General features: G+C 44.4%; 1 long non-coding RNA gene across 1 annotated transcript; it reads right to left on the bottom strand.

The window, feature by feature from the left end:
- Positions 1–10,462: 10,462 nt before the first annotated feature.
- On the bottom strand, positions 10,463–118,243 carry LOC142803249 (uncharacterized). The gene is made up of 3 exons (XR_012894026.1): positions 117,951–118,243; positions 49,049–49,091; positions 10,463–10,714 (listed from the first exon to the last, which is right to left on the bottom strand). It is a non-coding gene; the product is annotated as an uncharacterized LOC142803249 (long non-coding RNA).
- Between the last annotated feature and the right edge of the window lie 21,349 nt (positions 118,244–139,592).

Genomic DNA, 139,592 nt, shown 5'->3' on the forward strand with positions numbered 1-139,592 from the left:
GCGGCAATTTGGGTAATGGCTGGCATCATTTATGAAAAAATATGGAATGAATTTTAGAATTTTAGCTTTTAGAGAAATTAATGTAATTTCGAGGCAAGCTTCGGTGCTGTATTGTTAGGCTCGGGTGTTCACAAAAACCTTGACTACCGACTAGTCGCGTATTCTGGCCATGATGAAAAGGAGCTAGTGCTCCATTAAGGATACAGCGTTACTCCCACTTGCCCAAAATATTAACAAACAACCACACGTGGAGGAAAATTACCTGGTCTACATATAGCAACTACGAACATTGTTTAGTTTAGAGCAACAATATGGAAACTGTCACCACTATGCGGCAGTAACTCGGCTTTTAGGTGTTCCTATTCGACCTAATTATAGCCTCTTTCTTACCTAGCCTAACAGTACATGCGGCGAAAATTTGGCCTATTTGCAACTTCGAAAACGTTTTTTTTTACAGGCCAGTGAAAAAAGCTTAAAATGGCGTAGAGGAGAAAGAAAGCCACGACAGTAAAAATGCTGGGCTCACACTCACTTCGAATTTCGAGAAAAGAGAGGAAAGAAGTTCAAAGCACTTGCGCACAAAAAGAGTGTCTTAACGTTTCCTTTACAAAATTTTCGACACGCAAAGCATGAAGGCTCTTTTCTAGGAATTCGTTTCCTTGTCTACCAAAACAAAATTGAAGCAGCGCTCACGCATCTGTCACATTTAATAGATAAGCAGCAGGTTTTGTGAAGTAATGTATTTCAGTCTTATTGTCATTGAGAACACGCGTGCCGTAGAAGAAAAGGTGAACGCTCCTTCTGACTCCAATCAGATTTGCAGAATACGTTGGAACTGTTCTGCTTTGTTCGACAGCGCACGTTTCCTTAGTAACCATAGGGCCGAAAATCTTAGATTTTTTTCATGAAATCTTTTGCATACATACTGAATCTGACAAATGTAGACATACAGCTTCGATCTACTTGGCAGAACGGGAAAATGAATTTCTAGACCAATGCATCCGCTCTACACGTATCTAATAAATTACAAAGAAAAATTGCGAAGGCCTTCTTTTTGTACGCGTAAGCTATGATCGTATTGCCTCAAACATTCCGAAGTGCCCGTTGAGTTGAAAAGTAGCGTTTTACTCTCCTGTACTTTCTTCTCTGCTGCTTTTATTTATTTTGTCTTGCGCTGAAAGATGTGTTCAGCTCTACGGCGTCATTGGAAGGACACTTTTGCCAAGAAACCGCGATATCTCCACACTGATACTTTTACTGCTCTTCTGGGTCCCCCTTCCCCTATTCCAACCTTCCCCCATGTCACACACTATGGGTCAACAGTACTGCCTTTTACGCTATGGGTAACGCTCTATTCGTCGTATGAGTCACTACCTTCGCCCATACAAAAAAAAAAGTTACATTTTCCTTTACGAATATCGCAATAGGAGAAACAAATGAAAAAAAAAACAAGAGAGAAGGCAGAGATGTTAAGCAGACACATGCCATGTTGGCTACCTTACGCTGGGAGGAACGATAAATGGAAGTACCAGGAAAACGGAGGTACCGTAGCACCAAATGACAGTGACATAGGCTCGATGGTCTGCATTAGGTCACGTTATAGGGACATGTTATTCACTTTTATGTACAGGACAAAATGGAGACCATGTACGCTATTCTAACACAGATTGAATAACTACAGAAACAGCAGACCTTTGTCAGCTGTCTCGACAAGCTGAAAATGTCTAAATGTATATTCAATTCAGTATTCCCAGTCCTGAGCCTGTCGTAATAGATTCAGCAAATAGTGAGACAATGCAAAGTCACACATCTCTGATGTCCCCGATAAGATGCACCTTACGTTTTATGTTGCTGCAGTAAGCTTTTGTGTCTGTGCAACTCGCACCATGTCTTTCGTGCATTGTGCTGAAGTGTCATGCGCATTTATTTGGAGGATTGTCGCAGCACGGTTTCTGTCGTAATTTCTCGTTCGGAATTCTCTAGAGAGCCCGTTTGAATTTGCAAAAAAAAAGAAAAAAGAAATCACAGCTTTGCAGAAAACGGTGGAATTATGAATGAGTTTGCAGCACGTGAGACTGTTATGCGAAATAAAACTTGCAGCTGACTTCTTTAGGGCCTGATTTCGCATAACTCCACAAAACGGTGGCACAGGCGAATACGGCCGCGCAGGAGCCTATTCTCCTGTGGCCGTATGTCATCAATTTAGACTTTATATCAAACATGACGGTTACGGCAAAAGAAAGCACAGGGAGTGTTCACATATTTTCCAACGTAAGAAAAGAAAAATATTAACAATCAAGACACAACTTCGCTGGCACCACTTGAGCAAATCGTTAGGGGAGGCATCATGGCAGCCTGAAGAGTAAAACACGATTGTGTGATGGGACCGCGTTCGCGTCGCGTTTCTCAATCACTAGACTTGCTTTGTTACTAGATGCACGCGTTAAAATAAAAGTATAGCGCAAAAACACGGAACACAACAGACAAGCAAACGGGACTTCTCTATTCTGTCCTGTCTTTTTGCACTCTACCTTTATTTTTGGACAACGCAAGAACTCGCCTATAGCAACGCATTCTGTGGTCACCTCAACTGCGTCGCATAGAAATGCACGCCTGTGCGCGTGACAGTAACCTTTTCAAGATATCCTATAGAATGTTTACCTTAAGTACTGTTGCGAAGTGCTCACCACGTCATAGTTCTTGCTTTTGCGAATTGGCGAAGCCTCCGCTATACGTCTGTAATGAAACACGGGCACTTGCGAAGTGGCACAGTTTGTTGATCCTGTTGCTGCTTATGATCATTAAATATGTCTGAGCTCTTCGTAACGTGTGGGCCTTTAAACCAACCGCTTAATGTGCAATTTGAATATTTGACACCTGCGATTCTACGCTTCAGCCCCGCTCAATTACACACGAAAAGGAGAATGCTCCCGACGTGAAATTCATAAGGGTTACATTTTTGTCAAAGAAAAAAGATCAAAAAAATGGCAGAGCTCTGTGGCAGAACACCCACTTGCGATGAAGAGAGCATAGGTTTCCTTAACACTCATACAGAAAATATTTACTGTTTGTTTACTTGCATACATTCAATATATCGAATTAGAAATATCAAATTTTCACTCACGAACGACGTTCATTTTTCCCGCACAACCAACAGTACCAGCCGCGCTGCCACAATTTTTGTAGCACGCAAATTTTCAGCGTACATTGCGTTAAAACACCCCGGGGGAAAAAAGCGTGAATCCGACCAATGGAATAATGCAAACGCAAACGTGCCTCTTCAGCACGTGCACCCTATCCCGCTGTAAGGACGACGTGACACCCTTGACGCTCGAGCTAATTACGGAGGTCACTCGGGACGCAATCGATCGACCTCATTTGCACGAGCGCGGTGGCTCCTATGCAAATACACCTGTGTATACAAGCGTGCGACCACGACCAAGTCGAGGCCGTAGGCTGATACGGGAGTCGGCGTGGCAAACTTCCGCGGGAGGGCGAGTTCAGAGTAGAAGGGAGGTGAAGCCGCGTAGAACAAGTTGCGGTCTTAGTCGAGCGCGGAAAGCCGCCACCGTGTGGTGAATCCTGGCAAGCGCGCCCGACTACGCTGAACGGATGTCGGTCGGCAAACATGCACGCTTGCCGTGACGCCGAACCAGCATAGCAAAAGAATCAAAGCAGAACTTCTGTTCACAAATATTGGTCTATTTAAAGAAGCGTTAAATCGTGTTTAATGTTTTCTAACTATGCATTCTTTCTTACATTTTTTTTTATCCCAGAGACCCTTGCAGAAAAGGGTAGCGATTACGAAGAAATAGCGGAAGGTCTTTCGTTTGTTACTGCAATAAGACTAAACATAGCGTAGTATGCAGTGAAGGTGGAAGACTAAAGAAACAGCGGAGCAAGTGCGCATCTATATAGACCTCGCTTTTGCTGTTTGCTAAACTCTGCAGACTTTCCTTCCTTCCTTCCTATTTTTCTTCTTAATTTTCTCTTCTCTAAGTTTTACTGTGAAGGCTGCTTTGAGATCACGGCAACGGTATTATAGTTGTCCACCACTGCCGCAACAGCAATTTGTAACCCGTATCAGACCAAATAACAATGAAAAAAAATCGGCAGATCCCACGTACCTTGAGATTCAATGTTATGCAAAGCACAAGAAGGGAATGTGCCCTTGTTGTAATCTTTTCATTGAGCAACGCGTCATGAATTGACGCTAAATATACGTATCAATGTTGCACTTGCAGATATGGTAAACAAATTTAGATGCTTATACTACCAGTTGTATGCGTCTGCGCAACGACGCCAACAGGATCACGAGTATTATCAACATGAGAAGCGATAAGCTGATATGATGCGCTGGTGCTCGCGAGGAACGTAGCCCACTTCAGCGCATGGCAACTACAATTGACGTTAACCTGACGTGACAGCTGTATCATAGGGGTACGTATATAATGTTTATAAAATTCGATAGCCAGCACTAAAACCACAAATGACGTTTTGTGAACATTAGGATCTATTTGAAAAGTAGTTTCGAGACCTGGTGTGGCGCTGTGGTAGGATGGTAGATTGCCACGCAGAATGCTTTGGCTGGATTTCTGCTGAGACACTGACATTTATTCTTTGCATTTGTTGAACCAACGCTGCCGATGACAGGTTTTTCTTAACGTTCGCACGTTAAAACTGCCCATGCGTGTTCTCGTCATTCCTGGGTAGATATGAAGTGTCAATCGCCTGTGGCACATACCCAAATACCAGTGGCAAAAACCCACCCGCGTGTATGTGTCACTGTGTGGCGCGAAGTGTTTGACCGACGTACGTGGCGGCATTATGACATTAGTCACATCTTGACCAGCGTGTAATACTCACCGAACCTTCTCACTCTCCCGTACTGATTTTCATTTACTCCAAGTTTAGTGTCTGATCACGAGAGCACCCAGACGTAGTCTACTGGGTGGATAAATAGATACGCTGATAGACGCCAAAAGTGCTTGCGGTACATGAAGAAATGCTTCGCATTTAAAAAAAAACGGCCTTCTGCAGAATTTCTTCCGCCAACAAACTTAGTGTTTTTCTCTTTCTGACTCAGTGTACACTTTACCTCACACATCAGGGCTGCTAGAGGCAATGCCGCGGATATCGGTGCGATTGTTCTGAGAGCAAAAGAAAAGAAAAAGAGGATGAAGAGAAGATGTGGATAGCGCATGCGCATTGATTGTTATGATCATTTCTGTTTCCGACGCCTCAACCACGGGGAGCTTGAATAGCGTCGCTGCTAAAGAATTCAGTGTGGCCACTAACACCCACCGTGGTGGTGTCGATGGCGCCTGATACTGACCCAAATCTCGCTGGATTGAATACCGGTAATGACGGCCGCATTATGGTTTCAATATCGAATGGTGCCTTCACAGTGACGTGTGAACAGAAGTATTACATCATGGGATGACTAACTCAAATATACTAGCAACAGCTCGCAGTTTGCTGCCAGCAGCGCATGCATACTGAAGCCTCAGCGCACACACACGAGGACGACTACCATAAAGACACAGGCACAGGCGCATGATTTTTGAAAAAAAAAATGGCCCCGTATCTGCATGTAATCTGCAAATGTCGTTGAAAGACGGTAGTCTTACGTGTGGAGAAAGTGTACAATCAATTTGAAGTTCTGCGCAAGAAAATCGGTGAATGGTATTTTGGAGGTGCTGCGTTAGAGTGCCTCGAGCGTGCAGCGGAGGCGAACGAGCTCATCAAGTCATGCCACACGTGAGACATGAGCGCCATCTGACAGTCTTCTTAGAAAACGAAGCACGTGGCTTTGCGACGGGTGTGCGCGCCCATCTCAGAGGTTATAAGGTGAGGAACACAAGGCGACGGGTAGGTGCCACCACCATCACGTCCTAGCAAAGCGTTGGAAACACTCACGTTTTTGTGCAAGCGCTGCATGGTCAGCGTAGCGTGATAAGCGCTACGGTCCTTAAAATTATTTATGTATGGATTTGTTAGTAAAAGATGCACTTCTAGATTATATACGCGTTGTGATGGAGCCGCAGACTAGCGCAATAATTGCTTATTAATTGACAATTGCACAAGTATGAGCGCTAAAGCTTGAGCAACATTGGTGGGCGCTGCGAGTGGGGTCGGCCGTTTCAAGTACCGGTGCCGTTAAGAGTGGACAGACAGACAGACAGACAGACAGACAGACCAAAATTTTTGCGTCGAAGGTCCCCAAGAAAGACTATCGTGTTTAAAAAACATGCCTGTTGGCAATATTCTCCTACAACAGAGAAGCCCTTGTTGCAGTACACTTCAGCCTATTCAAGAATAGTAAAAACAGAATAGCAATGGGGCGTTTCAAATCAGCTCTGAAAAAAAAAAAAACATGCGAGCACAAGTTAAATGAGTCTTTCTTAGAGATGAAGGTAAAGCTCGAAAAAGCTGGATACCCTAATTCGGCTCTTATAACAGTAAGCGAAAGATTAATAAATTGATAAGGAAAATGAATTCGCGGAGAAAGAGGAAAGGAGCGAAGAGACAAAGAAAATTTCGGTAACCCCGTACGTGCATGGATTCTCTCATAAACTTCAGAAAGTGGTAGCTAAGTATAGTGTCAAGGTAGTATTCTCAGCAAAGAACAAAGTAGGGGGGGGGGTGTCCGGCTGTAAATAACAAAACAGCTGCAGTGGTCCCTGTGTCTTTATTGTATTTGTCCTAGCGTGTGTGCGTTAAAGTTTCAGTATGCAACAAAACGAACTAACCCGTATTTCCGTATTAGCCGCACATGGTTCACACAAACATCGACGAGTTGATGGTCGACCACAGACTCCAGCAGCAATTTTGAAATTTAGGCCACATCACCAACCCAGTGAACTATGCTGACTGGTGATAATGTTCATGTTGATGGAACTGGCTTGCAAATGCAGGGTGAAGCCAATTTTAAAATTATAGTAGAATATTTACACCTGTTGAAATCTCTCAGTGTGTGGAGAACGCTGATAGTGCACATCGTGCAAATGAGATGAAAAAATAAACTTTTTGGATGCCTTAGTATCGTGTCAGTAGTCTTTTAAGAAGCCTTAGGTGGTAAGTATTGATCATTATTGTGATTTTGGCACGTATAACACCACTGATTATCATTACTGACATGCTCACTAACTTTTTCTAAGCAGTTACATTAGGTAAAGATGCCAAAGAGAAACAGTTTTTTTTCAAGAGACGAAAGCACATTGCAAAGCTTTCTCAAACAAGGTTTTGAGGGGGTTCGCCTGGCAATAAAAATTTGACGAAGGTATCATCAATAGAAATAACATCACCCATATCTACAGCACTGAGCCGCTGTTAAGGTTTCTACAAGAAAAATGGTACCCTTTAAGTAGTCGCGCATGACGTATTTCTAATATAAAGAACTACCCTAAATAAAATAGTTCATATAGTAGTTAACGATTCTTCATTCATCAATTTCTTCAATGTTGCGTTAGCAGCGGCGAACATTTTCGCCTCGAGATAGAGTGTACGCAACGACATGAGCCTGACAGGTATTGAAACTTAATCAGAATTCTCTACTGTCTCATAAAAAACAACTAGACTTTGCAATTAATAAGCAAGACAACACAAATATTATGTGGTGTGTAACTTCGTGAAGCCAGGTATGATTATGAGACGCCGTAGTGGAGAGCTCAGGAAACTTCTAATATCTGGTGTTCTGTTGCGTGAAAGGACGTCACACAGTACATGGTTCTCTACCATTTCACCTCTATTCAAATTCGACCACCACGGCTGGAGTCATATTCGTGACTTTTTGGTCAAAACTTGCGTACGAGACATATGCAATGTGTTCTGCAGATATATAATGGTTGCTGCAGAAAAATCACTCCCCCCCCCCCTCTTTTTTTTAAAAGATTCGAGATTCAAGATTTGTTTAGGTTGTTTTGAATACATTCTATTATATGCACAACACTGATTATACCTATAACCATAGGCTAGTAGAGGGTCTATCGGGAGAACGTATACAAGCAGAATACAATTTGTACAATAAATAAGAACATAAAAAAAACATTTTTTTTTCAAGAAAATGAACAAAAATACATGAGAGATTTTATTAGAATGAAAGATGATGTAAATGCTTGATAGCACGTACAGAATTATATCGATTTTACATTGTTACACTTTGTTCACAATTAATCAAAGAAGCAAGTACAGACGAAACTTCAAACTATGTGTAAGGTTTTGTACATGGTCAATAATATTGTTCTACATGTAGCAATTATTTTTAAGTGCGCTTGAGAAAGCCCTAGTAAGTTTGTTCTGAAGTGGTATGTTACTCCACACTTTAGCTCCTACAAACTGTAGTAAGCGTTCACCCTACACGGGTGGGAGATTAAAACTGTAGTAAGCGTTCACCCTACACGGGTGGGAGATTAAAATTCCGCAATGTCATGCTAGTGAAGCAGGAGGAGGAAAGAAAGACAGATACATCGAAAGGTACACTGTGTGCAATGACATTACTGATGGTGACTGCGGTTTTATGTTGCGGTATGTAACCAAAAGGTGGAATTTCCATCTTGTGAAACAAAGGTGTGCTGGATTCATTATATGCCGCATAATCTATTATTCTGAGCGCTCGCTTCTGTAATATGCGGATAGGATCAAGGTATGGCACGAGTCTTGGTACCTGTTGTATACATCTTCACCAAGTCTTGTAAATTCTGTACATATATCATCATGTACATCGCCCAAATTGTGATTAGTAAATATATGTAGTGTACGTAGTCATTAGTAACATGTGTTAGGGACACCTTACGGACTTCGACACGTTCATTTAAATGTGTCATGTATGTTGTGCTTTGTTATTTTTTTGTTGTTGTGCTTATTGTATAGACGCTCGTTCGATATGTTTGTTGCGTACCACGATAGAATAAACTTTTTCTAAACACAAGTTTTAAAGGCCCATCCCCATGTGTTTAAGCAGTGCTAGGGGTGACAATGAAGAAATGAGAAATAAAGAACTCTGAGAATATAATATTGCTACTAAAATAACTTCTAGGAGCCAGTAGCATACTGCAGCCTGATGATAGCTTCGTACATACACAATTTAATTGTTTTTTCCCATTGTAGTTGGCTGTCTAACACTTCACCGAGGTATTTAAATTCTTTTACGTGCTCAAGTTGGCAGTTGTTCATCGTAAGTCGAAATGATTCGCACAAGACATCATTCGGGCACATAAGTTTGCTTAATGGCGTAAAAACAAGTCTATGTATCGAACACCCAAGCCTCACCAAACAGAATGCAATAGCCCCCCCCCCCCCCTTCCAAAAAAAAAGAAAGGGAAAGATTGAAAGATACAACGAGGCACGAGTGAGGCTGCGAAACGACAGCAATATAACGTTCACTAGGTGACGGCGACGGTTCCCTGGGAGCGAACCAGGCAATATTCGTAATCGATTTCTTGCCCACCTTAAGACGTCTCTTTTCTCTCTGTTTCTTTTTCTTTGATCCATCGGACCTTTCAACAGGTTTTAGTCGCGCCTGTCATTACGTGTTTTTCGCACTCGACCTCATTCGGCCGCTATAGGTATAGAAAAACAGACGAGGGAAAAAGAGGGGGGGGGCGGGATTTTATCTGCTATTGCGTGTCTCTATTCTTGAATCGATTCCTTTTTCATCGATTACAATTTCGAGTGTTTTCTGGCGAGATCCATTCGGAGAGACCTCTCTATATAAAAGCTTTCTCTTTTGCTCTCCTACTTCCAGTACACCTGGTGCAGTCGCAGTGTTTTTTATTTTTACTTCCACTACTACTGCAATCGTTTTCCTGCCCACATCCGGTCTAGCAAAAGCGTTTCCCTGCTATCCTCGAATATTGATCTTTCTTCTTTTGTCTGACCTTTCGTTTCCAACTTTCCAACGGCCTCTAGCAATCTCGTTTTTATTATTTTCGTGGTGACCTATTTTGTATTTCCTCCCGTGAAAAAGCACGTGCTCCTACATGCTTGTGTGTTCATTCTTGTCTGCACGACTGAATTCACAAGGCGCCGCCTCCGGTTTTCCATTGCAGCCCGAAAATAACTTTCCTTTTTTTGTCGTTTTTGTTTCCCTTCGATAAACACCTGCATGGCTCTACGGTCTGCTTGCGAACCTGCTTTGAGGTTCCTGGAGGTGCCGATATATGAGATCCCGAGCCACTCCTTCGTTTTTCGACCTCTTTCTCTTCTGACTAGGCCCACATGCTCCACTGCTTCAGTCAAGATGTGCTATTCTCTATCTCTCTATCTCTCTCTCTCCCTCTCAAAGACACGCACACCTTCAGCTTTCATGCAGCAACGTTTCAAACACCTGGTGCATTTTGGAACAGGTTATCGAACGCATGGCATCATACAGAGAGTTGCAAAGAATGCCACCTACCTCTCACTTTTCATACCACTCCATGATTCCGGCTGCTGTAACATGGACATTCATTTTATCATTGTTCCTAAACGACCTGGTGCGCCTTCTTTGTGCCATCAGCGATAACAACGATCGGCAAATACTTCCTGGGAATATTTCTACGACATTCAGCATGACATACCTAGTTTGGTGAGTGGGGCGAAGCATCCATCCTTCAGTCCGTCTGTGTGTCCAGGTGTCTGTGCATCTGTCCGTCCATGAATCCGTCTCTGGGTTCATCCATGCGTCCGCGCTTCCATTCCCGCGTCAGTCCATCCGTTCGTGCGCCCGTCCACGCTTCAAACAGACAGTCAGACAGACAGATGACGGACGGACATGGCCAGCGGATGATTCACGGTTTGCCAATAAAGCTCTCCAAACATTCGCCCCATTCATCATCATTCCCTCCATTGATGTGCTTTGGGGTGGTTACTACATACATGCATACATACAACTTACGACCAACCCACGCCTTAGCAACCTTCGCCTCTAAAAAACCTACGTTTAAAATTGAAAAGTTCAATCCCACAAAGCCTGCTGTGCCTATAGGAAAAAAAAGCACCTACGCAGCTATGCCGGACTTGTCCCGTGTTCGTGACGGTGTTCTGTACTATTTGCAGACAGTGCTCTGAAGACGCTTGACGTAAGGGACGGATCTGCTGCGTGACCATAGCCCGAGTACGTGACAACGCGCTCAGTTTACCTCAAGTTACCTAAACAAGCTGTGCAGCTGTGTTTATAAAAGAAGCATACCGCTACAAATGCTGATGTCTTCTGACCATGCCGTCAAATGCAGTTGCCATGTATGCTTCGTAGGCCAAGTGCGTGACCATAGCTATCCCACAAGCGGAAAGATGCCGAGGGGAGACTCGCCTTGATACTCGAGATTGAGGAAACAAAAATCACAAAGGACGTAGCCCTTTTATATAACATGCACCCCGCAACGTCAGGTCCATCATCCCGTATCACGCCATAGGTCATTTACCTCGGTCGATGGCTCTTTGCAGGAACAACGAGTGTGGTCCTATCGCTCGCTGAGCGCCGCAGTAACTGGCTCGCTTTCCGCACTTGGCGTTTACGCTCCTATGACAACGGAATGCGATAACGCTTTGCTGAAGTGACAGTAAGGTGCATGGTAATGTGTGTTTCTTTGCATCCTTTCTTATTGCATGCAGTGTTTGCCGATTTGCGTTTACAGCTTGTTGGATTGATTGAACTAACCCCCAATGCAGCCTATTTAACAATAAGACGCCTTGATCAGCCAGTGTTACTCTGCAGCATTTTACCACGCGTTGGAGGGAGAGGCGCGAGGAGAGAGGTGAGGTAAGAGGGATAGGCAGAAATGTAAATGTAAGACGGAGATATTTCAAAAAGATATCTCTGGTTACTTGAACTTCAGCGTCTGTTGAGTGTACTGCGAAACTTTTCGACTTACACACATTCGTTGACGCAGACGATGAATCAGGACCGAAAACTGAGAACACTGAGCTAATGCAATTTCTGTCTCTCTGGCTCTCTTTGTGTCTATGTGTATGTGCGTGTGTGCGTGTGTGTGTGGTGTGCGTGCGTGTGTGTGTGGTGTGCGTGCGTGCGTGTGTGGTGTTTGTGTGTGTTTGTGTGTGTGTGTGCGTGTGCGTGCGTGCGTGCGTGTGTGCGTGTGCGTGTGTGTGTGTGCGTGCGTGTGTGTGTGGTGTGCGTGCGTGCGTGTGTGCGTGCGTGCGTGTGTGCGTGCGTGCGTGTGTGCGTGTGCGTGTGTGTACGTGCATGTGTGCGTGTGTGAGTGTGCGTGTGTGTGTGTGCGTGCGTGCGTGTGTACGTGTACGTGCGTGCGCGTGCGTGTGTCTGCGCGTGTGCGTGTGTGTGTGTGTGGTGTGTGTGTGTGTGTGCGTGTGTGCGTGTGTGTGTGCGTGTGTGCGTGCGTGTGTGCGTGTGTGCGTGTGCGTGCGTATGTGCGAGTGTGTGTGCGTGTGTGCATGTGCGCGGGCGCGCACGCGCGCGTGTGTGTGTGTGTGCGTGCGTGCGTGCGTGCGTGTGTACGTGTGTGTGTGTGTGTGTGTGTGTGCGCGTGTGTGTGTGTACGCGTGCGTGCGTGCGTGTGCGTGCGTGCGCGTGTGTGCGTGTGCGTGCGTGTGCGTGCGTGTGTGTGTGCGCGTGTGTGTGTGCGTGTGTGCGTGTGCGCGCGCGCGTGTGTGTGCGCGTGTGTGTGTGTGCGTGCGTGTGTGCGTGTGCGTGTGTGCGAGTGTGTGTGTGTGTGTGTGCGTGTGTGCATGTGCGCGCGCGCGTGCGTGTGTGTGGTGTGCGTGCGTGCGTGTGTGTGTGCGTGTGTGAGTGTGCTTGTGTGCGTGTGCGCGCGTGCGTGCGCGTGCGTGCGTGTGCGTGTATGTGCGTGTGTGCGTGTGCGCGCGCGTGTGTGTGTGTGTGGTGTGTGTGTGTGTTTGTGTGTCTGTGTGTGTGCGTGTGTGCGTGCGTGTGTGCGTTTGTGTGTGTGTGCGTGCGTGTAGCCATCCCTCTGCACAGTGCGTAGTTGGGGCACGCTAACGAACACAAGATGATGAATATTCCTGGAGCCCTTCCTTACAGCATGTATTATTATTGTATCGTAATTTCGACACATAAAACTATATATAGAGCATTTTTGTTGTCCATATAAAAAAATGACTGCCCCAAGTATTAATTCTGGCCTAAGCATTTGTGCAGTTGTGCCCCAACAACAGTATCCCCAAACATAAGCGGACACAGCTTAGTGTACTGTACACCAAATGCTAAAGACACATTAAATTTATAACGCGCAAAAAAGAAACAAATACGACAAAAAAGGAACGTTTTGAAACACCTCTAAGAATAAGAGAACTATAATGTCTCTCACAAAACGAACACCGAGTTTATGAATCTTATTGCTTGATATAAGGTACGAGTGTTCTTTGGTCAGTCGCTACGTCGCAAACTTATCACATGCTAAGTGATGCTACCAGGCACAAAAGGTGTTTCACACTCACCGCCGCCATGAGGAGTAGCCTTTCCTAACAGTCACAAGCTCGCGAAAGTGACCGCCGTGCGGGCACACTTTGTAGGGCATACGATAGGTGGTCACAAGGCTGCAAGTTTGCCCACTGCGAACGAAAGATTTTTTTTTCGTGGGCACGAGTACTTTCCTAGATATATCGTGGTTGAACCTTTACAGTTAAAATAACAAATACTGTCACCTACGCTTTATTTTCCTGCCGGTTTAAATGAAATATGTCGAGTAAAGAAACAAGCTCTTCATCTATTCTCCTTCCTTCATTCTATCTTCACCGGGAAGTCAAATACGGGAATCGATTCGCCTTTGCCAGAGCAAGCAGAATTCACGGATGTTGGTGTTTCTTCAGACGAGCCTTGTATTCTTCAGCCTGTTGCGACAGCGAGTACGGTAAGACCACATTATATCTTTATTGAAGCCCGTAACTGTATTAAAGGCTCCCGCTGCCCTTGTAGTTGTATGAACTCTGAAAATGCAGTTCGGGATGGAAAGATGAGGCTTAAAAATTACTTATCCCCATGGTGTCCCAATGTACTCCCATTTTCATACTATTCAACACCGGACTCACGTTGGCTTCTCTTAAATATAAAGTATATTTCTTCGTTTACAAACCATTTTGTTTTTGTTCACGGTAAGACGCAGCCCTGTCTCAATGATCTTCAGTCTATCTCATCTTGTGAATGCACGTAAACTTTGTAAGTCCTCACACACTACAATTGATGGAACTAAAGGAACCTCTGGGTACATAATTCGTAGTTTTTTATATTATTGTTGTAATTGTGATAATAATGAAAGGTAATTGAAATACACGGAAAGACTTGAAAGTGTCGCTAGTTAGCGAACATACAAGATGTTGATAAGGCGTCCGTATGTTATACTGGTGATCATGCACTCAACAGGGTGTACAGGGAAACGACAGTCATCGTGGCATACATTAATAGCTCGCTTGTAATCATGTTAGGTCAAGGCAAAAGTATGATTAAAAGCTATATCGCAGTAGAAAACTCCGCATTAATTTTGAACAGATGTTGTACTGATAAAGCATACCTACATCCAAGTAGACCTGTGTTTGTTCTTTCATTAGGACTCTATCTGAATGTATTCACTGTGGATCGCAGAGGTAACCGCGTCTTTCAGCCTAGTAAAAAGCCGCACGTCAAATGAGTACCAAGATCGCATGTACAACTGTATCTACGCAAGAGGCACTGATTGCAACGTCCCCGACTACAACAAAAAATTACGAGCGTTGCATGCCATGACTGTAATCAATCTAGAAAAAAATACGAAGAAAACGTAAACGAACCTTTCGCGAGAACAAATCTCAAGCATGAGGAAAGGTGGCGGGCAAGAAATATAAGCAGAAACTAGCCTCCCGGCAGCGTAAGAGGAGGATATAGGCATGTCTTCTTTGTTTTTAACAGTAAATTACTTCAAGAAACTACATTAAGAAAACGCTCCCAAGACGGTAGCTTAAAACATGTGTGCATTATACAAACAAATTTTAAAAAGGTTTCCATTGGAGAGCAGCCGCTGTTGCATCCAGGGGAGAATGAGAGAAAATGGAAGGTCAGAAAGATGAAAAATCTTTCATTAGGGTATGTCACTGCAGCTAATGTTCTGACAAGCCTACTTGTGTTAAATGAAACGTTTCAGCATTGCTGTCTTGACAATCACAAGTCTGCCTGCCGACAACCTGGCTTCAGCTGCAGCCTGTTTTGAAGTATTTTTCATTCACTTAAATAAAACTCAGTCGAGAGATCAGCATGTCAACAAACTTCACTCACAGACTAGAATAATAAAGAAATATTGTGGCGCAATAGCACAGCTCGGTACTCTAGTTCAATCACATAGAGGTCAGCAGCACCTCAAAGAATCAATAATGGAGCAAATAACGGTGTGCAGCTGACTTAAGAAGGAAAACGTGATGGGGGAACCAATGCAAGTGTGCTCGTCGTACCAGGATTCAGGCACGTATGCCAAATCAGAGCTCGCTGTGAAGAACGAATAGGGGCCTCATCAAGTGTGGTAATATAAGTTTCCGGTGCATTCCACTCCCACGCACGCTATGTAAATAGTTCAGGTTTTTGAATGTGTTCGTGTCTGCGTGCACTAAGTCAAACCCATCCACATGGCTGAAATACGCTGTTACGAAAGGAAGCTAGCTACAAATAACTTCTAACGGAATTAGTAAATGACTTGGGTAAATAAACAAATAAGCACCACATTCACAGCACAATTTTTAGCTCTGATATTAGCAAACAAAAATACCAGCCCTCGAAAAAACATCGAAGTTCCAGTTACAAAATAGTTACAGTCGAAGAGACCTTGGGGTGTATTTGTGGCGCTTTTTGAATTCGTTTATTAAACATTTTCCTTGAAAATACGCCCGAGCCATGCCTAACTAGGATAGAAGCTTTATTGATGCAAAGAGTCTAAAATAAAGTCAATATCTGGCACCAAGACTCACTAACGCTGAGCTTATCTGCACAACTACAAAAATAAAAAAAACAGAAGTGAAGGCGAGGCCAAGACAGGCTTCTTGCGACCTTAGGTTTGTTCACATGGAAATTTTTTCTCTCTTAAAATAAAATTTAATCGTCTGCATCTCATCACCCACAGCTGCCACACCGGGTAGTAGCCTTGGGGATGGCTTTCAGCTCTCCCATAGTACAGTACCGAGTACTCAAAATTGTTAGCCACTTTTTCTAAACACATAACTAGCTGACCTTACTGAAAAACTATACTATGCAACAATATAAAATTCATATTTTTAGTTGGAATGGCACATTGCGAAAATTAAGCCACAATATGAGTTAAAACACTGTTTTTTTCGAATTTGTTACATTACTTTCGCAACATTTTTTTCTAACTAGCTTTTGAAATATTTTAGTAATTCAATATACATACACATAAAGCAGAAAGTATAAATATATTTCTAGGCAAAATAATACGGGTTTTATTAAAAACATTAAATATGCATCATATTGCAATTTTTTGCCAAAGCGTAATGAAAACTGAAACTAGTAATATGTAAATTATTTAGCATTACACAGTTTCACTCGGGTGCCCAAAGTGTGACGCGCACTCTAAGAAACACGATTCTTTTTGCAAAAAAATAAAGCCTCAGTAACTACTTCCCACATTCACATATACCTCCACGATTCACGTCAACATAATTGGAGGTGGTCCAAAATGGACTGAATACACATGATATTGAATGACACACACACACACACACACACACACACACACACACACACACACACACACACACACACACACACACACACACACACACACACACACACACACACACACACACACACACACACACACACACACACACACACACACACACACACACACACACACACACACACGCGCGCGCGCGCGCGTATATATATATGAATTGAGCGATTCATTATCCAAGAGTGAATCATACTCCAACATCATCGTGCATTTCGCATTCATGTGTTTGGGCGCAGCGTTTGTACTAGATGTACAAACACATGCCCAAATTTTTTCTTTCATAAACGCCAGTAGCACCTGCGTGTGGTGGTCTCACTTCTCTGTAAACCAGCAGCAACAGCTAGCTTCTTTAGCGTTGCTGTTGTCTCTGATTTAGTCCGTTCCCCCAGATACTATTGCAAAGAACGACAAGAAGGGTATGTACTGGTTACCTTGAAACATGCGTCTTGTCTTGCGAGCAGAATGGTTAGTAGTTCCACCTGAGCCTACTATGCAGTGTTAATTTGCATTGATAATAGGGGTGTTAATAAAACTTGATTTTTCCCGTTTTGAAGACACGCGATCAGTAGTCGATGAACTTTCTGCAGCTATTGCCACATGAATTGGGAACAAGCTTAGGCATACATCCTGTCATGTATCACCTGTCTGGTTGGCGTACAACTCTGAAGTGGTTTATAAAACTTTGGTTTCTTTGTCATAATAACAACTCGTGATGATATGGCCATGGACACATTGTGTGCTAGTGCGGTTGATGATCACTGAGAGTGTGGTATCTCGGCGATCGACGATACAAGGAGCGCATAGCGGTGGCAATACTGGTGCGTTCAGTTGGATTGTAAATGTTGTTGCACACCTTCTTGCAAAAATGACTACAGGCATCATGAGTGTTCTCGTTTTCATGTTTGGCACATGTACATTTACTTATTTTTTTGCATATAATTCACCCACTGACCGTCTTTTTTTTTTTCGTTAATGGACTACTCCCGAAGAACCAGTTCTGTTCGGCACTCTATTCCCGCTTCACAGAGTTGGCTTTACCGTATAAACACTCTTTGTTTGGCAGAGCACGCTTTAAAGGCATTCACACGTGTCTAACGATACGTTGTGCTGATACCGCCGAGCGGTATCCGCAACCAGATGGTAGAGGCCTCAAGCTAGAATGTACGATGCAAAATACATTCAAACATGATAACAGTGAAGTGCTGAGCTCATGTTTAAGGCTAAAGAAGCGTGAGCTGCAAAGGTTACACCAATATCACTCGACGGGTCCCCAGCACAATCACTTGCCTCCTATTCCTCCTTTAAAATTTTACACAGTCACCTCTATCGGTTTCTTATGCAGAATCGTGGGCGTTATAAGATTATATAGCCTTCGAACAACTAAAGAACTACTCAAATTCTACCGCGTGCACTCAGCACATAACGCCCTTTTAGTCTCTGCAGAAACTTTTTGTGCATGCTTTCCCGGGGCTCACCTGTATCACTTCGTTTCATTGTAAATAGCGAAATATAATGAAGCATATGCTCACTTATTACTAAGAGCAATAACTTTTCAATGTAAAGGAACAAAAAATCTCTTTAAATATTTAGAAATAATCTCGTATTAAAGCGGACAAAACATTTTATTAGAACCGGGCTAACTAGGAGATGAAATGTTACTACATAAGATTGGCTGGTACGACAAGAGAAGAAGAAATCTGTGAATAAAAGCGATTTCTCGAACAGCATAATATTTCTCTTCATAACGCACATAACGCAAAGAAATTGTCTTTCACTGCAATTTACCGTCGAATCAGTTCGTTTCACACACCACTGGTTACGCTGACGGTTGAGTTATCAAACGGATTTTGTGACTTCACGTCCAGGATATGCAGGAGAGTCAGAACCTGTAAAGAAATCAGTGGGTGAGTCACCCGCATAATTACCACTTCCTTATTCAAGCCTCGGTAAGCAAGTCGCAGAAATTACGCGGCACCATCCCACGTGCACCCACACATAAAGCTGCATCGGTCACTATTGAAAAAAGATGCCCGGAAAGAATGTCTCGACAGTGTGTCCAGGACATGTGTAACTGAGCGTGGTTGAACCGAGTACGAAGCCGTCAAAACATGAGACTTCCCGGAAGGCACAGCAGATGTTCGCTACTGTGGATTTAAAGGGGGCAGTCACCGTTTGCTTCCCCAAAGAAAAAAAATGAAACAGAACTACCGAATCTTGCTGGAATATACATAGGAAGAAGCTCCAATAAGATTAATCACCTCGCACCCTATCCTCGAATGCACCCAACAAAATGTGTGTTTATAAGACACTACATTGTATTTTCTGTGATTCCCAATATCGCGTTCTCGGTGACAAGCAACGCTTAAGATCGCACTCATCTTATAGGTAATTTTAGTTAAGTAAACTATGACAGGAAGGATTGTGCGGACAAGAATTTAACTAAAGACCTACGCCAAAACCAGAAGTCAGGGTAAGAGAACAAGTGCATACTTGCGAGTCACTTGAAACATGATTTTATAGTAAAGTCATTTGAAGCATGCTTTCATATCGCACAGGGCATGCTTCGATGTGGTTGCAAACTTACCTTTGTCGGTTTGCCCATTGGTTCTCTGTATGGAGTATTTACATTTTTCTTTATTTTTATTGTACTCTTTTACTGTGCACGCCTTGCTCGTAGCGATTCAATTTGATATTTGCTACGTTTCGCAGTATCTAACAATTTCATTGGCCAGTGACGCAGTTTCTTGTCAATCGCAATAAATTTTTTTGGCGTTGTTATTAGCTGTGTTCTCTCTACCATGTGCCTATAACTTCTCGTTCTTGATACGCGGAGCATCTGCCTGTGGTCCACTGCACCTGCGAGGGTGCCACACCAGAAGAAACGTTATGAAAACAACATTTCGTACATCCGTCTTTATCTGCAATCATAGATATTTTGTGAAGTTGCGTGTACGAAATCAAGCAAATCATTTATTCTTAACGTGTAACCGATGACTGTCCAACACGCATAACCTATGCTACAAATGGCAGCTTTTAAGTGCGCGCAAAAGCAACAAATAACAGGTTAGCACGCTCAAAACCAGCGAGTGAAAAATACAGACTTGTGGGTTCAAAAATTTCCAACACCCGTGCGCATGCTCGCGAACAAGCGTTCTTGCTTGAGCTTCCTACGTAAAAATCTCAAAATCCTTGCTTAAGCAATGCCTCCCTAATGTGCGACGGAAACTAAAGAACTGCGGGCATGTGTCGCCGTTTATATATATTATGAGACGACGTTCGGTACGGCAGAAGTCAGTTTATATTTCGACCTCGACGCGTCAGTACAAAAGCGGCCCAGCTCGCGCCAAAAATAATGATGATTATTACAATGGTTTGGTTGTACAGATGAAGCTGATGAAGTACATAGTCAGCGCTCACACTATTTTATCCATTATGCGAAAGAGGGCAGCAAGTTGGAAAAGGTGGAAACACCGAATATAAGCTTTTAATCGTGGGACGCGAGTGATCTGCGTGCGGTGGCGGCCACGATCAGGAGCCGCACTGACAGGAGTGAGGCGATAGTTGACGTCAGATGTTCGTTACAGCACGGTGTATGGACCAAGATAGCAGTGTTGGCGCGGCAATATCACGGCAGTGGGTGTCGCGACCGGCAAACTCTTCCGGGAGAGATGAAGCTGTAACGGAGGATGTGGACAAAAATGTGGTGTTCAGAACAAAAGTCCGTGCATGGCCATACACGCAGAAAAACAAGCCGCGATTTGTCGTACGTTGTATGGCAGTATTACAAGCAAACGTGACCAAAAGCAGTACAGTGTCTGAGTTGTGATCAGGTGAAACGTACATGGAGATAATGTCGGGAAAAGTTCGGTGAGAAAGCCCTAATACACCATTAGTTTGCGAATAATAGGCTGGTTTGGTATTGTGGATGGTGCTTGAGGCCTGGAGGACTTAAGCTGGGACATGCGAAATAATTGTCTTGCAACGGTCACTAATGAGCCCACGCGGGGTGCCTTGGCGTAAATTAATGGCGCGCAGGACAAAATAGGCGACTTCTCAAGTATCACCAGACGGAAGAGCAGTGATGTTGTGTACTACGCTGCAGAATTCTCATTCAGAGACAAGAAAATTTCTCCTTTCAGGGAGTTTTCTCTGCACATTTTCCTGCACAGCAATAGTGATTTCCACCCCCACCCACACACACACATACTGTAATTAGACATGTTTCACGTACTGGCGACTTTTGAAATCATGCTTATCTCTGCACAGCCACACAAAAAAAGCATAACATTTTTAACTTATATACTGTTAGTACAATGCACATTTTGGGCTTCAACTCTAACACCAATCGTGAACTAACAATCACTCCGCGTAAATATGAGAAACGAATCTCAAAGGCTATGCTTGCGTTGTGCATGCGCCAGAAATGATTACAGCAGGTGGCGGCGCACTGTGACCGCTAATTATTTGTCACCATAGGTGAATTTAACCTTTCCTGAAACTCCCTGCAAGAGCACGAAGATTTCCTTTTTCCCTTGGACTCAAAATGACAGGCGAAAATTCCCTGCAGAGATCATCATTGTAGAAGCGCTGACTTTACGTAGCGAGTAAGGGGGTACACGGCAGTAACAGTGCAATGGTGAACGGCGAGCGTAAGCAGGAGGGGATCGTATTAGTCTATGCCCACAAATTCAAAGGCAGTGGACGGACACCGCAGAGGTTGCAACAGCCCCGCGGGAAGAGACTTGGTACGTTTCCGGTGCTGGCATGACGTGCAGGCACCGTCGTACTTGGCGACACAAGTAGAGAGTGTACTGCCGCGTAACCTCACATAATGATCAGATTCTTCTAGAACGTGACCTCACAACAATTGAAAAATGGTGCACTCAGTGGCTCATGCTACTAAACATCGAAAAATGTAAATCCATGCACCTGCTGCGGAAGCACTCTCTCATATTTTACTCCTGCTCTTTGCATTCTGTTCCTATTGAGCTGGGTGTCAGAATTGCCGAGTGGTCTAAGGCGCCTATTGAGCTGGTTCGATCGTACAGGTACCTCGAGCTTACTATCACAAGCAAGCTCACATGGTCCGAAGATATTCATAACCTGTAGGCCACCACTAACAGATCCCTGTCATCAATACCACCTGTAATCCGCAAACTAGCATAGAATACAGTTATCAGCACTAAACTGGAATTCGTATCAGCAATATAGAATCCACACCAAGCGTACTATGTTGACCAACTTGAAGCTGTTCAAAACCACGTAGCCCGGCTTCCTACATCCCAGTACGGCCTTCGACAACTGTCACAACTATGAAATCATTCTTGGACATAAAATTATTTGCATTTCGCAGAAATATCCCACTTATGTGTACCTCAAAAGCTTTATTACACCTTTCGTGCTTCAGCGCGGTGGTCTAGTGGCAAAGGTTCGCGGCTGTTGACCCGCAGGTCACAGGATTGAATTCCGGCTGCGGCGGCTGCATTTATGATGAAGGCGGAAATGTTGTAGGCCCATGTGTTCACATTTGGGTGCAAGTTAATGAACCCCAGGTGGTCTAAATTTCCGGAGCCCTCCACTACGGCGTCTCTCATAATCATATGGTGGTTTTGAGACGTTAAACCCCACATACCAATCAATCAACACCTTTCGATACTAAAATGGTCTGTTTCTGCACTATGGCGTCTCTCATAATCATATGGTGGTTGCGGGACGTTAAATCCCACATACCAATCAATCAACACCTTTCGATACTAAAATGGCCTGTTTCTTTTCACGCCAAACCACACTACCCGCCACCTGTCAAGCTCCCTGACTTTTCAAATTTTTTGCACCTCCCCTAATTCGTTCAACAACTCCTTCTTGTCTTATCCATTGCAGAATAGAATGGTTTACCTCTGTCTGTCTGTCTGTCTGTCTGTCTGTCTGTCTGTCTGTCTGTCTGTCTGTCTGTCTGTCTGTCTGTCTGTCTGTATGTCTGTCTGTCTGTCTGTCTGTCTGTCTGTCTGTCTGTCTGTCTGTCTGTCTGTCTGTCTGTCTGTCTGTCTGTCTGTCTGTCTGTCTGTCTGTCTGTCTGTCTGTCTGTCTGTCTGTCTGTCTGTCTGGTGAACACTTCGAGTACCTCCATCTCGCATCTTTTCATCATATATTCATAATATAAGTACCACCATTGAGTGGACATTCCAACAACTAAACGAAAGGTGGCTTCCTACTACTACTACTACATACATCGGTTAACACGACCCAAGGCTTAAGAAGCTTTGCCCCTAATAAATGATTGATGATCACGAGAGGCCAGGCCAAAAGTAGCGAGTCTTAATTCGGTCATACGTCTTGTTAAACCCTGCGTATGCAGCTGTAGCCCCGTTATGAAACGCTTGTAAAATTTGTCGGCGAAGTGAGCGTGGAACGACCGGGACCTACTGGTTACCGAGGAGACAGCGAATTTACCGACATAATGTTCTATCTCGAACTTTGAAATGCGCAAGCTGTCGGTTTAAGCGGCTGTTTGGAGCACGGGATAAGCCAGTGAGCTGATCCATGTACGGCAGTAGGTATCGGCATGTTACAACGAGGCGACATCTGTGGACGAAACAATGTCCGCTGAGGCAACGAACTCTTTCGAACCAATAGCCGTGTGCTTAGTCACTTGGTCGGTCGGTGACAGACAGATAGAAGGTAGCACTTGGGCGCCTTGCATCTCTCCCCGCAATCCCCCTCCCCTCCGCCCCACCTATGAGACGACGGCCGGTATTGCACTAGCCAGCTTATATTTTGAGACCAACGCGCGAGAGCAAAAGTGGCCGAGCTCGCGTGGCAAACGATGTTGATCATTAGAATGATTTGGTAGAGGAAGATGATGAAGTACATAGTGAACGCTCACACTTTATTATATACAATGTAGAATTTCCCAGTCGCGTGCCACGTTTCTAGTGCTTATGGAAAAGTTTCCCGCAAATATAGCTATATATCTTATTGACCATCACCATCACCCGCACAGCATTTGCCAATGTCTTTTAATTGCTGTGTGTTGAAGTCAAACATACGGTGGGGGATTCAACAAGCAACGTGAATCATTCACTGTAAAACGTGCATTCAATTGAAGGGCACATCAGCTAAAATGTTAAGAAAACCTTCTTTTGCCGGTTGGTCTGCTCAAAGCCAGTGAGCGGCGCACCATACAGAACACATAAGTGTATGCTTTTTTTCTTGGTTGAGCATACGTTCACTGTACAATGCCATTACGGAAATTTTTTACACTCTTCTTATTCTATCAGTGACATTTTTTTAAAACAGTATTGCAAAAAAAATTTAGTATTAGCACACATAATTAAGCTCAGGCATCTTTCTGACTTCTTTGTGAACATATATATATATATATATATATATATATATATATATATATATATATATATATATATATATATACATAAGGGAAAGAAGTGTATATCTAAGGGCTCGTTTTTCCGTGTTTTAACACAATATTAACAAGATCTAACAGACAGTAATGCCAAGGAATGTACAGGGGAAGTTATTATAACGAATGGAATGTAAATAAGAAGAAAGAAATGTGGATGAAAAAATAACCAGCCGTGAGCAGGAATCGAACCTATGACCTTCGAATAACGCGTTCGATGCTCTAACCACTGAGCTATCACAGCGGCCCTCCCTCCATCCAGTTTTTTGGGTTTATATGTGAATTTAGAAGTAGGAGTGACAGTCACCGCCATCTATAAGCCAAAGAACGAGTGTGAAAACACTCTTATTCGCATGTTTGGCGTCACGTAGCACGAGAACTTATTATGAGCGGGCAGCTGAATAATTGTCCCTCTTATACAACCTAAACACACCAAGTCTATATATATATATATATATATATATATATATATATATATATATATATATATATATATATATATATATATATATATATATATATATATATATATATATATATATATATATATATAAAGAGAGAGAGAGACACTGTAACAATACATAATAGAACCAAATACGGCATACAAAAAAAACAACCATCACCACTTGATCATCGTTACTTGACAATAATTGTGGGGTGACAAATGGTCTGAACCATGTGAGAGTTATAGACCAAAGAACAAAAAAGCCGATGTGAGGAAGGCAGAGACGCGGCTAACGTTTCTCATTTCAGGCCGTCGCCCAGGTGTCATTCTCCGAGCAATCAATAACGGCTCCTCGGGACAGGTCACCAGATCTAGCGAAAGATGGGGTCGATGATGGTCGTGAAGGAGGGCGACTGAGGAAGAGTTTGAAGAGGTGTTGCTCAAGTGCCGTTCACGAGAACGCAGGTGCGTGCTCCCCTGTTAGTCACCTGTCTAGTGGACCGTACATAAAGCGTAATGGCCGATTTCCTCCTACGCACTGGCACGAAACGATAGTAACTAAATTTTCCATGTGATGCAAGATGATCCCCATTTACATGAAGCATTTGGATAGTGATGACATTATTATGTAATTAAATTTTATATATGTTCATGGCGCCTATCACCCCAGACGTATCGTCTGCGCTTGGTGTTGCTATCGTTTTCCTGCCCTGCCAATCACTATCGATTTGTTTGTTTTCTTTGGGAATTAGGAAGTCATGCATCATTGAGCGTTATATATTTCATTGCGTTGATAATCCTCAGCCGGTTACCAATTACCCCTTATGACAGAAATTGTGAAATATTTGTAAATCGAATAAATGTAGCTTGAAAATCCGATCTCGCTCTCGATATGGGCATCTAGCGATTAAAATAAATAAATAAGATTAGGCTATCAAATAATTTGTGGCCAACCACGAATCGTTCTCCTTCGTTGGTCGGTCAGAACCACATGCAATGGCACTGTATTTACCTAAAGGAGCAGTGACATAAGTTTTAGGTTTTAGAAGTGGCCTGGCATCAATTGCATGACATGCAAATGTTTTTCTAGTGCAGTAGGTATAGCGTCCGTTACGTACAAGCTATTTTCTTTCAATGGCAAACAGCGTGCAAGGCTCAATGCGGCATTCAAAACCCTGCAACATCGACAGTACTATGACGTTCAGCGGTTCACCAAACCCCGCCCGAGGCACTGAGTGACCAGGCACCAGTAACGACAACGTCGACGATCTCAGCTTTGCCATCGTGATGCTGACGGGCAGCAACGCCTGACAGTGGCTCCGCTTCGGTTGTGTTGGCATAGTCGATGTGCACATGGCATATATGCTGGTTCGTCTAAAAATAAACTCCAGTATCTTTGCCGCGCCGCCAAGCATGTGTAGAAGCCTTTTGATTTGTTGTGCCCTCATCAGCGTGTTGCAATTTCGAGTGCCGATCTCAGAACCATTACGTGCTATCTTTTAGTGGTACAGCTGAGAGACGCGCAGGGAGTATATAGTGTGTGCTTGTGTGTGCGTCTGTGGGCGTGATTAGGAGAATGGGCGAGCTCAGCCTATTGAAAGGCGTTTAAAAATGTTGTCAACAATTTATGGTACTCTGTACTCTACTATGCGAGAGCATGGAGCTGTCCCGCAGGCTTCCGGTAGAAGCAACTGAAATTCTGAGCAGTTCGGATGCATTCCAACCGTTTGCGTTGAAAAAATCGTTTGTTAGTTCCAGCTACTGAGCTGTTAATATATGTGGAGAAACTATAGCCTCTATGCCTGTTCTTGTTGACTTTCTTTTGTGGCTCATGTCCACTGAGGGAGATTGGCCAACAATTGAAAAATCTTATTTGATTTTAGAGTAATAGAAGTTATAAAACGAAAATGTTACAAGTTTTAAAACAATCATTTCATGCTCACGGGAATAAGCTAACTATAAATCTTTTTATCAGCAATGGATAACTTATGTGGAAAACCTAATCCAAAAAACGAAGATAAAAAATAGCAGATCTCACGTAGAGTGGAAATCGATGATATGCGAAGCACGAATGAGAAATGTTGATATGTTGCTTTAAATAATGCTCTACATAACTTCCTTGTCATGATTATCATGTTTGGATGTGTCGTTTATTTTCGTCGTCTATTCACGCCACGCGACACCAAATTTAGTATATGTGGAGTTAGCGAAACGGCCGCGAGCACGCTATGAGCGTGGTATGTTGTGATGATCTTACATGACACGCGTGTCAGGATTATCACGTTTGCACAAGTCATATATTTCGTCATCCAATTGCCTAAAGTGACACCTAATTTGGTATATGTGGAGCTAGCAAAACGGCCGCAAACGCATCATGAAGGGCCCACTACACTCCAATGTAGCGTTTACGTGCGCGCACGCTTGGCACAACGACGCTACTAGCAAAACGCAAGCACTATATAGTCTGACGCCAGGTGCGACCAGCGTCCGTCGGTGCGGCCCGACGGACGCGGTTCGAAATGCGACATGCTGCATTTCGCGCCAATTCGTTACACAGACAACACTGCGTCTCCCTCTTTTCGTGGCGGAGGGATGCCGGACGCGATCAAACGCGCATGCGTCAAAGCAACGCAGCACAGTGCGCGCCTGCGGCAGGACCGGCGCCTGGCGTAACAATGCCGGCGTGACACAACGAAACGAATGCCGGTGAGCACGCGCACAACGTCACGTCGAAATGTATTGGCGCCTTTACTGTGGCATGTAGTCATATTCTCACATGACACGCATCTCATGATTAGCATGTTTGCACAAGTCACATACTTTTGTCATCCATTAGCGTCACGTAATACCAAATTTGGCATATGTGATGCTAGCGAAATGGCCGCGAGTGCATCATCAATGTGGCTTGTAGTCATGTTGTTACATAACACGCATGTCGTGATTACCTTGTTTGGATGTGTCATTTACCTATGTCGTCCGTTCACGTCACGTAATAACAAGTTTGGTACATGTGTCAAGATGCTAGCGAAACGGCCTCGAGTGCATCATGAGCGTAGCATGTAGTCATGTTGTTACATGACACGGATTTATTGTTTATGATGTTTCGACTACTCTCATACCTTCGTCATCCGTTCAAGTCCTGTAATACCAAATTTGGTATAAGTTAAGCTACTGAAACGGCCGCCAGCGCATCATGAACGTGACATGTAGTCATGTTGTCACATGACATACATCTCATGATTATCAAACTTGCACCAGCCAGATACCTTCGTCATTTATTCACGTCCTGTAAGACCAAATTTGGCATAAGTGAGGCTAGTGAAACGGCTGCAAGCGCATCATTAACTTGACATGTAACCATGTTGTCACATGACACGCATTTTATGATTATCATGTTTGCACCAGTCAGATACCTTCATCATCCATTCTCGTAGTGTAATACCATGTTGGATATATGTGACGCTAGCGAAACGGCCGCGAGCGCATCAAGAGCGTAGCATGTAGTCATGTTGTTACATGACACGCATGTCATGATTTTTATGTTAGAGTTTGCCGCTTGTGTTCACCATGCAATCGTGCCATACCAGTTTTGCAACGTGCCATATGAATAAAACCACCTCAATAGCTGCAGAATCATGAAATGTAAATCATGAAATTCATGACATACATGTCATTATTTTCATGTTATTACTAGTCAAATATGTTTTTCATGCAGTCTTGTTATGCCATAGTAAGTTTGGTTACGATACCATTATTGAAACGGCCAGGAGAGCTAAAAGTCTTAGGCGGCTAGATAGATAGATAGATAGATAGATAGATAGATAGATAGATAGATAGATAGATAGATAGATAGATAGATAGATAGATAGATAGATAGATAGATAGATAGATAGATGATAGATAGATAGATGATAGATAGATAGATAGATAGATAGATAGATAGATAGACAGATAGATAGATAGATAGATAGATAGATAGATAGATAGATAGATAGATAGATAGATAGATAGATAGATAGATAGATAGATAGATAGATAGATAGAAGTTCGCTAAGAAATGCTTCGCATTTAATAATTAAGGCAAGGTGCGCATATGTCGATACAGAAGGATAAGCCTCTGTGCTGTACACAACGTTTCTTGCTCTCCTGTGTTCTTACCAGCCAACATGGCCTAAGCAATCGTCTCTAAGTGGCTTGTCATTGCTTCTAGAGTTAGCCTCGATTGCAGAATCAGTGTTTAGTGAAAAATAAAAGCGAAAATGATTCGCAACGTCGCGCATACCAGGGTTTTCTCATTCTTCAGCGCTTTGTTTATCAGTTGTAATCTAGAGAGAGAGAAACGAGAAAAAAGGAAGGCAGGGAGGTTAACCAGATGCTACTATCTGGTATGCTACCCTACACTGGGGTTGGGGAAAAGGTGGTTGAAAGAGAAAGGCAGAGTTAAAAAAGTTGTAGACCCTGATGATGGTAGCGTAGGTGATAATGTTGACCAACACAGTAATACACGTGGGCACCTATCAGACAAAATTTCAGCTGAAACTCGTTTCCCCGCGTCGTGTGGCCACGAAACACGATGGAACGTAACCACGCGAGATGGTTAGTGTTCCTTCAAACGAAGGCATGATATGTCAGAAACAGCGTGAATTAAATTAAGATACACAAAAAAGTTAATTCTCTGATGAGCAAACACGCTTGCTGGTGATCGCCGTCATTGACGCCATGATTGACACGTACAATGCTCCCACAATGTAACGTGGCAACTTAGGGCTGAATAAAGCCCCAAGTTTCGTTCTAGCTGTATTCTGTTTGTGCCTGTATTTATTCAACTTTGGCTCTAACTCATTCAGAAGAGCCGACATTTGCTTTACCTACCAGATTCGTAGCAATATAAAGCAGCTATGTACCAGCAGTGCATCATCATCATCATCATCTTCATCGTCGTCATCATCATCATCATCATCGTCGTCGTCGTCGTCGTCGTCGTCATCATAATCATCTACATCAACGTCATGATCATCATCAACATCATCGTCATCATCATCTACATAATCGCCATCGTCATCATCACCATCTACATCATCGCCATCATCATCAGCAGCAACGGCAGCAGCAGCGGTGACGGCGGCAGCGGCAGCACTACGCCCTTTGCAGGGTTGATTGATTGATTTGTGGGGTTTAACGTCCCAAAACCACCATTTGATTATGAGAGACGCCGTAGTGGAGGGCTCCGGAAATTTTGACCACCTGGGGTTCTTTAACGTGCACCCAAATCTGAGTACTACGCCCTTTGCAGGGCAACGTCCTCTCTCTCGTGTTCCACCTATTAACCCGAGCCTGTGCTTTCTGTTAGCATGTACGTTATACCTGCAAACTTCCTAATCTCGTGTGCCCACTTGATTTCCTGCTTGCCTCTCACCCACTTGCTTCTCTTCAGTCAGTTTTCGGGAATCAACAATATTTGTAGTTTTCAGTTTTATTAACATTCCAGTCAAACTAGTGTTGAACATTTCAAGTATAGAATGTAATCATGAAATAAATAAATGAGTTAAAATAAAGTGACACAGGTAAATTGTTAGCATGACAGTATGTGTTTCTTTTATATATTTAGATACAAAATCCTCCTTTGTTGAAGTACCCCAGTGCCCCCCAAGAAAGCAGTGTGGATGTGGAAAGCTCAAGGCCACCATCTTGAAACAGGGGTTTTGTTAATTAACGCCTTTTTGTTTTAATATCTGCGACATTCAGTTAAAAAGGTACGGAGCAGCTGAGACATAACTACTTAACCTTATTCCAGACCCTGACGGCTCACTATATATTTGTCTTCTCCCGTAATAACGTGTTACAAGAACAGCGGCGCACTTGATTATCGTAGAGATTTTGGTAACTCACTTTTCACCAGTAAGCCATAGATGTAAGCCACTCAATGTTCTCAATTTCATCGTTCTCTTGCTTGCAACTGCTCTGTTCTCGTTATAATGGTGAACAGAACACCAGCTTATTTTCTTAATCTTGCTTGACTTAATATTTACTTTATTACACCTTCAAATACTCTATAAAATGCTTGCCATCACTTTCATGCCCAGGAGTTTATTCCGAGAAATGCCGACTCCTACTTGTGTATGTTCTTCCGTTTTGTTTCTTGTATCTATGCGTGCGCATATACAAATAAACGTTTTTAAATAACCTCATGTGGAGAGAAGGGAGGAGGGCGTTTCAACTTCTCTCACGCCCTAAATGCAGCATCAATGCATGCGACTTGAAATAACAACTGTGTGTTACTATTGATCTTCCACACCACCCTAAGGAATGAGCTATACATCATGCTATGATTTATTCAAAAAGAAACGTAGTTTTTGGAGCATCGCGTTTGCGTATAGGAGGTGAATAGTGTAAATCGCGTCATCCTAATCTCATATAAACTGTTTTTTAGCTTCAATAACATTAGTTCAGTGTAAATATACGCTGCGCTTATCATTATTTCTGACTATGCGTGTGCACGAGCGTCGTAATCATGGTAGCTAAATTACACACCCATCCTGAATGCGTCCTTCTTGTGAAAGAACGTCATTTTCCTGATGAAAAAAAGGAAAGAAAAACCGAAGTAGCCACTCGAAGCACTAGTAGAATAATGCATAAAAACATAGCCAAGTAAAAAGCACCAATGCGATCGCAATAAACTAAAGTAACCATTCACGCAGAGATGCATTCTTGAGCAGGAAGCTAATTTTCCGCCTCGCCTTGTGGTTGGTTGAGTGCCGGAAGCGCGGGAAACATTCTCTGCTTCCTAGGCAATGAATAAAGTAATGAAGCGTGTGCGGGGCTCTCTTACGCGTCGCAATTGCTGATTCGGTGCACAACTAGCCGTGTGCTACTTCGCAACAAGGACGTGTTGGTTAGTGGCCCGTGAGTTTTCGGGTAAACGAGAGGCTGGGCAGGCACATTTGATTGATGGCACTACGTTATTAGAATAAGATTGCCTGCATGTCCAGCAGAGGTGAATAATAGCATGGTGCCCTGAACGGCCGTGGTTTTCTTTGAGGATGCAGGTGCATCACAAAACAAGAGATGGCATTCCATAACTTAACTTAGTTAGGTCTATACTTATTACTAGCGTCAGCTGGCTCGTTGAAGTCGTTGGTTAAACGAATAACTACGGGTACATCATACAAGAAGTGCTTATGAATCAAATGTATCCTCAGCTTATTGCATGGATAATTCAAACAAATAAAGTACTGAAAACATAGTATAGTGAGTACAAAAGGATTAGCTATAATAACTGCAATTATGAATTGTACTCGCGAGAACATATCGCAGCGAATGTTTTAAGAAGACCATTCTAACAGAATCAGGTAAATAGATGAGACGACAGCTACATCATTTGGCGAATAATTAATGCAAGAATCGAATTACTCGAAACAAAAAAAAAACACTGAGAACATGTAACGGCCTAAGCACCGTTATGAATGATTACCTACAGAATAAATGTCGAGTTAAGAGTGGTTATTATTCGCAAAAGAGTGCGAGCAGTATAATGCTTTGTAACAGCAGGAGACCATCAATGGTAAGCAATACAGTTAATAAGCGAAATAGTTAAACACGTACTTTCCTGAAACATATACTTTCCTGAAAAGTGACAGTTTAAAAATGAGAGCTCCAATAGACATTTTTGAAACTTGAGAGGTTAGTTTCCCTTCTATGCAGTTTGAAAAACCAATGGCGGCTTGTCATATAGTGAAAAGGGCCATTTGCTTACGCAATGACGTGGAAAATGTTGAGCCGCCTCTCTTTGTATGAACAGTCATAATAGATAAGCAGCAGCTCATTAAAATATAGGATCGCGTCTCCGTTTGGAGCACGACAGGTGCCACCATTACTTGTTGAAATATACAGTGCAGAGAAGTGCACTTGCGAGTTATGAAAAGAGTCCATTAGTGCTTACATGACTGAGTGTGTATAACCCTACGTCGAAGCTACCCTTCTTCTATGAAATTCCCGAGTAACGCATCCTTTCAAATTCTTGAACTATATAAAATACATACACCAAACTTGAAAATAAAAGACTTCTCTAGATGGAGAAACGTAGTGCAGCAATTCGTTTCTGCATGCAGCACTCGAAAATGACAAGGTTATGCCACTGCTTTCTTGCAGAAGTGCAGTCGCTCCGCATGTTTATGCTCTCTTCAAAGAAAGACTTCGCCTGAAAGCTCTGACCCCAAAAGCTACCCGTGTGCGGTAAATGATGTACGTTGTAGAATGTTTCAGTGTGCTACACAAGAAAACACGAAAATTTCGCAAAAAATCGCCTCGTTTTAGTCGTTTTTGTGAAAGTCGATGTAGCCCACTACAACTTTAAACTTCGCGCAATCCACTATGTAATACCTCGGTGCATCTACGTACCTTAAGCACACGTTAAAAGACGCAGTTTTACATTGCAAATCTAGTTCACTTTATAGCTATTCTGAAAGAAAATCAATAAATTAATAAAAACTTACGCGCGTGTTTGATACTGCTTTGCCGTTTCGAGGATTCTGCCCACCTTGAGCGTGTAGACGTTGTATCACGAGTAGAATAAACAAAATTTGAGTGTATGCGAAGTTGTTTGGCAAATGCATCTCGCGTCAAGTGCCACGGAGTGAAAGAAGCAGCAGGAAATAAGCGAAACCTTGATAAGCTCCGAAGCCTGAAATGAATCACGTCAATGCTTTACGCACGACGCCATGCCTGTTTTGAGTACGTGACTTCTGGGTATCTGTCGCAACATGCCTGGATTGTGCTGCGTCAACGGCAAAGAACAGTGACCGACTGCCAAAAGTAGAAAAAAAAAGAGGAGCTCCAGAAGAGAATAATAAATATCGCAGTGAGGCTAAACTGGGCATTCGTGTGCGATTTCGATGCCCTTCTATTTGCGCGTTAGGTAAGCACGTGGAATAATATGGCTTTTAAGTCATCGAATGCTTAACCAAACGCCAAAACTGACTGTCGGCGTCAACAAAATTGACTAAAAAAGGTGGCTGATCCCTGTTTCTCGGAATCGGTGTAACGTGAAATCAAAACGCCTCTTCACAGAGGTAGTTGAGCGTGCATTGCGCATTATTTCTTAGCGAATGAATGAATGCTACAGCAACAACATGCAAAGTTACGCGAAGAACGGCAAGCACAACTTGCAGCGCGCACCTCAAGCAGAATGCACGCAAAAAAGGAGCATACAAAGAACGAGCGCGGACTAAGAACTGTCCCAACTCGACAGTTAAAGCACGCTGTTCAAACAGAAAGAAAGACGCATGAAATGAACGCACAAGTATGCAGAGGACAAGCGCGAACAACAGCTACAATCTTTACTTCGTGCGTGAGAAGCGGGCTCAATTCGTAAACATGGCAGCGGCAGCGAGCGGAGTGACCTCTATGCCCTCGTGCTCTCCTGACTCGTGAGTCTCATAAAGCACTCGCGCATGAGAGAATATGCTACAGAGAGGCGGCACTCTTTGAAACGCCAGAAGCATGGACGTTCAAGCACTCCAAACGCAAGCTCGTCGTGCCATCTCGCTGCTGATGATGAAAACGCACTGAAGTTTCGAAGCTCTGAGGACCGCCATCTGGCATATGGTGTTTACTAATTGCTTGCCTTTAGCAGCTTTGACAACGTACGCCTCGCGGCCTAGCAGTCAGCGCCAGGCACCGCGAATCGAGAGGTCGCTGGTTTAACGTCCCGCAACAAAATCGTTTCTTATCGTTTTTTTGTTTGTCTCATGTTAGTATATATTATACAACGTCATATCCGTGACAGAATCACGTCAGTGGAGGCGTGATGGGCCCCGGCATAAAACGCTCTTGTGTTAAAACAATCAACACGCTATGACGTTTCCAGATGACGCCATAAATTGGCGAAACTTCTGACGTCTCGAATTCATCGCATGACAACTACGCTTGGACAAAGATGAACAGATTTCGTAGGCAGTGGGAAACTAGGAGAGGGGCAGAATCCTTGAGCTGCCTCCTATCTTTGAGGCTGTACAAAACCCCGTTCGGTGCAAAAAGGTTTGCGAGGGGTGCGGGGATTGATACATCAACAAATAAAAAAAATAAATTGGTGGTAACCTTCTGGTCATTTTAGGTGAATGTAACAGGTACCCTGTGAGTTTTCGTACGGTCTGTACATTTCCACGGTAAAATAACGCCAACTTATTCTCGTCACATTATCGTTGATCTGATTACCTACGAACAGAATACATCTGGCACAGCAATTCTCCGTTGCACTGCTAACGCATTCTGGAAACTACAGTAAAGTTAGCGAGAACTTCAACAAGAAAGTGAATAAACAGTGTGGACGTATGCGCTCGATATACGCCGTGCTAACTTAGCGGTAAAGGTGTCGCACTGCTAAGTTCTTGCATACACATTCGGTCTACGGCCTATACGGCTGCACTTCAATGGAAAGGGGCTGCAAGATTTGTCTGTTCTTACATAAAGGCGTCCATCTGAAAACCTTAGGCGGCCAAAATTAATATAAAGCCCCCCACTCCGGCTTACTGGGTCTCTTAATCATTCGTCTAAAATAACACGAGGGAAGAAGCAATTTTTTTCCTTCTCCTTCGATGTAGTGATGATGATGATCCTCCCACACACGTAGGCGTGTACAGCGTACCGCTTCAGGGCGGTGGGGGAGGGGGGGGGGAGACGAAGGCTTCTTGTAGGTCCAAACTCACTATTATGTCAATGTATCAGGCTTGCTTTCTACCCCACCCTCTCGCCACTCCTGCAATACCCCGTGTGCCCCCCCCCCCCCCCCTTCCGAAGGCTTTTTCCAGTTTACGTGGTTTTGCATGGCGTTAGTGATTGAAGGCATTGTGCACTCCACCCACTTTTGAATACGAAGCATTTTTGTGAACTTCGGTGACTTTAAGCGTATCTATCTATCTATCTATCTATCTATCTATCTATCTATCTATCTATCTATCTATCTATCTATCTATCTATCTATCTATCTATCTATCTATCTATCTATCTATCTATCTATCTATATATCTAGCCACCAACATCTTTTAGCTTTCCTGGCCGTTTGAATAAAGATATCTATATCAAAATTAGTATGGCATAACATGACTGTATGACAAGCATGAGTGCCTAGGCATGACATGAACATTATAAATTGTATGTCATGAATGACATGGTTTACAATTCATGGTCTTGAAGCTCTTGCGGGCGTTTCGTTCACATGACATATTGCAAAACTGCTATGTGATATGGCATGACTGCATGGTGAACTTAAGTGACAGACCCTAACGTGGAAATCATGACATGCATGTCATGTAAGTCATGACCACACGTCTTATGCTCATGATGCGCTCGCGGTCGTTTCGCTAGCTTCATATATACCAAATTTGGTCTTGCGGGACGTGAATGAATGATGAAAGTATACTATGAGTGGTGCAAACATGATAATCATGAGATGCGTGTCCTGCAAGAACCTGACTACAAGACATGCTCATGAGGCGCTCGTGCCCGTTTCGCTAGTTTCAGATGTACAAAATGTGGTATTACGTGACGCGAACGGACGGCGAAGGTAAATGACGTGTCCAAACATGATCATCATGACATCCGTGTCATGTAAAACATGATTAAATGCTACGCTCAGCGCGTGCTCGTAGCCGTTTTGCTAGCTCCACATGTACTAAGTTTGGTATTAAGTGACGTGAATGGACTGCGAAGGTAAATTGCATTTCCGAATATGATAATCATGATATGTTTGTCATGTAAAACATGACTACATGCTACGCTTGTAGCGTGCTCGCGGCTATTTCGTTAGCTGCACTTACACTTAGTTAGGTATCACGTGATGTGAATAGACGGCGTAGGTTAATGACACGTCTGAGCATGATAATTATGACATGAAAGTCGTGTACGGCGTAATTTACGCCCACCTCATAAGGCTTTGCTGGTTTCAAAGTGACATATGAACCTTCCTCGTTCGTGCTTCGCATATCATCAATTCCCACTGTACGTAAAATCTGCCTTTTTAAATGCGAAGCATTTCTTAGTGAACTTCGGCGACATTAAGCATACCTGTCTATATTTATAGCCGCTTACATTTGGCTGCTCTCGTGGTCACCCCATTTACTTGGCGCGAACCAAAATTAGCATGAGATGGTAAGATGGTTTGACGAATACGACGCACTTGTCAAGACATGAGAAATATCACAATCTCATCGCGTACATCATCAAACACTTCCCGCCAGACAGTGGCACATACAAACGGGCGGGCATGTGCAACTGCTATGCGGGTATGTGCCACAGGTGATTGACGCTTGGTACCTGCTCATGAACGACAAGAACACACATGGACAATTTTAACACGCGAGTGTTAAGAAATACCGGACGCCGGTAGCGCCAACCCGACGAGTCCCAGCTAGAATCGAACCCAAGCATTCTGCGTGCCAATAAAGCATTTTACCACAGAGCTACGCCAGGGCTCGAAAATAATTTTCAAAGAGACGATAATCTTTGTGAAACAGTATTAGTGGTTTCAGTGCTGCCTATTCAATTTTATAAACATTACATATGTACTATTTTGATACAGCCGTCACGTCAGGTTAATGTCAGACATGGTTTGTTCTCATGTGCTGAAGTTGATTTATAGAGCAGAGTCCAGGGCAAGCATCTTCGAGAGCATCAGCGCTTCATATCAGCTTCTGGTGTTGCTAATACGCATGTTCCAGTTGGCCTCGTTGTGCAAGTGCAAACAACTGGTTATATAAACATCTGCAACTCTCCAACATTAGTCTGTGGGTGCGACATTTGTACAATATTTTGCATCATATCATGACTTGTCGCTCAATAACAAAACTTGGCAGATACCATGTACAGTGGGAATCGATGATATGCGAAGCACAAATGAGGAAGGTTGATATGCCACTTTCAAATCACCACAACGTTACGAGGTGGAGGTAAGTTATGCCGTACACGACTTCCATGTCATGATAATTAATTTTGTTTGGATGTGTTGTTTACCTTCGTCATCTATTCACGTCAAGTGATGTCATATTTAGTATATGTGGAGCTGCGAAACGGCCGCAAGCACGCTATGAGCATGGTATGTTGTCATGTTCTTACATGACACGCCTGTCATGATTGTCGTGTTTGCACCAGTCATATATATATATATATATATATATATTTATATATATATATATATATATATATATATATATATATATATATATATATATTTATATATATATATATATATATATATATATATATATTTATGTATATATATATGTGTGTATGTATACCTTCGTCATGCATTGACGTCACGTAACACCAAGTTTGGTATAAGTGGAGCTAGCGACCCAATAAACTCCAACGTATTGTTGACGCGCGCACGCTGGGCACAGTGATACTATGATAGCAAAACGTGAACACTCTATATTCTGACGCCAAGCGCAACCGGCGCGGCCCAACGGCAACCGGTGCGAAATGCGACATGCTACATTCGGCGCTGTTACGAGGGCGAGACGCCAACATGTTACGAAGGGCGCCACAAAACTCGCCGCTTCCAAAGACACCGGGCGCGCCGACTTCGTGGAGGGGCTCGATGCAACGAGACGCTTCTCTGACACATAGGTCTACTGCTGACGACGCGCCGCAGCGCTTTTTTTTTATAATAGGCACCGGGTGGATTCTTTGAGTAACCAAATGTCCAACCACAACTGCCGCTGGCCGTGATGTCGGAATCCACCAACGGGACCCGCCGCTGCGCGTGGTTGCACCAAGGACGAGGGATGTTGCCACACATTGCGTAAGACTCGCCAGACTCTAATGCGCCGATTGCTGCCCGTGGTTGCAGCCAAGGACGAGTGACGTAAGACTCGCCAGACTGGAAGACGCCGATAGCTTCCAATGGCTCACAGGCTGAGGGCGATCGCGGTGCGTTGCGTGACAGACCGGCGCCGCTGCTCGATGACGTCGTTGAGTTGATCGAGTCAGGCGGGCTCGATTGCTGGCCTTGACACAGATTGCCTTTTGCTGAGGTATTGACATTCGGTGTGGACTCGCAGGCGTAACAGTGCCAATGCGTTAACCACACAGCACTGCGTCTGCCTAATTTCGAGACAGAGGGACGCCGGACGCGTTGTAACGCGCATGCGTCAAAGCAACGCAGCGCGTGCCTTCGAGTATATGGAAGGACCGGCGCCTGGCGTGGCAACGTGGGCGTGACACGACGAAATGGACGCCGGCGCGCACGCGCGCCGGTTCACGGCGAAGTGACTTGGCGCCTTGTCTGCTACATGGTGTCATGTTCTCACAAAACAGGCATCTCATGATTATCATGTTTGCACCATTCACATACCTTCGTCATTCATTGACGTCACGTAATACCAAATTTGGCATATGTGAAGCTAGCGAAATGGCTGCGAGCGCACCATGAGTGTGGCATGTTGTCATAATGTTACATGACACGCATGTGGTGATTATCATGTTGGGATGAGTCACTTACCCATGCTGTGCGTTCGTGTCACGAAATACCGAATTTTGTATATGTGAAGCTAGCGAAACGGCCCCGAGCGCATCATGGGCTTAAAAGTAGTCATGTTGTGAAGAAAGTAGTCATGTTGTTACATGACACGCATCTCATGTTTATAATGTTGGCACCGGTATCATACTTTCGTCATCCATTCACGTTCCATAATACCAAGTTTCGTATAAATGAAGCTAGCAAAACGGCTGCCAGTGCATCATGAGCGATGCATGTAGTTATGTTGTTACATGACACCCATCTCATGATTATCATGTTTGCACCAGTCAGATACCTTCGTCATCCACTCGTGAACCGTAATACGAAATTTGGTATAAGTCACGCTAGCGAAATGGCCGAGAGCGCATCATGAGCGTAGTGGCATGTAGTCATGTTGTTTCATGATAAGCATGTCATGGTTTTTATGTTAGGGTCTTTGACTTTTGTTCGCCATGCAATCATGTTATACCATACCAGTTTTGCAACATGTCATGTGAATGAAACCACCGCAAGAGCAGCAAGACCATGAAATGTAAATCATGATATTCATGACATGGATGTCATGATTTTCATATTATGACTGGTCAAATATGCTCGTGATATAGATATGTTATGCTATACCAAGTTTGGTATCGATACCATTATTTAAACGGCCAGGAGAGATAAAAGCCATACTCGGATAGATAGATAGATAGATAGATAGATAGATAGATAGATAGATAGATAGATAGATAGATAGATACGCTCGAAGTCGCCGAAGTTCGCTAAGAAGTGCTTCGCATTTAAAAATTGCAACACGGTCACCTTTCTTCCGCTTGCTTCGCATAACCTGGATTCCCAGTTACGTGGGATCTGCCGAAATTTTCTCAATTTTTTTGCACGACCTCTCTATCGGCGACAACGTCATGTGTGGACATCACCATGTGACGTCACGGTTTGCGACGCCCCGATGTAGTCACATACATTGGCGTTTTGTGACATCATGTGATCACGTCATCTAGTGGGGACAGTTTTTTTTTTTTTGCATCAGTGATGTTCACGTCACCAATGCCGGACGCCAGCGGTCAGTTTTCGCGGTTGATGATGCATCTAAGGCTGTCGCCTCAATATGTTCCTGTTGCATGTAAAATACAAAAAATAATTACATGCGTGACTAAAGAAATTATGTGTTGATAGTAATGTGTTTCTAAGGGTTATTCGTCGTAGTTCCCAAGGAACTTGATGTTAAAAAGTTTTTTCAAGAATACAGTTGGTGAAAAGAAAGCTGCTTGGGTTAGTTTCTATTGCATATTTGACATAAAAAAACCTCTTTGAGTGGTCTGTACCTTAGAGAAAAAGAAAAGAACAAGATAGGAAGGATGCGCACTTACAACACACAATCTAAGCAATAAGCTTTTTTGAAAGTTAGGAATGTGTAAGGACAGATTCAACGCTTACAGAAAGAAAATAACACCGAAAGTCGCTAGTTGACCCGCGTGAGGCTCACGGGATGGTCTTATGCTCGCCCATAGTAGAGTCGCTATAGTGCTCTCAATCGTTGCCCAGTTTTAAATCCGATGCATTTCCTAGCGGACATCCACGACTTAGAGCGTATCTATCTATCTATCTATCTATCTATCTATCTATCTATCTATCTATCTATCTATCTATCTATCTATCCGCCTACGACTTTTAGCTCTCCTGGTCGTTTCGATAGTGGTATCGATACCAAACTTGATATAGCATAACACGACCGTATGAAGAACATATTTGACTAGTCATAACATGAGAATCATGTTATGTATGTTACAAATGTCATTATATACATTTCATGCTCTTGTAGCTCTTTCGTTCACATGGCATGTTGCAAAGCTGGTATGGTATGGCATCATTGCATGGCGAACACAAGCGACAGACCCTAACATCAAAAATCATGACATGCGTGTCATGTAACAACAGGACTACACGATACGCTCATGATGTGCTCATGGCTGTTTCGCCAGTGTCACATATAACAAATTTGGTATTACAGTGCGTAAACGGATGACGAAGGTAGGTGACTGGTGCACACATGACGATCATGAAATGCGTGTTCATGCCACGCTCATGTTCCGCTGGCGGTCGTTTGGCTTGCTTCACTTATACCAAATTTGCTTTTATGGGACGTGAATGAATGAAAAAGGTATGATGCTGCTGAAAACGTGATAAATATGAGATGCGCTTCATGTAACAACATGACTACATGCTATGGTCATGATGCGCTCGCGGCCATTTTGCTAGCTTCACATGTACCAAACTAGGTGTTACGCGATGCGAACATACGACATAGGTAAATGACACATCCAAACATGATAATCACTACATGCGTGTCATGTAACAACATAACTACATCCCACACTGATGATGCACTCGCGGCTGTTTCGCTAGCTTCACTTATGCCAAATTTGGTATTACGTGACGTCAATGGATGACGAATGTATGTGACTGGTGCAAACATGATAATCATAGTGTGCGCGTCATGTGAGAGCATGACTACATACCACAGTCAACGTGCCTATACATTTTGACGTGTCGCGGTTCACGTGCTCGCCGGTGTTAATTTAGTCGCGTCACGCTGGCGTTCCCACGCCGGGCGCCGGTCCTGCCATTTACTCTCAGGCGCGAGCCGCGCTGCGTTGCTTTGACGCATGCATGTTTCAGCGCATCCGGAGTCCCTCAGTCACGACAAAAGGGAGACGCAGTGTCGTCTGGGCAACGCATCGGCTCGAAATGCAGCATGTCATTTCGCTCCGGCTGCCGTCGGGTCACGCTGACGGACGCTTATCGCGCCTTGCATCAAACTATAGAGTCCTCGCGTTTTGCTAACGTAGCGTCGCTGCACCCAGCGTGCACGCGCTTCAACGCCACATTTGAGTATAATGGTGCAGAAGACTGAGGTGCGAAAAACATATCGTGAAGCAGGAAGAGCAGACGAGAAGAAAGAACAGCCAACTGCTTGTTGACCGTTTAGGAAACGCACAGGAAAGAAGACAAAACCGCAGATGCGTGCACAGGCAACAAACATCGCACAGCGTGACAATCAAGGCACAACGTTATCCAAAAACTGCATTTCTGTTGAGTACAACACAGTAGATGTATCACTAATACAATCGGGTCCTTTCTCTTTGATGAAATAGGCTTCCAAGAGCTCTCTAGCTGTTTGTTTTTGCTCCTACCAAGAATCACCGTTTTCTCAAACAATGGCACACATCCGTAAGTTTTACAGTGTGCTGGAGTTTTGCAGTGTGCTGGTTTTACAGTGTGTTTTTGTGGAATCGCTCTACTTTGCTTAGAGTTGGCACTACGCAGATTGTGTGAGCATGTTATGCAAGCTAGCTTTATGCGTCAACTTCTAAGACTCCAAGGCCGGCTACCCTGAGTCTGTAGTTAGTTCCATGGTAGAATCCATGCTGCAGAGGGTGAAAGGCAGTGTAGCTAACGCAAATGCGCGCCCGAAGGAGAGAGAGCGGGTTAAGCCTGAGGTGGTCCCGTATTTACACCGTGTGACCCATAACCTCAAGAAGTTGGCTTCCCGTTACGGAGTTCCGGTCGTTTTTTTCAGCTCCCAACAAACTTGCTCAATTGTGCCTGCGTATCACATGCGATAAGCAAAGGAGCTGCCAGAAGCAGCCCACAAGACTTTGTAAGCGCTGCGAATAAGGCGTGGTATATGGGACTCCCCTAGGCTGTGGCAAGTTCTATATCGGTCAAACGGCCGTTGCATTAACGACATACTGAGGGAGCAAACGAATAGTTCAGGCAAAAGTGATCACGCGCATCTTCCAGCGCACTGTAAAGCCTGCGGATGTGTGTCATTGTTTGAGAAAACGGTGATTCTTGGTAGGAGCAAAAACAAAAAGCTAGAGAGCTTTTGGAAGCCTATTTTCTCAAGAAGAAAGAGCCCGATTGTATCAGTGATACATCTATTGTGCTGTACTCAACAGAAATGCAGTTTTTGGATAACGTAGTGCCTTTATTGCGACGCTGTGCGATGTTTGTTGGCTGCGCACGCATCTGCGGTTTTGTCTTCTTTCCTGTGCGTTTCCTAGACGGTCATTAAACAGTTGGTAGCTGGCGCTGTTCTTTCTTCTCGTCTCTTCTTCCTGCTTCACGATATGTTTTTTGCGCCTCAGTCTTCTGCACCAAGTATGCACCAACTACCCAAGAACAAGTCCTTTTCAGTATATTGGGTCCTTCATGATGCGCTAGCGGCCGTTTTGCTAGCTCCACATATGGCAAATTTGGTGTTACGTGACGTCAATAGATGACGAAATTTATGACTGGTACGAACATGATATTCCTGACACGTGTTTCATGTAAGTACATGACAACATACCACGCTCATAGCGGGCTCGCAGCCGTTTCGCTAGCTCCACATATACTGAATTTGCATTACGTGACGTGAATAGATGATGGAGGTAAACGACACATCCAAACATGATAATCATGAGACGGAAGTTATGTACGGCATCATTTGCCTCCACCTCGCAACGTTGTGCTGATTTTGAAGTGACATATCGACATTTTTCATTAGTGTTTAGCATATCATCGATTCCCACTGTACGTGGTATCTGCCAATATTTATTTCACGTTTTCTAAAGCTTCTGTTGCTAAACGACGAAAAATATTAGGACATTGTTGACAATAATGTCATTCCTGCCTAAACACAAAGTTTTATCAAAGTTTAGAACCCGTTTAATTTCTCTTTCAACCAAATCGTGAACCCTAAGCGATATATTCGTGCTCACAGTGTTTATACTTAATGACAAAAGAAGTTCAGCACGACGAGGACCCATTATTTAGTTGAAACCCGAAGTCGTCGTTAAAACTGCTCTGCTTGTGACTTCTTCCTAAGTGCTATGTCGTAGGTACCTTAAGCCTTTGCATTATGTTCAAAGCGTACAGGTGGCAATTGTACAACTTCTTCACAATATTTCTTTACGAATAATAATAATAATAATAATAATAATAATAATACTTTATTGTACACATCCGTAAGAAATACAAAGAAACGGGCCTGTCTGTCCCCAGGACTTGTGTAATAATATTAATAAGCTATTCATTTCAGACACAGAGTGAGTCTTGGATGGCAAAAGTCAAAAGTCAGAACATTGTGTGCCTGACCAAGGCCTTACCACCCATACATTACTCCAACAGTAATACAAGACACCAACTGCAAAATAAACGAAATTCTGAAGATTAAGATGCTCCTCAATTCGAATTCTTAGCACAGCTTCGTGCAACGATAGCTGAATTTGATGTTTCCACTATCTATATTTGTAGCAGTTTAGAATTCTTTACACATTGCCACAGAAACTGTCAGCGCTCAGTGCAATACGCAAACCACTCTGTGATTCGCGGGCGCGCGAATCAAACAAAACGCCCCGATAGGACAAGCGAAGCCTAAACCACTTTGAATTCACCTGCAGTGCACGTGACTGCTTTGCCTGGGCACGAGCTCCGACCGAGGGGCGAGAGCACGTCACGGAAAAAGAAAGCGAGCTTGGAGGCCAATAGCTCGCGATATGAACGAACTCCACGTTCGCTATCCATCGTCCTTGTTCGCTCTATCGCTTACGCTGACGCCGACAACGCCAACGGCGATTCCGCTCAACGCAGTAACAGGCGTCTCAAAGCTGCGCTCTGCAATACGTTTCACCGGTGATGACCTGTGCCAGCATTTCGCAAAAAGGTATGGCACTGAGGCATCCTGCGAATAAATCGCCCGTGTCTCGTCCTATACCTTTTCCTTTGGAACCTGAACTAACATAAGCGCCGCCTGGAGCTACAAAAAAATGAAGAAGCATAGAGACGGGGATGAGTCGATAAGGACAAGCTCCAGGGGCGTGTGTTTCTGACAGTTGAAACATCGTCGCCGGCGACGGGGAAAGAAATCTGAGCGAGCTTTGCACGCTCACCCAGAGGGGTAGTGTGACGCTTGTCACATCGATGAAACCTTAAGGTGTGACTGAAAATGGGTGGTTCTAGCAAGCACGTTGCATAACAACCAGAAAAATTCTAATCCGGTATATTTTGTGCCGTGAAGCATATTGTAGGGGGAAGGCTATGGAATTAATTTTATCCCCATGATTCTTAAATAACACCTAGATAAAAGTTATTTTTCTTTGAAGCTTTGACACTAAGGAAATGCTACCTCCTAGACAGCAGTGTGAGCTCGTGATCTCAAGATTAGAACAACTCTGTAGCCACTGAGCTACGAGTGCGAGTAACCGAAGTTTTAATGGACTCCATATTTTGTTCTTTTGCTTTGTTCCTCTGTGAATGATAGCGTCACGAAAAGAACCCACCATGACTTGCGCGAAACGTGCAGCACAGCCAATGCGAAAGCCAGAAAAGTGGCCTTTTAGAGCATTTTCTAAACCCTTATTGCATAGCTGCTACAAGCACCCTTGCTGGGTACCCACCACTCAATATATAATCACAATTTTCGTGTAGTAAACCAGCATTATGCCACCCTTCATCACTCTTCGGAAAAGCGTGGTATCCGCTGCACACTTGCAAAAAATTCTGTGCAAATTTTCATGCAGTGATTGAAGGCGATGAAGAAATGTGCCTGAAGTGGGTATGCGCCCCAGTTAATAGGTGATAAAAGACAGGTTTTCTAAAGGGTTGAAGCATTTGACGACCCTCTCGTTATACGCAATCCACATTGATTGATTGATATGAAGAGTTTAACGTCCCAAAACCACCATGTGATTAGAAGAGGCGCTGTAGTGGAGGGCTCTACAAATTTTTACCACCTGGGGTTATTTAACGTGCACTCAAATCTGAACAAACGGGGCTGCAGCATTTTCGCTTGCACCAAAGGTGCAGCCTCCTCAGCCGGCATTTGATCCCGCGACCTGAGGGTCAGCAGCCGAGTACTTTAGCCACTAGACCACAGTGGCGGGGCTAGTTTAAATTGTTGCATGCACAGACGTTCATTTCCTTGCTGCCCGATATTGTGCCCTGAGAGGCGAAGGTGGGTTACATACTGAAAAGGCGATGCGCGCTTGGTCTTTAATGTTATCGCATTAGGCACTTGAGTGTTCTCCAAATTTTTTATTAGTAATGCATTTTGAGAGCATCGCATGCTAGTATTGTTCATGACAGTGAAACTGTCTGAATAATTTCCGTCGAGGGTATTTTGGCAATGACATAATAGTTTTCTGGAGCGGCTATTAGTGTCACGTTACAGCAAGACCAGGTTGATCGCAACAGTTGTACCCGAAATAGAATGTATGCTGCTCCGTACGAAGATAAGCAAATATCTCGTCTAGATGGAAGCTTAAGAAACGCATCCGCTAAAGCCTCGCAATGCAGCAAAAGGCAGCTACTGTAAAGCCTTGATGCTAGGAGACAAAACATGTCCAGAGTGAAAGTATTTGCAGCTCTTACCTCAAGCTTTAAGTCCTCGCTTTTTCGCTCCTATATTTTTTGCGCGCTTTCAAGTTTCTCCTGTTTGAGGCTAGCGGCTGCTGCTCTGCTCTTTCGCGAAGCCTCTGGGTCGATTCGTTTCGCAAATTACTTCGTCTTACTGTTTACTCTTAATTAATAACGTTAATGCCAATACAGGTATACATTATAGGGCGTGGCATCTCTGACGCTATTCTGTAAGAAGTCGGCTGAACAAACAGAATCGAGGCATCTCTCTCATCTACCACTCCACCTGACGAAAAACCACCAGGTCTTTGCCACACGCAGCGATGATCGTAAAATGCGGCACTTACTCTGGCACTCTGGCAAGTAGCCTTTGGAAACTGCAAAGACCGAGTTGGCTGGTTGCTTCCTGTGTGCCTTTTCACCGACGATCTCACTATACCCCCTGCTTAATAATTCAGCTCGCGTTATCTTAAAGAAGAGGATGGGCAACACGAGGGAATACCTTAAATAAAGCTAAAATAAAGTGAATTAGGTTTGGTCACTTTTGTTTGCGGTTTTCCTCACCCTAGCATATTGCTAGTTGCACGCTGTTTTTGAAAGACATGCCTCCGTTTTTCTCATTGAGTGCATCCCTAGGTAAACTAACTTATTACGCGAATGTTCGCTCTGTTACATAGGGCTGACAAAACTAGCAACGATGTATTGAATAGCTTTTTGATACATTGATGTCGCTTCCTGTGCAGAGCGTTCCGGGCTAGGCAAGGATGATTAAAGTTTGTTTTCAATTGAAGGCAAAAAAAGCAAGATAAACGAAAACGCTCAAAATGTTAAAGCAACACAAATGCAGGCACGTTCGACGAGTTAATTGCATATTTACGTAGTTGCTCTAAGAACGTAACATGATATTTTGTTTATATTCTGTGTACTGAAAAAAACAATTGTAATAATTAGCATAAAGCAACTTCTTTCCTTTGTCTACTGCAAGAATATATAAAGAAAAGTAATAATCTGTCTGGAGGTGACAGCATTTAGAAATAAGTATAATCCACTGCATTTATTATTATATATAGTTTACATATTCGGATTTCTTCGCAATCACGAGAAAAATAGGTGCATATTCCAAAATCAATTCACTGTGAAAATACGAACGCTACTGTACAGGCAGTCTTACGCTGATATTTTCTGGTCAATAATTATAATTTAATGGTGCACACGGGAATCTTGGTTGATTAAAACGTTCGGCCACCTAGAACGGCCCATCGTCACCTTCCTTTCCAGCCACTTCAAATTTTTCATTTTTCGTTATTTCGGGAATCAATAAAGTCGTTTGCCTAAATACCAACACAATAGGTAGCGTATTTTGGGCACTATTCATATATTTATATAGTTGGTGACTGTATAATACATTCGATAGAGTAAGGAACTGAGAAAAAACTTGGAGTGACCAGTTAATTGGCGAGGTTTAACGTTCCCAAGTCACTCTGTCTACGAGAGAGGCCTCACCAGAAAGCTGCGGGTAATTCCAATTTCCTGGGGTTCTTTAACATGCACTGATTGACATGGTACAAGGGTCTCTAGCATTTTAGCGCCATCGAAATGCGACTGCCACTGCCGTGAGCAAACCTACATGTCCCTTCTCAGCAGCTAAGCAATATTATCACAAAGACCACCACAGTGGCAGCAGCGTCATTTCAACGGCGAATGCAGATGCGTCTTAATGTCGTCTTGTCGCACTTGTGATTGAGGTCTTCATTATTTTACTTATATTTACGTCGAGATAGGGCGACAAAAGTACTATAAAGGATCAGCTAGGTTTCGTAAACCTACCTGCATTTTCGACCCCCCCCCCCCCCCCAAGGTGGTCTAGTGACTTGGGTACTCGGCTGCTGACTCGCAGGTCGCGGTATCAAACCCTGGCCGCGGCGGCCGGTTTTTCAATGGAAGGGAAGATGTTTGAGGTCTGTGTGCTTAGTTTTAGGTGCCCGTTAAGGAACCCTAACTGGTCGGAATTTAGGGAGCTTTCCACCACGATGTTTTGGGACGCGAACCCCAAAAAGTTTTATTCTTGAGAGCGTTTTGTTTTATCATCATGTTCAAACGAAATGTTGTGTTTCCTGTGCAGACAGAGGGTCATGCCTGAGTCACAGCCAAGATAAAGCGCATTACGTAAGTTCGTGTATCACGCTTGGTCCGCATACGTTCACGATGTACACGGGGGATAATATTCGAATACATTTTTCATAGCAGGATCATCTTTAAAAGAAGTTGTACTGTTACTTAGCGACGTCTTCGGTTAAAGAGAACCAAAGCAATATTGCTCAACCTCGGCAAGACGCTCCTTCCAAAAGAGTTACATCATTAAAGAACACTTCTTTCTCAAAGGTTCCGCTTGTAAGCGGATATATTCGCAAGCACACAGTATCTAGACAGCCCTATCGTCGTCTCGTGCAGAAGTAATAGCGTAGCGTAAGGTCATTTTTTTATGGTTATGCTTCACCGTTGTGCGAATGCAGTGAGGAAAGGTCAAACAAACGAAAAAAAATACATTGGCGCGTATACATGCAATACAAAGAGGATAATGTACTCACCATTAGCTGACGTTTTCCAGACACTCCGGGTCTAGGGCTCCACCTAAATTGAAAGTGAGTATGATTGATGTCATTTCGCGTCAGAATGCTCGGCTATATAAATCACATTGCATACACCAAGAAAGCAACGAAACAGCTCAAGTGGCTTACTGTTTCTTTTTTTTTTGTCTCCATAAATTACAAAAACTATGACAAGCCTCTCCGTTTCACACAAACGCAAGAGGCAGTTCAGAAATGGGAGCAGATGAATGTATTCTGGACCAAGAATTGGGATGTTGATGATAGCGGTGTTGTGGAGGGGTGGGGATAATATTGATTATCACGTGGTATTGATAGCCTCAATAACAAGGAATGCGAGAGAACGGGTAGCAATTTCATTCACAAAGATCCAGGAGTTGTCAGAAGGAATGAGCAAATGCGTTGCTTTGGCTGTCTTTCTGGCATTATTTGTTAAAAATATGATCGAAAAATCAAAGTTAGACAGCCATTGACGAAATGTAGCGGAGCAATGATACGGGTCAAACTTAATTTCCTCTTTAGGCAAACTTAAAAAAACAAAAAAGTACGTAAAATTACCACTAAACTTATTAATGGCACTCTAAAATGATATGCGTAAGCTTTCCTGTTCTATATTGCACTAGGGGCCAATCACGGCCTGTTCACTGATAGCGAATTGCCCACAAGCTGTAATAGAACCACATCGTGTTTTAACGTGATAGAATTAGAGAACTCGTGTTGCGGAAATTCCGCCGTCGGCGTCAGCACCTTTGGTTGTGAGCCAAAAATCGTCCGTGAGCAAAAAGTCTAGAAAGAAGCAAATAAAATAAAGATTAAATTTTGCGGTCCCATGGAGGATTCAACCCGGGCCGTTCGCCAGACAAGCAGGTGTCGTATCACAAAGCTACGACGTTACTTGCAGCTGCTTCGGGAAAAAAACACTACATAAATGCCATGTTGTGGAAAAAGTATCTGTAAGGCAATTTCTTCGACAGGTGTCACTACGAAAACAAGCCCATTCAGCGATTTGTAGGCGCATGTGGGAGGCCATCAAACTACGTTGAAAAAGGCCGGGATAGTGCAGCCATCGCCGCTAAAAACACACTGGGACTTTCAAACAGCTCTAAAAATGAATGACTATGTTCATATCTAGCGGAAAAAATATCATACCTTTCCAGAGGTGTTGATCAAGCAAACAGCAAACGCTAGACAATGTTTTGATATTTGTAAAGCATTGTGATACTCTTTATGGCCTCCGATATAGCAAACACGCGGCGTATATCTTGGAGTTCTTGCGACTCTTGCTTTAGATAAAAAAAACTGTATATTTATAGATACGTCGCGTTTGCACGCACGCGCATGTGTGTGTGTGTGTGTGTGTGTGTGTGTGTGTGTGTGTGTGTGTGTGTGTGTGTGTGAGTGTGAGTGTGTGTGTGTGTGTGTGTGTGTGTGTGCGTGTGCGTGTGCGTGTGTGTGTGTGTGTGTGTGTGTGTGTGTGTGTGTGTGTGTGTGTGTGTGTGTGTGTGTGTGTGTGTGTGTGTGTGTGTGTGTGTGTGTGTGTGTGTGTGTGTGTGTGTGTGTGTGTGTGTGTGTGTGTGTGTGTGTGTGTGTGTGTGTGTGTGTGTGTGTGTGTGTGTGTGTGTGTGTGTGTGTGTGTGTGTGTGTGTGTGTGTGTGTGTGTGTGTGTGTGTGTGTGTGAACGTACCAAAACCACCTTATGATTATAAGAGACGCTGTAGTGGAGGACTCTGGAAATTTCAACCACCTGGGGTTCATTAACGAGCACACAAAGATGAGCACACGGACCTACAGCATTTTCGCCTCCATTGAAAATACAGCCACCACAGTCAGGATTCGATCCCGCGACCTGCGGGTAAGCAGCCGCATACCTTAGTCACTGGATCACCGCGGCGGGGAGAGAAAGGGAAAGAGGGACGGTAAAGTTAAAGCAGATAGACTGACCGGTCGCATGCGATGTTTACCTTCCTGCACTGTTTACCTTCATGCACTACCTTCCTGCACTTACTGCACGCGACGAGCACAACAGCTCCATGCACCGACAACCCCTTTTATTCTTTGTAACGTAACCATCAAGGCTGTTTTATACTAGCATCATGAACTCTCGCTCTGTAAGATAACTTCGACATCACTATCTTGCGCAGAATGGAAGGCAAGTGAGACACGTGGTATCGCGACAGTCGTAAGCCACCTCCCCTTTTTTTTCTCACATTCACTGCCTCCGCTTACTTCCATTATTCTTGATGAATTACTTCCAAATGAATTCCACCCAAGAGCCGTATTCAGAGCCCCTCACACGCACAATGTCGAGGCGGTTTCGCGCAAGTATTACAAAGCATGAATGAAGTGCTAGAGTGTACTACAACCACTACACAAATGCGGAGCTGTGACGCCATCTTTGTTTCTCTTCGGGTTTCTGTTTATTTTCTTCTATTTACTCTTTTTTCTATTTTTCCTTTTTACCTGCCTTTTTTATTTGTTTCTCTCTCCTTACTTTTGTGTGTTCTTTTTCATTCTATTTTTATTTCTTGCTGCTTCCATTTTTATGCGATATGTTTCTTGGGTTACGGGCCCCTGAAGTCCTCTGCACTTGACATAATGAAGGTGCTCGAAGATTAAGAGGAAGAAGACTTTTCCTCCGTGTGAACGCGCCTATTATCCTATAGATAACGCCCAACTAATCGCACGAAAACATTTCTTTTGATCCTCACACCGGAAATATAACGAGCCAGGGCGAACGGCAAAGGAGAGACTACACTTGTAAATCAGAGGACTTGGACGATTGGGCCACTGAGCTTTACGTGTTCCGGACCCACAATCTACCTTGATAAGCAATAAAGCTAGTCACCATATACATCAGAGTGAACGCACTTGGTGGGACTCAACACAAGTTCAGCAATTCGCAAGATCGAAGAATACCTTGCAAAGAGTAAATATATGCAGTGCACCACGAAACCGCGGTTCGTCACCATTCTTATTGCAAGACTGGTTTCACTGAATGGGCCTCATGGCATGTCTTGCCCAATTTTGAACATCTTTCTTTTTTCTACACAGACTGCACTCTACGATTCCTGGACGATTGGACGCTTTCGGTGCAGCTTCTACTAGAACTGGGTCGCCACCTCTCGTTGGCGGCTAAGGAAGCGAAGACACTCTCATGAAGTGAAACTCAATGAAGTGGCACTGAATATATGAAGCGGCACTCAATATATGTACAAATCCATGCTCACACGTGATACAAAGGGCCAGTCACCAGGCTTCGAAAATACAAAAAAGAGCGCAATATTTTCGCTGATATTTCTCGTCCTTCTTGGCGCACCACTGCAGCGTAGACAGTAGTTCCGGTGACGTCTACAGCGTACATGCTCTAGATTTGTTCATATACGCGAAATGTCACATGTGATTTGTCTACTGCACTACTTTGCCATGCAGACGCCGATCTGTTTCTCTTTATCTCGCATGGATATCGTGCACAATCAACCGATCAAACTTCATTTTAGGGGCGAAGCTCCTTAGGGCGTGGGCTGTGCGTCCCCTGTAGCCTGTATGTAGCCACCTCTCGTTTAGTTCTTGCAGTGTCCACTAGATGGCGGTACCGTCTCCTGTATGTCGCCTCTTCTCGTTTAGTTCTTGCAGTGTTCACTAGATGGCGGCTCCGTCTCCTGCATGTAGCCACCTCTCGTTTAGTTCTTTCAGTGCTCACTAGACGGCGGGACTTGTAGCTGATGATGAAAAGATGCAAGATGTTATAAACTAGACGGCGGTACTTGTAGTTGATGATGAAAGATGCGAGATGTTATAAAATAGGAATGATGTCACATATGACACGTGTCATTGGTGGAAGGCAATCGTTAAATTTAGTGCGGCGACGTACGCTAGGGGGAGCATTGTAATAAAATTGAGTAGGCAAAATGTACGGAAGATTCATGGTTTACCAGGTTTTCCTCCAGAGCTTCGCCCACTCATCATCATTCACTTCGTGGATATGGCGGCACTTTTTTTGTGTTTACAACTGCACAAGCGGCGATAACAGCGTGCAGCCGAGAAGCACGAAATTTTTATAGGCTCTAGCGCTTAGTGCGGATATTGTTCAAGTGCATTCAGGAACTAAGGGGTGAGGAGGATGTATCGCGGGTATGAAGGAGAGGAGAAAATCACCCCCTCGTCTTCAAACGCGAGGAGGGTTGAGTGGCCCTTTAAAGAGCCGCATATATTTATACTAGTAGTTGCTTGCAGTTGCGTAACGATGCCAACATGATTGATTAATATGTGGGGTTTAACGTCCCAAAACCACTCTATGATTATGAGAGACGCCGTAGTGGAGGGCTCCGGAAATTTAGACCACCTGGGGTTCTTTAACGTGCACCCAAATCTGAGCACACGGGCCTACAACATTTCCGCCTCCATCGGAAATGCAGCCGCCGCAGCCGGGATTCGAACCCGCGCCCTGCGGGTCAGCAGCCGAGTACCTTAGCCACTAGACCACCGCGGCGGGGCGATGCCAACATCACGGATATTAGCAACACCAGAAGTGGTAAGCTGATATGAAGCGCAAGTATTTGCCCTGGGGCTCACGAGGGTGGTAGCCCTCAACACTGCTACACAAATAAACCTCTGTGGATGGCGCCTAACTGCAATGGACGTTACCCTCACTTAACGGTTGTATCATATAGGAGCTTATATCTAATATTCATAAAATTTCATAGCCTGTACGGCCACCGGAATTGACTTTTCACGAATATTTGGGTCTACTTGCAAAGTATTCTAGACCTAACGTGGCTCTGTGGTTGAACACTTCATTGCATGTAGAATGTTAAGGTTCCATTTCTGCTGGGACACGACTTGTATTCGTTACATTTGTCCGGTTAAAGCTGCATGTGTCAGCTTTTCTTAACTCTGAAGAATTAAAATTGCCCATATGTGCTCTTAGCATTTCTCGTAGGATAAGAATTACCAATCACGTGTGGCATATACTTACGTACATGTGGCACATACCTCCCACGGGTACACACCACTGTTTTTCGGAAATCGTTTGACGACGTACGCGATGAGATGATGATATTATTATTTTCATCACTAGCACGTCATATTCATCAAACCATCTTACCCTCCCTTACTAATTTTACCGCAACAGCATTAAGGAGCTGACTTTGAAGATGTTCCAGCGTCGGCATCAGTGATAGCGTTGGTGTCAGCGTCATAGATTTTGATTGAAGAACCATCATTTTATGCGTGATGAAAAACTCAAGAACGAAGCAAATAAAACAAAAACTAAAATAGCACTGGGTCAGAGTGGGGACTGAACCAGAGTCGTTTCGATCGAACTGAATATCCAACCTGGTTTGCTTGCGTTGCACGCGGATTTCTACCACACGACCACGCATCTTTTTGAGAATGCAGTAAACAGAACTTCATCCGCTTCAAAATGTAGTAAAAGAAGCTTTCATGATTAACAAACACACACGTCCTGTATACATGATTCACAATGCAACATGAAATATTGCAGTAATAATACTTGGTACAAGTTCCCATTGCCAGCGGGCGTCAAAACATGTGAATATTATAAGGGCTTCGTGGTCTAGACCCGGTTTCCCTCTACAGACGGCACACACGCTACTGCGCCTATTCCTTTAAGGGCCCCTATGGGTGCATAGCAAGATCGAAAATATTTTCATGCACTAAGCATTTGATCCCCCAGAGTGGGTGTGAGCCATGTTTTATGCCATCGTCATCATTTGTGGTACGCACTAGGAACAGGATATCACTATCGCGTTCAACTCGCAAAGGTAAAGCTTTCAGGTCTCCTAAATTTTGGTGTACCCCAAGTCAAGGGGGTGATAATGAGAGCACTTAGACGCATATAGATAGATAGATAGATAGATAGATAGATAGATAGATAGATAGATAGATAGATAGATAGATAGATAGATAGATAGATAGATAGATAGATAGATAGATAGATAGATAGATAGATAGATAGATAGATAGATAGATAGATAGATAGGCTCAAAGTTGCCGGAGCTCGCTAAGAAATGTTACGCATTTGAAAAGGTCTGAAAGACCGCTCTTCTAGCTTTCGTGGTGACAGTGCTGCACGTTCCGCGCAGGCCTGGCGGTTTCTGTATTTCGATCTGCACTTCAATTTTCCTCTCTCTCGCTCACCTCTGTATTTGCCCTCATTGCCCCTTCAGTGTAGGGCAGCAAACTCAAAGCTCTTATGGTCAACCTCCATGCATTCCCTCTTTTTTCTTTTACACAAAGCGATGCTTTAAATAAACTACACTTATCAAAGTTCTTCACCTGGTTGTCAATTTCATTGATATTTTTATTCTAGAGGCCCTCGCACTGAGAACAGCTCTTGTTTCTCTTCGGATCACTTCCCGTTGGGCATTCTTGTCATTCCTGTTTGTTTGACGTTCACAAACGTCTTCTATAAAATAAAACACATAAAGTGATGGTTCTGGTTCAAGTTAGGAGTCATATTAGGTACATGCGATATCAAAGTTTAAGCCTACTGAATACCAGGTCATTAAACTGTCATAAAAAACAACGATAGTAGGGTGAGTGAGTTCATCGATAAAGAAAACAATTATCTTCGAGCAGCTGGAATAATTGTGGCATGGGAAGGAGTAGGTATCGGCTATGTGCTCCCTTTTAAATACCCTGAGGCAAAAGAGAAAACGTGGGGTTCTTTCACGCTAAATAATAGAATAAAGTTGCAGAATTTCATATTCCCACCAGTCATACAAGCAACGCAGCAGCAATCACAAGTGAAAAGAAAATTCAAAGACGCAGTGACCCCATTTGCATTTTATTCAAACGATGGTTTGCAACAAGAATACCGCCAGTCATTGCGCAAACGAAATCAAGAGTCGTGATCAGGCCTTAACGTTATGGGACCCTTGACGTCAACATCTTAATTTAAACATCAACGAAAAATGCATGTGAGTGAACAGAGGCATAAAACATGCTTCGGGTGAACGACATCGCGTGCTGAATTGAGTGTGGACTAACAAAAGAGAGAGGTGACAAAGACGCCCAGAATGACCACATATATACCGTTTAAGCACTTCTCTGTAACAAAAAAAAAGAAATATATGAAAAAAAAAACGAGAACAGCAGCGCGCGGTGGGAGTGTGGGCTGCGTTGGCGGATTCGGAAAGAGATCGCAAAACCTTTATCACACTAAATCGAAAGGCTTGTTCTCTTCTCTTTCTCGGAATAAAATAATATTAATGTTATTAAATAAAGAAAAGGAAGAAATAGAGCCAACGTCAGAGAGCAACATCAACATTAACCCAGGAGGGCCCTAAGAATTGTAAATGCAAAACCTTCTCTTCGACCAGAACTCCTTTTCTATCGATCGGAGGACAAAGTGAACCACCGCCGTAAGGCAGTGACTTAGGGCGCGACACCTCCGCGCAGTGCACCCCCGCAAATGCAACTGTGTAGCGTGAGCGTTTCATTTGATCCTGATCGCATTTTCGCTGTGGGTGGTAGGCGTACGCGCAGCGTAGTTAAAGCAAGGTCGATGAACGCAGACAAACAGCGTAGATGTCGAAAAGAGGAACAAATATTTGGGGAACCCTTGGGCTTCGCCTTTATGAGTTACACACGTTAGCTATATATTCCGTTTCTAGGGTGCACTTCAAACACATAATGTATGAATTCTTTTCGAACTTGCTATGCACTCGCTACGGGACCTTAAGGGAGCAGTAACGTGTGTGCTTTTCCTAGTGGGTGAGTGTCTATAAACACGAAGTCATTATGATAATCGCATGTTCTGATGGCCAATCACAATGCACGCTTGTACCACGGAATATTACGACAATATTTCATGTTTTGTGAAGCGTGTATACAAGACACGTGTGCTCAAAAAGCATAAAAGTTACTTTCACTGCACTTCCAAGCGGAACAAGTTATTTTTACCATATTCACAAGCAGAGGTATACCACTAAATGTGCACTCGCATTTTTCATCCTTTTCTTCCTCCTCGTCTCGATTTTGCTTACACAATACGTGCGCCGATTTATCCGGCATGGCCTGTTATACGACAGGACCTGCTGCTAGCCGTGACTCGACATTATGACAATCTCTCGAAAACAGAACACAATCCCTGAGTGTCTCCCGACATCACGTGCTTGTCGCTTATTTTTAGGGGCCGAAGCTCCTTAAAGCGGCACCCGTCCGTCCTTCGTTGTAATACGTAACATGTCTTACGCATTGACCTGCAAGGTGGTGCCGGTGGAAGATTCCTCCTGTGCGTTGTTGCACATTGAAAAATTCGCAGCGTTCGCGTTAACTAAAAGCCGAATACCGTCCTGTCTCTCATTCTCTATTAGCAGCCATTGGCATGTACATTGAGCACTATCTGACAAGAAAGGGTTGCTACGTTATACTCATTGGGCGTAACCTCCTTGGTTTTGGAAAGGTTTAGCGACCGTTGGGCCGCAGTGCCATGAATACATTGAACTAGTGGTGGTTCATGAACCACCACTACCATGAACTCGAGGTGGTTAAAGGTGGGAAGTAGACACGAAGCACAAGCCGTGAGAAAGTGCGCGTGTGCCACCTCTCGTTTAGTCCTTGGAATGTCCGCTGGACGGCGGTGCTTTTGTATGCAGAATATATGATCAAAAGATGCAAGATGTTGGTACTCGGAGTGTTGACTAGATGGACGAACGGACACACAGACAGATTCATGGGCGGACGCACGGATGGCTGCACGGATGGATGGACGCATGGACGGACGCAGGGGCGGATGCATGGACGAACGCAGGAACGGACGCACGGATGGACGGGCGGATGGACGCTCGGACGGTCACACAGACGGATGCATGAACGTACGGAAACAAGAACGAATTAACGAACGGATGCTTCGCCCTACTCTCCATCATTCACCCCGTGGATATGCTGCCATTTTGTGTTTTGGCTGCAAATGTCAAACACAATTTCTTTAAAAGCTTGCTATGCTAATTCGCTGTATGGTTAGAACCCAACTACATGTACTTTTTCGACAAGTTATGTCTAGGTAGATCTGTAGTTCGTATAAGTGCACTTCATGGCGAGCTTCCATGTGCTGTCTAAAGATCCAAGACAGCACCGCCACATTTTGTTTTTTCGAGTTTTCTGTCCTATCACGTATGCATGGCAAGAGTGATACTTTTGTTATGGCAAATGAATCATTTGTTATTACGCGAGAGGCGCGTTTGGTGTATATATCGACTCTTTGAGCTGCCGTAAGGCTTCTAGAAAATACTGTATATATTGAAACAAAAAAAAAAAGAAAACACTTACCCGTTTAAACAAGTTTATGAGAAAAATGAGACCGAGGAGGATGAGGCGGCGGCGGCTGCATCAACAACAAAACGGAACAGGCTTTTTAGATGAGCTCCTATCACGAGTAAACTGTTCTTATCTTGGCCGCTACCACACAAAGACTTGCAATCAGTGCTCTTCATGATTTTCTAATGAACATATACCTAGTCAGCTGTTTGCGAATAAAGCTATTGCTTCTGTGAACCATAAACCTGTTTTTATTTCTATGCTTTTGTTCTTTCTTGCTTTTATATTTTTGTGTGTTTTTGTAAAATCATTATTCCGATGGTATATAGCCAACTCGGACACTGCATACTATCCCATGCTTACACAAGCAAATAAAAATATATAAACAAAAACAAAAAGTACGGCTGGATCACATTTGACCCATTTGCACACCACCTTCGCTTGGAGGGGGACGGAAGTTGGATGAGAAATGAGTGGAGACATTCACAAAAACCGAAGGCAGACTTGCTATCGTGCGTGCTGACATCGCGTCAAGCGCCGTGGACGTCTATATAAAACTTTATTCAGGACCCAAGCTGCTATCGGGTTATAATTATGCACGACCATTCACTAGTGCTTTTCTTTCCTCCCTTGTTAAGCAGAAAATGCACGTACACATTAATAAGTCGTTGACGAAAGGTGCATGCGGTAAAATTACAGTGCTCGGGAAGGGATCTGAGGCATCGAGGTGTTCACTCGGATGCTTTTTAAAGCGAAAGGCTTTGATGTCTTATACTCGTATCCATCCATCCGTGCTCTGAAACGGCGCCTGCTGTGTCACCTTCCCTTCACACTCTTTCAACAATCACTTGATGACACTGAGGCGCAAAGAAACGGTTGAACCGTCACAGCTGTGACCTCTCCTTCTTACACTCTATCATAAATCGTGTGATTGCTGAGAGTGGGCTAAATGAAACGTCTCAGTCAGTCGAATGGCCACATGCTTTCGCTGAACACCTTTTGTAATTTACAAAGTGTCTTTCAATTTGTTTTCAATCTGGTTATATACAACTCGATCCCACACTGTTGTATCCCCTTCCCATGCTGCGCAATAAAAGGTTTAATATGCATTTTTTGGCAGTGCCAAATTTTTTAAGCTTCTGTGGACTTTCTCAGGTCACATTCGTTATGTTTTTTCTGCGCGCCTCGTTCGATTATTTTCTTCTTAATGGGTAATTATTCTTGAGTCACTTGATGAAATAACATTATTTAAAATTCGGTGAACGAAAGCCCGGTCCAGGGGACGCCTAGATGACTGCTTGAAGCTGCTGCTTTCGCGCTGCCTCAAGGGCTCGCTGGAGGGCCCTAAGTTGGTCCGTAAGTTTTGAACTTTACAGAGCGGTAGACCATCACGCCCGCGGATCTTTCAAAGAGAGCACCATATGATCTTCATATGTTAGGCAGCCCCAAAACATGTTGAAAGGCTGCTTTAGCAAACTTGTATTGCTTGCATGTATCGCTCGCGTATATGGCAGGGTAGAAGATCTCTAACTGCACGAGATTAGAGTAGCTTTCGGTCTGCAGTAGTCGCCTTCAAGCAAGGCAGTCTGTTCTGTTGAATTTAGTGCGAGGTGGTGGAGAAATTTGCCTCTGCATTTCTTAGTATTTCGATATATTGCTAAATCTGATTGAGCGATTTCTTTCCCTCCAGAACTCCTTCGTTTTATGGAAGCGGAGGGGACTGGCCCACCTGAGGGGACGCCCTCAGAGAGCCATGTTTCCTCTGCTACATTGGCTAAGAAACGTTATGCTTATGCCTCTCAACGCAGAACTAGTCATGCTGGGAGACGAGGCTTTCCCCCAACGCTGGTCTACGCGATTCATTATTGTAAAAAACAACAGAGTGTCCATGCCTTTCCTCCCCTATTAAGGAGGTGGGCTAGAGCTTGTACCACTGTGAAAACGCAGTGTGTATTTCCTTTTCTTTCATAGAAACATGTCCTTTGTCTGCAATATTGTTCTTGAGCAGGAGAGCAAATTGTCCTCACAGGTGAATGCAAAAACATCACCCTACACTGTGAATGACCCTCCCTCCCCCAATGTTTGTCCATATAGCCTTACCGTTTATTTAAGTTTAATCATCGTGATCGTCATGAATGTCCTGTCTTTCTTGTACAATTTTTGCATTGTACATCACTGCATATGCAAATCAGTTCTTTTCGCTGTATATAACAGCTTGCATTGTACATACGCATTGATCACCATTGTCCACTTTTCTGTGTGCACATAAGCAATGTAAGATGTATCCGGATATAAAATTCTTTTAAACTATAGACGAGCTTCTCTGTCACCGTTCTATTCACTGGTGGTAGTTGCAGAAATTCGACAGAGGTCACGTAATCGGTTCTTCTTAGCGTAGCCACGGGACTCCTTTAAGCTCTCCCATAGTACAGTAACTAGTGCACTAAATCGTTACACATTTTTAGTGGCGAAGCTCCTTATAGCAGCACCCGTTCATCCCTCGTAGTCGTAGTCGTACTCGTAGTATGTAACCAGTCTTACGCTTTGACCTCCAATATGGTGTCGGCGGGAGATTTCTCCTGTGCGTTGTTGAATAATAAAAAAAATTTGCAACGTGCGCGTTAACTAAAAGCCGAATTCTTCTATCTCTCATTCCCCATTAGCAGTCATTGGCATGTTCCAGTAGGAAACGTTAGAGGAAGTAGAAGTGTTAAAGCCGACTTTTGCTGTCTCTTATTCCCAGTAGCAGCCATTGTTTACCTCCAAGGTAGTGCCCGGTGAGATTTCTCCTGTGCGTGGTTAAACAACAAATTTTTTTTCTTCAAAACGCCGTTGATTGATGAAATAAACCAACGAAAGACGCCCGATGTTTTCTAAAAGCAAAACGAAACGACGCCAGATGTTTCTTAGCAAAACAATAAAATTGGCAGCATATCCACGGAGTGAGTGATGGAGAGCGAAGCGAAGCGTTCGTCCGTCCATTCGTTCTTGCTTCCGTCCATGCGTCCGTGTGTGTGACCATCCATGCCTCTTTTTTTTATCAACATGATATATAAGGAGATGTTGGCGCACCATTATGGCGCCGGCTACTCCTTAGCCGTTGATTGAAACTTGAATACGTATCTTGAAGCAAAACATACAAAGCAGTGCATGGAAAATCGAAAACTCGGGCACAGATATGCAAAGACACACTTATACGCACATATCACAATGGTAAGTAAATGTTTGAAAGTCAATGTAAGAAGTCTCTGGAAATGTTCCTCGTTAATATTCGGTCCACCAGCACAAAACAGCAAAGCACACGTCTGGTCCTTATAAAGATGCATTCGCTCATATGTACATAATAGTCGACACGTCATTCATTTCACAAGACACACGTGATGGGTGTCACATGATACTGTACATAATAAGTACTTGTGTTACAAATGAAAGTTTGTCCTTTGTTAATACTTGTAAGCAATCCCGCTCTCTTGCAAAACGTGTTAATGCTTTTAAAGCGTGGTACTGTAAAACTCCAGTTGGCCACGGGCCCAGAAGTTTTTTCATGCTAAATGGTCTGCGGTCCAATGCGAACAGTTCGGACTTAAGACGGCGTCTCGGCGTGTCATGATGTGGACAGTCTATGAGAAGGTGACAGACGTCTTCATCCATAAATCCACATTCGCATTCGTGAGTTTCAGCTCTGCCGATTCTGTGCAAAAAATGTTTTGTGTATGCGGTGCCTAGCCTCAATCGGTGAATTAGAGTTTCTATCTTTCTATCTAATGCTAGCGTAATTTATGCCTCCATCTGCCCATCCGTACGTGCGTCTGTAGTGCGTCCGTTCCTGCGTTCGTCCATGCATCCGCCCCTGCGTCCGTTCATGCGTCCATCTATGCATATGTCTGTGTGTCCGTTCGTCCATCTATTCAACACTACAAGTACCACTACCTCACATCTTTTCATCATATATTCCCCATGTAGAAGCACCGCCATTCAGCGGACATTCCAAGGACTTAACAAGAGGGGGCACACGCGCACTTTCTTACGGCTTGCGCCTCGGGTCTGCCTCCCACCTTTAACCACCTCGAGTTCGTGGTATATACTAGTTCACTGTATTCATGGCACGGCGGCCTAACGCTCGCTAAACCTTTCTAAAACCAAGGAGGGTACTCCCAGCGGGTATTCACCTTTTCATAAACGCCTACCTGGGTGCCACCATAGGTCCTCCTTGGGCTGTGCAAATTGGCGCGTCCCCTCGAAAATGCACTGACAGCGCTGCGCCCTCAGCCTTTGTACTCACGTGCACAGCCCATCATGGCGGTGTTTTTTTCCTTCCTGAGAAAAAATACACCAGACATGACGTGAGCTATCTGGCAGTTTTCTTTGAAAACGAAGCGCGTGGCTCTGAGACAGGTGTACATGCCCGTCTCAGAGGGGATATGGTGTAGAACGCAAGGCGACGGTTAGGTGCCACTACCGTGTCGTCTTAGCAAAGTGTTGGAAACTCTTGCCGTTTCGCGCAAGCGTTGCATGGCCAGCGCAGCGTCATAAAGGCTATGATTCCTAAAATTACCTATGTAAGCCTTTTATATTAAAAATACACATACATAATATTGAGGTGTTGTTATGGGGCCTCAGATATGCGCAATGACTGCTTTTTAATTGACAATCGCACAAGTATGAACACTGAACCTTGAGCAACATAGGTGGGCGCTGCGGATGGGGTCGGCCATTTGGAGTATCGGCTGGTGGTGTTTAGAGTACCCAAAATTGTTAAGAGTGGACGGACAGACCAAAACTTTGGCATCGAAGGTCCCCAAGAAAGACTATCGTCTTTAAAACATACCAGTACAGATGAGAAACAGGATTAAGATACCTCCATTACCAAGAAGCATAACCCTACCTTTCAAGAAGGCAGGCGTAAGGCCAGGGCAGAGGCAATACAAACCAGGTACACTGGTCGAGAGAACGTTGCGCATACAGACGCTGAAAAATGTGGAAGCAAAGCGGCACATATTGCAGTAGCGGTCAAGGAAAACGGCGCCCTGCTGGCGTGCTGCGCAGTCCGTGATGTCGAGTGTGGAGGCCGAGGAAATGGCGATACCTTTGCCCATCAACGAAATGGGGGTCAGGGTGGTAATCGGCGACTCCGAAAATGTCATGAACAATTATGAATCGGAAGGCTGATAGAGACTGACATCCTTAACATGGTAGGAGTACCCGTGATAATGATTGATATGTGGGATTGAACGTCCCAACACCACCATATGATTATGAGAGACGCTGTAGTGGAGGGCTCCAGAAATTTCGACCACCTGAGGCTCTTGAACGTGCACCCAAATATAAGCACACAGGCCTACAGCATTTTCGTCTCTATCGAAAATGCAGCCGCCACAGCTGTGATTCGATCCCGCGACCTGCGGGTCAGCAGCCGAGTACCTTAGCGATTAGACCACCGCGGCGTGGCCCTACATTTTATTTCTTGGAATGAAATACTGAGTGCTTTAGAATTATGTGATGTGAATTTCACCCGTTTTTGCCTGTTCGTCTTGATTCATGACTGAAGCGGAAATAAGTGGTCACATTATGTTTTATCACTATCAGCCTATTGTAGGCCCTTCCGCGTTCTTTGAATGCTTTGTAGAGTGAGAACCGGCAGTATATCAAATAATAAAGTCACATGTTTATCAAGTCTAGCGTACAATATATTACCATATCTATCTATCTATCTATCTATCTATCTATCTATCTATCTATCTATCTATCTATCTATCTATCTATCTATCTATCTATCTGTCTATCTATCTATCTATCTATCTATCTATCTATCTATCTATCTATCTATCTATCTATCTATCTATCTATCTATCTATCTATCTACTTTTACTGATACAAGAGCATAGCATATAGAACAGTGGCCCGTTCACCTGCTAACGTAACCTTATTTTAAATGTGAAGCAGCTCTTTCATTCCCGCGTTTAACGCCACAAGTACGGGTGGACCTCAACGCGTTTCTCTCGCCGCAGATATTGGAGCGGTGCCAACTAGGTCACGCCACTGCTGCGTATTGACGTCACGCTCTCCTTCCACGCTTCCTTCGCAGGTGCATGCTGGTGGCACCCTCAGCCTCTCGCGCATCACGCTCGCCGTAGCGCCTGCAGCTGCCAGCTCCTCCACTGCTCACAACACACTTCCCTTTCTCTTCATCCTCTCCACCTCCGACGCTGTTCTAGTGCACATCGAGTAGAAACACTCTTGCGGCTCGTTTATCTGCCAAGAAACCTACACGAAAGCCAACTCACCTCCCGTGTCTTAGGGTGTCAAACAAACGTTTGTCGAGTAAATACTACACCAAGTTGTGCTGCATACCATTCTTCCAGCACTAGCGTTGACGTCTTTTTTAACCAGCTCAACGCCATGCACACCGCTGCTGCTTCGCATGCCTTCAGGGTCCCTTTCAAAGAGGTGTCTGAGTTCCATGGTTTTTAAATGCGAAGCATTTCTTAGTGAACTTCGGCGACTTTGAGCGCATCTATATATCTATCTATCTAGCTGCCTAAGACTTTTAGCTCTCCTGGCCGTTTCTGTAACGGTATCAATAACAAACTTGGTATGGCATAACGTGACTGTATGGAGAGCATAATTGACTTGTGATAACATGAAAATTGTGACATGTGTCATGAATGTCATAATTTACATTTTATGGTCCTGCAGCTCTTGCGGTGGTTTCGTTCACATGACATCTTGCAAAACTGGTATAGTATGACAAGATTGCATGGCGAGCACAAGCGACAGACCCTGACATGAAAATCATGATATGCTTGCCATGTAACAACATGACTACTTGCCATGCTTATGTTTTGCTCACGGCCATTTCGCTAGCGCCAAATATACCAAATTTGGTATTACGGTACGTAAATGGTTGGCGAAGTTATGTGACTGGTGCAAGCATGATAATCATTAGATGCGCGTCATGTAACAGCATGACTACATACTACGCTCATGATGCGCTCGCGGCCATTTCACTGGCTTCACATGTACCAAACTGAGTATTACGTGATGCGAACGAACAACATAGGTAAATGACACATCCAAACATAATAATCAGGACATGCGTGTCATGTAATAACATGGCTACATGCCACACTCATGATGCGCTCACGGCCGTTTCGGTAGCTTCACATATACCACATTTGGTATTACAAGACGTCAATGAATGACGAAGATATGTGACTGGTGCAAACATGTTAATTATGAGATGCTGGTCATGTGTGAATATGACTATATGCCCCATTTCAAGGCGCCAATACATTTCGACGTGATGCGGCGTGCGTGCTGACCGGCGTTCATTTTGTGGCGTCACGCTGGCGTTGACACGCCAGGCACAGGTCCTGCCATATACTCGCCGGCGCGCATTGCACTGCGTTGCTTTGACGCATGGGCGTTTCAGCGCGTCCGGCGTCCCTTCGTCCCGAAAAGAGAGAGACGCAGTGTTGTCTTGGTAACACATCGGCACAAATTTCGCGCGGGTTGCGTCGGGCCACAATGACGGACGCTGGTCGCGCCGGTTTCGCTCGTCGCGCCTGGCGTCGGACTATAGAGTGCTCGCGTTTTGCTAACGTAGCGTCGCTGTGTCCAGCGTGCGCTTGCGTCAACGCAACATTTAAGTTTATTGGGCCCTTCATGATGCGCTCGCGGCCGTTTTGCTAGCTCCACATATACCAAATCTGGTGTTACGTGATGTCAGTGCATGACGAAATATATGACTGGTCAAGCATGACGCATGTCATGTAAGAACATGACAACACACCATGCTAATAGCGTGCTCGTGGCTGTTTCGTTAGCTCCATATATACTAAATCTGGTATCACATGACGTGAATAGATGACAAAGGTAAACGACACATCCAAACGTATTGTTACAAGACTTCATCATGCTGAAGAATCAAGACAGTGAGCGAGAAAGACGACGTGATTCTGGAATGTGGGGCACGTTCTGGCTTGTCATCTCGGCTTAGGCTTGGCGTCGTGCAATTATATCTTAGCTGTAACCTCGTTTCTCTGTGTGCTCTCCCGTAACATATTGGTGGAAGGTGCGGGGAAGCAAATCATGACGGAGCTTCGCAGCGGACGCCAAGTTGCCGTTTCTAACATTTCTACCGACTGGGATGCTGCGCCAACAGCCATGTCTCGCGCATCAACGGCGCCCACTTCAACTGTGGTCATTGTGACCACTCCATTCGCGATCCTGGCAACTTTTCGAGTACTGACGGCGAAGACGTCAATGAATGGCTTCAGCTCTACGAGCTTGTGAGTGAAAACCACAGATGGGACCCAACCATGATGCTGGAAACCTTATCTTTTACTTGAAACGTACGGCAAAGGCGTGGTTCAACAACAACGCGGAAGAGCTCGCCAGCTGGGACGTCTGACGAAGTTGCGCGAGTTGTTCGGCCAATCTGCCGGGTGCAGGAAGGCCGCTAAGAAAGAGCTTGGTAACCGTGTCCAGACATCCACGGAGTCTTACCTGGCCTATATTCAAGATGTCTTGACCCTCTGCCGTAAAGCTGATAACACCATGACCGAAGCCGACAAGGTTGCACACGTACTCAAGGGCATCGCTGATGATGCCTTTAGCCTTCTTGTATTTAAAGGGTGTTCGAGAGTTCAAGACGTCATTAAGGAGTGCCGACGCTTCAAAGAGGCTAAAAGCCGTCGCATTGCCCACCACTTCACCCGTCTTCCTAACACCGCAGCAACATCAACTTGTGAGGACCTCCGTTTTGAGACCCAGCCCAATCCACCATCTGCTGACATTACGAGGGTCGTTCAACGCGAAATCGAAGCGATGTTTCAGCACCCTTGAGGGTCCTGACGCGGAACGATCCTCAGCCCACCATATCCCTCATACAGAGCGTTGTGCGCCAAGAATTGGCAAACACGGACCTTGAGACGATTTGTTCTGTGCACCGACCCGATGTTCATCCGCCTACCTTGAACACACGTTAGCACTACCGGCGTCCTGCTCCACGTAGCCGAGGTCAAAACACATGGAGGACGCCTGACGACAGGCGGATTTGCTTCCGCGTCAAACGAGTGGGCCACATTTCGCGTCATTGCCGAAGCACGTGGATATCGCCCTCGCGTACAAATCCAAACTTCACGAACTTCGACAAATCAGCCCGCCATTCTGGCCAAGAACCAACCCACCATGATGACTCAGCTCATTACAACATTACCGCCACGACCAATGCCCAATACAGCCTCTCGCCTTCACGACGACGTAGATTCTCGCGATCTCCACCACCCCGTTCCCCATCCCCGTCCTTCGCCCGACGGTTTCATTCGGGATACTAACTGGTGCAGCTCCTGGAGGTGACGCTGCTGCTACGACTTGCCCTACAATTCCTCTGTTGACCCTCCCGACCAACCACAACTTGATTGATGTAAAAGTGCCTGTTAAAGCTTTAGTCGACACTAGAGCCCAAGTTTCTGTTATGAACTCGCACATTTGTGACCACTTAAAGAAAGTCTTGACTCCAGCCCCTTCACGATGTGTTCGTGTTGCTGATGACAGTGAAACTGCCGTCATTGGTGTCTGCACAGCACGCATTACTATAGCCGGACATCAAACCTTCGTCCTCTTCACTGTTCTCACCAACTGCACCAGTGATGTTATCTTCGGTCTAGACTTTTTGTTCGCCCATTCGGCCCTCATTGACTGTTCAGCTAGCACGGTGCAACTTGAACTGCCCGGTACGCCTGATACGCCCAGTCCACCCCAAGTTCGTCTCTGCTCTTCTGAACATGTCCGTTTGTCACCGCAAACAGTTACATGCATTGCCGTAACAGCGTCGCCACCTGTACCTGATGGAGACTACATGCTCACGCCCATTACATCCGTCCTTCTGACTCGCAGTGTTACTTTTCCGCACACTATTATTACGTTATGGGAAAACCGTGCTTGCGTCCCTTTGCTGAACTTTGCTCTGTGTCCGCAAGTGCTTCCGTGTGGAATTACCCTCGCCACACTGACACCCTCTGAGGATTGCGTCATCTCAGCTTTGTACCCCAAAGATGTATGTCACCCCAAATGAACGCAAGCCTGTTTTTCGACAGAGAGTCCATCTTCTAATGTGGAAGAAACGATCGCGGTGGACCTATTGCCGCATCAAATTGACGCGCTCCGTCACGTCCTGGAATCGTAGTTTGACGTATTCGACTTTTGTGATCGTCCGCTAGGTCAAACCAGCATTGTGAAGCACCGCATTAACACTGGCGATGCATCACCGGTACATCGACGGCCATACTGCGTTTCTCATGCGGAGCGTTAGATCATTCAAAAGGAAGTCGAGACGATGCTCGCCAAAGACGTAGTTGAGCCATCTTCCAGTCCATGGGCTTTTTTTAATTGATATGATATATAAGGAGATGTTGGCGCACCATTATGGCGCTGGCTACTCCTTAGCCGTTGATTGAAACTTGAACACGTATTTGAAACAAAACATACAAAGCAGTGCATGGAAAATAGAAAACTCGGGTACAGATATGCAAAGACACACTTATACGCACATATCACAATGGTAAGTAAATGTTCGAAAGTCAATGTAAGAAGTCTCTAGAAATGTCCCTCGTTAATATTCGGTCCACTAGCACAAAACAGCAAAGCACACGTTTGGTCCTTATAAGGATGCATTCGCTCGTATGTATATAATAGTCGACACGTCATTCATTTCACAACACACACGTGATGGGTGTCAAATGATACTGTACGTAATAAGTACATGTGTTACAAATGAAAGTTTGTTCTTTGTTAATACTTATCAGCGATCCCGCTGTCTTGTAAAAAACGTGTTAATGCTTTTAAAGCGTGGGACTGTAAAACTCCAGTTCGCCATGGGCCCAGAAGTTTTTTCATGCTAAATGGTCTGCGGTCCAATGCGAACAGTTCGGACTTAAGACGGCGTCTCAGCGTGTCATGATGTGGACAGTCTATGAGAAGGTGACAGACGTCTTCATCTATAAATCCACATTCGCATTCGGGAGTTTCAGCTCTGCCGATTCTGTGCAAAAAATGTTTTGTGTATGCGGTGCCTAGCCTCAATCGGTTAATTAGAGTTTCCATCCTTCTATCTAATGCCAGCGTAATTTTGAATTCAATAAATGGATCGATGTGCTTCCCCTGTTGTTCTTGTAAAGAAAAAGGACAACAGTTGGCGATTCTGCGTCGACTACAGACATCTGAACCGGATCACTAAGAAAGACGTCTACCCGCTACCGTGCATTGACGACGCCCTAGATTGCCTTCATGGCGCTAAGCATTTTTCCTCCATCGACCTTCGCTCAGGCTACTGGCTAGTTGCTGTCGACGACATGAACCGCGAGACGACTGCTTTTGTGACCCCTGATGGTCTTTACCAGTTTAAGGTCATGCCGTTCGGATTATGCCATGCTCCAGCCACCTTCGAACGAATGATGGACACTCTCTTGCGCGGGGTCAAGTGGTGAATTTGCCTATGTTACCTCGACGACGTCATTGTTTTCCCCAACCTTTGAAACACACCTCAACCACCTTTCATCCATCCTTTCTGTTTTTCGTAACGCAGGACTGCAACTGAACTCATCGAAGTGCCACTTCGGACGCCAGCAAATAACCATGTTAGGACATCTTGTGGACTCCCCTGGCGTACGCCCTGATCCTGATAAAGTTCGAGCTGTGCAAAACTTCCCCGTCCCAACCAGCACTAAGGGAGTCTGAAGCTTTTATGTCTATGTTCTTACTTCCGACGTTTTGTAAACAATTTTGCGGACGTGGCCCGACCTCTTACGGATTTGCTGAAGAAGGATGTTTCAATCTTTCGGGACGCTGCGCAGGCTTCGACGTTCTCCAATCTCATCGCGTTGCTCACAACACCACCCATTCTGTCCCATTTTGACATGTCTACCCCAGCAGAAGTCCGCACTGATGCCAGCGGCCATGGAATCGGTGCTGTTTTGGTCCAGCATCAAAGCGGATGCGCCCGCGTTATCGCATATGCCAGCCGTCTGCGCCCTGCGGCCGAGCGGAAATACTCTACTATCTCTTAACGGGAATGCCTGGCTCTAGTTTGGGCGGTTGGCAAATTTCGACCCTACTTATATGGTCGTCGTTTCACTGTCATAACTGATCACCACGCCCTCTGCTGGCTCTTGTCGTTAAAGGATTCCACTGGGCGTCTTTGTCGCTAGGCACTACGGCTACAAGAATATGACTATTCAGTGTCTTACGAATCCGGCCGTTTACACCATGACGCTGACTGCTTGTCCCGCCATCCAGTGGACCCTCCTCAGACTTTAGATGAAGCGCTGCCTTGTGTGCTCTCTCTCTCTGCTTTGAGCAACATCCGTGATGAACAGTGCCGAGATCCCGTCTTGCGTGACATTATTGGGAAGCTGAAAACTCCAACGCCCCATCCGTCTACTCGACTGTTTGTACTTAAAGAGGGCACCTTGTACCGCTACAATGTCAACACAAATGGGCGCGAACTGCTCCTTGTGGTGCCTTCCTACCTATGTTCGAGTGTTATCACCCAGCTCCATGACACCCCCACCGCCGGTCACCTTGGCCTCTCTCGGACTTACGACCACGTGCAGCGTCGATTTTACTGGCCCATGCTTTATCGCTCCATGCACCGCTACGTCATCGCATGCGACCAGTGCCAACGTCAAAAAAAAAACACTATGGGTCCTGCCGGAATCCTCCACCCACTTGATATTCTTATTGACCCTTTCTTTCGAGTTGGTCTTGATCTCCTAGGACCGTTCCATCAGTCTACCTCAGGAAACAAATGGATAGCTGTCGCTACAATCATACAACCCGGTACGCCATCACACGGGCTTTTCCAACTAGCTGATAATGCCGATTTTCTTCTGTACGATGTCATCCTCCATCATGGTGCTCCATGCCAACCCCTCACAAATCGTGGACGCTATTTCCTCTCCCGAGTTATTGACGACCTGCTTCGCTGTTGCGAAACCAAACATAAATTTACGACGGCCTACCACCCACACACTAATGGGCCTACCGAACGATTCAACCGGACTTTAACTGACATGCTCTCCATGTACGTCTCCTCTGACCACCTAGACTGGGACGTTGCATTGCCATTTGTCACATTCGCATACAATTCCTCACGCCACGATACCACTGGGTTTTCCCCACTCTACCTCTTATTTGGCCGCGACGCAACTCTACCTTTTGACACCATGTCAATTCTGTCAATTCGTCGACTGAATACACCCGTGACACTATCACCAAAGCTCACACAGCACGAGAAGTCGCTCGGAAGCGCCTCTTAGCATTGCAAGAGCAAGAGAAGCAACGTTACGACACACATCATCGTGACGTCCCCTTGCCCCGGGTTCCCTTGTGTTGTTGTGGACACCGACTCTTCATCTTGGTCTCTCTGAGAAGCTGCTTTCTCGGTACTCAGGACCCTACCGCGTCTTGCGCCAGGTGATCGACGTTACCTACGAGATAGCCCCGCTGAAATCATCTCCATTGTCTACAGACATTTTTCATGTCTCCCGACTTAAGCTCTACCACACCACAACATCATAGAAAGCACCGAGACGGTGCTTCTGCACCTAGGGGTCATGTTACAAGACTACATCACGCTGAAGAATCAAGACAGAAAGCGAGAAAGACGACGTGATTCTGGGATGTGGGGCACACTCTGTCTTGCCATCTCGGCTTAGGCTTGGCGTCGTGCAAATATATCTTAGCTGTAACCTCGTTTCTCTGTGTGCCCTCCCGTAACAATAATAATCATGACACGTAAGTCATGTACCGTATCATTTGCCTCCACTTCGTAACGCTCTGTTGATTTGAAAGGGGCATATCAACCTTCCTTATTCGTGCTTCACATATCATCGATTCCCACTGTACGTGGGATCTGCCATTTTTTGTGAATAATTTTAATTTCGCCTGTAAAGCGCGGTCTCCTGCTGGTGTGCGAAGGAGGTAGAGCCCTACACAAGTCAGAGGACACAGGAATGACCATGGTTGTTGCTTCGAGGAAGCGCTACAGCTCTGACAGTTGCACTGACAACAATAACACCGAATTTTACTACGTCAGCATTGAAGAATCAGGGGACAACACCTTCGAGCTTGTGAGGAATAAGGAAAAGAGACAATTTCTGAGCACTACACACAATTTGAGTGAGCTTATCATGTGATATTCACGGAATAACAAAATAATAACCATCCTCTTCATGCCAGGTTTCGCTAGTGACATGAGACGCCTTAATCTACAAGCCATGTCTGTACAGCTAGAGGAACTGGAGCCGAACGATGTAAACGAAGTCAGAGTCAACAGTGACGAGAGCATCCTAGCTAATGACGTCCATCATGCGACGGCGCTGGACAGATTGCGGGAAGTTACGGAACCTAATGGTATGAAAGTCCGCTCTCATATACCACTGGACAAAGAAGTGAGCACTGGGCTAATATATGATTTTGCCGAAGCCATTACCAACTCGGACCTACCAGTCCTTATTAAGTCGGCTTCAGAAGATACCACTATTGCAAGTATATGTCGTATCGGAACATAACGATGCGTAAGAATTACATTAAAGGGCGAATTACTTCCATCACAGGTAAAATACGCCTTTTCCGACACGCAGTTCACCCTTTTTTATCGCAACCACTTCAGTGCTGGAAGTGCATGAAGTTAGGCCATGTAAGCGGTGTGTGCACAAACTCAACCGTCTGTTCCCGATACCCTGGGCACCACAACAAGGACACGTGCCAGGCCGCGATACTGAAGTGCTCCAATTGCAATGGGCCACACGATGGCTCTTCGAAGGACTGCCGTTTTGTTCGAAGCAAGATAACAATATTGAAGAAAAGGGCTAGAGATTGGATCTCACACGTGACGATGGTCCCATCGCTGGCGCTGCACCAAAGCTTCCAAAACCTCGTCGCTTCACGAAGCCTGTTCAAAACCACCTCCAGCTCTAGCAATCGGGCCAAGCGTTGTCGATTCTAAGAACAAATACACTTCTGCTAGCGGTGGAGCCCACGCTTCATCCTTACTACCCAGTCCGAAAGCAGCCGTCTTAAAGAAACAATGATGCATCTACCAGCAATGCATGTGATGCTTGGCCCAAACTCCCAAAAATACATGTGCCTTATGAGAGGCATCAGACCTCAACGGTGAGGGACACTTCACAGGTACCTCATAACTTGACGGCCGAAGAACAACTTATCAGCATGGTCAGCACCCTGGTCAGTGCTATGCGCGTGCTGCTGAGCAAATGCAGACACCGGCAGCTTGAAGCGTGTTGCAACTGCTTGACAGCATAACCCCAGCTCTCGAAAGCCTTCGGAATTCTGATGCTTGAGAACGAACGCGGCACCATCATGGCTCCACCATCCGCATGATTTTGGGTGTATGGAACCACGCATACAAGTCAATGCAACAAATGTGCTTAATTTCTTAACACATTTCTGTGACTCACCGTCTGTGATGTTAAGCACATAACTGCCCATTTGTCGGTAGTATGAGTGACATTTCTCTCCTTCTCTCTTTCTCTAGCATTTATTACCATTACAACCCACCCAGTGCAAGCTAGCCTACGAGGTTCTGCCATGGTTAGCCTCCCTGTCTTTTTTTTTCGTTCTTATTCTGTCTCTTTTCTTTTTATTCCTGTTCGGTAGCTTGTATCGGTGAAGGCACTTATATTTCAGGCTTACAATGATCATTTATAAGTTGATGCAAGTCGTCAAAGAGCTCCATGAGCTGTGACACACAACGTATGAAAAATCAGCCGAGTGCTTTGTTTTCCACCTTTTTTTTTTTCACTCTACGCATTTGGGCTCAAACTGTACTTGAGAGAGTAGTTTTTGATTGATTGTTCAATTTTCGCTTAAACTTTCATAGAGCAAAACCAGCGAAGCGTCAAGCAAACTTTAAATTGAGCTTGCTTTCATAAAGCTGCTTTTTCGCTCCTCATGAGAACAGGGAAAGCAAATTAAGTGTCACACAAATGAACTACGCGCCAAGACTTCGTCACCTAAAAATTTGGCATTCCACTCTGCTTAATCTCCAGCCAATACTGCGATTTTTTATGGTTGCTTTGTCTACGCACGACGTGGCACTTTTGCAGAAGATAAACCGCCTGACCCTAGTCAGCCTAGGTGGGGTTGAGCACACACAAATTTCAGTCTGATTGGTGGTATGTTGTCGTGTATAGAGAACAGTACTGTTAAGGCTAGAACGATGGGCTTGTTAGAAGTGATTGATAGACAGGGAAGCGAGGAAGAATATGTATGTAGTTCTCCAGCCTGTCAGAAAAGCTTAAGTGCAGCACGTTTGCCGTTTTTCACGCACTCGCAATAAAAAAAAACTGTGTACACTAGATGTAGCTAGAAAGAAAATGAATCTTTTAAAATGACATTACTGAGAAAAAAGCAGTGACTTGGTTTAGGCTCACAAACTGCACTCTCAGAATTCTAATGTCATATGTTTCACTATCTTCAGTTTATTATTAGCTGAGAAAATCAAATTTGGAGTTAACTTTCTAATTTCACACCAGCACTCCTGCGCGTTGCGTCAAAAATTTCAACATGCAGTTTTAGTATTTTTGGGACATTATCCAGATAAAATTTTCTTAAACTTTGTATTCTAGATACATGACTCCCACAGATGACAATTTATTTCATTTCTATTGATGTAGAGCTCAGTAGATGCCGTCAAAATCTACGATTTCACGCTGTTTGGTGAGGGAATCTCAAAATGGCGTTCCTGCAAAAGATGGCACCATTCCGGCATTTCAAAAGACGATCAAAGAAACGTCGACAATAAAAAGATTGAGACAACGAAGGAGAGAAAAGGACAAGACCTTTCTTGTCACCTCAAGAACGCTAGTGAAATGATAGCTTGTTCATGGACCTGCTTCGCAATTTGAGGCTTCTATGTACGCGTTATAAGCACCTATATTTCGGTCTGATTATCTAAGAAAACTCGAAGAGGACTTAGAGATGAGCCTATTTGTCGTTCCCTGTAGCTGTATTTTCCACAAGTCATCCACAAGTCACATGACAAAGACTAAATATATAACCTTACACGTCTCTGTGTAGTGACTTCTCAGTAATTATGCGCCCCAACTCTGTGACTAATATTGGAAGCATCCATGCTTCTTTTCTGTAGGTGCCTTCAAAATGCGGCTGTTTTATACCTTTCTTTCCGGAGTTAGGGTGTTAACTTACCTAAGCAGCGGAAACATGAATGCTTACAAAGAACATTGAACTTGAAATCGAAGCTGACGCAGCGAGAAATCGAAAGCAAAATGGTTGGTGTAATCTTGAGAAACTGTAAGATAGCAGAGTGGGTCAGGGCGCAAACGGTAGTAAGGACATAGTATTTTAAAATCAAGAATAAATCATCAAAGGCAGGGCTCGTAGCGCGTAGGCAGGATGGCTGCTGGTCATTAAGAGTAACTGAGTGGATTTTCAAAGAAGGCGAAATTGTGAGGGGGAGCCAGAGAGTCAGGAGGGTAGAGTAGCTTAGCCACTTTGCGGTATAACGAAGCAGCATGAAACACGGGGCCGGGTTGATTGGCGGAACACAAGGGAGGCCTTTGTCCTGTAGTGGGCGTAGTCAGGCTAATGTTGATGACCAACTCAGTGTCTTGCTCCGCTCATGGTTGGGGAATATGATAAATGAAAATGTTAAGCACAGGTGATAAAGGCGTAAGTATCGTATTTTATGAAATGACGAGGGCATGACATCTGTTCTGAAGAAAAAAAAAGACCACAGGTGTAGTGCGGTACTACGCAAGTACTTTTTTGGTGTGTACCTTCCTCCGTAAGCTGCACTTATGCTACCGAACCGCATTAAAAGACGCATGCTTGTGATGTTCAAGGATACACATGAACTCCTACATCTCATAGGAGTGCACGGCTAATGCAGAAAAGCAGCAAGAGAAGAGCAAGGGAGTGAGGTGGCAAACACAATTGTCTGGCACTGCCCACGGGTTGGTCCGTTGATGGGGTTGGGGGTGAACAGGACGGAAAGAACATGTGCCTTGGACTATAGGTACACTTGCTCTGCATTGCCCTGTGTTGAAGGAAGGAAGTAATGTGTTTAAATAAAGCCTTCTTCTTCTTCACCTGGCGGTCTTCCGCAAAGTTGCCTTGTCACGTGGAAAGTATCCACACGACATCAGGCGCACTAGTTCAACATGCTCGTCTGGTTGAAGCTCAAACCTTAGGGGTGCAAAAACTGTTTTATTAAGCGGGAAACCTCCAACCGAAAGCGAATGCGCTGTGGACATGCTGAGCGATGAATTTCAATAAAATATCTTATACAAAGTCAAATGCTGTGTGCGACTTGTCGCCGCCGATTGCAGCTCAAGTAGCGACACACCATTGTAAATTATTGAGAAAAGGTGCTCTCGTTCGCACTGCGACTGCATAAGCAAAACTTCTTGATGACTTTTGGTATTTTTTCTTTCACCCTATATATTAAGCTCATAGACAACAGCAAGAATCTACTGTGCAATGATTTGCTGACTTCTTCACAATGTTGTTGAACAATGACTTATAGATAAGGGAAATTCTACGTGAATCTGTAGCTCTCTCAGAAGAAACTCTAGTGCTTCCCATAACACGAGGGTACTTTAGTTCTGAACGCCGACATGAAGACACGCGGAAAGACCAAACGAGCAAGGCAATTTACTGGCCTTTCAAAGTGAGCTTTTACTAACTCGTTGAGTAAGAAAATAAAGTTTGTACTAGCCTTCATAATTCAGATGCGTTAAAATCTTGCCTTCTGCTAACTACGGCAGTTATAAATTCGAGCTTTATTCTTTGAAGCAGAAAAGCTTAAGAAGTTACACAACACTTAGCACAGATAAAAAATACCCCCATAATAAAGAGTTAAATGGTGTAATACGCCATCACAAATTATCTCTCATTCATTTCGAAGATTGAAAGGATATCTATGTGATATGATGTAGCCTTTACGCAGAAATAGGTAAAGAAAGCAAATTCAAGCAGAAGCTGCATACATTAGAGAATATGCATCTGCATTCGTACCCAGACAAGCGTCAGTAACTGCAGCTCCAACCGGCCGGCACAACGTCAACGCAATGTCTTATAGGATGAACGGCGCAGGAGGTGTCGCAATCAGCTTTATGAAGAATGATCAGCTCGCTCCTTAGTTATTACACAGGCAGTGCGTACCAAATTCGGTGGAGACTCCCAGGTAAGCAACGAGGCGCACAATACAGCGCGTTCTCTATGCGACATAATGAGTGCCGTACGAGCGCGTGATGGAACACCCTCATCAACGCCTCTCCCTGACGCAACAATAAAGAGGAGGCTATTGATCAAACGCCATTCAAATAGGGTGTTCGCTCGCACCTTGGCTTTCTCTAAGACGTCGCAACAATGCAAAAAAATTATAAACACATGCATTACAGGAATATTACTGCCTTTGGTGAAATACATTACGAAGAATGATTACAGGTTCTATGTACCTATTTGCGAGTTTATTCGCGAGAGCACAGATTCACTTGATTTATTGATTTATTTCTTTATTCATTACTTATGCATTTACAATACCTACATCGCCCGCAGGGGGCATAAGTTTAATGAATACGTACCCACATAAAAATACGAATACGTAATAAAATGCAGAATAGTCACATGCCATTTATACTGAGGCACGTATAAAAAATAAATGCATAATAAATCCTCAAATGGTGACATGTCATTGACGAGATCTATCTATCTATCTATCTATCTATCTATCTATCTATCTATCTATCTATCTATCTATCTATCTATCTATCTATCTATCTATCTATCTATCTATCTGTCTATCTGTCTGTCTGTCTGTCTGTCTGTCTGTCTGTCTGTCTGTCTGTCTGTCTGTCTGTCTATCTATCTATCTATCTATCTATCTATCTATCTATCTATCTATCTATCTATCTATCTATCTATCTATCTATCTATCTATCTATCTATCTATCTATCTATCTATCTATCTAGCCACATACAACTTTCAGCTTTCCTGCCTGTTTTGATAATTGTGTCCGATACCAAACCTGGTGTGACATAACATGACTGTATGAAGAACTTATTTGACAAGTTATAACCTGAAAATTGTGACATGTATGTCATGATTTACATCTCATGGTCCTGCAGCTTTTGCGCTGGTTCCGTTCACATGGCACGTTGCAAAACTGGAGGGTATGGCATGATTGCATGGTGAACACAAGCGACAGGCCCTAACATGACTATCATGACATGCGTGTCATGTAATATGACTTCATGCCACGCTTATCATGCGCTCGCGGCCGTCTCGCTAGCGTCCCATATACCAAATTTGGTATTACAGTACGTGAAAGAATGGCAAAAGTATGTGACTGGTGCAAACTTGATAATCATAGGACCCGTGTCATGTAAGAACATGACTATATGCCACGCTTATGATGCGCTGGCAGCCGTTTCGCTAGCACCATTTATACTATATTTGGTATCATGCGACGTGAACGGCAGCGAGTTGCGGCGATGGCGTAGTGGTTAGAGCATCCGCCTCGTATGCAAGAGGTCCGTGGTTCAAATCCCAGTGCCGCGCAGTTCCCGACCGGATTAAAAAAAAAACCGCGTGTTGATGGAACTGCATGAAGAGGCCTTGGGTGCGGCCTCACCGGTAACCACCGCCGGGAACGCACTCCCTTACCAGAGAAGGATTGGACACTCTGGTGCAGTATCTGGCCACTACATCCCACATGCATACGTCAAATAACTCACGGCCCTCAGTCCCCAGCAGCTGCGAAGCAACTGACCACGGCGGCGGTCAGTTCTGCAACGCAGCAGAGGGTGCTAAGCATCTCTGGATCCGGACAGGTCGCCATTGGAACCTCAACTTGGCAACGTTTAACGCTAGATACTTATCTATTGAGGGAAGTCTAGCTGTACTATTCGAGGAGCTAGAGGGTGTTAAATGGGATATAATTAGGCTCAGTGAGGTTAGGAGGACAGATGAGGCCTATACGGTGCTACAGAATGGGCACGTCCTTTGCTATCGGGGCTTGGCAGACAGAAGAGAACTGAGAGTGGGGTTCCTAATTCACAGAAACATAGCTGGCAACATAGAGGAATACTATAGCATTAATGAAAGGGTGGTAGGTATTGTAATTAAACTGAATAAAAGATACAAGATGAAGGTAGTACAGACTTACGCACCTACATCCTGCCATGATGACGCTTCAGTTGAAAGCTTCTATGAAGACGTGGAATCGGCAATGAGTAAGGTAAAAACACAGTATACTATAGTGATGGGCGACTTTAATGCAAAGGTAGGGAAGAACCAGGCTGGAGACCAGGCAGTAGGAGACTATGGCATCGGCACTAAAAACGCCAGAGGAGAGCTACTAGCGGAATTCGCAGAACACAATAATTTGCGGATTTTGAATACCTTCTACCGAAAACGAGAAAACCGCAAGTGGACATGGAGGAGCCCTAATGGCGAAAATAAGAACGAAATAGACTTTATAATGACTGCACACCCAGGAATCGTGCAGGAAGTGGTTGGCAAGGTACGATGCAGTGACCATAGAATGGTACGGTCTCGAATTCGCCTAGACTTGAAGAAGGAACGACAGAAACTGATACGCAAGAAGCCAATCAATGAGCTAGCACTGAGAGGGAAAGTACAGGAATTCAGAGTGTCGCTGCAGAACAGGTACTCGGCTCTTAGTGAGGAAACCAACCTTAGCGTAGATACAATGAATGATAGTGTGACGAGTATCATTACGGAGCGTGCAGTGGAAGTTGGAGGCAGGGTAGTTAGACAGGACACTGGCAAGCTTTCCCAGAAAACGAAGAACCTAATTAAAAAGCATCAAATCATGAAAGTCTCAAGTACAACAGACAAAATAGAACTGGCAGAGCTTTCGAAGTTGATTAATAGGAGTAAGGTATGCGATGTAAAAAGGTATAACATAGAGAGAATTGAACACGCTCTGAAAAATGGATGAAGCGTCAAAGCAGTGAAGAGGAAACTTGGGATAGGTAAAAGTCGGATGTATGCACTAAGGGACAAACAAGGCAAAATAACTACCAATATGGATAGGATAGTTAAAATAGCAGAGGAGTTTTACAGAGATCTGCACAGTAGCCGAGACAACCACGACCTTAATACATAAGAACTAGCAGTAACCCAGATGACACCCCACCAGTAATGATAGAAGAAGTCAGAAAAGCTTTAGAGAGCATGCAAAGAGGCAAAGCTGCTGGTGAGGATCAGGTAACTTCAGATCTGCTGAAAGATGGAGGACAGATTGTGTTAGAAAAACTAGCCACCCTGTTTACGAGGTGTCTCCTGACGGGAAGATTACCAGAGTCTTGGAAGAACAGTAACATCATCTTAACGCATAAGAAAGGAGATGACAGGGATTTCAAGAATTACAGGCCGATCAGCTTGCTCTCTGTAGTATACAAGCTATTTACAAAGCTAATTGCTAACAGAGTAAAGAAAACAGAATTCAATCAACCAAAGGAACAAGCAGGATTTCGAACAGGCTACTAAACAATTGACCACATTCATACTATCAATCAGGCAATAGAAAAATGCTCAGAGTATAACCAACCACTATACATAGCCTTCATGGATTACGCGAAGGCGTTTGATTCAGTAGAAATATCAGCCGTCATGCAGGCACTGCAGAATCAGGGTGTAGATGAAGTATATACAAACATTCTGAAAGAAATCTACAGGGGATAAACTGCTACCATAGTGCTTCATAAAGAAAGCAACAGAATACCAATCAAGAAGAATGTAAGGCAGGGGGACACAATCTCCCCAATGCTATTTACCGCGTGCTTACAGGAGGTTTTCGGAAGCCTAGATTGGGAACAGTTAAGGATAAGAGTTAATGGAGAATACCTTAGTAACCTGCGCTTCGCCGATGACATTGCATTGCTGAGTAACTCAGGGGACGAATTGCAACTCATGATTACGGAGTTAGACAAGGAGAGAAGAAGGGTGGGTCTTAAAATTAATCTGCAGGAAACGAAAGTAATGTACAACAACCTCGGAAAGGCGCAGCGCTTCGAGATAGGTAATAGTGCACTTCAATTTGTAAAACACTATGTCTACTTAGGGCAGGCAATAACCGCAGAGCCTAACCACGAGATTGAAGTAACTAGAAGAATAAGAATGGGGTGGAGCACATTCGGCAAGCACTCTCAAATTATGAGAGGTAGATTGCCACTATCCCTCAAGAGGAAGGTATATAACAACTGTATATTGCCGGTACTTAACTACGGAGCAGAAATCTGGAGACTTACAAAGAGGGTTCAGCTTAAATTGAGGACGACGCAGCGAGCAATGGAAAGAAAAATGGTAGATGTAACCTTAAGAGACAAGAAGAGGGCAGAGTGGATTAGCTGACAAACGGGGGTTAAGGATATCATAGTTGAAATAAAGAAGAGGAAATGGACATGGCCCGGGCATGTAGCGCGTAGACAGGATAACCGCTGGTCACTAAGGGTAACTAACTGGATTCCCAGAGAAGGGAAGAGGGTTAGGGGGAGACAGAAGGTTAGGTGGGCTGATGAGATTAAGAAGTTTGCGGGTATAAATTGGCAGCAGCAAGCACAGGACCGAGTTAACTGGCGGAACACAGAAGAGGCCTTTGTCCTGCAGTGGACGTAGTCAGGCTGACGATGATGATGATGATGATGATGACGTGAACGGATGACGGAGGTATAATAGTGGTGCAATTATAATCAACATGAGATGCGTGTCATGTAACAACATGACTGCATGCTACGCTTATAATGCGCTCGCGCCCGTTTCGCTAGCTTCCCATGAACCAAATATGGTATTACGTCACGCCAATGAATGACGAACGTATGACACTAGTGCAAACATGATAATTATGAGATGCGTGTCATGTGAGAACATGACTACATGCCAAAGTCAAGGTGACAATACATTTCGACGTAACGCGGTGTGCGTGCTCGCCGGCGTTCATTTCGTCGCGTCACGCCAGCATTGCTACGCTAGATGCCGGTCCTGCCATATACTCGCACGCGCACGCAGCGCTGCGGTGCTATGACGCACGTGCGTTTGAGCGCGTCCATCGTGCCTCCGTCACGAAAAGAGAGAGACACAGTGTTGTCTGGGTAACACATCGGCGCGAAATGCAGCATTTCCCATTCCGAACTGGTTGCCGTCGGGCCACGCCAACGGACGCCGGTTGCGCCTGGCATCAGACTATAGAGTGCTCGAGTTTTGCTAACGTAGCGTCGCTGTACCTACGCTACATTGGGGTATATTGGGCCCTTCACGATGCACTCGTGGCCGTTTTGCGAGATCCACATATGCCAAATTTGGTGTTACGTGACGTAAATGGATGAAGAAATACTTGACTGGTGCAAACATGATAATTCTGACGCGCTTGTCATGTAAGAAGATGATAACATACCACGCTCAAAGCGTGCTTGAAGTAGAGTCGCTAGCTCCACATATCTATGCTTGGTATCACGTGACTTGAATAGATGACGAATGTAAACGGCACATCAAAACATAATGATCATGACATGGAAGTCCTGTACTGCATCATTCACCTCCACCTGATAATGTTGGGTTCATTTTAAAGTGACATACAAACATTTCTCATTCGTTCTTCGCATATCATTGATTCCCACCATACGAGATATCTGCCATTTTTTAGGGGCTAAGCTCCTTAAAGCAGCACCCGTTCGTCCCTCATAGACTTGAATAGATGACGAATGTAAACGACACATCCAAACATGATGATAATGACATGGAAGTTCTGTACTGCATCATTTACCTCCACCTGATAATGTTGGGCTCATTTTAAAGTGGCATACAAACATTTCTCATTCGTGCTTCGCATATCATTCATTCCCACCGTACGAGAGATCTGCCATTTTTTAGTGGCGAAGCTCCTTAAAGCGGCACCCGTTCGTCCCTCGTAGTCGTAGTCGTAGTGTGTAACAAGTGTTACATGTGGACCTGCAAGGTGGTACCGGTGGGAGATTTCTCCTGTGCTTTGTTGAACAATAAAAAGTTCGCGGCGTGCGCGTTCTCTAAATGCCGAATGCTCCTGTCTCTCATTCCCCATTAGCAGCCATTGGCATGTTCATTGAGCACTATGTGACAAGAAAGGGTTGCTACGTTATACTCGCTGTGTGTAAACTCCGTAGCTTTAAAAAGGTTTAATGTGCGTTGAGCCTCAGTGCTATGAATACAATGAACTAGTATATACCATGAATTCGAGGTGGTTAAAGGTGGGAAGTAGATACGAAGCGCAAGCCGTAAGAAAGTAAAAGCCGAATTCTCCTGTCTCTCATTTTCCATTAGCAGCCATTGGCATGTACAGTGAGCACTATCTGACAGGAAAAGGTTGCTACGTTACACTCGCTGGGAGTAACTTCCTTGGTTTTAGAAAGGTTTAGCGAGCGTTGGGCCGCAGTGCCATGAATACAGTGAACTAGTATATACCATGAACTCGAGGTGGTTAAAGGTGGGAAGTAGACACGAAGCGAAAGCCGTAAAAAAGTGTGCGTGTGCCTCCTCTCGTTTAGTCCTTGGAATGTCTGCTGGATGGTGGTGCCTTTATATTGGGAATATATGATGAAAATATGCGAGATGGTGGTACTTCGGGTGTTGAATAGATGTACGAACGGGCACACAGACAGATGCATGGATGGACGCATGAACGGACGCAGGGATGGATGCATGAAGGAACGCAGGGACGAACGCACTAACAGACGCACGCACAGACGGATGTATGGTCGCATGAACGGTCACACAGACGAACGTATGGACGGACGGAAGCAAGAACGAATGGACGGACGGATGCTTCGCCCCACTCTTCATCATTCACCCAGCGGATACGCTGCCATTTTTTTTATCTTTAGCGTCCTTGCTTACTTGTTTTCTCCTTGCGCTATGCAGCCTCCTAACTGTTCCTCTTTTTCTTGCCAGGACTAATGGTCGATAAAGCTTCCATTGCTAAAAGAATGAACGACGGTATTTCATTCACATCTAAGCAGTAATACCATGTTGCATCATAAAATGACAAGAAACTTGGATAAGAGACCGCATGTGTGTATCCTGAATGCCTGACACCCCTAAGCCCAAAAACAGAAAAAAAAATGATTTTTCGTAAATTGTGTATGAAAATGTGCCTTTGACCCACCCATCTTTAAGGCCTCTGTTTCTGTAGATACTGCTACAATCAGTGAAGCTGTTAATTATTTTATAACTCCATTCACTGCGCCGTTGTCTTTAAATGGACCCGGAATCTTTATGATTCGCCTTTAGGAGTTCAACGCGATATCCAGTCTCTCGTGCATACTTCCTATTGCATGATGATACTCGAGACGTTGAAATTGTGCTTTACTAAAATGTAACAGATTAAATAGTAAGTGGCTTTTACACATATGGCTGCGTTCTGTGTAACTATAGCATGCTTCAAAGCACTAGCAAGTTATTTGAGTGAAAGCTTCTCTATCTAGCTAAACCCAGGTCATTATGATAGTCATTGTGAGGTTATCAAGATAATCCCATGTGTGACGTCCTCTGTCAACGTATGCCTGTACCAAGCATTATTACTGTGATATTACATTTATCCGCGAGATGGCTTTAAGTTCTCCTATAGTAAAGTGCCAAGTACTCTCAATCGACAACCACTTTTCTAAACGCATAATGAACCACGTATACAGAAGCCCCGCCACGGTGGTCTAGTGGCTAAGGTTTTCGGTTGCTGACCCGCAGGTCACGGGATCGACTCCCGGCTGTGGCGGCCTCATTTCCGATGGAGGCGGAATTGTTGTAGGCCCGTGTGCTCAGATTTGGGTGCACGTTAAAGAACCCCAGGTGGTCGAAATTTCCGAAGCCCTCCGCTACGGCTCTCTCATAATCAAAAAGTGCTTTTGGGACGTTAAACCCCACAAATCACTCAATCAATCAACCACGTATACAGAACGCGTGTGTTTGTAAAGCATGAAAGTTACTTTCACTGCATTTCTAAGATAAAAAAGTTCATTTCACTGCATTTCCAACCATATGCGTGGCTGTGTGGGCAGAGCGCCTCCTCATCACTGAAGCGACCCGGCTTCCGTATTCACTAGGACACAATGTTTTTCTAATTCGTTTTTATTTGCATCTGTTGCGATTTTTCGATCCCGCACAAGGTGATTTTTCGCTCACTACCGACGATGCCGGTGCCGGTGCAGAAATTTCTGCGAAACGAGCTGTTCAACGCTATCGTATGAAAACGTTTGACAGTGCACTGCTGTGAAACCTGAGGAAGTGTGTAGAACGGGCATGCAGCAATTTCTATTCGTACAGTTCCCACTGCTCCCTCCACCAAAGCGTCGGTGAAGTCACTGTTTGAGGCACGGTTTCTCACACCGTTGTTTGAGGTAAGCGAGCAGGTCTTCCCAGCCACGAACAGAGTCTTGTTAGGGAGATTTGCAATCTCAGTGTGCGGCATATTGCGCTACCTTTTCTGCGAATAATAGACTTCCTGCTTGTTACGGCTGTAGAGATATGCATCACGTACAGCTATACAGCGACTTGCGTAACTTGCCGCACCATCAAGGAGCAGGGACTAGGGTGCTTCCTTACACGATATGGCATTGGCGCCCTTTCGTGCGCTCTGCTGGAGTCAGCCCTACGTGAACGAATTGCATTCAAGCGTTTTTTAAGGTAATTATTGCAATTACTTCTTGGGTATCTCTGTTGTGTAAATTACTCCTTACCTGGCTGATTCATTTGAAGCCAGTTTTGAGCATTTATATGTGCTCGGTAAAGTTTGTAGTGAGTTGCTTACGGGGAGCGTGACCATGTCACATGAGACTGAAGGATAACATGTTCGTACGCGTAGTTTCCCAATAACTGATGCTTTCGCGATTATGGCTTTCTCAGTGATAATCTGCTTTAAAGACAATAGTGTTTCTTGGGAAATTTCACGCAGAAATTTTGGTCTGCCTCTCTGTAAGTCTGTCTTTCCTCCTTGTCTGGCGGTCACCCCATTGACTAGAATCAGTGAAATTTTAACCCCTTCCTAAGGGATCGTCCATCTTTATCTGGTTTCCGTGCTCATACGTGCTGAGATTGTCAACCAAAAAACAAATATTACGCCTATTTTGGCGACATAAGTATGGGGCTATTAGGTAGTGTGTTATTTTATTTCTAAAATTCATAGATACGTCTCTATATAGACTGCAGTGCTCATTACGCAGCGCTGGCAATGCGACGCTACGACCGAAAAACTTGCGTTTGTTGAGTTTCACAAAAACTTCAAGGTGCTGCCAACTACCAGTTGTTGTTATTGTGGTTGTTGTCTTTATTTCAGACAGATGTATGTCTCGGATACAAGGGCAAAAGGCAGATGTCCTCTGCCTGATGGGACCCAAGTACCCAAAAGCACCACTCAGAGTGTACAATATAAAAAGAAATACAATATAACACACTAATAATGCATGCGTAACATTGTTTTTGTACAGAATAAATGGAGTACATACTTTTAAAGTAATAAAAAATATTCATAACACTACAAATAACGAAATCAGATAAACATATGACTGCTATATACAGAACTTATCAATCTTGAGGGCAGGATAGAAGGTAAGCTTTGATATATTTTTTGAAAGATTTCAGAGACAAAGATTTCTGCGCAATTTCTACATGAGTATGTTTGTTGAGAAGACTGGGAATTAAGTATGTGAGTGCTTGCGTTCCATAGGTGGTTCGGACAAGTGGAATTCTATAATGGTCGTATCTTAATTCATAAAGCACACAGCTACTAGATTGCAGTTCAATATGTCCAGAAGGATTAAGCTTCATTTCGTTAAAAACATAACAGAGTAAATGAAACTCATATAGTTGATTCACCTTTAGAACACAGTGTTCTAAAAGGTATGAACCTGTGTGATCCTTGCATGATAGGTTTTCTACATATCGTATTGCTCTCTTTTGCAATCTTATTAGCTTAACAAGATTAGTTTTAGATGTAGACCATCAAATCATTATGCAGTAGTGAAGGTGTGAATGAATTAGGGTGTAATATAGCTGCCACATTAAAGATTTTGAAACAAGTTCTCTAAACTTGTGGAGTACAGCCAGAGACCTGGATATGTTGGCATGAATTTTATTATTGTGATGGGACCAATCTGAGTGTTCTTCAAAAAATACACGTTAAAACTTAAAAAATATACCCAAAAAAGACACCCAAAAAAGACACCTAAAAGACACCAGTGACTTTGGGTTCTAGAAAAACTTCATTTCTTCAAGTTACTGCTGGATGGCGCCCGTACCTCAAGCAGAGCCTACTCGCTGATTTTCTCACGCAGACTAAATAAACGTTTTATTTTATGTCTCAAGACAGAGGACTATATTGTCTATAGTATAACTCCCTTTTGGGCTATTTGTTGTACATCTTGAAAAAATAAACTGCGCCCGTCCGTGGTGTCTATGTGTGTTTCTTCCTCTGCGTGGTTGTAAAGTTGGCGCGAAGTTGATTATTTTTACCATATCGTCGTTCGACGACCTTCGCCAGCGGTGCACACGATACACGGCAAATTTGTCGTTATGACAAAGTGATATCTTTATTGAGGCCACTTGTCAGTTTACGCTGCCACACTGAAGTGTTGCATGGTTACGAATGCATCACTGTCACTGTTGCCACTCTAGTATTGCACTGGTATAGTTACGTGGATGAAAGTACGATTCCCGGTGAGGATTTCAGAAGGAAAGAGTTTAGTGGGAGCATTACACAATATCATAGAAAAAAAGAAGGAAAAAAAAGATCGAAGGAAAGAAAGAAAGAAAAAGGAAAGAAAGAAACAAAGGAAGGGAGGAACAAAGAAAAGCAGTAAGTCAGACGTACGCGCTAAGCTTTCCTTGCCAACATTTTCGCTATAGGACGAATTGACGGTCCTGCAATCTTTGCTCAAGATTTTACACTCTGGAAAACACTCACGCGTTCTAAACACTTTTCGTCTCTTTTTTTTTTAAACCTATACAAAAAATTCTGAAGCATGGTAGCTTTGTCCCGATCTGTTACATGAACCTGGAAATCATTCAGACTCCGTGGTTTTCGACCTACGGGTACATTTGCCATGACTATCAGAGCCACTGACTAGCCTTCATGTTGGTTGTAACCATGACTGTAACCAAAAAACAAGCGGTAATTTCAAATGGTAATGAGACTTGCTTGGGTTCCGATAATTCTTGCTTGGTTCTAAGTTTGCTAGCTTAGTTTTAAGTTCGGGTACTTTTTTTTCTATTCTAGAGATTGCTGCTCCTATCGGAATTGCACAGAAAATGGCTTCCACATCACATATATCCACCAGCATCAAGCGTATTAACTCAAATGGCTTTTCTGAAACGCGTTCTTCATTGTCATATCTAAAAGGCGTGTTAATTTGCTTAATGAACTGAAAGCCCCCCCACCTAAAAGCGCCACTTAAATGTGCGCGCCTAAAAGCGCCTTTCTGAAAAATTTAAAACAAGGTGGCTGACGATTCCTTCGAAATATTCTCTACGTTGTAAGTATCAAAAAGCTGCAGCCTGCAGTATTTCGCAAATTCACTCGTAACTAGCGACATTCGTTCATAAAAAATAAAAAAAAGCTGCTCTCAAAAGCACTGCGAATTTTCATGGCGCTCGTCGTGTTTATCTTGTTATCCTGTGTTTTCTTTACATTAAGCAACCCAGCTATCAGCTGATCACCATCTGCAAAATAATGTGCTGCTTTTTACTCCAAACGGAATAAGTGTGGCAAAAGCTACGGCTCTGTCTGTTTGAATGAATTTTCACATGCTTATAAATTGGAGTCCACTTTTCTGCGCAACATCGATGCGACAAGATGTGGAAAAACCATGTTGGCGAGACAACTGAATTGTTTTGCGATGTTACCTTTTACTTAAATACAGGGTTGAGAACGCTGTCTTTGTACTCCTTGTCTTCATTTAGCTGCGAAAATCGAAACTTCGCCTGCTGATTCGGAGGTCTAGTTCACTGCTCTCGATGACAAACATTTGGGGCAGTGATGAACACATAACACAAAAGAAATGCCGAAGAAGCTCCAGCAGAACAGTACTTGAGGCCTGCTTACGGTAGTCTATAACGTAGAATCAAATACTGGCAATTGTACTTCTGAAAAATGATCTATATCAAATGTGAAAATAGGACTCCGAACTCCCAACAATGATCATCCAGATTCGATTCGGTTGTTTTTTTCACATATCCTGCATCTCAAACTTCAATGAGATACGAAGTGATAGTCAGCATAAATTACGAAGATAGTTATGTGTCAGATTTGCTAGTCGAGATTAGGCATATTGTTGCAAAATAAGTCGGCAACAAGCAAAGACAAGCAGGTGAGCCGTTTAGGCAACGAAAGAAACGCGTGAATATAATAAAGAATAAAACGACATATCAAATTTTCATGACGTCTACACCAAGTGGCAGTTTGTTTGTTTGTTTGTTTGTTTGTCTAAACAAAACTTCTTCGGTGCTTTCATCGGCACTTTTTGTCGGCGAAAGGCAACAGAAAATAACGAGCATACTGCATGCATTACAGGTGGATCTGTTTGTGCTCGTCCGTGTACTGGCAGCCGTAAAAAGAAGGATGCAACGAAGTACCCTATGTGATCAGCGTCGTGGAAGGTTTCATGATGTGCTTTATGAAGAATGATGAGCTCGATCCTTCATTAGGACAAAAGTGGCGCGTACGTATCGCCCTCGGTGGAAACTCCCAGGTAAGTATCAAAGCGCACTACAGTGAGTTCCCTAAACGGCATATTGCGAGCCGTACAAAGGCATGATGAATCATCATTGCCTCACACTGATGCAGCGGTAAAGAGGCAGCTATTGATCAAGCGGTATCAGAATTGGAATTCGCGCGCACCTCGGTGCCCGGTCGTAACAAAAGGAAAAGAGATGACATCGACATTCCCGAAATAGTAGGCACTCGTCGCTTCAATATACCAATAACAATTATTTTAGGCGTTAGAATAACCATTATGAGCTGATTTTTGACAGCAGAGATTCATTTTATGCGATATCCGTGGGGAAGGGGAGGGCAGTCTCTTGAAGTGATGGCTGATTGACACCCAACAACATATTTTTCAGGTCACACTACTGTACTGTTACCATGCACCAGACTACTAAGAGCAGCTCTTACCGTGAAATACTTCGAGACTTATTTTCACTGTCACGAATTGTTTCGAGATAGCGCTAAAACTATGTGTTTCATAATTCATAACATCAGCTATTATTACTCATTTGTTCTCAAATACCAGGAATTTCCTTAACCCTTTAAACACTAAATTTATCACATTGCTTAGATACCTTTTTACGTGTATTTTTGTAACAAAACCTCCGAAGACAGCAAAAGAAAAATGTTTTGAGGCGTACAAGTATTTACTGAATAATAAACATAACGTAAAAGTATCTCATAAGGGCGCAGTGGTTGCGAATCGACCAAAGATGGCTTCTTTATTTTTGCTACTCACTTGAGCTCACAAAATCTAAACCAACGTGCTACAGTCGCTGAAATGGCTTTGGCATGATGACCAGAAGATAGCGAACGTACCTCTGCTTCACCCAAGACTTTGGTGAAGCTTATTCTTTTTTGTGAGCCCTAGCTCCACAGACATTCCACAATTTTGATGTCAATCGCCGTGGGATCCGGATCGTTGCAAAAGTAATGCCCTGAGAATAAGCACTTTTTGTTTCATGGCCGAGGTGGTAGGAGAAATGTTGTGAGTGGTTCAGTGGACACCTCCAGGGCCGAAAAGGTTAAAGACAAATTTTGCAGTGAATTATGCTATTAGTTTCAGTGATAGTGGTGAAAATTCCGAAGAAAAACTTGAGCACACGTTACCGTGATCCACCACTTTCACTAATGTTCGGTGTAAGCTGATGGCATCGAATAAGACTACATAAAACAGTATAACCACAGGTATTCACAGAGATATAGAGGCATGGTGAATATAAAAAAAAAACTCCCTGTAAATGAAAGCGTTTAACAGCAGCGGCAATTGTCTCTAGAAAAAAAAATTAGCAAAGCGGCAAATACACTGCATGTCTCAGCGCCAGGTACAAAAAAAGAACTGTTGAGGCCACGCTAAGATGGGAACAAAAGCGAACGGTGACTGTATCGATTTTATTCCGTCGCCCTTCGCCTATCTTCAATGTTCCCAAGGGTCCTCCACAAATGCGCTATTCTCTGCGTCGGCTTATCGTGAACTGTTCATGATGAGGAATGAAAACCTTCGAGCAGAATATTTCAATTACGCTATATCAGTACAATATGGCACTGCAGATAATAACTCGGTAGAGAACCGCTTATTAGTACGCACTGCCGATCAGTTTAGAAAAATCTTACTTCAACACAGTACGTCCCAAACAATTGCAAATAGCGTAAAGACAGTAACGAACAGACGCACAACGACCAGGCGAAGCAACTCTCTCTAGGCCTACAGATTTTCGCCGCACCTCCCGAACCGAGAAATTAAGAGCCTGCAAAAAGGCGGCCCTCAAAAATGCGCAAGTTACAGCCGTATTTGTACGTGTTGTTTTCAAGTAAATGTTGCTCCCACTATCGTAGGATGATTGACGGGGATCAGTAGTTCACAATATGGCAGTCTTTTTTTTTTTGTATTCTGACCTCGTCTACAATCATGTTGTCCCATTTTGTTTCTACCTACACATGAATGCATGGCTGCTGTGTGCCTGTAGCTACTGCAGCGTTCGGTGGCTAAGCACTTGGATGAAGAAGCCATTCTAGCTACGGAGGTTTGACGAAAGTTAAATTAAACAACTGGGTGGGAGCCTTCAGCTATGAGAAAGAATGAAAAAGCAAGAAAGGAAGGAAATCAAATAGCAAAAAAGAAAGAAAGAAAACAATGAAAGAGCAGAGAAAAACAAAGAAAAAAGAAAGAAAGAAAAAAAGGAAGATTACACGTAGAGTGGTAATAGATTATATGCGAAACACGAATGAGGAAAGGTGAGGTCACTTTAAAATTAGCACAAATTTAAATTCTGCCGTACATGACTTCCATGTCATGATTATCATGTTTGAACGTGTCCTTTACCTTCGCCACTTATTAACGTCGCCTGATACCAACTTTGGTATATATGGAGCTAGCGAGACGGCTCTGATCATGCTGTCCGTCCGTCCGTCCGTCCGTCCGTCCGTCTGTCTGTCTGTCTGTCTGTCTGTCTGTCTGTCTGTCTGTCTGTCTGTCTGTCTGTCTGTCTGTCTGTCTGTATGTCTGTCTGTCTGTCTGTCTGTCGCGTACTAGCGGTTGCTACGACAGACAACTTTGACGGACAAGCCTACGCCTTGAAGAGCTTCGCTCCTAAAAGAAAGAAAAGAAGTTTTACGTTGACCCCCCATAATCAAGCATAGCTTGTTTCGATTATCCCAATAGAGAAGGACCCTTTATTCTTTTTAACAATAACCGCATGAGAGCGACCAAGCTGCGGCTGAGCGTCTCATTCGCTCATTGATTGCTATCAGTACTTCTTTCGGTTGAACGTGTGCTTGGCTTGGTGAGTAGTTCGTGACAAGTATTTGAACAGCTCCGTTTCAGGCATTTAATTATTGAACAGTCGTTTGTTGAAAAGATGAAATGGAAGCTTAATTTGTTTTTTGCGCTTTTTTCAGTGTGAAGAGTTTGAGTAACGTTATTTTGATACCCACTGAAACACTGCAATATAAGCAGATCAAGCAAGGAGGCTTATCAGGATGAGCTTATCAGGAGTAAATTGCGAAAGGGTTCAATGAACTCGGACCGCACGAAAGCCCACAGGACCTCATCAAGTGCCAGGCCCACGGGATGGCTTTATGCTCTCCCATAGTCATAAAGAAACATACTTACATGCCACAGTACATTACGAAGTACTCAAACTTGTTAACCACTTTGTCTAAACAGCCCTTCCGCAGTATAGTGCACGGCACTCTGAACCACTCGTATTTTACTTGGTAGGAATGCGGTGTTTCTGAGAATGCATACCCCCCCCCCCCCCCCCCACGTATAGCTTTCTGAGAGCATAGGCTTAAAACGATCCAAAGCCGAAGGCCATCTTCCATTTCCTTCTCAATCAATGTGTAGCGAGAGACAAATAGACGTCTGGGATCTCGCCACTTTAATCTTTAAAGGGCCACTCACCAGGCCCCATACCAAATTTTAGTTATACAGTAAAAGTTGTTGGGTGTACGATGAGCAACATTTTGCCTAAAAAACTTTTTGAATCGGTTCATAACGAGCGCAGAAAACAGGTTTTTTGAAGCGGCGCGTAACGAGGATGAGAGGAGGCGAGCTCGAAACCCTTGCCGCACCTCCACGTACCCTTCGCAAGCCATATCTCTTCCCCATTCTCTCAGGCATCCGACCAACAACGACTAAATTTCAAGGCCGAAAGGCTGCCACAGTGACGTCAGAGGTTGGGGGCCCAGTTGCCCAACTGAGCATGCTCAGTAAGACTTTTTTTTTCACATCTTTTGTTCCGCCCAATCAAGCCGCAGCAGCTGCGAGAGCGGGAACGTTGGTTCTCCTAAAACGTGAAAGAAACGCAGGCTTTCCGCCGCGTTCGCGGCGTAACTGGGCCCCCACCCTCTGACGTCACTGCGGCAGCCTTTCGGCCTTGAAATTTAGTCGGCGTTGATCCGACCAAGAGGTCACGTGCGCTTGACGTGCCCAAACAAGTCCAACCCCCGAGCCCGCAAGCGGCGTTGCTTTGTTGACCAGCGTTATTTTGTGGTCTTCTGCCTGTTTGTGCGGGATGGTTTGGAAACGCTGGATTAGACGCGGTAGAGAGAGCACGATGAGTGTGCGAACGTGTAGGAGCGTTCCACGGCCGTCATCTGCTCGATGCACTTATCGCAGGAACACGAACGCATGCAAAACGCCAACACATTAGCCCCGCATCATCATCATCATCAGCCTGACTACGTCCACTGCAAGACAAAGGCCTCTCCCATGTTCCGCCAGTTAACCCGGTCCTGTGCTTGCTGCTCCCAATTTATACCCGCAAACTTCTTAATCTCATCTACCCACCTAACCTTCTGTCTCCACCTAACCCGCTTCCCTTCTCTGGGAATCCAGTTAGTTACCCTTAATGACCAGCGGTTATCCTGTCTACGCGCTACATGCCCGGCCCATGTCCATTTCCTCTTCTTTATTTCAACTATGATATCCTTAACCCCCGTTTGTCCCCTAATCCACTCTGCTCTCTTCTTGTCTCTTAAGGTTACACCTACCATTTTTCTTTCCATTGCTCGCGGTGTCGTCCTCAATTTAAGCTGAACCCTCTTTGTAAGTCTCCAGGTTTCTGCTCCGTAGTTAACTACCGGCAAGATACAGCTGTTATATACCTTCCTCTTGAGAGACAGTGGCAATCTACCTGTCATAATTTGAGAGTGCTTGCCAAATGTGCTCCACCCCATTCTTATTCTTCTAGTTACTTCAATCTCGTGGTTAGGCTCAGCGGTTATTACCTGCCCTAAGTAGACATAGTCTTTTACAACTTCAAGTGCACTATTACCTATCTCGAAGAGCTGCTCCTTTCCGAGGTTGTTGTGCATTACTTTCGTTTTCTGCAGATTAATTTTAAGACCCACCTTTCTGCTCTCCTTGTCTAACTCCGTAATCATGAGTTGCAATTCGTCCCCTGAGTTACTCAGCAATGCAATGTCATCGGCGAAGCGCAGGTTACTAAGGTATTCTCCATTACCTCTTATCCCTAACTGTTCCCATTCTAGGCTTCTGAAAACCTCCTGTAAGCATGCGGTAAATAGCATTGGGGAGATTATGTCCCCCTGCCTTACACCCTTCTTGATTGGTATTCTGTTGCTTTCTTTATGAAGCACCATGGTAGCAGTTGATCCCCTGTAGATTTCTTCCAGAATGTTTATATATATACTTCATCTACGCCCTGATTCCGCAGTGTCTGCATGACGGCTGATATTTCTACTGAATCAAACGCCTTCTCGTAATCTATGAAGGCTATGTATAGTGGTTGGTTATACTCTAAGCATTTCTCTATTACCTGTTGATAGTATGAATGTGGTCAATTGTTGAGTAGCCTGTTTGAAATCCTGCTTGTTCGTTTGGTTGATTGAATTCTAATGTTTTCTTTACTCTGTTATCAATTACCTTTGTAAATATCTTGTACACTACAGAGAGCAAGCTGATCGGCCTGTAATTCTTCAAGTCCTTCTCATCTCCTTTCTTATGTATTAAGATGATGTTAGCGTTCTTCCAAGACTCTGGTACCCTTCCCGTCAGGAGACACCTCGTAAACAGGGTGGCTAGTTTTTCTAACACAATCTGTCCTCCATCTTTGAGCAGATCTGAAGTTACCTGATCCTCACCAGCAGCTTTGCCTCTTTACATGCTCTCCAAAGCTTTTCTGACTTCTATCATTACTGGTGGGGTGTGATCTGGGTTGCTGCTAGTTCTTATAGTATTAAGGTCGTGGTTGTCTCGGCTTTACAGAGTTTTACAGAGATCTGTACAGTAGCCGAGACAAGCACGACCTTAATTAGCCCCGCATCTCGTAGCAATTCACGGGAGAAAAAAAATTGGCAGCGTATCCACGGAGTGAATGATGGAGAGTGGGGCGAAGCATTGGTTCGTTCATTCGTTATCGCTTCCGCCTGTCCATGCGTCCGTCTGTGTGACCATCCATGCATCCATCCGACCGTCCATGCGTGCGTCTGTTCGCGCGTCCGTCCCTGCGTTCGTCCATGCATCCGCCCCTGCGTCCGTTCATGCGTCCATCCATGCATCTGTCTGTGCGTCCGTTCGTCCATCTATTCAACACTCCAAGTAACACAATCTCGCATCTTTTCATCATATATTCCCCATATAGAAGCACCGCCATCCAGCGGACATTCCGAGGATTAAACGAGAGGTGGCACAAGCACATTTTCTTACGGCTTGCGCTTCGGGTCTACTTCCCACCTTTAACCACCTCGAGTTCATGGTTTATACTAGTTCACTATATTCAAGGAACTACGGCTCAACGCTCACTAAACCTTTCTAAAACCAAGAAGGTTACGCCCAGCGAGTATAACGTAGCAACCTTTTCCTGTCAGATAGTGCTCAATGTACCATACGAGCACACACCGACGGCAACAAGCATCAGCAACTACAAACCTGTATCGATATGGTTTTGATTATAAAACCATTGCTTTAGAAAACACCTGGCGTCTTTCGTTAAGCAGCTGGCGTCTTCTTTTTGTTTTGCTTTAGAAACATCTGGCGTCTTTTGGTTTTGCTATTAGAAAACATCTGGCATCTTTCGTTGGTTTATTTCATCAATCAACGGCGTTTTGAACAAAAACTTTTATTGTTTATTCACGCACAGGAGAAACCTCACCAGGCACTACCTTTGAGGTAAACAATGGCTGCTACTGGGAATGAAGGACAGCAGAAGTCGGCTTTTAACACTTCAACTTCTACTAACGTTTCCTACTGGAACATGCCAATGGCTGCTAATGGGGAATGAGAGACAGGAGCATTCGGGTTTTAGTTAACGTGCACGCCGCGAACTTTTTATTGTTCAACAAAGCACGGGAATCTCCCACCGGCACCACATTGCAGGTCAAAATGTAACCCTTGTTACACACTACGACTACGAGGGACGAACGGGTGCCGCTTTAAGGAGCTTCGCCCCTAATGAATATAAACACACGCGTTTCCTTGCATTTCACTTCGACCAAAACACGGCTGCAGTGATCAGGAAGCGAACTCGTCCTCTCGCGACACTAGCTCCCTGGCCTGCATCTGCCTCCCTGCATTTGTAAACAGGAGAAAATTTGAGAATGGCTTGGGTACCCACCTGTGGGTGCCCCTGTAAATAGAGAAAATCGAGGCAATATTCTTGGTTAAAATTCATATTTAACATAACAATATTATCCACGGTTTTACGCCCCGAAACCCCTATATAATGTGGAGGCACGCCGAAGTGGAGGAGTCTATAAACTCGGACTGCCTGGCGCTCCTAGACGCGCACTTATTATGGCACAGTACACACGCTTCCAGCACTTTTTGCGTCCCCCACTATGCAACCGCGGAAGGCGGATCGAACGCACGCCCATCGGGTCAGTAGCCGTGCGCCGTAACTATAGACCCACTCCTTGTTAGTAAACACACGTAGGCCGACGTCGACATTAGGGTTAAAATTATAGCGACGTCCACAAAAAGCTTCCGTCATAAGCGCTGATGGCTGTGATGTGCGCCAACAAAATGACGTCGTGAGACGCCATAAGCGTTGTGAAAACCATAAGTGCTAAGTACTGCGATGTGTGCCAACATACAAGTCTAAGTTCTGAGACGCGACTCACATCCACTCGCGATGCAGCTCGTAGGCATACCATTTTTTATTTCTCATTGCTTGACTGAGAACACCACATGCACCATTGAAAACGCAGCAGAAACTGCAGTAGGCAGAGCGTCTTTTGCCTACCAAGACAGCGCCACCGCATTTTCGTGACGTAAGTCCGGTGGAATTTGTGTATAGACACCGTTCAGTCGAGTTTTACAGTATGACCGCAGCGCCAGAGTACATAGCCTAGCGAATAAAAAGAGAAACCTTCAGATGACATTGGTGAAAATGGAACGTGACGGGAGCGTCCCTCACCCGGCATCTGTCGGCAAATTGTGCCCCAGACACATTGGGGACGCGAGCACGCGTCTCTTTTCTGCGTGCCCCTTACGGCGAGTCCCAGAAACATTGAGACGGCGCAGTGTGAGCAACGCAGCTTCCGCTGGTGAGTGTGTGGTGCCTAGAGTCTGACGTCAGGTGCTGCTCGACGGCAACCAGTGCGAAATGCGAAATGCTGCATTTCGCGCCGATGCCATAGAGTAACCTTGCTCTATGCCGATGCCTTACCTAGACAACACGGCGTCTCTTTCTTTTCGTGATGGAGGGAAGCTGGACGTGCTGAAACGCGTATGCGTCAAAGCAACGCAGTGTGGCACGCGCTTGCGAGTATATGGCAGGACCGGTGTCATACACTCGCGAAACCGGTCCCATAGGACGCCGACATTGCCATGCCATGGCATGGCAATGCCGCGGCATGACGCGACGAAGTGAATGCCGGTGAGCACGTGCACCACGTCATGTCGAAATGTATTGGGGCCTTGACTGTGGCATGTAGTCATTTTCTCACAGGACACGCATCTCATTATTATTTATCTGCACCATTCACATACCTTCACCATCTATTGTCCTCACGTGATACCAAATTCGGCATACGTGAAGGTAGTGAAACGGCCGCGAGCACGTCATGAGCGTAGCATGTAGTCATGTTGTTACATGACACGCATCTCGTGTTTATCATGTTTACACCAGTATAATACCTTCGTCATCCATTCACGTCCCGTAATACCAAATTTGGTATAGGTGAAGCAAGCTAAACGGCCGCCAGTGCATCATGAGCGTGGCATGTAGTCAGGTTGTTACATGATACGCATTTCATGACTTTCATGTTAGGGTCTGTCGCTTGTGTTCGCCATGAAATCGTCCTATACCATACCAGTTTTCGCAACATGCCATGTGAACGAAACCAGCGCAAAAGCTGCAGAACCATGAAATGTGAATCATGACATTCATGTCATACATGTCATGATTTTCATGTTATGACAAGTCAAATATGTTCTTCATACAGTCATGTTATATCATACCAAGTTTGGTTTGGATACCATTATCGAAACGGCCAGAAGAGCTAAAAGTGGTAGGCGGCTGGATAGATAGATAAATACGCTCAAGGTCGCCGAAATTCGCTAAGAAATGCTTCGCCTTAAAAAAAGCAAAACTCGCAGAGTTTTTAATGCGTTTGCCTAAGAGGACTCTTAGGCAGATGTCATCTGCATTTTGCTTCTCAGTCGATCCTCTAGCGTTTCCACCATAGAGTGTCCTCTAGAGGGATCTCTGGCGCTAGTATCTATGGAAGCTGCCATAGAGTTTCCCAAAATTATTTAGAGGCACTCTGGCGCTGCGATTGTTCAGCGACCATGGGAATAATGGGTAGTACACACATTTGCCTAGTCTTCGTACTTGCGGGCGGCGAATCGTACTTGCGACTTCGTTTATTACTGGTTACGGTTCGTTTTGAAAGAAAGAACAAACCCTTTTGAACTTGGGGACTTGATTCAAAATAGTAAGCCTAAAAGAATAAGGTTGTAAAGCGCAAAGGGTGAACATTTGCTAACTTATGTTTTCGTGAAAAAACAGCTCCAAGCCACACGGACACACGCGGAGCCATAAGCAGGCCAGAAGTACGAATATTAGACAAATGTGTGTACTACCCATCATTCCCATGCTCGCTGAAGCGCCGTGTGTTGCAACTCCCATAGACACTAGCGCCAGAGTTCCCTCTAGTAAGTATTGTGGAGAAACTCTATGGAAGCTGCCACTAACAACGCTTCAGTGGGCATCGGAATGATATATGGGTAGTACAAAAATTTGTCAAATCTTCGTACTTTCGACTCCATTTGGCGTCGCCTGGCTTGGACATGCTTTGTCAAGAAACCACAATCAGAAATTGTTCAGCAGTTGCACTTTTAAGCTCATCATTTCAACTCGGGTTACGAAGTTCGAAACAATAATCTGCTCTTTTATTCCAAACGAAACAAACACAGCAATAAACAAAACAACAAGCGCGTTCACAGCCCGCTGACGCGAAGACTATGCGTGGCGACAACGTTCTGCGGCAGTGCAGCCAAGGCTACGAAGCTCTCGCACGCCATTTTTACTACGCTTTTGCATGTAGTCCACGAAGGCTAACTTTTGTATACTGCGTAGCGAAATGAGAAGTATAAACAGAAAATATGTGAATATTACGTTCAAGATTGTTCACATTATCATTAGAAATGACCACCCGTCTATGTTTTTCATTCTTTGCTGTTTCTAGTTTTTTTTTTTCTGGTGCCAATTCACATTTTTTCTGCCCTGATAAACAGCAGTGGCGTCGCTCGGTTCGCATCGAAGCTCATAAGCGAGCATAGGTGCGTGTTCAATAGGTGATCTGTATTCGTCCAGCAGGGAGAAATGAAGACAGTGGTGCGTCTTGAAATATTTTGCTTTCCGCATAGGCAATCACTGAGAATTTGTGAGCGAGTGGTGTCATCGGCGAAAGTGGGACTCTAATCTCTATAGCCACCTCAAAAGTGACACCGGTGACCTGCCAGTCTTCGGCAACACCAACGCTGCTTGGACGAAAAAGTGGGATTGGAAACTGTACGAAAAACCAATTACCCTTTTTCTAAGTTGCGTTGCATACGTGGTCGGCTTTCAGCTGCCTAATATTGTTGATACAATAAAGCTGAAGATGGCGGGAGTGGTTCCTTGCGCTTTCCCTGGGTAACAGAAGCGTTCATGTATATTACCCTGTTGACTGTAGAAAAACAGCGTTCTTGACCGAGTAAAAGTTGCATTTCGTCCACTTGGATTTAGGAACGTCCGACGCCTTTTCATGACCAATTGGTGCCAATTTTTGCGTTCACCATAGTTGCCTTCGCATTCCCTATTATATATATATATATATATATATATATATATATATATATATATATATATATATATATATATATATATATATATATATATATATATATATATATATATATATATATATATATATATATATAACATGGGCATATCCAGAAAGTTCTTGCGTACCCAAAAAAAGGAAAACAATGATGGCGACCAAGAATGCATTGAAGTTCAGGAAATAGTTTATTGGCTTTGCATGGTTTCCATCGCCCAGTACCTGATCGGCCGTACCTTTTTTTTTCCTTAAATAAATCTCAACGCTTAAAATCAAGTGTGGCAGCTTGGGCTAGTTGGTATGACATGACGATAGTTATAGCGCGAGAACAGAACGACGACACGGATATCCTTCGTGTCCTCTTGTCTCTGTGTCGTCATTCTGTTCTCGAGCTATAGCTTAAAATAAGTTTCGTGTTTGTTCCCTGAAACAATAAACATTTTTATTTATTTCTTCCGAAATATATGTAAGATTTATTGCATGGTGGTCATTCAAAAAAGTACATGATGAATGCGCTTGTGAAACAGAAACAGAAATAGCACGAAAACAGACTACTTGGCGTAGTAACACACTTGCAGGAGCTCCACCTACGTAGCTTCGGCTGTGCAGCCACAGAAAGTTGTCGCCGAGTAAAGGCAAAGTCGTGTACCATACGCATGATTCACATGATCTCTCAGAGATCTCAGTGCCAGAGTTTCCTCTCGTGTATTTTAGGAAAATCTATGGTCCCCACAACCCTTCCGAAAGATTTCTGTGCCTAGCGTATATCTAACACTGACTCCAATCGAGATAGGAGTCACCTCACCTGGTTTTCCACTGCCTCTATTATCGAAACATCTTTGACCAAGCGATGATGCCATATGACGGCGTCATCATGTTACGTCATCATTCAGTCGCAAAAGTTTAATATTTGCAACGCTCTATGGCGTCATAAGGTGACTTTGTGCTGCGACAATGATTTTGTACAAACGTTACAGGGAAACACTTCTAAAGTATTAGAACAATCCGATATTATGATTATCTTTAACCTAATAAGGGATCTAAGAAAGCAGGCAATATATGCGCTTTCCAAAAATTCAAGCATACTGAACCTATAATTAAATTATACCTAAAGGCCTTTTTAGATATATCAGCCATGGAATACTATAGTTCACGCAATGAGGGCATGTTTTATCAGGTGACTTGGCTTTGAGCATACGGGCACGTTTGCCTGCGGGGCGTCTCACTTTGCTCAGAATTTACAAAAAAAAAACCTGATTGCTGGAGTGCCCGGCGGTGTTTTTCGCTTTTGCAGCGTAATTGGGACACCAGTGTTAGATAAGCCCGAGAGCTTAAAACATATCCTGTTTACGTAGAAGTACCAGACATGCAGCGATGTATTCATTACACGCGTTTACTGAATAATCAGCGCCTCTCGTGTCCGTATCACAGAATCCTGGCGCTTAAATTGCCGAAGGGGACGCGAGCGGCCGAGATTTTTGGAAAACTGATTCACCCTTTCAGGATTACTGCAAACTCAATTTTGCTGCACCACTTGATGAAGAAAAATATTCTAGAGCATTGTTTTTGAGTACAGTTGGCTTGCTTCTTGCATAATCGACTATCTAAACCTACTCAGAAGACAATCGAAAACTTAACACAACTTAAGACAAACGAACGTCATACAATGCGGCTGTCTTACGTTTCAGCGTGTGTACTGTGTAAAGGTGAACAGAACGCTTTCATGCATATGGCTTCAGTACTTTTTTTGCCAGTCACCGGGCGAACAAAACCCTGGCACCATACGTGTATAGGTAGATCTCACACCAAGTGTTTTTTTTATAGAAGTAAGCAAACATTGGTCTTGTTTCTTGAGCGTAACGTGTTGTAAATTATTATGCTACCGAATTGCACCTGTCTAAAATATTCCATTTCCGAGGTACCGTGTTAATGTCTGCACTGAAAATACGCCAATTATCATTACTGTACTTGAAAAATAGGGCTAGTAACCTTCATTGGATCTGTCCAGGTATTCCAATTCAGTCATTAACATAAGCGTGTCGGATTATACACGGTTTATCAACTAGAAAGCTGCTGCAATATGCCGCGAAGCAACAACTAACAGCAAAAAAAAATGTGAATGCTTGAAAAAATATCAAGGTCACAGCGCAACATTTATCATGCGCTAAATAGCATTGTATCCGGCCTTATCGTGGTGTTATTTTTTTTTTCAATATATTCGTATGCCACAATACACTACAATCATGCATGGTGTTACTGCAATAAATTTGATAGGCATTTGATTTCAAAATATGATTCATTAAAGACCTAAGTTCTAGCGGGAGCTGTCTCTGTGCACCAGCATCACTTTATATCGACAAAAGATTGTGAAGGCAGACGCAGAAATAATACGAGATTACCATACGCACAGAATGGCCAGGTGTGATTTAGATTTAGAATCTCTTTATAACAAGGAAATATACATCACGTATAAATAAGTAATTCAGCCAAAAAACGTAGGGTGGATGAACTGCTGCGCGATGAATAATTTAGGCTTACCCAGCGAAACAGCAGTACTTTCGCGTCCCGACATTTGCTGCTACGATTTCCCCATCGTTACGTGACTCAGCGAGTTGCTGTTCGGGCGCGGTAGGAAGCTGCACAATTCGTGTATGAAGAAATCAGAACCGCAGATTTGTAGCCAGGGCTATCAACCTAGAGATTATGAGGCTGCTCTCAACCTCAAGAGAAAAAAAAGAGGGTAGACAGACCAGCACTATCATGTCTTTTTCAATAGATAATTCAAAATTCAAGAAGGCATAACGACTACCGTTCTGAAATAGCTCGCCACGCAAGTCTGTGCGCCTTCGTCCAACCTTCATGTACGCACACAAAAAAAGTATTATTCATGGTATTTACTCCCTTGTTATTTTTGTACTGACTTTTACTTTACTGACTGCAAAGCTGCTTTTCCTATTTACCATGTCATAGTTTCCTGTTTCATAATGATGGGCCATCGAGTAACCTTACAGCCCTTAGAGGTACACCGCACAGCACATCGCTAGTTATTCTCATCAAATAATGCAGCATCAACCGCTTTTTGATAGCTGGCACTGTTTCTGCGATGCGATCGATGGAAATAGCATTGATGATCAACTTATGTATCTAAACCAATTCAAGTGGTGGCATGCCGTTAGGTCAGCGAAATATTAGCATTATGAGCAATAAGAGATGGAAAACCAAAGTGGTGTTTAATAAAACTTTTATGTAATCAACCAATATGAATATAACTCACTGAAATACACGAAATAACATTCCGTTAGAGCGCTTAGTGTTATGAACAATTTTGAGCTTTGAAACAGCGTTTTGCCATTCTGATATTTCAGAGGTAATTGCAGCGTTCCGTTTTCCGTCGCATACTGCTTCCATCTGTCCTTTGCAAAATTGATGGCACTGATTCTGAAAACTATGCAAGCAGAATCGAATCAGTAAATGACTAACGCCGTTCAGAAGGTAAACATAACATTATTATTTCTAAGTGCAAACCAAAGAAGCTCCGATATTGACTGGCTTGATGGGTCAATGCCAATATATTCCGACCTGAGTTTCCTCGAATATTTGTCGACTTGCCCTTTTATGCTCCCCATATATATATATATATATATATATATATATATATATATATATATATATATATATATATATATATATATATATATATATATATGCATATATATATACATATATATATATATATATATCTATATATATATATGCATATATCTATATATATATATGCATATATATATATATATATATATATATATATATATATATATATATATATATATATATATATATATATATATATATATATATATATATATATATATATATATATATATATATATATATACGTGCAATTATTATAAATTTCTGTTCCCAATTCTTGCTCACGAGAGTGAAGATGAAATAGTTTGTGGCAATTTATACGAATCTTGTGAATAAAGCAACTTACGCAGGATTTTAAACTCTGACTGTGTGCTTCAACTATTTTTTACGATTGTAACTCTCTGCAGCTTAGAGATACTCATTCGTTCTATCCCAAGTGAGGGTACCAGGTTGTGCTGTCCCTTCCAATAAATAATAACAATAGTAATAGTAATAAAAAGGAGCATGATCTTGCCATTACTTTATGGGTCTCAAGCAACGTTCCCGGTAAAAAGCAGAATCATACAGGCTCCGCAATCACACAAGATGCACTAGCAGCCTATTAGACACGATTGCTCCACGGCCACTGCTTTCTTCTGCTTTTTAAGACTTGGTACATGCATGTGTACTTGTCTATGAGCCAGCGCCATGTTCGTTTGCACTATTTGCGTCGTTGGTAATGACTCTTCGCCCTCTCTTTGCACAGTGGTGGCACGCGTCGTTTGCAGTCGATACATCCGGAAGATTAAACATTCATGCGGATTGTATGCACCTCACGGTACACCAATGTCCACAAATGTGCATTACGTAGGGCGCACTTACACTGAGTTTTACATACTCGTCCGGGAGCTGTGGTTAGGATGCTTGACTGCTGGCCCGAAGGTGACGGGTTCGATCCCCGCCGCAGAGGTCACGTTTCGATAAAGACTAAATGTGACCAACGTCACTTCCGTCACGGAGGTGACGTTGATCGAGGCGCGTGTACTGAGCGATGACAGCGCGCATGAAAGAACACCTGACGGTCTAAAATTCCGGAGCGCTTCACTACGGCGTCTTTTGTAATCTTATCGTTGTTTTGGAACCTAATACGCCGGATATTATTATTATTATTATATTATTAATATTATTATTATTACTATTATTATTATCATTATTACGTAGTATAACGTACTACTAGGCCTACTATGGTTACTACGAACTTGTTCTTCATGACGCAAGAATTTGAGGTCCCTTCATGGAGGGTTTTCGCCTTCACTTGAGCCGAGCTGAAGGGTCATTGCTATAGGTCTCTATCGAGAGCGCACTCCATGCTGCCGCTAACAATGCAAAGGCCGACGCAGAGAATGGTGCGGGTGCTCACAGTGATAACAAGGAGCGAGGAGGCTTTGTACTCTCCTTGCTCTTCCTCGTTCTCGCCGCCAGAAGTTCTGCTCCACCAGCTGGCACGGTGTTCGCCGCATCGGTTGTGGCCAGGCGCTCTCCTCGCGCACACAGGTGTATACATTTGCATGGGAGCCACCACGCGTATACAACCAACGGGGTCGATCGATTGAGCGCTCAGCCAGCTCCTTAATTAGCTGGAGCATTTCGAGTGTCACGTCGTATGCGTAAAGCACCGGATGCGTACCCGAGTGAAAGTGGCCGGACGTTCGCTTTCCAATAGCGAAACCTGCTAACAATCGCCCGATTTCGACGGCAGCGTCCCCCGCGAAAAGCCCTGTGTTGTGGAATGAACAGATATACGGCCTTCGAAGGTGCGACGGTACCACGCGTATTTGTGTGCACAGTTTTAAGCGCTAACGCGCTTTCTACGATGTACTGGCCTATCAGAAAAACCTTGAGTGGAACGCCCTCGCACGTGTGTGTGTGTGTGTGTATGTGTATGTGTATGTGTGTGTGCGCGCGTGTGTGTGTATGTGTGCGCACGCGCGCGTGTGTGTATGTGTGTGTGTGTGCAGCTGCGAGTGTTTTTCCTTCGTAGTTTTTTTTATTTTTTCATCTCTCTCTCTCAACTCCTATTCCCCATCCTCGGTGCAGCGTAGAGCATACAACATACTACATTTTCGCTAACCTCTCAGCCTTCCCCTTTATTACTTTCCCTTTCCTATGAATCAATGATCTCTAGATCATGGGCTTATACGTGAATTAGCAGTTTGTGATATGTTAAGCTGATATTTAATGAGAATAATTTGTGTTTTAACATCGCCAATTTTAGGCGTAGATACGAATGCGTGACCGTTGTGCACGACCGTAGAGCGTAGCAACTGAGCTGTCGAGCTGCTGAGCACGCCCTTGTAAGGAAGGATACAGATCAGATGGAGTATCGCGCAATGCAACAGAAAAACAAGAGTTGCCCCGCCGCGGTGGTCTAGTGGATAAGGTACTCTCCTGCTGACCCGGATATCGCGGGTTTGAATCCCGGCTGCAGCGGCTGCATTTCTGATGGAGGCGGAAATGTTGTAGGTCCGTGTGCTCAGATTTGGGTGCACGTTAGAAATCCTAGGTGGTCGAAATTTCCGGAGCCCTCCACTACGGCGTCTCTCATAATCATATGGTTGTTTCGGGACGTTAAACCCCACATATCAATCAATCAATCAATCAATCATTCAATCAGAAAAAGAAGAGTTGTATACGTCCGGCGCACACGCTCAAAGCTTCCCTTGCAGCAAATTTCCGATGAGGCAACGGCTCCTGAATATTTGTAAAATTTAGTTTGCCCGCATGTCAAATGCGTATAATGAACAAAGCGCCTTCTTTCGGAAGAGCATTTGTTTTTTATTTTTGTTGTAAGAGGGCACTTTAGCGCGGAAGTATGAAGAGTTAAAGGCTCGTCGTCGTCCCGTCTGCCTTATAGAGCTTTGTATATATATATATATATATATATATATATATATATATATATATATATATATATATATGTGTGTGTGTGTGTGTGTGTGTGTGTGTGTGTGTGTGTGTGTGTGTGTGTGTGTGTGTGTGTGTGTGTGTGTGTGTGTGTGTGTGTGTGTGTGTGTGTGTGTGTGTGTGTGTGTGTGTGTGTGTGTGTGTGTGTGTGTGTGTGTGTGTGTGTGTGTGTGTGTGTGTGTGTGTGTGTGTGTGTGTGTGTGTGTGTGTGTGTGTGTGTGTGTGTGTGTGTGTGTGTGTGTGTGTGTGTGTGTGTGTGTGTGTGTGTGTGTGTGTGTGTGTGTGTGTGTGTGTGTGTGTGTGTGTGTGTGTGTGTGTGTGTGTGTGTGTGTGTGTGTGTGTGTGTGTGTGTGTGTGTGTGTGTGTGTGTGTGTGTGTGTGTGTGTGTGTGTGTGTGTGTGTGTGTGTGTGTGTGTGTGTGTGTGTGTGTGTGTGTGTGTGTGTGAAACTCTATGCCTAGTCTTCGGACCTTACATGGTTTGAAGCTGATTTGTCACGAAACGAAAATTGGCAATCATTCAATGGTGGCATTTCACCGCCTCCATATTTCAGACTTGCCATTTCAAATCGGGTCATGAAGTTGAAAAGGCTTCGTTCTTTACTTCCAAACAAAACTGAGACACAGCAATAAACGAAGCCACAAATGTGATCTGCCACCCGCTAGTATGAACACCAGGCTAAACCATGCACTACCCATCTTTCCCATAGTCACTGAACGACCGAAGTGCTTGGGTCTCCTCCAGTTAACTTCAGTGAACTCTGGGGTCTGCCGCTCTCCTTAGCTATGGGCTGACGGGGTCAATGTTTTTTGTGATGCGTCGATTGGTAACGCCGCCCAGCTTTATGCGAGAGCTAATTCGCTTCGCCCGGGCCAAAGGGGAGTCTTTTACGCGGGATGAGTTACGTGAGCTCTAGGAAGCGGCGTGATGCTAGTTTTCAGCTTACCCGAGAACACTTAGATGCCTACCTGTCGAAATACTTCAATCGGACTAGCTTCAGCATGCCATGTTCGTGCGAGCTGAGGAGGCAGTGCTCTGATGGCTTGCACGGTAAGTCAATTTGCGAAGTCCCTAATTGTTGCTTCACTGAGCGCACAGTATGAGCACTCATAAACCGACACGAGCGCAAAAAGCTCCTCACCCCCACCCCTCCCTACCACCACTTTTTCCACTCCCCTATTTATTCAGGATTTCACATTTCGTGATTGAACCTAATTTGCATTCTCAACACCCTGTCATATATTCGATAAGAAGCTTTAGAGTCGGATACCCAGACCCTCGATTTGTCCGGTCCATTTGGATTGCATCAGCGAGCCATAAGTATCTTACAATAGCAATTGTCCTACAGAAACACAAACGCTATAGCATCGCTCTCAGAACTTCTTGATATGAGAGCAGGAAAGCTTTGAACGCATTTTATGTATGTTGCCTATATTTAAAAAAAATGTGGCTGATCCCTCTTTCCTAGCATTCGGTAAAACATGAACGTAGTTCAACATTCATTGTTCTTTGCCGCAAGACCGGAGGAATGAATGCTACGGCGAAAAATTCCAAACTCACGTGAAGAACTGCAAGCGGTAGCAGCAGCTCGAAACTTGTAGCGTGCACCTCAACCAGAAATCACTCACGAAATGAGTGTACGCAGGACGAACGCGAACTAACAACTGTCCCAGCTCGATACCTAAAGCACGCTGTATTAAATGAAAGAAAGGCGCACGAAACGAACGCACAAGTATGCACAGGACAAGTACGAACTGCCACCATTCTTACTTTTTCGTGTGTGAGCAGCGTCCTCCTTTTGCAAACGCGGCCGCGGCAGTGAGCGAAGTGCCTTTCGCGCTCTCCCAAATCACGAGTCTGATTAGCGCGCACGCAGAAGAGACCACGCTCCGTGGAAACGACGCTAACTTAAACGCAAGAGATGGGTACTTCTAAAGCCAGCCCAACCCGCGGTCACTACTGATGACAAAAACACTCTAAAATTGCGGAGCTCTGAAGACTTCCAAATGGTAAATGATATGTAGAAATGGCTTGCGTGAGGACTTTAACTTCAGCGCATTATGGCGTAATGCCTAACGCCACGTGCTGCCGTTCACTTGTTCGACACCCTACGGCAGAGCCTATGCGTACTTTTTTTTTCTTCGCAATCACTTAGTATTTATTTTACAACGTCATATCAATGACGGAAATACGTCAGCGGAGCCACGATGTACCCGGGCATAAAACACTTTTTTGTTAAAAAAAATAGGGAGTGAGGCGGTAACCCAAGGAGCGCTCGACTCATGCGTACTGACAATCTGAGTGTAAGCGCACGACTCAAGATATCCCATGCTGAAATTTCCTGACAGTTTGCTTCGCGGGGTTGGAAGACAAGCGCCAAGAGTTGGAGTAAGCTCACGTGGGGGCAAAAGCGGCTATAGTCTTGGACAAAAGCTTCCTTCGAAGTCCGAAAACTGACTTCGTAAAGTTTAGTTTCTCTGTCTTTTATTTTCGTAAAGAGCCTGAAAAAGATCGATTGGTATAAGTCGATAAACAGATTGTATGGACTATATGACGTATAATCGTCATTTCTTTGGGGGGTTTTATCTGCTTTTGCCCCAAGAAGTACAGAAAAAGGCTTTTCTACTTTAAACGACTTTGAAGCTTTGAAAATTGAATAGAGCTCTTGGATACACTGCCCGACTTTCCATAACCCGCGAGAGTATTCGGCGAAATTCTGACTTTTTTGCCGATTTTTCTTAAAGTTGTCATTTTGTGCGCAGGGGACAGGACTGCATATATTAGTTTTTCTTTAGTTATTCAAGAACAAAATGTTTGAGTGAAGACGTAAATGTCAGGAACAGGCTAGGCAACTACTTCGCCCATAAAAAAATATTCGCGAACAAAAAGGAAGCAGCCGGGGGCTGAATAGCGTGGTTGGCCATCACAGTGACAAAACAATTGCTCATGTCATTCTGCCGTTGTCCTGAATGGCTTATCGGCAGCAACTGAGTCTTTTTTTTTAATTTTTTAACAAGCGTCATAAGGTTCCGGCTTTTAGGAAATTAAGAAGTAGGCAAAGTGGGACACCTTAGCACTGTTTAAGTAAATGTGACTGGCCCCGCCACGGTGGTCTAGTGGCTAAGGTACTCGGCTGCTGACCCGCAGGTCACAGGATCAAATCCCGGCTGTGGCGGCTGCATTTCCGATGGAGGCGGAAATGTTGTAGGCCCGTGTACTCAGATTTGGGTGCACGTTAAAGAACCCCAGGTGGTCTAAATCCCCGGAGCCCTCCACTACGGCGTCTCTCATAATCAAATAGTGGTTTTGGGACGTTAAGCCCCACAAATCAATCAATCAAGTAAATGTGACTGAAATCGGTCGATAAAATGAAGACTGTCTTTCGCACAACGCGATAGCGAGGAGAGAGAGATAACAACGTAAAAAATTATTTTAACTGCAGACCATTGAGGTGTCAGGTAAGAGCTGTGTTTCTTTCAACACGACAGGGTATTTACTAGTGCACGCACACAAAGACATTTTAAAGACATCACATCTTGCAAGTCACGTGGGGGTGGTCTATCTTCATCGAATTAACATTGAAAAAATTTACTTCTTATTTTCTGCGACTTATGCGAATAATTAGCCTCAATAATTGTTTTCTTTACCGCTTTCTTGACCCTTGAATTTTTCTAGGTGTTGGTAATCTATCTATTTGTACGGGGAGAATCTCAAGAGAATCTGGTTATATTTTGCTATATTCCCCCCCCCCCCCCCCCCCGAAAACAGGATCTATTCGCGCGAATAATTTGAAGAAATGTGGCTGGTTCTTCTCTCCGACCGGACTTCTTGGTTACGTCAATGCAGCATATTCTTAATGTCGCAAACCTAAGGAACACCTCGGCGGACTAATCAGCGACAGCGATATCCATTGTGGGTGGCATCCAATTTTTCTGCGGCAGACAGTCATTTGCTTAACATAGTTGTCGGCCTTGTGCGAAAGGACAAGAAGCGATACGTTTACTTTTTCGAAGACGTTCCGATTTCGTTTTGTCGAGGGAGAAAGCTACTCAAAACTATCACGCGTCAAAATCACGATATGTTTGGGTGAGTTTATTTTGATGTGTTTAAGCCTCACCCGAAAATACTGTTCGCAATCTTCCGTGCAGACCACGCCACACTGTTTCAGAAGCTTCGCGAGTGTTGTGATTCATTTTAATATTATTATATGCAGGACGTGGATGATTAAGTTTATTAGAGAATTCAAGCAAGCCGCCGGACACACGTAAGGTTTTGCACGCACCCACTCATTACCGTTCGATGACTGGTGCATGAAAGACGACGCGTTCCGCTCAGGTTATCGATGGCAGACGCTCCGTTCCCGTTATCGGTGTGAATCGAGTATTGCTGTAGTTTATGTTTTCGTTTCCCGAACCCGAGTTTAAGAGTTCCGCCTTGAACACGCTGAGTGCGGTCTTCGGCAACGTCACAATCACATCACAATGTCGTTATATGACACTCCGTAGTGGATGACACCAGATTAATTCTGACCACCCACTGTAGAGTGCCGTGCACTTTATTAGGTACACGGGTGTCTTCGCATTCTGTTCCCATCAAAATGCGGCCGCCATGAACAGCAATGCATGGAAGCTGCGCAATAGAGTTAAATAAAGTGACAGTACCTCGTTAAATCAGACCTTGGTCGGGAAAATGCGTATATACATAAAAACTTCGCACGACTATCCAAGAAATGTATCAATATTTGACTACACCTTCCAAAATTATGTGATAATATTGAGTAAAGTGGACAGCACACAATTCACTCTGCTTACTACTTGCCTGAATCCCTTCAAACAACACCGGAATATACCGCAAAATTTGTATCTGGACTGATTTGTATTCAATAAATCAAAGTACGTGAGCTTTAGCGAATCTAACACCATCGTTCTGTTGGTTGACACGATGGCAAAGGAAGTTCGTTGCCTTTCTTTGAGGTGTTCTCTTTTTCCGGATGTGCGAGCCCTGTTTGGTTTTATGCAAGGCGCGTGTTAGCTATTGGTGACGAGTATTGCCCGGCGTACTTGCCTTGCAACAAGTACAAGAAGCCAAACAGAAAAGAACTGTGAAGTCAATCTTGCAATATATAGTCTCGCCTGTAGAATGGCCAGAACAGAGCACGTAATTGCTGTTCTTTCTGCATTACATCCAGCACCTCAGCCTTCCTTGACAGCGTATATTTCATCCACAGCAACACACGCATTTCTTAGAAAGTAGTCAGGCAGGTGCCGGTATACTCCAGTTTTTTTTATCATTATCTTGCTATTTTTCTTCACTTTTTTTCGCATTTCGTCAAAGTAAGGTAACAGGGAATGTACCAGTATCATCAATCCTGATGCGTAGTTCGTGAAAAGAACAAGAAATACAGAGAAATAATATACTGATTGATATGTAGGGCTTAACGTCCCAAAGCCACCTTATGATTATAAGAGACGCCGTAGTGGAGGGCTCCGGAAATTTCGACCACCTGGGGCTCTTTAACGTGCACCTAAATCGAAGCAAATGAGCCCACAGTATTTCCGCCTCCATCGGAAATGCAGCCGCCGCAGCCGGGATTCGAACCCGCGCCCTGCGGGTCAGCAGCCGAGTACTTTAGCCACTAGACCACCGTGGCGGGGCGCGATAGAATATATATGCCAACACGAGAGCCACAGTGAGAGAGATCACAATTTTCTATAAGTATTCCCGAAGACATTAGCCTCTTTTATCGCGTGGCTATTATAATTGTCTGCCGCACTGCAAAATTTGGGTGATGACTAATCTTTGGAGCTGTGGCGAATTTTAGGCACACTGCAGCACAGCGGTTGCGCGATGCGCAACACAAAAGTGCTGTTCATGCTTTTGAGGATCACTTGCAGAATAAACATTTTATAGATGACTTGGCCATTTATTATACATCTGGGTCGCAATATTTGTGTGTATATGCGATCACTTTATAAATCATAGTGTAATTTATGTTTACCACGTCATTCAATGTTCTCCTGGAATGAAAGTGAAAATACATTTTTCATCCTGCAGTATACACTCTGCGTCCATACACGAAGGCAAAACCCTCCGTTTCCTGCACTGGACTTACCAGTGGGGCACTGGCATTGCCCAAATTCCCGGAGAAAACAGGCTTGCACCGGCGGTAATATGCCATTGACAATATGGTGACAACGGTAATTGTGACATTGTGCGTGTTAACAATCCCTCATTGTCTCCTTATTTCTCTTTAAAACTTCCCATATATTTCGCCAGTATACGGTAGCATACAAGGTTTTATGGGTTGATTAGCATGCCTGCCTTTCCTATTTCTCTTTCCTTTCCTTCCTCGTACGCGGTCGCTTTTTTTCATTTCGTACAAACTGTCTTCTAAAGGTGCTTCCTCTGGTGCTTGCTCGTACGGCATACTGAAGAGTAACGGTGCGCTATACTGCTGCACATAGACTGACGACACAAAAAGCACGTAACAAACAAGACCCTTGCGTGCTAATAGCTTTTATTCAATCGTTTATCCTAGTCACATATATATACATAGAAAGTTAGGCGGCCTGTGAAATTACGCAATAAAGGGTGATATACGAAAACGTGATGCAACAGCTCCTTTGAGTAAAGTTCCATTTCGATGAGTTGCTTCAAGTCTTTAAGGAGCGTACTCAGTGCAGCTGTTGCGTCACGTTTTCTTGTAGATACATCACCCTTTCTTGTGTCGTTGCACACGTACCCTTTTGTTTCTATGTATGTATAATTGACAAAAAAACGATTGATTAAAAGTCATTAGTCTGCAAGGATATCGCCCGTTTACTGCTCCTTGCGCCATCAGTCTTTGTGCAGGTATGCAGCGCACTGTTACGCTTCAGTAACCTGTCATTTACTTTTTCTATTACCCCTATTTATGACCTTGTGCTGGCTTGACAGACGGTATATAATTACAGAAATAGGATAAGTTCAATGTAACGTTTTTTATGTACACACCCACTAACGAGAGTGACCAAGTTTTTGTCCTCACACAACTACCGAACTCACAGGAATGCGAACGCCATATTTGTGACATCCCGCACAGTCACACGCAGAACAGATGCCATGTCGATCCGCTCGCTGCAAAAGAGCCACTCTGCGAATTTTACTTCGAACGGAGTCTACCTGTTTTCTTAAGCGCAAAACTAGATTACTATGACGATAACATTTGCAGGTAGAAAAAGAGTGCTCTAAACGACACCAGACACGAAAATTTTCGAACAGTCGCTGCGTATCAGAATCCAGGGGTCTCACTTGACGCATGTAGCTTTGCACGCTAATTTGCAAACAAAAGAACCAGAAGCTACGCAGCACTGCACATAAAAAATACACCTTTTCATCGAGAAGCAGATACGCGGAAATATGGCAAGAATTGTTTTTCAAACGCATGTCGGTTTGTGAAAGATCCGGACGGGTCTCTACACTAACCAGAATCTTTCCAGACCCAGAAAAGCGGCGTAAAAAGCTCCTGTTTTTATTTTTCTTTATTCACCACTTGAATCTCCTAAACTTTCCTCTTAAGTTTTCGCTGCTTCGGCCTTTGATTGACTGCGACAGTGACGGTTTCACGAAGGCGTAGTTTCACGTTTTGTCAAACTGTCTCTTCTGAAGCGTCGAAGAAGAGCTTTAAAAGCTTCTCTGGAATGCGTGGAATTTCCAGTCGGGTTCCGCAACGGCTATCATCTGAATGTAGGTCTCCCATCTCGTGCACTCATCCGTGATGTAGATGATGACAGCCTATTTTTTCTTAGTACTGAAGCCAGAGTTTAGGGCAGTGTAAAAGAAACAATATGATAAGTAGGAATCGAAGCGAACAGACTGACACAGACGCTTTTCTTTCGTTTTGATGCAGCGCGATAGGTTGCGAAAAAATTAGGAAGTTTTAGAATAACGCACCGCGAGCCCTTGCGGTGCGGTCGCTGCCACTGCGCATGCGTCGTAACGCGAGCCGCCGTTCGTGGCCGGCCCGCAGAAAATCCAAAATAGCGGGTGGCGTGTGCATGCAGCCCGCGAACGCTGGTGTTGAGACTATATAAGAAGCTTTAAAACACTATTTTCAAGCGCTGCGGGCACTGCGGGTGCCATATGAGCTTAAGAATACGTGTTTGCTCTGCTGCAAACCAGAAAGCACGATCGCAGCGACACCGTAGTCTCAAAACCAGCGCTTGCGGGCCACATGCGGGCCGCGATCACCGCACGCAATTTCGGATTTCCTGCGTGCTGTCCCCGATCGCGAATGCCGACTCGCGTTACGACGCATGCGTAGTGGCAGCGACCACACGGAAAGGGCTTGCGGTGCGCTATTCTAAAATTCCCTTATGTGTAGTTTCCGTGCATCTGTGTTTGTGGGGCAGCTAAAGTCCCTAGATTAGTCCCTAGGAGGGGCAAACGTTATTCGAAAACTCATACAGTGTCGCCTATGCCCGCAACGCCCGCAGCGCCTGCAAACATCTTTCTAAAGCTCCCTATTAACAAGCACTACGCGACAAAAGGGTTAAGCGTATTTCACGCAGAAAAGAATTCAAAAGGAACAACGCTCACGCAAGATTTTACACAGCTATGATTAGTAACGTAAAAATATGCGGATTGAAGAATTGAGCATGTTGCCTATCTTCGTAGGGAGCAGTAGTATACCATTGTTTGCAGCAAATGGGCCGTGTGAAGAATTTTTATGGGAGCACATTTATACTTATGATGAGTGGCGTCACTGCGATTGTAAAGACATACGGGCGAAAATGTGGGCATAACATATCCGTGAATTTAGGTACCTGGGTAATGCAATAGTTGATATATGTTTTCAGGGCGTGCACTTCGCGATAACTCTCTACGAATAAGTAAATAAACATGTTTCCGCGTTTATAATTAACGTCTATATTTTTTATATTTTATTATTATTATTGTATAAAATTTATGTCTGCCGTGGAAAGTTCATAGCTATGGTATTCTGCTACTGAGCTCGAAGCCACAAGTTCGATTACAGGCAGAGGCGGCCGTATTTCGCTTTGGGCGAAATGGTATAAAGCCCGTGTACCGTGCGATATAAGTGCAGGTTAAAGAATACCAGATGGCCGAAATTTTCGGAGCCCTCCTTCCGAAACGGCGTCTCCAAAAACTATTATTAATAATCTTGAGGTGCACGAATCGAAAAGGTTTTTTTTTAGAGGTTGAAACTAAACCGATTGCCTTTCATATATAAGTGTGGCGAGATTAAAGCTTGCGTTAACAGCGATCCACCGTGGTTGTTATGCGGTTCCGGTGCTTTGTTGCCGACACTGAAGTCTCGCGTTCGGTTAGATCCTGGCTTCGATGGTCGCGTTTCGCTTGAATAGAAAAGCAAGAAGCTCGTTTACTGTGTGAACTCAGCGCGTGTTAAAGAATAAGCAGACGGTCGGCATTGTGTGCATATTTCACTAAGGCGTGCCTCATAATTATATACTGGTTTTGGGACTAAACCCCCCCCCCCCCGCCCCCAAATTTGGAAGTTTTAGAATAGCATACGCAGAGTTAGAAGTCGCCTGGAATTTCCACTCCTGAACGGGACTCGCAAGAGAATAGCGTACTACGCATGCGCAGTGGCGACAAACGCTACCGCAAAGACTTGATTGCGCTGTTATAAACTCCCTATTATTAGAGTTTTAGGACAGCATACGCAAAGCTTTGCGTCAGCTTTTAGCGTCGCTGCGAATGCGCCGTACGCTAACGTCTTGCGGGTGCACGTTAAGTGACGGAAATAGCGGCTGACCGTAACGAACGCTGATTTTGCATGCGCTATTTCAGATCTGCGTACTATTATTGAGTGCATAACTAAATGGTACGATGTTAGCAAAATGCAACAGTAACTAAAAAAGCTTACACATTTAAATTCTGTTGTCTCTCCATCTTCTGCTTCATTTCATCGGCGCGGTAGACAAGCCTGTCCTGAGTGGCCAATAAAGCAGCGTGATCGAACGTCGGCGAGAATCAAACAGGTGTCAGCATCTGCTGCGAGTCAATATCTGGTTTCACATGAACAACGTTACAGTCTAAAGATGAAGAAAACGTAATATTCGAAAAAAATTGGATCGTAATATGAAGCCATTATTACAAAAAATAGAATAATCTAGACAAAGGCACTTAAGGGCCTGCAGTATGATCACAATAAAATTTCTTTTTTTTTGCACTCGCAGATAATGTGTTAAATAACAGGAAATAACCATTGATCAGTGACTCAGCGTGCATCGGTAACAAAAATGAGTTGGCATTTGTTTCATATTCGCTAGAACACACAATGACTTCATATAACTTTGCACACAGACACACGCGCACCGAACTTATGAACGTCTCTTTTTTTTTTTCAATGATGCGAATCATCTCATGAGTACGAACTGCCGAAGTAGTTCTCACCTGTTCGGAAGTCAAACGCGTCACGGTCGACGTAAAATCAAACGCACGCTTCAGAGGCTCCCACTGTCACCGCACTCACATCAACAGGCGGGCACTTTGTACAGTAGTGGTGACGAGGAAAAAAATGCGACACAATATTCCATTCGGTGACGACGCCTTCAACGCGGCTTGACCGCCGAGCCCGAGGCGTTATCCGTCGAGAGAAGGTAAACTTGGCGCTCCAGCTGCTGCGAGGGCGCAAACAAAACAGCCCGCTCCGGTATCCAACAGAAGCATCGAATAAACGGGCCAGGCGCAGGGCGAACCGAGCGAAAGCGACGATCAAATCACGTGGCTCTCCCGACCGTTGCCCCAGGTGTCCGCAAGATGGCGAGCTCGGCGCGAACGACGCGCCACTTCACCGGGTGCGGTTTCTTTTTTATCCTCTACGTTTACGTTCCGAGAGGGTTGCGGGCGTCGGGCCCTCCTGCAGGTCGTCGATACCTGTGGCCGCGCGCTCGTGCACCGGAATCTAAGCGATGTGGAGGATTCGAGCCCAGGGGGCGCTATTCGAAACCACTCCCGCTAAGAAAACGGCTCTCGCGTCTTACGCGATTCGCAGCACAAAATTTCAGACGTCGTTGGTGTTCGCAGCTTAACGTTGTAAGAGTCGCTGGCAGCACTGCTGTCGCATGTATGCCAACAACGCAAGGTGGCAGCAATTGTTGTGCGATGTAAAGGCGCCCCAATTAGCAACCTTTGTTTAGCGCGCGCGTAATATAAAGTGAAAAAAAAAATGGCATGCACCAACAACAAATATAAAGTGCGCTCCTTCGGGGATCAAACGCAACAGTATAAAAGTGTGCACTTCGCTGAGGAAATCCGAACATGATGCACGCACTGAGGCGTGCAGCTCCTACTTGCAGTTTTTTATGCATTCTTATTGGCTGTTGTATCACTTTGTTCGCGACGGCGAAATGACGAATTCGGTACATGCAAATTGAGGCATTTAAATTACTTGGTTCCTAAGGCCTAACTTCTTGAACAGCAAGTAGTACTGAGTTTATGCAATGCCCTTATTTGGCAAATAGACTGAGGATAAAAAGAACCAAAAAGTACTGCAGTTTTTATTTGTTCCTCCTTCGACGTGTTTCTTGAATCTTCTTTCTTCATAAGTTCTTTTCTGTATGTTTCTGTCTTTCTCCATCTCATTATTTTATTTCTCGCTCGTTTCATTACAGTGAAAGCTGTTATGAGATCACAACAAGGCTCACGTGTGGTGCCATAGTTGTCTGCCGCCGCCGCCACCAGTGTCCGTACCCACTATCGCACAAAATAAAAAAATAATCTCAGTAAATAAAAACACCACGGACACAATGGGACTGAAACCCGGCTTCCCTACGTGCCTGCCCACTATTCATTTAGTGGGAGTAAAAAAGTCACAGCTTTGCCTCAAAGGCGAAGCAATAAATGTGTCAGCAACAAACTGGAAGGTGTCCACAGGTCACGCGCAGAATGGCAAGCAGATCGAAATGTGCCCCACATTTCTCACGCACAAATGACGCATGAAACTTAATCGCATATACAGATGAACGCGAATAAAAGCGCCTCAGTTGTTACTTCGCTGTGTCTAAACAGCGCGCCCTTTCGCAAACGGAGACTTTGTAACGATTGCAGTGACCTTTGTGCGCCCGGTAACTACAACAGAATCGTTTTGGTGAATGCCCAAGCTGTACGATTGTACACACGGCGAGATAAGCAAGCTTACGTGCGAGCGTTCACCCTCCTTCCCCGCCGGCTCTCCACGGGTCAAAGTACGCGTGGGAGATGAGAGCGTGCCGCCGACTCCTGCTCATTGTGCGATCCCGTTGGTAACGCTTAAAATACGATAGTTTCTCGTAGGTGGGCAGCGATAAGTGGTTGATATAAATAACTTGTCGTTTCGAAGTTGAAGGAGGTGCTCTTTGGTGGCTCAGTGGCTGACGCCTCGAACTTACAATTAAGAGTTGAGATGTTCGATTATGCGCGCTAGAGTCTTTTTCTGGATTATTCTTTTTTTTACATTTTCTTATATATATATACGTATACATACGAGGTGAGTGATGGCGACGCTGGTGCCAAAATCGAACCGAGAGTGTCCATATAATCGCTATCGTAAAAACAATGGTGGTATATAGATACCTCGTTGGCGTTGTTTTACAGGTAACGCCTTACAGGAATTTGTACCCTGCTTGAAAAGGCCAAGACGTACTGGCTCTAGTAAAAGTATGGCTGTCCCATCTAGTTCAAAATCATCTTTGTTTAAGTTCTATACAGGCATTCTAGAAAGTAAAACATGGATGCAAGTGAGGGGTCTGCTTGTACAGTAGGGAACGCACTGTTTCCTTTGTCGTAAGCACGCCATCATCGAACATGTATTTCTTGATAGTTGGGAAGGCGTGCTCTTGCGGGACATTCTGCAAAAGAAACTATTAAAAAATGTCGTATCTTTGCTGCAAAGGCGAAACAATGAACGTGATCGAAAGAAATTCACGCGCACAATGGCAATTAGATCGAAACGCGCCCCACGTTTCTCGCGCACAATTGACGCACGCAATGCACTCACAGGTACTCACGTGAATATTCGTCTCAGTTGTTACTTCGCTGTGTCTTAAAAGCACGCTCTTTTTGCAAACAGAAACTGTGTGACGATTTCAGTGACCCTTGCGCTCCCGGTAACTACAACAGAATTGTTCCAGTGAAACTCCAACACCAGCCAAGACGTATAATCCTCCCCGCCGGGAGATAAGGGTGCGCGGGAGATCATCCACTGCCCTCCTCTCCATGGGCCAAAGTACGCGTAACAGATGTGAGCCGCCGTCTGCTCATCGCGCCCTCTTGCTGATAATTCAGAAAACACGATTGTCCCCTCCCCCCGAGATGCCCGCCAACAGCCTTAAGTGGTAGATAGATATAAATAGCTTGCTGTTTGAACGTTGAAGGGAGTGCCCCTCGGTAGCTCAGTGGTTAACGCCTCGCATTCACGACGCGGAGGTCTCACGTTCGACTCTGCGCGCCTGAGCCTTTTTCTGGAGTTTATTCTTTCTTGCGTTTTCATATATATAGATACGTATACATATATGGTGAGGGACGGCGACACCAATGCCGGCCAAAAAATCCAGCCCAGGGTGTCCATATAATTGCTATCGCAATAAAATGTTTTACCGCTTGATGCCTATGGGATCAAGCTTTTACCAGGTAATGCATAGGACAATGGAGCACCTTATGATACTGCTATGTTGCTCGGGCATTCCAGTACTTGGAATAAATACATTGCAGTCCGCCATGCCAACATTAATACACTGCTTATCCGTGTATATTTCTGTGAGCTTAAGATTCCTGCTTGACAATCATTTGCGAACTGGCCTAAGGCAGGCTTCATGCCGGGAAGGGAATCACGGTAATATTAGTAATAATGCGCTTTAAAACAGCAAATCAACAACCAGGCGTCAAACAATGCGAATAGCGCAACCAGTGGGTCACCCAATGATCCAAGCTATTACAAAAGCTTGATCTTGTTAACCTAATAAATGTAGCGCCTACCCACTGTGGGGGATTGTGGCCCGGAATACAAAAACTTTTAGCATAATTCTTCTTCGTCGTCAGCTGCAGCATAAATATGCACAAAATTAACTTGCAAGTCTGCAGCAGGTACCACGCTTCTCCGAAGAATGGCGGAGGAAGGCATAGTTAATGACTGCCTTACTACACAATGATCGACGGCGTAGTGTGTACCCGGCAAATGGGCTTGCAGAAGCTACCCAAAGAGTGTTAAAAAAGTCCCTGAAAAGCATCTCTTCCAGCTTTCGCTGTGACAGTGCAGCGCGTTCCCCGCAGACGTGGCGGTTTTTCTTTCTTCCTATTTTTTGTTTTTTTTCTTGCTTTCTTGATTTTTCTGGTTTTTTTTTCTCCATTTCTCTCTTTCTTTCTCTTTATATCTTAACTTCGGACTCTCGCTTTTTAGACTGTTTCCTCGTATCTCTTTCTTTGACTTTCATTGTATTTTGTGTATCTTTATCTTTTAGCTCTTCGTTCCCTTTATTTCTCTTCATTATTTCTCTGTTTCTATCACTTTCGCTCTTTCTCTTTTCCTTCATTTTTATTTGTTTCTCTCTTCGTGCCTTTCAGGCGTTTAACATGATGCACATCGCCAAGCAGACACCTCGTTTAAGACTCGCGCCTTCTGTGCAAAGCAGACGGCAGGGGCGACCTTCTGCCTCTGGCGCTTTGTTTCTAACTTTCTTTATCTCTTTCTTTCTCTCTGATTTTCTGTCTTTTTATCCTTTTACACATTATTTTGATTGATATGTGGGGTTTAACGTCCCAAAACCACCATATCATTATGAGAGACGCCGTAGTGGAGGGCTCCGGAAATTTCGACCAACTTGGGTTCTTCAACGTGCACCCATTTCTCAGCACACGGGCCTACGACATTTCCGCCTCCATCGAAAATGCAGCCACCGCAGCCGGGATTTCATCCCACGACCTTCGGATCAGCAGCCGAGTACCTTAGCCACTAGACCACCGCGGCAGGGCTTCCACACATTTTTTACACATGTGCTAGGGGCGAGGCTCCTTATGGTGTGGCTTGTGCATCCCTCGTAGTACGTAACCAGCAGTGGCACATACCCGAAATAGCGGTCCTTACGATTTTGACCTCCAAGGTGGTTCCGGTGAGAGATTTCTTCTGTGCGTTGTTGAACAAGAAAAGATAGTGCTCAATGCACATGTTAATGGCTGCTAAGGGGGAATGAGAGACAGGAGCATTCGGCCTTTAGGTAACGCGCACGCGGCGATCCCCATTAGCAGGTATTGGCATGTACATTGAGCACGATCTGACAAGAAAGGGTTGCTACGCTATACTCGCTGGTTGTAACCTCCTTGGTTTTAGAAAGATTTAGCGAGCGTTGTGCCGCATAGCCATGAATACAGTGAACTATAGTATATACCATGAACTCGAGGTGCTTAAAGGTGGGAAACCCGAAACGCAAGCCGTAAGAAAGTGTGCATGTGCCACCGCCCGTTTAGTCCTTGAAATGTCCGCTGAATGGCGGTGCTTCTATATGGAGAATATATGATGAAAATATGCGAGATGGTGGTACTTGGAGTGCTGAATAGATGGACGAACGGACGCACAGACAGATGCATGGATGGATGCATGAACGGACGCGGGCGCGGATGCATGGACGAACGCAGGTACGGACGCACGAACAGACGCACGCACGGACGGGTGGATGGACGCATGGACGGTTACACAGACGTACGCAGGAACGTACGGAAGCAAGAACGAATGGACGGACGAATGCTTCGCCCTACTCCCCATCATTCACTCCGTGGATATGCTGCCATTTTTTGTATGCCTCTTCACTTTCTCTTTCCCTTTTGCTCTCCCTCTCTTTGTCTCTCTGTTTCACGTCTTCGTTTCGCACCGGCTGTACACGGTAGTGGGGCTTGCCCGATTACCATGAAGCATAGGAACCGTGATGTTTCGCACGACAACGCAGTCCTTAGCAATATTCGAACTCAAACCGACCTGCCTTCGGTTCGCAGGACCATGGGTTGACACCTCAGCTACCGTAATTTGACCCCCATATCCGCGTTAGGTATCCCCCCACCGCTTAATTCTCTTGACAAAAGTGATCAGCTTTTGTGACGCAGACTTCCATTGGCCGCCGTTGCGACTACTTTTTTTCGCTCCCTTATCAAGCCCGGTGAAAACTCTCTCAGGTTCCAGCATGTTATATTGTGCCTTTCTGAATAGCCCGAACAAACTGAAGCCTAGTGGCCAAGTTCAGGACACAAGGCGCGACGGCAGCCTGCTCCTATGCACCTCGAAACTTGAGCTACAGCTCCGGACAGTGGGTTGAGCCAGAGGGTTTCCCGAAGCACAGCAGTCTGTGGTCATCTAGAACGGCCCGAGGGGTCATCGTTGTCCTTTTTCCACACCCACACCCCCATCTCCGATTTCTTTCACATGGTTCGCTCATGAGCTGGTAATGTTGTTTACCTGTCTACCTGCCTTAAACGGCTTCACTCTAAAGCAAATAAACAGAGCTTGGGAAGGATCATTAGGATCATTGTTGTTGTTGTTGTTGTTTTTTTCACGAAAAAGCACTAGTGTCACAGTTTTTCTATCAAAAGAGGCTGTGGGTATCGAGTCGCTTCGGGCGAAAGCATAAAAGACCCTCCAAGCTTTTGTGACTTCGATACCGAAAGACAATCAATAAAGAGGAGCAACATTGCACTAATCAGTTATTTACAGTAATATATTCATCAGAGTTGATTGATAGGCGTAAGGTATGCGATGTAAGAAGGTATAACATAGACAGAATTGAACAAGCTCTAAAAAACGGAGGAAGCGTCAAAGCAGTGAAGAGGAAACTTGGGATAGGCAAAAATCGGATGTATGCACTAAGGGACAAAGAAGGCAAAATAACTACCAATGTGGATAGGATAGTTAAAATAGCGGAGGCGTTTTACAGAGATCTGTTCAGTAGCCGGGACAACCACGACCTTAGTACTATAAAAACTAGCAGTAACCCAAATGACACTCCACCAGTAATGATAGAAGAAGTCAGGCAAGCATTGGAGAGCATACAAAGAGGCAAAGCTGCTGGTAAGGATCAGGTAACATCAGATCTGCTGAAAGATGGAGGACAGATTGTGTTAGAAAACTAGCCGCCCTGTTTACGAGGTGTCTCCTGACAGGAAGAGTACCAGAGTCTTAAAAGAACGCAAACATCATCTTAACACATAAGAAAAGAGATGACAAGGACCTGAAGAATTACAGGCCGATCAGCTTGTTCTCTGTAGTGTACAAGCTATTTCCAAAGGTAATTGCTAACAGAGTGAAGAAAACATTAGAATTTAATTAACCAAAAGAACAAGCAGGATTTCGAACATGCTACTCAACAATCGACCACATTCATACTATCAATCAGGTAATAGAGAAATGCTCAGAATATAACCAACCACTATACATACCCTTCATAGATTACGAGAAGGCGTTTGATTCAGTAGAAATATCAGCCGTCATGCAGACACTGCGGAATCAGGGCGTCGATGAAGTATATATAAACATCCTGAAAGAAATCTACAGGGGATCAACTGCTACCATAGTGCTTCATAAAGAAAGCAACAGAATACCATTCAAGAAGGGTGTAAGGCAGGGGACACAATCTCCCCAATGCTATTTACCGCAAGCTTGCAGGAGGTTTTCAGAAGCCTAGAATGGGAACAGTTAGAGATAAGAGTGAATGGAGAGTACCTTAGTAACCTGCGCTTCGCCGATGACATTGCATTGCTGAGTAACTCAGGGGACGAATTGCAACTCATGATTACGGAGTTAGACAAAGAGAGCAGAAAGGTGGGTCTTAAAATTAATCTGCAGAAAACGAAAGTAATGTAAAACAACCTCGGAAAAGAGCAGCGCTTCGAGATAGGTAATAGTGCACTTCAAGTTGTAAAAGACTATGTCTACTTAGGGCAGGTAATAACCGCGGAGCCGAACCACGAGATTGAAGTGACTAGAAGAATAAGAATGAGGTAGATCACATTTGGCAAGCACTCTCGAGTAATGGCAGGTGGTTTGCCACTAGCCCTCAAGAGTAAGGTATGTAACAGCTGTATCTTGCCAGTACTTAGGTACGGAGCAGAAACCTGGAGACTTACAAAGAGGGTTCAGGTTAAATTGAGGACGACGCAGCGAGAAACGGAAAGAAAAATGGTAGGTGTAACCTTAAGAGACAAGAAGAGAGCAGAGTAGATTAGGGAACAAACGGGGGTTAAGGATAACATAGTTGAAATCAAGAAAAGGAAATTGACATGAGCCGGGAATGTAGTGCGTAGACAGGATAACTACTGGTTATTAAGGGTAACTAACTGGATTCCCAGAGAAGGCAAGCGGGTTAGAAGGAGACTGAAGATTAGGTGGGCAGATGAGATTAAGAAGTTTGCGGGTATAAATTGGCAGCAGCAAGCACAGGACCGGGTTAACTGGCGGAACATGGGAGAGGCCTTTGTCCTGCAGTGGGCGTAGTAAGGCTGATGATGATGACGATGATCCATCGATACTGCTCTTAAAGTTCCAGGATGTCTATTACTTGCTTGTCACCACGTATAATAGAGAAAATAAGACGCATAGGTGCTCTTTCCTCTCATTTGTTTCTTATTAACCCTGTGCGGCAGTTATGACAAGAAACGTGGAAGCTAAAGAGAGCATGCTCTTCTCTGCCAGGACATAAATCTAGTCTTTTATTCCATCACTTTTATAGGAGACTCTGCAACCAAATATAAAGAACCAACTCGCAAATTACGTATATTTTATGCCCACTTTCCCGTCTAGACGGCCGAAGAGCAAACCCATTCCGGAAGTCTCGGACGGTGCCTACTTCTATACGTGCCACTCGCGTTTATTATTGGCGGCATAAGTCCAGCGCGCCTTCTCAGCCGATTCGGCACGACGATTGCCCACTCACGTAAGCCATCGTGCATACAATATGCAACATACGGGCGAATCATTAACGATGCTCTCATCTCTCCAGTGGGTCTAGAACGACTGGCCGTTTGTTGTCGTGATCTTTTATCATCCTGTAGAGGGCAGGTACAGTGCCTACCGGCATGAACGACTTCTGTATGTCCTTTGGAGGTGCGTTGCGGGTATGTCGTGTTTTTATGCATGACGTTTGTGTTCCTTTGCCTATTGCTAGGGCAGAGCGAATAGTAAACTAAGACTTTATTTGCACTCATGTATGCACTGCGTCCCACGAAAGCCGCTTCGCTTCATGCGTTGTTCTTGATTAAGCACTGCCCACCGGTATGACTGAGTTCATCAAACCTTGTAGTGAGGTTTTTCTCGATCACTTAGTGTCAGCTGGCTAGGAACAGCATGAGAAACGTGCTTGTGCTCAGAAAGGTATCTTCCCACCGATTGAATTCAACATTTTCTAGCAGCTCTGATCTGAATACGTAATGCTTGGAGAAGTTTAGTTGCTATATTGTTAATATGGCTTTAACATAATGCCTAAATGCCGAAATTCTTTCACGTATATTCACACGTACACGTAATTTTGCATTAATTATGCAGCTGTCTGGAAAAAAGAGGTTTTTATGAAAACACGTACACACACACTCACGCACACAGGCACAATACGTGTGCCTGTTTTAAGCAACTCGAGAGCACACAATATTCTCACTGTTACAAGTGTATTTCGTTAGTAATCGAAGGTTAACTAGTTTTCCTACTTTTTGCATACGAATGATACCTGTGCACGTGTGCGTTGACGTGTTTTAGTTTTATAGAAGGCTGTCTGGGCAGCCTTTCGGGAAAACTCACCATTAGTACTCGTAATAATTCAGCGAAATGCTTATCCTAACTTCGACTATTCCCTCCTTTATTGACCCGATCTCCCGGTTAGGCCGAGGCCAAAATGTACGCCCAAAGTGCCCGTCACTTTCTAGTATACGAATCTTGCAAACACAAGAATGCAAGAAAAATAACCGAACCCAAAAATGGTAAACTATAGCAAAAATTGGAAACACTGAAGTGCGGCAGAGTTGTCTTTACCGGTGTGTTGTTTTTTTCTTCTTCTCGCTATTTTCGAGGAGTCAACACGTGCGCTTTTCCACCTGGTGAGGTTTCCATTTGCTGACTCACACTTTCCGAGTCGTCAAAATCTCTGTTTGTGGAAGCCTCAATCCAAGCGGTTTAGGGGGAGGGGGGATACATGAGTTCTGGGACCTTAAGGCTGCAAGGCACGTGGAGCGTAGCCAGGTGGTCGTGTTTGCTCGATGTCCCGACGCAATTAGTGAAGTGGGACGAAAAAAAAAAAACTAGCTCCGTGTTCTCGACTGAAGGATATTCTGCAGCGCTTGCATTCGTACTGCTTCCCGCCCGAGACCGTCCCGAACTCGACGCCTGATTCAGACGACGCAGTGATTGTGTAGTGGGCGAAAATTCGCTGCATTCAGCGCGCTTACTGGCCTAGCAGAATATTTGCCGAGGTTTTTATTTGTACGAATGAAAGGCCACGATACACCGTATTAGTAAAATCGTAAACCAGTACAGTTTCCCGTGTTCAAGCACGATCCGCATAGTTTAGGCAAATGAGGCACTATAGAGTTCACAAACTTTTATTAACGGCCTTGCTGAAAAGGAAGAGCGGAGTTCCGAGGTTATCCCGAGGAACTAAAATTGTGCCTGCTATAGCGTTTAATTATCTTAATTAAAGAATAGTTAAACTACTCCGCGTGCACTGCGCATAGTGCACGTACTACGCAGTGGTCGTTCGTTGATTAGTTAGTGCTATCAGATCGCTTCACGTGCGCAAGAGTGCTGCTCTAGCATATGACTACCCAATCAGCTCAATGCTCAGCGCCAGCGCTGCTTCCCTTGGAGACGCCCTTGCAACTTCAATGTCCTGCGTTTTAGTCTACTAAGCCTCGTCATCTCAGCTCATTGCGGTATGCTAAGTATTTATCGAAAGGCTCCCCTAAAGGAGTTTGCTGCCTCACAATTTCGCTGTCCCAAAAATTTACGGTGAACCCTTTAGGTGCGAGTAGCAAAGTTACAGAGATGTTTCGCACGCTTCGAGCACTTACTGTCTTCTTTCGTCCCTGAGAGTGCTCTGAAAACTACGCAGCGCGGAGGGCAAAGGCACAAGGGGGCAGCAGGATACCCGAGCATTGTGTACCTGTTTTTGAAAGGCGGTAGCATGACCTATGCTCTGGTCGTGCCCGGGCCTAGATAAAGCAAGCGCGTCTTTGCCATCTTCGAACAACGAGTCACCGTCCCGCTCACCCTCCGGACTTACAAGAGTGGATAAGAGGACAGTTCCATCAATCTCATTTAAACTTCGTGCATGAGTGCAACTTGTTTATCTGTGTGGTGAACCTGTGTTTGTCTATGCTTGTCAAGCCAAAGGGTAGTCTTTCGAATAAGAAGATTAGAATAATGTTTTGATTTTTTTCTTACACCATGCAGCCAATAGCCCCGTTCTTCGCACGTGGCGTGTTTCTGTCACGAGAAACGTGGTATGTGTTTCCAGCTGCAGCATAAAGCTGTAGTATCTATAATTGATTGATTGATCGATATGTGGGGTTTAACGTCCCAAAACCACTATATGATTATGAGAGACGCCGTAGTGGAGGGCTCCGGAAATTTAGACCACCTGGGGTTCTTTAACGTGCACCCAAATCTGAGCACACGGGCCTACAAAATTTCCGCCTCCATAGGAAATGCAGCCGCCGCAGCCGGGATTCGAGCCCACGCCCTGCGAGTCAGCAGCCGAGTACCTTAGCCACTAGACCACCGCGGCGGGGCGTTGTAGTAGCTATAGCGTTCACGGTTAGCAATACTATTAGGTGAACAAAACAAACTGCTTTCTAGGGTCAACATTGACGTTTTACAGCGGCGTCTTTAGCACACATATCTGAATGTTCTTGAGAGGCGCACAGTGAGCGAGTAGTTGAGAGTGTGGTGCGAGCGGACGGAGACGTGGGGAGTAGGCAAGAGCGAGAGAAAACGGCGAGAGACATGGTGAGGCCTTCAGGTGCTAGGGATGCGCGCACACGCAGCTGTTGCTATGGGAGAGGGCGGTGGGCGGATCCCGACAGACGCCTGACATAGACCGACTAAAAATGCATTCGCATTTAAAACCAACGTCGGCAGTGTTGAACGGACTAATGCAAAGAATAGACGTTTTAGTCCCTAGAACAATCGAGCACAAACATCTTGCATGACAATTAAGTAATAAACTGCAGAACCATACCAGGTCCCTGAGCTGCTTTGAAAAAAGGCCCTATGCTAGCGTAGTGTTGGTGAAACATCCCTTACGAGTGCAGTGCCACCCGTATAATTTTATAAACATTGATTATGTATTGAAAAGATACAGGCGTCACGTCGGTTTAGCGTCTATTGCAAGTGAGCGCCACCTATTGAAGTTGGTCTACGCAACGCTATCCAGGGCTACCGTCCTTGCAAGTACGAGCATTACATTTTAGTTCACCACTTCTGGTGTTGGTTATGCCCATATTTCACTAGGCTGTTATGTAACTGCGAACGACTGGATATATAAAACATTTGCGACTGTCCAATATGCATGTATGAGCGTATGACAGTGTCAGATTTGTGTAGCGTCATTTTCTAACATCTTGCTCAACAAAAATAACACAAAATGACAACGCAGCGCAATCCTACTGCATGCTTCGTATGACATTCATTGCCATGGTACGTGGGATCTGCCAATTTTTAAAACTTTCTTCTACGCTCTAACTTCTAAATACAAAGGAAAGAATACTTTGCGCTTTTTATTTCGATGTAACAGATAGATAAATATTAGAAAAAAAGTATTGGCTTCAGTAGCCGCATTGAAGAACTGCAGAAACAAATGTCATGAAGAAAAGGCCTCTACATATAAAATTGGCGCAGTAATGCAAAGTGAAAACGCGAAAACAAGAAAAGCACGACCGTAACGGAAAAAGGAAAACGTTGATGCACACGCGCTGGCGTGGAGATGAAAAAAAATGAAGAACACTCATTTGGTCTGTTTGCCGTCAATGTAGCTGGAAGGAACATGAATTCAATTTGCCAGCGGTTGTAACTAAATCAAGACCCCGAAAACGCAATCGTGGACGCCGCAGCAACCTGTTTCGCAAATATGCAATCTTATGCTGCATAGATGTACGCTTGTAGTGCTATGCCTTATGACAAGTACATTGTCTGGTTCGGTATAGCAATCAGTACAGAGATGGATCAGGTTACTTCTTTATATTTGCCAGAGAAAAAAATGTAGAAGACATTTTTTGAGCCAGCAACCCGAAGAAAGCAATCAGCATATAGAGATGATTGCGTGAACAACTGCGACCGAAAGAGAACGAATATGACAAGAAATAATGGAATGGTATTTTCTTGTTGGCGAAGTGATTGGTAACAGGTGCTCTCTTAAAGCGTTGTACTAGTACCACTACTACCACGCCATGGCTTTGCGACAAAGCACGACTATTACGATGGCGACACCCAATAAATTTGGCCTGCTGGCGTCGTGCCTCCATTTCTCAGTGTCCTGGTTCACGCTTGTAATATTAGTGATATACATCTACAGAAGGTTAGCGCCATCTTGGCGAACACTTGAAGGGAGTCAAAGGCTCCACTAAAAAAAAAATCACTACATATCCACTGAGTAAATGATGAGTGGGGCGAAACTTCCGTTCATCTGTCTGTCTGTCTGTCTGTCTGTCTGTCTGTCTGTCTGTCTGTCTGTCTGTCTGTCTGTCTGTCTGTCTGTCTGTCCGTCCGTCCGTCCGTCCGTCCGTCCGTCTGTCTGTCTGTCTGTCTGTCTGTCTGTCTGTCTGTCTGTCTGTCTGTGCGTTCATCCATCTGTCCATCCGTCCGTCCTTCTGTCTGTCACTCTGTTTGTCTGTGCATCCGTCCGTTTGTCTCTTTATATGTATGGTTGTCTGTACTAGTATACAACGGTAGTGTGCGACGATAGTCGCCATCAAGTGAGCGCTCTATGCCCTATCATTGAATACTACAACTATGACGCCGGATTAGCCTACATCCTGAGGAGCTTCGCCCCTAAAATTATGGTATTCACTAAACGGAACAATACGTAGCATGCGAAGCAGCGCACGGGTAGACTTCGCATCGACTTCGCATCGACGGGCATCTTGTCTTCGCAAACAATGAATTCACTGTTGTTTCTGTTGCTATAACTCGTCCCTAACTTTTGCTGGAGCATGCCACGCGTTTTCATCGCCACGCCCAGGGAGCATGGGTGTTCATCATGCGTCAGCAGAATCTGGTTCCCCAAAATTATCCAATGACTGCTGAGAAAGTGTAAGGGGGAGAGGCCACAGCCTCTTGCAAAGCCGCTTGCGCGGAGCAGTCTGACTAGGATACGAGGTGCTGGTTCATCGCGCGTCTGCAAAATCTTGTTCCTCGACGCGATCATGTGATTGCCGAGAGAATGCTAGGGTGAAAGGCGGCAGTGTGTCAAGGCCTAAATACGTGCACGCGATTTCCTTGCGACAGCGACAAGCGGCAGTGACGAGTGACAAGATTTGCTGTCGTGGAGGCCCATCCGTCACCGCCGCTTGTGGCGTCGCGCATTTCTGAAAAAAAAAAACTAGAAAAGATCGCTTGCCGCCCGCAAGCCGGCTTGGTGATTTCCGGCAACATCACTACGCCTTCGCTTCGGTTGAAGTTCGCTCTCGATTCTTGTTATCCGTGGGTACTTCAAGGGATGCAAGGTATCGATTACCTTTTTTTACATTCTCATTTCACGGAGAGAGTGAGAGTGGCCGTATTTTCTCATGAATGTCGTCATCAAAGGTTTGTTTTGATGTTTCGACGGTAGCGTGAGACAATTGGGTCGCTTGCTACAATTTGAAATTGTAATGCGTGCGTCGCAGCCGTCGTATAGCATATACGCGTTTAGGCAGCGCGCAGCGGTTAAACCAAAGTTTGCGAAAAAAGAAGGTTGCGAAATGCTTTTGTGCACATGGCTTCCTTAGTCCACACAAGGGAGTAACAAATTTGGCATGTTGTCATCGACCAACTTTTCAACTTCTATTCGCAATTTGGGGGTATGCACGCGATAGTTTTCATTCAAGCAAAAATGACACTTTTGGCCGACATAAAGTTGCAGCCGTCGCGATGCGATGGTGCGCTTGTCGCTGTGGCTAGAATATGGCGTGCATGCGGTTGGAGCTTCACCTAGCTCTTTACGAAGGCCGGAACACGCTTGTGCGTGAGCGCGTTCTGGCAGTGCTTGGGCCAGCTGTTGTGCATGCGCAGTAAGGGGGGTCACGCCGCACGCCGGACTGAACCGTGTGCATCACGTTCTCAATGGCTAGCCTAGCATCGGTTCTCGGTGGATACTTCAACTGCGCCATACGTGAAGCAATGACTGCGCACCTAACATGTCAATTTGAACTATCCTGCAAGGTCTACAACAAGTACCTTTGCTAAGTGCCCACTGAGCCATAAGTCTTCCTTTCGAGAATTAGCCAAGCGTCCCCTCCACGTTCAACAGGCAACACGTGAACATCTAAAAGCATCAACTAACTTCGTTCATGCTTTTGCAGTGGACGATAAGCAAACATGCCCGAGTGCATTCTAATATGTGGTACTTAAAAAACACAATCTCTGCGCAAATTTAATGTTCTTACGCGTGGAAGCATTTGACGCTTCTACCACGTTACATCCGTTAAGCAGACTCATGGCGCTACACGATATTATATAGTTCTTTTTTTATTTTTCGTAGTAGCTCCAAGCAATGGCGTTGCTCGATTGTACAGCAGCTGCTTTCCAAGTAGATGGCCTGGATTTCATTCTCGCACGAACCGAAGATTGTTATTGTTTGTTTTATTTGCATCGTTATCCATTTTTCGGTTGCAGACAAGATGGTTATGTTTCGCTGACAACGAACGACGCCGACACTGATGCCGACACCGACACCGGTATGGCTGCGGAATGAGCTCGCTAGTGCCATTGCGTGAAAAAGGGCAGGTAGGCACTGGTTGTGCAAAGACTAAAAACATAGGAGCTGGTGGCTTTTTTTTTCTCGCCCTGAAAGCACTGCTCCTCACCCTCACTTCTCTTTCTGACCCCCTTTTCTATTAGAGTATACTGGATATGCTACGTTTTAACTCTCTCCTCTATTTTCTCCTCCCCAAAGTCACTTCCAATTTCTTTTCAATGGCTATGTTGTACCATACATATCCAAGTCCTCTCCTTTTTTTTATGCCTTTTTATGTCTTTTTTGTTTTTATGTCTATGTCCTTTCTGTTCCTTTCTCCCGGCCTTGTTCTCTCCTGACTCCTCACTCTTTGTTCCTTTCTCTCTTTCTTTATTTCTTTCGTTTTGTATTTTTTCTCGTTCTTTCACCCATAGCAAGGCAATAATCAATCAAGTACTTGTCCTGCTAGCGTGCCTGTATAGCCACCAATCTTCACGTGCGCTTTTGGCGCATAGGTATCCAGGTTTGAGTTTGACCTCCACGGGAAGCACAGTTCTTTTATGCCATCTACTCTCCCTCTCTACCTATGATTTTCTCCCCTTTGCTTCCTCTAATGCTTTGCTAGGAGGCGCATTCGACGAAGCCATGATTGAACAGCTAAGTCAAGTGGTCGCTTTAGGCAAGGCCAGTTTCTTCGAACGATCCAGCGCTGAACCACAAGCACGAACAGCTCTGCTGATAATTGAGTCAAGGAAGTCTCGCAGAACCTTACATGGAACCAATATATCACTCGATATGCGCTTGACGGCTACTGTCGTGATTATTATAGAGTTATCTATATATACACTAGAGAGAACTCTGTACTAGTGTCTATGAGAGGTTCAGCGCATGGCCCTTGTGAAGGGTGAGTAATACATGGATTTGTCTAAACATCGTTCTTTCAGCTTCGTTTGACTTCGCGTGGCGAGGAGGCGCTTCGTAGTAATGTGAAAATGAGCAAAGGTTCAGCGTGTCCACTTCACCACCTTACCCTTTTAGGCTCATGAATTCAAATATGCAAGGGAAGTTCACAATTATTCGTTCTGTTAGGCAAGACAAATGCGAAAACACAAGAACAAATGAACGCACGAGTGCATTTGAAACCGCAAGCATGAAGACCAGGCAAGTCGGTGTACGACTTGTCGATTCCATGGTGACTGAACGCTCGTAGCGCCAGAGTTCGTTGTAGTTAATTTCAGGAAACACCATGGCGAATAAGGTGAGCTTTGCCTTGCACATTGAATGATCGGCAATAGCGGTGGTTGGTTGAGATAATGCACATTCTTCGTTGATGTGCGAAAGCTGCATATGCGTCTAGCGCAGCGACGGCACTCTGAAGCTCATGGAGACACTTTACCTTGCGGGCTATGGCTATAGCGTCTGAAAATCTTTTCAGCTTGTTAGGCATTCTGTGTATCACAATTCATCATGCTCATACGGATCAGCGTGGTCTAGCCACACTCTAAACAAACTACTTCGTGAACGTAAGATGACGCTTGGACACGTGACATAGAAAGAAAAAAAGGAACGGGACGAATACAGAAACCTCTGGTTCCTTTGGCGCAGGAATTTCCGAGCAACACGAAAAGGAAGGTATTTTTACAAATATATCCTGTCGCATTCGAAAATTAAACAATCATATGTATAGAGCTGGTCTTACTCTTTCCCCTTATTTCTCGTTTTTTTAACAAAAACTAAACAATTGAAGAATACTCTTCATCTTGCAACCGGTTCAATTTAATGAGCAGAAACATTGTCAAAGCGCTGTTCTTTTGAATTATATTTGATTTTCTTATTTGAAGTATTCTATATTTAGGAGCTTCCATATAGGTCATTGTAACTGGGATCTCTGTACAACGGGATATTTTTTTAAAGCACCAGAGTGATTTTGATTTGAAGTATTTAAATTAGCATCATTACTTTACTGTAGCTCTTCTATAGCTCACTAGTCATACAACTCTTATGTGATCACTTTTACATACAAATAAATTGTTTCTTAGCCAATCCCCCAGAAAGGGTGTGGCCCATAAATATATTCATAATTTGCATCTTCATCACCATCTTCATCATCAGTGCAGAATAAGAACAGCTATTTTGCGCTAACCCCGTTTATTTCTATCTTCTTGTGTATTATTGATAGGCCTAGCTTTGTTTTCTTTGTCTTACCAACTTACCGCACCCTCCCCTTCGCCACGCGCTTCTTGAGAACCACTTTGAGTTTCACGGATTGACCTCTCCCTGTCTCCTCTCTATTTCGTGAAGTTTTTACAGCAAAAGCTGTTATGAGATCACAAGTCGGGTCTCGCACAGCGCCGTAGTTGTCCGCTGCCGCCAGTGTCCTTAACCACTGCCACACGAATTAAGAAAAATACATAGTCCCATTGACATATTGGGGCTCGAACACGGGCCCGATGGGTGCCAGCCCAGCAATCTACCACTGATCCATGCCGGCGCTTGGTACTTGTTGGCAAACTTGCCTTAGGCAGGCCAACGCCTCCTCTAGAAAGATGCCTGAGGAATGACTCGCGCTCCCAGCGGAGTTGGCCTGCCTTCAGTTTTGAGCAAGCACCGCGCGATGACGCTCGCGACCGACACTATCAACACGGTGGAGGGCGGTACCAGCTAAGCGCTTTTCACCTGCGGCCCATAGGGGCACGTTATTCGAGAGTTGTTCGAGACCTGTAACTGTACACCACTATTTCGGAGGCTATGCATAGTGTTGCTTTGTTGCACCGTCCGCCGCAGGTGACGCTAGCGACCAACAACATTCTAAAAAAAGAAGGGAAAGGGTGTGGCAGCTGTTTTTCTTCTCATGCGGCAGGCATCTAAATAGAGGAGGCGTTGGGCAGGCTTGATATTGGGAAAGTAATTGCGTTATTACGCTCATAAGGCGTTTTTAAAGAACGGAAGAACAACCAGTCATCGCACAATGCGGATAGCGTAACGAGTGGGTCGTCCTATGCTCCAACCCATTATAGAAGCTTGTTCTTGTTCTGCTATTAACTGTGGCACATACCCATTTCAGGCACAGTTCCTCATGGTCGTCAGCCACTGAATGAACAATTGGCACAATATTCTTTACAAGTGTTTAGCGGATACCACGCTTCTCAGAAGAATGACGAAAAATAGGAAAGTGAATGCCGGCCTACTAGCGACCAAATTTTATTATCGATGCCATAATGGGTATCAAACAAATGTGCTCGCAGCAGTTACCCAATGAACGTTCAAAAGAGGCTGTCAAAGGCCGCTTTTCTAGCTTTCGCTGTGACTGTGCTACGCCTTCCACGCATGCCTGGTGTTTTTTTTTTCTCATCGGGTAAGGAAAACCCTTGTGATTGGTGCGAAAATACATCCTGCGGTTAAAAGAGAATTCTCTGAGCATCTGAGCCAAACTTTGCAACCGCACGTGGGGAACGGAGTTTACAAGCAGAGGCCATTTTCGCCGGCACCCGCTGTTGATGGAGAGGCCTGCGCCCACCCTCTTTGAAGTTGCCGACGCCTTCTGTTCGACGTCAAACGAGAGGCAGCATGCTATTCGTCAGCGGCGGATATAAATCAAGAGTGATGTTCAGATCACACGCGCTTCTTCCCACAGTGTTCCGCAACACGTCAAATGGGACTGCCGGAACAAGCCTATGGAGATTCAATCGTCTCTGATACTCATGCTACTGGAAGAGCCTTGGGCAGCCGTCCTCGCCCGACCTGACGTGAAGACCCAAAGGAGTCCTCTGGATCAAGCCTGGCGAGCTGCAGCGGCCACTGATGTCCTGGAGCGGGGAAACCACCCTTGACAATCGCCCCCCCTCTCTTTTTCCCTTTTTTAATAAATAAAAATGTTGTATCATCATCACCGCCAACTAGTGCCACTCCTTAATCTGCTAACATTCCAAAGATGCCACACAAGCCGCCTTGGAAATCCCAAAGAGAAAGAAATATTGCGTTTCTTCACGCGATCTCCAGGAAATGACACGTGTGCGGACGTAGCTCGTTTTCCTTGTGCCTTCCTTTCCAGTAGCTTCCTTGAAGGGAAGAGAGAAAATGCCTAAAGCGTGTGACACATCCCTTAAACTCTTCGTTCTCGACGGACTCACAGAATGCCTGCTACGATTGCTTTGCGAGGCAATTAAATCCGATGCCAATGTCATTCGAGGAACACTTGAAAAAGTGTTTCGGGCCTCTTTCCATGGTGTGTATAGTACTGTATCCTTCACATACACAACTTTCAGTTTTTCGTAATAGAAAACATTGAAAACAAATTGAAATATAATAAAACTTTCTACTGAGTCACGTCATGTACTGGAAGAGAGTTACGATGTGGGCTTGTTGGTGATTCATTTGAGAAGTTTCGATGGTGCGCCAAACGACACACGGACGCTAGAAGGCACATATGCACGCCACACAGCACTGTGTGTTGTCCATATGTGCCTTCTAGTGTTCGTGTGTCATTTTGCGCTTTATCAACGAGTAGAAAGAATGTGGCATGTTTTTTGAGCAGTCAGCATGCTCGGTCTTTTAGCCTCCTCTTTCGAGAGCAATCTTAGAAAAACTTGTCCTGTAAAGCTCACCCAAAGTACCTTTTTTAGCGGCCGTTGGGAACCCCTGCACGTCAGCGGCTCCAATTTTTCAGCACGGTGCGCTTAATTCATCGCCCCTTGTTACCGCTTTTTGCGTGACCTCTCTGCTCACGTCATCGATACTGCGGTTCTGCCTGAGCTAGGCGGCAAAAGAGAAATAGCGGTCTCCTTCCGGTCGGCTCTCTTCATTAGAGTTCAGTCGAGCGAAGTAAATGCAGCATGAGAGTTTGAGTGAAGGTAAAAGGAACCCATTAAAAAAAAGGAAAGCGCGGGAAACTGGTGCGTTTTGCAAGAGGTGATTGAGCTCGGTGTGCCTCTGCGTTAAGAGACAAGTTAAACAGGATCGCGGGACTACTCTGGAACAACGGAATGTACTGTGCTGTTTAGAAGACAATCAAAGGAAGAAAAAAAATCGAGAATAAAGCACTATGCCGATTCAGTGCACTTATACGCACTGTGCGTTCGTTTGTTACAGTAAATAATGTTTTTGATTAGACATCGATATACTATTCTTTATTATTTACAAGCTCGAAACTAAAAGAGCCTTATTTGTAGCAGTGAAATCTGCTAAAGCGGTAACGTCTCGTCGTTGTTCCCTTCAGCGAGCCACATATTGACCAAACGCAGGCGTGGCCTACTGGACTTAACGAAAAGAAGCCAAACTGTTTGGTTGTCTATGCTTTTACGAAGACAATTCTCTCATGAATAAGAACAGTTGGCAACCCTTTCTGTGACAATTGCGCTAGCGAGGAGACATTACAACACATCTGTGAATGTACTCTCTAGAATGTGCTGAGACAATCGCTCGGGCTCGCTCCAGCTGGCATAGACCACAGACCGATGTCGGCAGGGACAATTTCAGAATGTCGTCCGTAGAGGCAATAGGTAATTGCTGACGAATGCGAGGAATGCATTGCTAAAATTTTTGAAGCCGGGAGCCTTACCCTGCCAATTTTAGACTGTAGCGGCGATGTCGTGACTGTGAGAGAGCGACTCTGTACGTGTGTGCTCCCTTCTCTTTTTTTTCTCTCTCTTTCTATTTATCTATACATTTGAAAATACACCATCCATTTCTTTTCTGTACGGTGGTTGACCAGATATTGCAAGCTCGTTACCATCCCTACTTTTCATTTTGTTTTGTTCGTTCCTTGGATTTGAGTTGTGTTATGGAAATTTTAGCAACCGCAGAAAAGATGCGCAAGTTGTACACGCAAATAAGACATCCTCAGAAAGGTGTGGTGAGGTATTCTGTCATACGGAAGTCTGCCGACTTCAGAATCTGACGACTGCATTTGTTACGATCACAATTCGTGGCCGCCGTTTATTTGATGAAAAATAAAAGTGCAACTATCTCCATCTTCAAATAAAAGGCGCCAATATATTACTACACAACGGCGGTTATGCGTGTGCCCTCTCTAGTTGAATAACACTGTACGCAGAGCCGGAATCAGTAGGAAAGATGAGAGATTGCTCACACAGAGAGAAAAAACTGAATTTTGGAGGGTTCAGAATGAGGGCTTATCCAGATCCGGAAGAAAAAAAGGCGATAT

This window comes from Rhipicephalus microplus, chromosome 1 (genome assembly GCF_043290135.1).
Source record: "Rhipicephalus microplus isolate Deutch F79 chromosome 1, USDA_Rmic, whole genome shotgun sequence".
Classification (NCBI taxonomy): Eukaryota; Metazoa; Arthropoda; class Arachnida; order Ixodida; family Ixodidae; genus Rhipicephalus; species Rhipicephalus microplus.